At 43.9% G+C, this 144179-nt stretch overlaps 1 protein-coding gene across 1 annotated transcript; it reads right to left on the bottom strand.

The window, feature by feature from the left end:
• Positions 1 to 2683: 2683 nt before the first annotated feature.
• Positions 2684 to 116239, bottom strand: FGF9 (fibroblast growth factor 9). The gene is made up of 3 exons (XM_086950203.1): positions 115097 to 116239; positions 40913 to 41016; positions 2684 to 4355 (listed from the first exon to the last, which is right to left on the bottom strand). The coding sequence occupies exons 1-3, from the start codon at positions 115374 to 115376 to the stop codon at positions 4110 to 4112; spliced, it is 630 nt and encodes a 209-aa protein (XP_086806329.1). The 5' UTR covers positions 115377 to 116239; the 3' UTR covers positions 2684 to 4109.
• Between the last annotated feature and the right edge of the window lie 27940 nt (positions 116240 to 144179).

The raw sequence follows: 144179 nt of genomic DNA on the forward strand, positions 1-144179 counted from the left end.
ATCTATACCAAGAGAGGTCTGAAGCAGGGCAGTGTACTTGCACCCTTACTATTTAACTTCTACACAGCAGATCTAGCTCCTACTTTCAAGAAGGGAAGAATATTCTCATCCAAATGAATCTCCAGTCACATCCCTGTCATTCAATATGCAGACGATACAGAGCTCTTAAATTATACTCCAGTTGGATTACAAAGACCCTTGACATGTACTTACCAACATAACCAACACATCAATCTTAAGATGAACTCGAAAGAAACAAAATAGTACAGTTTGGCAAATCCACTGGAACCCATTTTTGGGTGATTGATTGTGAAAAGATGTTACTGACTGAAGCTTGCTTGAATCTAGGTAGGGCAGTATCAGATATAAAGCCATAAAAGTCAACGTTGTGCTATTTGTGATCAAGCAAGGTTTTCGCAGCACAAACTGTGAAAACTGCACTAAAACTTGCACAGGCTCTTCAATTTTAGAACTTTTTAGAGCAAAGCTGATTTGTGCACTCACCAATGATTCATCAACATATTGGGCTAAGTTAAACTTTTTAATAGAAAAAAAATTTCCACTGCTATACGTGCAGTGTGTAGTCTTCCACAGGGCACGTCCAACAGACTAGAATTTGGCCTGTTGAATCTTGGCTCTTTGTTAGACCTTCAGGTTCTGCACTACAGTTAGGCTGAAGAACTCTGAAGTAGGAATCCCAAAAACATCTAGGCTGGAGTGAATTAAGCGAGCAGGTACATTTATATATTAAATTAATATATCTCCAGTGAATTGCCAATTTACACAGAATAGTCAATTCAATGGATCTTTTAGAGAAATGACAAAGTAACCTTCAATACAGTCCATTTAGGATTATTGCTAGAAAATCTACAACCGTGATAATATATCAACCTACACTCCACCTGCCGCTCAGTCTTACATGGGAATGAAATTGAAACGCTCATGGAGAATCAAGTTCATGAGGATTAGGTTTCTCCTGGTCCCACCTGCATCACGGAAACATAGCTTAGAGGTATTAAGGTCCAAGAATTACAATTGCTGTGGAGGATGCGGCTTTGTTCTGAGTCACTGGAGCACATCATTTGCATATGCCCAAAGTTACTTAACTTGCATAGAACAGGTCTCTGTCCCGGCTTTCTTAGACTGGACATACGTTCAATCAAAACTGCAGTATCAAAGAGTCTGCAGGGCATTGACAGCCAATAAACCTGTCGATTAGTCAAATTCATGTATACGGCAGACAAGGATCTGGATAAATGTGACAACAGGCTGCACTCTGTACACCCTTTGGCAAGTCTATTTAAGTGAACAACAAGTCATGTTTTAGCAGACCTTGCTTTCCATAAAAAAACCTTTGCTTGCTCTTAACTCAAAGTCTGCTCATGTACATTTTTGTTTTATTCCATCTACTGAAAGTGCGTTTACTGCACGATCATAAAGGGGATAGGTCTAATTGATTCATATTTCAATTATCAGAAGTAAATGCTTAATCAAGTTTAGAAATGGATATTTATTTCCATATCATGAATTTTCAAGGTATATTGTAATGTAAGAACTGCTTGATCAGCCATGTTGGTGACAGGATGTCCTAAGTCCAACGATGGTGTGTGTGCATTGGAAAGTTAATGGTTGGATAATTAGGAGGTTTTTAAAGTCTCTCGTGTCTTGATTGCGCGTTTATCAGGTTACCTAAAAATTGTATTCAATCAGAGGGCTGTTGCTTTTTTAATGGCTGTTTTGTTTTATATAATAGTATTTGCAGAATTAATTAATGAGGTGGGAATGTTATAATGTTGGTCGTCATGTGATTTTGTAATAATTTTCATTAATCGAACAAATAAACTATTGCTTACTTTGTTTAAAGCAACAAGTGCTACATTCCTTGAGCATTCCATGCTTAAAGAGAAGTATTTTAGGTACATCAGTAACACATGTTCTACAGCAGATTGGCACAACCGTATCAATGTATAAGTAATAGATCAGTAGTAAGACCTTTCAGAATAGTTCAAACTTGCAGAAAGATAAAATGATAATAAATTGAGGTGGTGATTTAGAGTTTAACGGAAATGGTACACTGTTGTAAAGGCGACAGAGAATCCTCTCTGCGAAACTAAAGGTTCACCCGCCTGATTTACAGATGGGCAGACCTTTAATAAGTCAGTGAAAGAGACAACTGTCTCCCTCGCTGACATACTCCTTCAACAGCCTAATGGAGTAAGGGTCAACTGAGATTTGGCCATTCAACCCCCTTCTTAATTTAGAATGGACGGTTACATTTCCAGACTACATCATACTAAGTCAATTCAAAATGTATGTCAAGTATACTCTAAAGAGGCGGAGAGCAATTCCCTTTACAAGTGTTCTCCACTTTTGTTCTCTGTAAGAATACCGCCCTGGTTACAAATGATGTTCGTCGGCTGAAGCATTGTTTTAGGGAAGCAAGAACACAACTAAACTGAATAAAACTCTAATTCGGCACTTTTTACACTCTTCGTCCCAATGAGAAACTCCTTCTCCGATCAAAAGTTCCAAAAGTAATACATTTAAAGTAAGATTTATTTCTTTGTTTCATCCTGTAAAAATATTACAAAAAGGTTCATAACGTGTATAAAGTGTAACCTCTTCATAGTTGGCCCTCATGGTTCTTATGTGAAACACAAAAGAAAAAACATAAAAATCTAGCACTTTTCCCCAAGTTATAATTCACAGAGATTTATTTGATTCATTTGCAAGTGTTACTTAGAAAAGAATATTAATATGTCATGTTTATGCAACGTTTCATAATAGATGTTACATTGGTCTCTCTCTAATTCCTTGTAAGTTAGCCAGTGTACAAATATACTATGTTAAGTTTACGTGTGAGCCTAGTAACAGGTTCTTCTGGTTTGAGAAAGTCTCCAAGTGATTTTTTTTGTTCTCTGCACGAACCACAGGCCCACTTCTGCAGCGATCTGTCTCCCTGATCATTAGCCACGTGCTGTAAAGAAAATTACTGCAAAACAGGTGCAGATGTTTCTTCTGAACAGATCTCTAAAACATTGCTGACATCACATCTACAGAGGAAGTACATTCGTTCTGACGTCACTAAGAGGCGTGACTGGTGAAGATGAGTATATGGTAGACTATACAAGCTCTCCACGCTTAGGATGTTGGAATAATTGAAAGCTACTTATCAGAGAGGAAAGACACAGAATGAAAGTTGAAGACCCAGCCTTGTTTTTAATCCTATGGGGATTAGCTACTGTATGAGACAAGCAGTCAGAAGAGCGAATACTCAGTGTCATTGAGTGGTATGCATACTTTTACAATATCATGGGCACAAAATAGATTGTCACCTTTAATACATTAGGGTTGCTGGATATTTTTGTTTGCCATTGGTGGATCCATGCACCAAATATATTCACCTGCATGAATACATACCAGAGGGCCATAGTGGCATTTGCTAGGTAATGGTTACAGAATCTAAAGCTTCCAAACTGCCCACCTGATCTGTACATATTTCATTAAAAATAAACTCTATATAATAAATAAATATATAAAATAAATATAATGTTGCCTTTGGAATTTCTATAAATAAATTTAACTTTTTATTTTCACTAAGAGGTCTTTGCTTTAAACTCCATGGGACGAGACTCCCCCACGGAGCAGGTAACTGAAAAGTCTCTTGTTTTAGTAAGACTGCACCTTTCCATGCCTTTGCAAACGCAGCATACACTTGAGTAGACTGCCATTCGGAATCCTGATGAATTGAGTATGGCAGCTATGCCGATATAGGATGAAATACAACTGACCGAAAATGAAAAAGCGCAGCTATCTCCCAGCATGCATCAGGCCTTTCCATCATTGCTTCAGCTTGTGTTTCTCTCTTTTTCTGTCTCTGCCATCTTAAATCAAGCGAGTAGGCGTAGGCTCTCCTCCTGGAGGACAAACCTTCAAGTGCAGAACAAAATCAGCATGGTCCATCCAAGCCTCCATCATACAATATGCATGCTACAAAGTTTGGCAACAGTGGAGCTGACGTGACGACACAGCTAATCATTAAGAACCCACCGCATTAAACCTTTATAGTGGTTACTTTATAAGGGCTCAAGTGAAGCAATCGTCTTTTGTCAACTTTGGCTTAAGATGTCCTTATACAGTTCGGGCACTTTTTCAGGGTCCACAGGTCTAGGTAAAAAATGTGTGAATTTTTGATGCCGCTTAGTCCTAGTCCCGTCCCTGGGGGTTCCATCTTTATTTAGAGCCACGTAATAACGTCGTCCAGTGTCCATATGCTTGTAGAGATTAGACGAGTATGTGTTATACCAATTTTCTTCAAACTGCTCTCTGAAGACACATTCCTGGCTTAACTTCTCCTGCAAACACAATAGAAAAGAGACATAAATAACGGTGCTCAAAAGTTGGACAGGTTTTTATTTCTATAATAAGATTTGATTTCTTAAAGATTAGTTATGACAATAAATTGAAACAATACATCAGCAAAGCATATTGTTCAAATAAACTTTATTTGGCCTGCTTTCTTGTGCATCTTCCAACACAAGGGCCACCTGTAATGCACCTAATGTAATCTATTTTTAATACGGTGGTATATCAGGTGAGGAGGTTGTTTGTGCTCGGGTCTGCTAGTTGGTGGTCATCCAGCAATACAATTTGAAGCGCCAAAACGTTGTGAAAATGATTTCCTAAATTAGGCCCTCTGACAAATCCTCCAATCCGTATATTTTAAAATTTGAAATTAACTTTCACATTGGAACTCAAACCTGAGTAGTCACACCCCACACATCTTAACTGCATATTTCCATGTCCAGTTTAGCTTGGAACCACATGATTTTTGAGTAATCTATTATCAAATTGTAAGTACGCTCATTTTAAACTGCCAATATTAACCTAAACATTTTTAATACTCATCAAACTTGAAAAAAAAATTCTGCACAGTACTTGAAGAGCAATAGCTCTATATTTAATTAATCGAAACAGAAGAGACTAAAACTATGGTGGGTAAAATTAACTGGTTACGTTTCTGTGTCAGTTTTATTTACATATGTGTGGTGCGAGCCTTTCAAGCAAAGAATAGTAACTCATACAAAGTATTACAAAAAACATCAAATGAAATAGTCAAAAATTGGTCAATTAATAACTAAGCCGCCACCATAAAAAAATGTATAAGAATTAGAGAACTGGGAGGTCTTTTGAGTTTCAATGTTAGAAATGGTAGAATATTAAATCGTATCCATCTGTGGGGCAAAGATTCACATTAATGATTTTAGTGGTCTTCGTTAGTCTAGTAATTGTATATTTTCTCACCGTTTAGACAATTCATGTTTCGGAGCTTTCTCTATGCACAAGCACTGTCTATATCCTGAATATTCACAGAATAGTATATCTTCATTTGCGGACTTCTTTGTTGAAAGCCAATGATCATATCCTCTGAAGCCTCAGACCTGTTCTGGATCATCAGACATAATGAATTCCAGACTTTGGCCAAAAAAAATAGGTAACTACTTTTACTAGCAGGTGCTATACCTTGAACTGAAAATAACCACTTTATACTACATGCATTTTCGTTACTGGCAATAGTCGACACGAAGAAGTGGGTTTTGTGAAAGATGTAATGCTAGTAATTTGTTACAGGTGAAGAGTACTCTTTTTTTATATTAATTGTTTTTAATGGATTTTACAGTATAAACAGCATAAGCAGGGGGTAGTTGTTGGTTGACATTGACAACGGGCAATACAAAGCGTCATCTAGGTTTGTCAGTACAGAGATCAAAGGGCTACAATGAAAAAATATCAGGTGGTTTAGCATTGTAGAGTATGCTCATTATACAGCGTGTTGTAATGCGTAAACTGGCGAGATACATCTGGTGGAGGGGGTAGGTGGATGGTTCCAGAAGGGGTAGGTGGACGGTTCCAGAAGGGGTGGGTGGACAGTTCCAGAAGGGGTAGGTGGACAGTTCCAGAAGAGGTAGCTGGGGCTTGACCAGGATGGCTGCTAGAGGAGGCTAGGCTATTCTATGGGTCGGGGGATGGCGTGTAGGTGGGCAGGCGTGGAGTGTGCGGAAGCTATGTTGTGGGCTTCCAACTGGAGTAGTAGTGCGTGAATGGCAGGAGGGGTTTGGGGCGTAATCATGAGGTGGGGGGGAGATCGTCGTTCTTACTGGAAGTGCATAAGTAGAGTGGCCCATTGGGGGAAAGGGGCCGTTTGCATAAGTCGTACACCGCCTCATAACGGAGTGCGTACTCCTTCTCTATGCTCTCTTTCCGTATAGCGCCATGCCACACTGCTATTGTGGAGCAGTAGGAGAATGCTAGTGGAGTGTAAGTGTACGCTTGGCGAGAAGGAATGCCAGTGCTGCAATCAGGTGCGTTAACTTTTGTTGCTTTTTGCGTCTAAACAGACTTAAGGAGCATGCTTCCCATGAGTATATGTCCCGCAGTTCAGTGACTTCGCCTAGGGTGGCATGTACTGAGTGGCAATAGTTTTGTATGTCTGGGCAGGATCATATCATGTGCCTGAAGCCCGCATCGGGAGATCAGCAGAGTGGGCATCCAATGTGTGCCTTGGAAAAATAGCGATGCAATTATGACAGAATTCGGTAGGCCCTGTGAAGGAAAAAGAATTGTATATTCTTAAACAAAAAGTCACAGAAAACCTGCTAGGAGAAGAAAACAAGTTATTTACCTGTAACTTCAGTTATCCAGTATTGGTATCTTTCATAGATTCACATGCCTGAATCATTCCCCGTTGCCGAGGCGGGAGTCCCACGGTATATAAAAAAGCAGTGCCAAAAGCAAATTACAGTAGTAGGCCCTATGAGAAAGGCCTGAGGCCTAGATTGTAGTAGCCTATCTGCCTCATTATGCTAAAAAGACCAAAGTCTTTGTTCCAACCAATCAGCATACAGCACCCTCTAGAACCCTCTCTGAAGAGCAAGTTCTCCTCAGATTTTTGTTAGCACAAGTGGGAATGAGTATCCCAAAAACTAGAGAACTGACTCTCTGGGAGGAGGGTGGGTGCATGTGAATCTATGAAAGTTACCAATACTGGAAAACTGGAGTTACAGGTAAGTAACTTGTTTTCTTATCCAGAATTGGGGCATCTTTCATATATTCACATGCCTGAATCAGAGTAGCAAGCAGTATGCCAGGCAAAAGTCGGTTGCAGATGGTGGGAGACTTATAGTGCTACACTCCCATAAACATATGTTTAACAACCAATAATTGCGAAGTAAATACATTACTAGTGATAAACATTACTAGATTTGAAAGGGCAGTCATATAATATTAAACAGTAAAAGTAATAACACACAAAACAAGCAGGTAATCTGTAATACCTGTACATCTTTATGTCCATAGATATATTGAAAGGCATAGATTCATCATAACATGAATAAAACCTTGGTTTCCTGAATCTGTTCTTACGAAAACAGATGACGTAAAACCGCTTGACCAACTGCTGCATCATCTTGGCTTGCTGATTGTAGGCAGTAATGTCTTGTAAACGTGTGGACATTCTTCCATGTCGCAGCACAGCAAATATTTTCTAGCGTCACTCCTACAAACAATGCCGTAGACGCTTTCTACAGCTCTTTTAGAGTGAGATCTGACAGTGCTTTGTAATGGTCTGTTAGATTTGACGTGGCAAAAATGGATCGCGAGGCTATCCACCTGGAAATTGTGGCTTTAGTGACCGCTTTCACCAGTGTAGCTTGGCCATAAGCCACGAATAACTGATCTGATTTCCTGAAGTTTTTTGTTCTCTGAAGATAAAACTTCAAACATTGCTTGATGTCCAAAGAATGCAGTGTTATTTCCGCCGGGGTTGTAGGATTTGGGAACAAAACTTGTAATTTCACTGGTTCGTTTAGATGGAACTGAGAAGGCACTATGGGTATGAAAGTTGGATTTGTTCGAATAGTGACATACTCTTGAGAGAAATGCAAGAAGGGTTCCATTACAGTGAAAGCCTGAATTTCTCCTACTCTTCTGGCAGATGTCAGGGCTAAAAGTAACGCGACCTTCCATGTCAGGTACTTGAGGTCTGCTTTTTGAATTGGCTCGAACGGTAGCTTCATCAGTTGTGAAAGGACCGTGTTGAGCTCCCATTCCGGTGGTGAAGGTTTAACCGGAGGATAAGTCCGGAAAAGACCTCTCATGAAGTGTTTTATCAGTGATGAAGAACACAGTGAAGGAAAGTCAGCCACCTTCCTGAACCTGGATAGAGCCCCCAGATGAACCTTTATCGAAGAGAAGGAAAGGCCAGAACGAGCCAACTGTAAAAGAGAAGGAAGATTTTTTTCTGCAGGAGCTTCAATAGGGTGTAAAGTGTTTGAAGTACACCAGGAGCAGAATCGCTTCCATTTGAGACGATAAGTCTTTAATGTGCTCTGGGCTCGTGCTTTCTTTATGATGTCCTGGCAATCCTGAGGGATTTGTAGGTGTTGAAACTCTAAGAAGTTTGGAGCCATACATGCAATTTCAGAGATTGAGGGTCTGGGTGAAGTATCGGACCCCTGCTGCGTGACAGTAGTGTTGGAGTCGGGAGAAGTTTGATTGGAGGCTCCTGTGATAGCAACATGAGCTCCTGAAACCAATACTGACGAGGACATCTGGGAGCAATTAGGAGGAGACGGTAGCTCTCTAGCTTCATTTTGTGCAACTCTGGTGGAATCAACGGGATCGGAGGAAAGGCGTAAGCATAAATCCCTGACCATCGCATCGGCAGGGCATTCCCTCTTAATCACTGTTGAGGGTATCTGCTGGCGTAATACCGGCATCTCTTGTTCTGTTGGGTCGCAAATAAATCCAATGTTGGCTGGCCCCATGTCTGGAACACCTTTATCAATTGAGTATTGTCCAGCTCCCACTCGTGGCAATCCGACAAGGATCGGCTGAGTTTGTCCGCCAGGGTATTGTGGAGGCCCTTGACATGTTCCGCCTTGAGAGTTATGTTGTGAAGCGTTAGCCATTACCATAACTCCTGAGCCTCCTTTGAGAGCATAGCTGACCTTGTTCCTCCCTGCTTGTTTACGTAAAACGTGCTTGTGGTATTGTCCATTCGGACCAGGAATGAAGACCCTGCGATTCTGGGAAGGAACGCTTGTAGGGATAGAAAGATGGCTCTCAACTTCAGACTGTTGATGTGACATTGTCTGTGTTTCTGAGACCATTTGCCCTGCACTTGCAAGTCTTGTAGATGACCTCCCCAGCCCTCCATGGACCCATCTGTCGTTAGAACAAAGTACAGAGGAGTTTGCAAGAATGTGAGTCCTTGTCTTAGATTGCATAGTTGCGTCCACCATTGAAGAGCATCTACCATGCGTGGGGTTACTTTGATGATGTTGTCGAAGGAACCTGTCGCTTGCTCCCACTGAAGATGTAGCTCCTCCTGCAGAGGATGCATTTTCAGACATGCTAGTGGGATGAGATTTATGGCCGAAGAACACATTCACAGAAGTGAAGCGAACAGAAAGTGACTTTCTTTTTGACAGTTTTATGGCCAAAGTCTGTAGACGGAGTTGCCTTTCTTGAGACAAGAATGCTCTGCATTGTATTGTGTCCAGGCGAGCTCCTAGGAAAGGCAGGATTCTTCTCGGAATCAATTGAGATTTGTTTTCGTTCACAGTGAGACCTAGGGATGCAAAGAGATTCCGACACACTGTTATGTCGTTTTGTACTTTGCATCTTGATGGACCTTTGACTAGCCAGTCGTCCAAGTACAGGAAAACCTGAACCCCTGAAGAGCATAGTGCTGCCGCTACCGGGGCCAGGCACTTTGAGAAAATCCTTGGAGCCGACTTGAGGCTAAATGGGAGTACCTTGAACTGATAATGGGCGCCAGCCACAGTGAAATGGAGATACTTTCGATGTTTTGGGATGTGTAAGTATGCGTCTTCCATGTCCAAAGAAGCCATAAAATCTCCCTCGTTCAGGCAACTTAGAATTTCTGAAAGAGTGATCATGCGAAAACTCTGATTCTTGAGATATCTGTTGAGATTGTGCAGGTCCAAGATCGGTCGACATTCCCCTGATTTCTTCTTTATGAGGAAAAAACGGGAATAGAAGCCCATATGCCTCTGATGAACTGGAACTTTCTCTATAGCATTCTTGAGGAGCATTGAATGAACTTCCTTGAACAATAAGTGAAGACGAGGGGGAGGGGAACCCCTGGGCAGAGTTATTGGGAGTTTGGAGACAAACTCTAGGGTGAGACCATGTTGAACTAAGTCTAGCACACATTGATCGGATGTAATCTGTTGCCACTGTTGTAGAAAGCCTGATATCTTCGCGCCCACAGGGAGGGAAGGAAATAAGGTTGGCGCCCAACTGATCTAACTGTTTTCTGTGAGTATCTCGCCCTTGATTGTTAGAGCACTTTCATCCGCCTTGGCGAGAGAAACTAGCTTTCCAGACTGGCGGTACGAAGACTGATAATTTTGCCGGTATTGAGGTTGATATTGTCTGCCTTGTTGGTAATAGCTTCCTCTAGAGGAGTATCCACGTCCTCGATTACCTCTAAAGGAGGGAACCTAGGGATCTTGCGGTATCAGTATCCGTTTTGATTGCCTGGAGGACTTCGTCTATGTGTTTTCCAAATAGAGACTCTCCGTCATAGGCCATGTCCAGTATTTTTAGTTGGACCTCGGGCCGAAAGACAGTAGCTTTTAGCCAGCCATGAGATCTGAGAACTGCAGCTCCTGCCAGTTGTCTAAAGTTTGTATTTGCAATCTCCAAAGCACAGTCGATGGTTTCTGCAACTCCAGGTTCCCCTTCCATCAAGATCTTGCGAGCCTCCTGTCTTTTATCTTCCGGGATTAGGTCTATCAGACCAGCCATGTCAGACCACATTTGGCGATCATAGCGCCCTATAATCGCCAAAGAATTCGCAGCCCTGATTGAAGCAGCAGCCATGGTTGAATTTTTTTTACCGATAAGGTCCAAACGACGCCCCTCCTTATCTGATGGTGTGTGATGGGGGTGGCTGGGTTTTTCGATCTTTGTTGTGCGGCCTGTGAAATGACCGAATCCGGCCGTGGTGTCCAATAAGGCATGAAGGGCTACTGAGAGGAGCTCAATATTTTTTGTCAATCCGTGGCAACACAGCAGGTCCAGAAGCAGGATTTTTCATCACTTTGATGCCTTCCTTCCAGATATAATCTATAATAGAAATGGCCCTAGATACCTTCCTTGTTTCTTCTTTAAAATCATGAGGAAAACATTCTGTGTGTTCCACTGTTACTGGTAGTTGAATTCTACTCACAGCTCGCTGCATGAGATTATGAAACCCACCTATGTCTTCAGGTGGGGAGTCTGAAGGTTGTGGGGTTGGCGGAGACGGCATGGGAATAACATAATCATCCCACGGATCCAAAGGAGGATTATCTGGTAACTCGCCTTCCTCTACTTCTTCATCTGAAGATGTGTCCGGGGTGTGTGCAGGCAAATCAGGCTGTTGAGTTTCCGGAGACGTAGGTGGCGGAATTTCCAGTTGAGGAGCAGGGACTGCAGGTTGGGGTGGAGGAACGATCTGCTGTGGTGGAAAGCGTTGTCTATAGTCCGCCAGCATGGCCTGTAAATCTTGAATGAGGCTTGGTGGCAGATGGCTGGACTCTGAAACCAGAGATGTCCTCTAGTATTCTGTACGATGAGGCATTACAATGTCCTCCTGATAATAATGCTCAGCATAGTCATCATCCTGCTCATCATCCTGACACTTAATGTTCAATTCCGAACGATGACGAGCTACCCCGAAAGCTCCCTTGTTGTCATCATCCTCAAAATCATCCTCCTCTTCGTGAGTATAAGTCTCTAAGAGATGAGAGGGCGTAAGAGGCGAAATATAAGAACCTTCCTGCTTCCGGTACGATATTAACTGGACCGTTTTTGAAGAAAGTGGCGTAGAAAATGTCTCTATGGCTGGAGGCTTTGCTGAAGCAGTTATCTGGATTGTTGTAAGCGTCGACGACGGGACCATCGTCGACGGACTCTTTTGGATTAGTCTTTGACCTTGTTAATGTGTGGAGAGATCACTATTGCAGTATAGCACAAACATTGGCAAAGCAAATAGGTCTTCCTCGTACTGTGATTTACAAACCAGGTCCATTGGCTTAGAAGGGAGCTACTTTCACAACAGCAGAAGACCCCCCCACAGAAGAACTAGGTATTGTGATATGATGCATCATCCCAGCAGCAGCAGAAAGGAGACAGTGAATCAGGGGAGAGGAGCCACTGGCTCACTCACTTCGTGAGTAGCATCTCAACAGTGCTCAAGTGCATGTCTGAGATAAAGAAAGCCATCGAGTGATAGTCAATATTAGCTACAATTTTACGATTTTTGTTTCAGGTTCACCCTTGAGAACAGACTAAAATAATTTTAATATACCTTGCTGCATTAATAATAAAAAAATATTGCTTTGTTAACTTCAAAGTAGGTGCAAAGTAGGACAGAAAATATTAAATGTGTGATGTAACTGTACTTTTCAAATGTAAAATAGACCTGCATGCATAGCAATGGAGCTGGAAGGATACATCTAAGGTGCCAATATTATAACAGTGAGACTAAAATACTCATGCGGGCTGATCCAAGATGTGACCGATTTTGTCTCAAACCAGTGACTGAATGTTCCTGAGCCAAGGATCTGTGGCTGAAGGCTCATGAGCAAAAAAAGTCAATGGCTGAAGGACATTGACGCAATGGTTATCTATATGTGTGTGCTATATTCTAAAAATAAAATAAAAGAGGCTTGTGACAGGCCAGGTGAAAGGAATAATATATGTGTCAGATTATATACAGAGGGGAAAAATATTCAATAACTTACTGTGCAGAGATGGAGGCATGTCAGCCATGCATACAGACTGCTGCTCTATTGTGGGATCATGGCTACACACTCCAATTCCCCACTGTTATAATCTCCCCTTGGTTACCCTAGGGAGGATGATGTGTTATAATCTCCCCACTTGCTACACTCCGCCACCCCTGCTTAAGGCTGCCCTTTGGTTCACCCGTAGAACCTTCAGGTGAAGGCAGCTGTAGAATGTTGGGGGCTCTGTGAGACGACTTGGGCACTGGCAAGCTGAGGGTACAGTTTATGCTTACCACAAATAAAGAAGTTTCTTCTTACCTCAAGCGTGGATTATTACTACACCCACCATCCTGTGGAACAACCCCACAGAAGCAGTTAGCTCTTCAAAGCCTGACGCAATCAGATACCAAGGTTAATGGCGGTGAATGGTCTTAAGACAGGCTGAAGAGGCAGACAACACGAGGGCTCAGACCCTGGCCTAAGATGTCAGTCATTGCAGAAAAGCGGTGAGAGCCACGTAATCCTGCAGTCTTCAGAGAGCAAGGGCACCACTCATCGGACATCTGCAATCCATATTAGCAGCCCTGCGGCATCCTGGGGGCCATTCTGCCCCTTGAGAAGATTAAAGGTTTGGGACTCACCCCAAGGTCTTTAAGGGTTGGAGGCCTGTCCAGCTCATCCTGTTCCAGGTGGAACAGACGCCAAGTAAAAGGATACAAGGAGGAAGGATCAGAGCAGTGTCAGCTGGACTTCTCCAGGACATGAGATGAGAGCAGATGGTCTGGGGTGAGCGCCGCCTCATGATCCTGCCATGCCTGGCCTGGCCTGTGGATTGCATTGCAGGGGCCTATGGCCGTCCATGACACAGAGTGGACTTGAGACTTTGCCAGCCGATGGTGAAGAAGAAACCACCCATTTCATCACTGCATTCAAAGACTGCTATTGCCTCCCTGCTCTGTGGTGAGCGGTTGGTGGTTGACTTAAACAGAACAAACCCTAAGGGACATGGTAGCCCAGTGAAGTCACAGTAGATTGCGAATGTCGGCTGACACCTGGCACTTGGCCTATCTTCTCCTTTTTGGTCATGGGTCACGGCCATACCTTGGGGCAGAGTCAGACCTCCTGGCTGCGCATACATGGCCCCTTGCCACAATCTCAATCCTGGGCAGAAACTGGGAGAGGGGAGCTGCCCTGTAAATCTGGTTTAGGTTATAAGAGACTAATAACAAAAAGTTAAAATTGACAGGAGCATTGTGACTTGGGAGCAGACCAATGGTACGCAGCAACTCCGTAGCAGTACAATGTAGCAGGGAAAGCACAAAAGATTCTGCGGAAATAATGGAGGCATATATATTAGACCAAAAGCATAAATTAATAAAAATTCTGGAGACAAGTATTGCAACAAGAGAAGCACTGAAGACCAAAATAGATAAAAATGGTTATAGACATGGGCATACCTCAAGATGACCACCACAAACTGGTGGACAAGTTGAAATGCAAAGAGAAAGCAAAGGAATAGACATGGTCCTCCGTTAACAAGCTACAGAGGCAAGTGGTAGAATTGTCTAAAAAGGTGGGCCGCCTTAACACAGGACTGAAGTCTCGGAACGCCGAAGTGCGCAACATCCATTTGGTAGGACTGCTGGAGAACTCGGAGGGAACCAATACGGTGTCCTACTTGGAGGAGGCTAGGCAAGGCCTGTTCAAGATATTTGCTTTGGAAAGGGTGCACATGGTCCCGGTGAGGCATCTGCTGCTGAGGGCCCCGCCACAGACAGTGGCTTCCAACCTGCTACAATATTAAGATAAGGACTGTATTATGCTTTGCTCAGCAACCACTGGGCAGTTCAAGATTAAAAACAACTCTCTTTCCATTTTCACGGACTACGCTACCACAGTCCTTCGTAAGAGAGCTTTGTTTCTGCAGGTTAAGCACTGACTCCAGGACACAGGCCTAAGGATGATGCTTGATGGACACATTATTCTTTGACAAGCCTGCCAACGCAAAAGACTGGCTGGAGGAGTACATGGTGTGAAATGACAAATACCAAAGAGATAACGGCAGAGATGACCCAACATTAAAGGAATTAAACAGCACGCCAGATCACAGGTTGAGTGAGAAAGAGCTGATGTGTTGGAAACTGCTACAACCTATAAGGAATCTCATGGGGTAAGAACTGAGGAGAAACACAACAGACTCAACCCAAGGAAGTTCTGACACCGATACACCGATGGCAAACTGTATATGCAGACTCGACTTATGCCCTGACCTTACCCCCAACTGTAATGGAAACCACTGGGAAGGGGGGGTATTTACAGCCAGTAGAATGAGAGAATGGACAGATGCTGGGCTCTTACCGTGGATGACTGCTTCAAAAAAAGGGTAATTTAAAGTCTGACTACTTTGACTGAGGAAGGAGGACTACTGGAGACTCAGTCTTTAACATATAGAGCGCTTGTGCAATTGGTAGTCATGCACGAGATGCTGCAGGTTCTCTTCACTATTAAAAGTGGACACAGATTGATATCTTGCCTCTATAATAGCCTCCTCTTAATGACTTAATTCAGCATGACAAGTCTAAGAAAAAGCTGGGGAGGAAAGAAAGGCAGCGACCTGAGAGAAAGATAAGGGAAACCATTCTGGAATATCCCTAAAAGGTAACTAGGTACACTAAATTCAAATGCACAGACTGTTAATTTTTGCACACCGCCTACTTAAAACCCCACAGACTGAATACCTTTGCAGGGACATTAGACAAGAAGTGACCTAGCTGTGAGTTACTAAAGGGTAATGTGGACTGGAGTTGCCCCATTATAACTCACTTCTGGTTGGGAGATCACATCCTATATGGAAAGAACATTAAACAGGACTAACCTTAACAGCTTAGAGGTATGCTTACTGGTTCTTACCCGCACCTCAACAACAAAGCCAAAGAGGTTGGTAATAAGTTCCTGGACCTTGCTCCGGTATTGGCTAAGAGAGCCACTGACTTGCAGCTAGGCACACCTGACGGCCTACCCCAAAGTAGAGGGAAAGGTGAGCGAAAGCGAATATCGCAATAAGGGAAGAGAGACAGGGTGTGTGCAGGCGTAGTATAGCGGAGGTGTGGGAGCAAATATTAAATTTGGTGAAAACCCCAGTGAGTGAGCTTCTGTGGTGGGGTGTCGAAAGAAGCTGGGTGCCAAACATGGGGGTTAGCCCTGACACAGCCCATTGGGAAGATTAATGGGTTTGCATCCATCTAAGCAAGGGATTAGAAATGTTTTGAAAATAGTTAATTTATTAATTCTTCTAGGAATGCGTGGTCGAACTGGATCTCCAACATTGTTGAATTTGCTTTCTGGAAGTTGCGGTTCACGTTCAGTGTATGCAAGACAATAAGCAAAATGCAATACAGCTAAGAATATAGAGGACAACATGTACTGTGTAGAGAGAGGCCACGGCATCCCAACACACAATGGTAGATGCGGAAAAACAGCCATAAACAATCCACACGAAGTCTTATGTGGATACCTTGCAAAAGTGTAACTGGTCCGATATTTGAAGTAAACAATACAACAGGAGCAAATAAATTGGTTCCATCATTTAGCTGATTTTTATGAGGCAGATTATTTCCTAAATACAATATAAGAGCCTAAGTGATTGCTGCGCCTGCAGCTCAGCAAGAAGCGTGGAACCCATTGAAATGAAGTGTTCTTTCCACTGCAGAGAACTTGTCACATGGTGCATCCTGCAGCCGCAGCAACCTTTGTTAAAAATAGAGATCAGCCTAAAATGTCATAAGTGTGTCCTTTCTTTGCGGCATTCATTATTCAGTTCGCACGTCCTCTGGATTTCAAACCACAGGCGCTCTCATAGTTCATCTGCGTGTTTAAATTAAATAGAAAAAGACAATCCATACATATTCATATATCACCCCACCAAACAATTCCTAGCGACAACAGTCGTGTTGGTCTCTGCGACAACAAATGTGCTTAAGAAATGCCACTGCAGCGTACACAGATGAATTCTCAAAAAGAGGTCATGAAATAAATTCTGAAAAAGAGGTCAGCGGGTGCAGGTGACTGCAGCACTGCAATGATGCAGAGGAGCGGGGTTGTGTGGGCCACACATTAAGCTGTAGTGATCTCCTTTTCACCTGCTGTAGCTCTTGATAAAGCACGTTCAATACACACTGGCCACCTGCTTCATTCTGAGCAGAATTGCTTATCGGAAACACAAAGCTAATATTGCACATTTCTTCCTTGTTGGTATAATTTTTCGTCACTACATAAACTCGCCACTTTTTTAACTTACTCGACAATGATAGGAATTCAGATTATCCACCCTAAACGATAAAATTAACTACTTACAGCTGTGAGTTATTAACATAAAGACATCCTTAAGCGATTCTCAAAATCACCTAACCGGCAAACCTATGCGATTTAGAAGGAGGGGGGTAGGTATTTGTGTGTGTGAAAGTGTGATAAGCAGGGTGTGAGCAGGTCATTAATATATTCACTTGACATTACAGAGCAAGTGCAGGCTGACAGTGCAGGGCTATGAAGCTAGTAGGGTGCTTGTTTTTTTTTGTATGTCTGTGGGAAAGGAAAAGTGTGGGAGCGCAGTGGGGTGTGAAGAAAACGGTATAATGTGGCAGGCCGTGCAGGGCTGTTACAAGTCACACACCGGCTCGACCATGCCAGTTTGGTTTCGCCAACCATCATATGACCTCAGCTATAGATAAACAGGCGCGGCTGGCAAAGGCGGTCCCGCTCCAGAACCCTACCATCCATGTGTGTGCCCGTGCGTGTTGATGCGCCGCGAGCGGCCTACCCCTGTGTCCAGACACCTGCCAGCCCTAAGGACTCAACAACTGGCAACAAAGGATGGGATCTACTGCCCACTAAACCACGCTGGGCAAGCTCTGTTTGGTCAACACCCTATGCGGCAGTAAACAGCATCCCCGGTATCGGTGTGACTACGCCCATCAGTTACACATGACCCCAGTAAGTGCTGGCAGCAGTTTCTGTAGCCCTGCAGCTCATAGGCCGCCACCCACACTGCAATCCAAGCCTGTCTGAAGACAAGTGCTCAGCGAGCGCAATTTTTGGAAAATCCCAAGGCCTGGGGAGTGGTCCACACTCACACCACTACCATCTCATGAGCCTGGTATCCATGAGACAGCAACCAAACAAACAAACACCGAGGAAAACTGTGCAGAGGTCGCACCAAAAAAAAAAGAACCATAGCAAAAGGAGGCCCCAAGTGCACTCCTTCAAGCTGGTCAGCACACAACCTGCACCTGTCAGTGCCACAGCCAAGCAAAATCAAGGAAGATAAAGCACCATCACCATCTGGACTCAATGACAAGTGCTGAACGCCCGTACACATGAGGTGCCTACCCACCATCGAACCCTTCATAGTCTCTGGTGCACCATCCTCTCAAGCCACCAAATGAGCCACGTGGGTAGACTGCCGAGAAATGCAGTTTGCTGCAGTTTCGCTTGAGGAAGACAGGCAACGACCCATGCTTTGACACCTGGGGGGTGCCACCATCCACACACTGTCCAAGAAGGTACAAGGAGCTGGACCCTGACGCACCTACGCCATGTTCAAAGCAGCCCTCACTGATCACTTTGCACCTGCTTGACAAACTCCTGAAGAGTTGGTGGTCAAATTTATGCTAGGTTATGCGAGTTGGCAACCACATGAACTCTCCCCAACTAACAGGATGAAATCTGCACCCAATTAATTTGGAGATGTTTATCAGCTAAACTAGGTGAAAACAGCCTGCAAGTGCCCCATATGATGATGGATGACATCCTCACCATGTTTAAATATGTACGAGGTATACCAAAAATCACCCTCCTATACCTGGGTATGAGACACTCATGTACACAAAAGGAAGTGGTTACGGAGGAATTAATATAAAGTTATTTATTTTTGAGTCGAGCACATTCAATTACTCTCTCTTCAGTTTCGAATCCTTTCCACACATAATATCTAATTGGAAAATACACACATATACAATGGCACCTGATCACAAAACCATACGTAATTATACACAAAATAACATGATAAAAGTATATACAGAAGACAGTACCAACAACTGCATATTGCCAATACCCAAACAAATTAACACTTGTGTTCACCCATTTATTCTAGGTGGTACACTTGGAGGTAGTCAAGGTCGACAATTTAGGCAAAACAAGGACTTATTTTCCTATAGCTCTATTGTGTCATCAACAAAGGTATTAAACCATTACTAACAGAAAAGACTCCTCCATAATAGATGTCGACGCAGACGTGTTTCAGACTTCGATGTTCTTCTTGGCCTCCTCAGGACAAGGGCAATAGGAGCAAATAAACAAAATAAATAAATATGTATATTTATATACATTAACCAATCAATCGGACCTCTAATTTGTATAAAGCATGCTGGCTATACCGGGCAGATGCCAGTGCAGTTACAAACGGCCATGGTGTCACCCACATTTTATAGAAGGAGATCGAGGAAATGAACCTCAAGTGGATGTGCAAAACACACAAAATTCGGTGATACGGAAAAAGGGGGGCTTGGGCCTAGTGTAATTCCGGCAGAAGTCCGTAGAAAGTGCAAGTGAGTACTGGAAAAAAAGGAAAGAGGCCCCGAAGCACTTGAAAAAACGAGACATGCCTATATCCAGTGGCAACCACATGTACTCTTCCCGAACTAACAGGATGAAATCTGCACCCAATTAATTTGGAGCGGTTTATCAGCTAAACTAGGTGAAAACATTATGGTCCTTGTTGAGGGCATCTTTTTCTACATTCCTGCTTGCCCCTGAAGAAGCTTCCCCTCTCACTCTTATCATCCATTTACTTCTAATGGATACGGAGCAACTTGCTCGAAAGTTGCAACTAGCGCTAAAAATTGTATTCTGTCCAGCCAGCCCTCTGGCCATGTCAGATCTACTGAACTGTACTGTGCTCAGTCCAATTACGACCACATCCCACTAGGACCCAATCTTGTCTAAACCCCAGCTGGAGGACAGAAAGCATCTTCATGGGCAGATCTGGGCTCAGGGTGTACTGGAAGGGACTAGGAGGCCTTCTGGATGACAATGCAAATCACAACAGATAGCCTCAAACACACTGACATATTTTGGAACAATGTGGGAAGGTGCGGTCTCTGAAACTCATCCACAACACTATGGATGCACAACCACATAGATTCAGACTAGAAAGCACTATATCTGCTACTAGTTGGTGCCAGAATCAGGTTCAATGTTTTCTGGATCTTGCATAAGACCAGTTGACATTGAGGTCCTGGTTACATGCAAACATTAGCATCCCACTCTGTGCCCAACAAAAGAATGTGACCTGTGATGGCACACCTGATAACTTAGTACACCGTTAAATCAAATAAAGGCAGAACCGTAGGAGCACATGGGCATCAGCTGTGGAATTAACTGAAACCAAGCCTTAGGGCAAAACCAAAGCACATCAGTTTCAGCAAAGGCCGAAAATCTGGACGGGTATAGCTCTCTTATAAAAATCTGCATGTTCGGGTGCAGCGAATAAAGTATATTAGGCCTGTGGCCTTCTTTAACTGATCAGAATGTTTAAATTCCCCAAAACCTTCACACTGTATAGATCATGGACATGGCACTATGGAACGGGTGGCTAAAAAACTCTTTAACAAATAAATCATAGTGTTGGGAATGTTTTTGCTCTATTGTCTTATATTCTCCAATGTAATGTCGGCTAGCAAAACAGTTAGTGTGGCCTAGGGACTCTGCACCACTAACTCGATCAGAATGCAGTACATTTCGATCCATTTTGGAATTACTGCAAAACAATTCAGCTAATCTGATCACATTACGACTACAGAGCCACTCTTGACTTTTAGCCATGCGCATACTGATAACTGGCATTACTCAGTTCACTCCATAAGATGTTAAACAGCATTTCCTCAAGGAGGAAGAATTACAACATAAAACACAGTCAGTGTTGTTTGGGTAATTATTAACCATGGTATTTCTACATTTATGCTTTACCTTGACATTGTGACATACAACCAACATAGCCTTACTGGCTCTCTCAGAGATAGATGGTCACTTTAAACCAAATATACATATAAGTGCAGTGAATATACTCCAGATTGGTCTGAGGGAAAGTAAGAATAGGTGAGGTAAAGTGTTTTCTAGCTCTCCAACTAGAGCTAAAGAAACCCGTTCTACAGACCCAAATCTGTTTTTAAGAGCTCATCCATGACTTCTCAGCCCTATAAAACTCAAGGGCCTATCCCTCATAATAAAATCATAGATTTAAGAGCAGTTGTAAAGTTATTTATTTATAGGATTGCTCTTGAATAATCATGAACAAACATGTCCTGTCATTTGCGTCATACAGAATTACTGATTCACTATCTTTTTCCACGTTTGCTTCAGCTATCAGTCAGTCCTCTTCCCGGTTTCTTTTTTTCAGCAGCCCCCCATTTTTTTCGTTCCTATAGGATGTTTACCTTTGTCCATCATACAACCCCTCCAAACTTTTTTTTTATTCAAACAAATTGGGTGCCATGATTCAAAAGTCAAGTACCATCAGATCTAGGAAAAAAAATGGTAATAAACCTAGTGAGGGAATAATCAAGACATGCTTGTTTGCTAGCCCAGGCGACAATGTAAAATATGGCTTTCTTAAAATCGACCTACTTTTCTTCTCCACAAATACACAGACCTGGTTAGACATATTCCTCCATAAAAGGTCGATGTTCCAAAAGGTTAACATATCTTACAGTCACAAACTCCTTCCTTTGGGCTCCCGTACTATAAGCAGATCAGGGTAATACCATTTAGGACAGTAGGATAAAGATTCAGGCCAGCCATAAAACTAGTTTAATATTTCATTAAGACATACTTTCTTTCATTCGCCAAGGTACACATTGACGTTGACCATCCCAACTCCGTGTCCTTTAGCCTCCGGTTGAGACATTGCCCATTCTATAATTAAAAGGGAGCTTAAACGATTAGTGCACAGTCAGCATATCTCTAGCAGAAAGTCTACAGTCCCTAAATTGATTCTTAACTGCACTCTGCTGAAGTCCCACTATGTTGTAACAGACTGCTTGGCCTATGCTACTCTAGTGGCGTACTTCCCATTACTACTTTAAACAATCTGCATCCCCCCACTCATCTAACGGCTACGTCCTCCCAGGATATTCTTGCACATGGCTAGATTACAGCTCTCACCAGTACCCTCCCTCCCTTCCCTTCTTCTATGGCTCTGTTATGCTGAAATTCTAACGTCACTGTGGTCTTCTAGACACCAAGTCACAAATGATACTTATTTGATGGAGTGCATGCTAGAATATTCGCAGGAAAAATATAATCTGACAGAAACATTTTGTCTAAATCTCATTTATAGAAAGCATTCCAGCGGGTGGGTGTAGATTACTGCTAACCTCAATGAGAGGATAATTTTGAAACAATAATCAGAACACGATATTTCTGTCAGAAGAAATTTTGGGTACGATATTCTGGTACCGTACGAGTTGATGCTATCTTTTTTATTTGATAATATGCTGTTCGGCTATTGGCTGTGTGCTTCTATTTAACATTTTAAATTGTATGCTTTCTTTTGCTCCCAACCCACAGCTCCTCTAAAGCGGTCTCCTACCCTCAGGGTTTGCTTCGCGCTCAGAAACCAATAAAATAAATAAATACACCTTCGCAGCTACTCATTTTGAGGTGAAAGGCGTTCACGGACACTAGCGAATAAACATCATTAGTGCCCGTTGGGAGGCAGAAACAGGTGGGGAGTTCCCTAAAGAACCAGTGGTAATCCCCCCCATATAGTGTTGCCATTAAAATTACAAGAACATTCCAGCGTCTGTCCAGAGGGGTATTTGTGTCATGGTGCAAAAGGGTAAGTCAGGCACGATGTATTTTTATTCACATGCTTTCTCGGACTTCAAATACACGAACCATCTGCGTTATCCCTGTTTCTATAACGAGCATGCAGCAGGTCAGCCTTAGACTAAACAAATACAGAGGATGTGGAAATCCGTAGTTGCATTTAGGTTTCTCCACCGAGTGGGTGCATCCAGGGCCGTCTTAAACGCTGGTGGCGCCCTATGCGACAATCATGTTTGGCGCCCCACCACCCATCGCCGCCTCCTCGGATTCTCTTACTAATACCTGGCAAAAGTGCCCCTCATCTCTCCAATCATATGTTATTGCAAAATACAGTGCGCCCCCTCCACTGGTCAGCGCCCAGTGCAGCTGCACCGGTCGCACTGCCCTAAAGCCAGCCCTGGGTGCACCACACTGGATGCACAGCAAGCTTGCTGGAAGTGCCAGCCGCACGTGCTAAAGGAGCCTCTGGACAAACAAACATTTACAGAGTGATTTAAACCCGAACCATGTCCACAGGAGTGGTTTCCGCAGTATCTTTTTGAACAACCAGGTGCAATTTAATCTAATATTTTGAACTGAGTCCAACTGAAGAAACAACTGGAAGGCGACAATGTCCGATTTAATAAGACATTTGAAGGACGAATACCCATTAACATCTAACATACAATTTAGTTAGGTAATTAAGAGTGTAACAGGTATTTCCCATTAACGTTAAACAAGATAATTGTGAAAGGTGTTCCACGTTCAAATTATTCAACTTGTAAAGATGTTAATTGTACAACAGGACATGCAGAGACGTTTTACACAGCAGAGAGTCTTGCCCTGATGGCCTATAATAATTCTGAAACATATTGTTTTGAATATAGTTTTCCTTTAATTTATTTTTAAGGCAGGTGATGTGTGAGACTCTATTACAGACATTTTTCAGAGAAATGCGTTTATATTTCATGCAACATTCATAAAAAAGAATCTTTTAGATCAAAACAGGACCTCATATATGAGATATGAAAGATTGTCATAGGGATTATTTGCACTAATATTAGTAAACTGCTGCTGTGTTACAATATTGAAAACACTGGTCACTACCCCTGAATATTATATATAAAAACATTTAGAATATAGAGAGTCTTGGTACTGTCAGTGACCTGGCCAAAGAGGGCATGAAAGAGCTGAGAGTGGATCATAAATTCAAAGCTCTTCTGAACGGCACCACCAAAATACATTTGGTCCAGGGCCCCCAAAATCCTTAAGATGTCCCTGAGGACATGCACATTAAAACATGCACTTACAGCACACAGTACCAATGGGACTGGGTAACGAAGTATTATACAAACCAGGAACAATGGCTAAAGTAAACAGTGGATTCTGGAGAACTTTTAGTCGGATTTAAATGATCTGCAACATTTATAGCTTAAATATAAAATTGACAGCAAAAGCATCTGAGTTCCTTCAGTAGGTAAAACTATTGGTAAAGTCTGTACTATCGAGAATCATCTAAGTTACAGTCTCACCCCAACAAATAGATTAATACTTTAAAGATTTTTTATTTTTTTTATTTTACAGTGCCTTAATGACCACGATATTTACATGTATTTTCACACATATGCCCTCACAGTCTAATAATACCATTAAACCACAGTTCTGCCCAAAACAGTATTAGGATTCCAGTGGAGATACAGTTTGGGCTCTCATGGTCCAAAAACTAGGCCTGGGCGGAGCTCACAGAGTTTCACTCTACGGAATTCCATGGAGTTACTGAAAAACTCGGCCTGCTCGCAGTAGTCTGTGAAATTTGGCTGAGTATTGCTCCCCCACCCCTAGTTCGAGATTTCATGGGTGCGTCTCACTCATTGGTTACTACTGACCTGTGACACCAAGTGGATGACGAAACGGTGAACTTGCTGTATCGGAAAGGGGAATACTTTAGCCCTGATATTACAGCAAGTAGGGGTCCACAAGATCGGAGTCAGCGTTTACAAAATATATCTCTTTCGTACAAGTTTGGTAGACAAGAAATAAAGGGGTATCCTCCACAGCCCAGAATGCACAGCTTGCACTGCTTTTTATTTCAGCGCATGAAGTCATTCAGGATGAATGGCTGAATATATAGTGCCATTGCTCTCAGGGAACATCCATCACAGTGATGGGGGGGTTAATGGTATAAAGTATGAATTCGACAAGACTGCAGCATTTTAAGGACAAGAAAACACAAGGGAAGACTCTCAGCCAATGCACACCAAGAGAAAAAAAGAAAGCACAGGAAGATGGAAGCAGGTGCTATGGAACTAGAAGGAAACCAAATCGGCTGTGGGTAGCAGATTTAAAGAGTATTTGGCTTTTGCCTACGCACAAATACTCTGATTCCACCCTCGTTCTTGTAGTCTATTTTCCAAACACAGAAGACATACCAGCACACTCAAACAATCCTCCCCCACCAAAGAAAAGACCACTGCACCTGAAAGTCATAGACACCTTTCATGATGAAAAGATTACAGAAAGTAGTCCCAGATGTTCCAGGCATGGACTCAAACCCAATAGAGGACCATTCCGGGAATACGGGAGGTGAGAGGGGTTGGCCTGGGCTGGCAGGGACAGGATAATTAAAAAAAAACTAGCAGTCTCAAAGCAGTAAGTCTCACATTTGTGAAAGTTAGAGCTCTTGGCATTGAAAAGGACAATGTGTTTTTACTTTTATTTTTTATTTGCGGGGGAGTGATCATATTTGCATAGCATAAGGAGGTAACAGATAGACAGGTCAATATGACGGTTTTGGAGAATCCCTTAAGCAATGTTACTAGTCTTCAGGGAAGCGGGTGTCTCTCCTCCCGGACAACATTGATAAGTGGTTTAGGGAGTGCAAGTACAGGAAGTGTACGGTGGGTCGCTCTACTATCCTTGAGATTCAACCTCATGTAACTACACGCACTAGTCAATCCGTCAATTATGAAACCTAACAGAAATGAGATACTGACCTTTAATGGGAATACTGGCCCTAACCCCTTGAGGCAGGTCTTGACATTGTCTTCTTGGAATATTGCAGGCCTTGCAGCGAAAACCGGGTCACCTGACTGGTGTACGTACATAGAGGGCACGGATGTCTGGGCATTCCAGGAGACATGGTCTGTAGAAGGAGTTTTTCATGTAGGTTATTTAAACTTTTTTAAGGCAGCCATAAGGGGCGAAAGAGGAAGACCCGTAGGAGGTCTGACTTGTTGGGTTCGTGATTCCGAGGGTGTAAGGATAGATGAGGTTTATATTGATAGCCTAGATATTTTGGCCCTAAGGGTTAGTTCAGCAAAGGGCCTTGACATAACTATTTATAATGTGTATTCGAGGGGACAACTTGGTGGTAGGAGTTCGAGTGTCATCATAACCCTAGAAAATCACCTGAACCAGGATGTTAACACTAGTAGATAGATTATTGTTAGTGATTTTAATACCACCTTCGAACCCCTGGGCTTCGAAGACGGAAGGCTTAGTGAATATATAGATGCAGTATGGGGTATCCCTCCTTTGGACCTTAATCCCATAAGGAAATGGTCTGAGGCTGCCCTTCAATTAAAGGGGCTGTGCTTGGAACGGTGCCTGAGGGCGGTTAATGGCAGGACCAACTCCGATAGACATGGTGCTGTGACCTTTGACAATGGTAGATCTGAAAACCGCATTGATTATATTTTGGTCAATGTGGAACTATGGCCGTTAGTCTAAGATATGGCAGTACAGAGTAGACCAGAAAGCGATCACTAAAAGCTTTCCTTGCTCTACCGTGTTGGAAGAAGCTGGTTGCCCTAATATTCTAACTACTTCTAACGATCTAAGAAGGGTTCGGTGGCCGCGGATAGCCGCCAACGAAAGGGATGTCATACAGATCAGGGCCATGGTTTCAAGGTCCTTGGACAAACTTGTGGCCTGCGAGTCCCAGGAAGTGCTTAATGCTACTATACTGGGAGTTCATACTGACCTATTTAGTGGGCTGAAAGGGTTCTTCATTAAAAACAATCCGCGTAAAAAGATCACCCCGCCGAAGTTAAGATCATGGTATAATAATATATGCAGAACTGCTCACAAAGGTCTGTTTGAAGCCATAAAATCAAGGTCTCAAGGTACAATTAAGCAGTGCAGAGCTAATTACAAATCAGTGCTAAGACAAGCTAAGAGAGAATGGGATGAGGACCGCTGGAAGGATCTGTTAAATGCTTGCCAAGGGAGGAACATGGTTAAATTCTGGAAATTACTTAAGTGGGGGAATAGCCCGCAGGCTAAAACCCCGGGTAATCATGTTGAGCCCCAGCACTGGGTATCCTTCTTTGAAGCACAGTTTAGGGCACCACATTGCATCACTGAAGTGGCCCTGTCGACTCAAATTGACAGTCCACTGGAGTTCACAAATGGAGAGGTGGAATCTGTCCTGAAAATTATACTGAGTGGCAAGGCACCAGGCCCTGACTGTATTCCTGCAGATTTATTCAAGCAGGATTTGGAGTTATGGGTCCCATACATAAAGGATTTAGCTAACGCTATAGCCCAAGGAGCCCCGATCCCTCCATCCTGGTCCGGAGCAGAGGTTATACCAATATATAAGAAGGGAGACCGCTCTGCTCCGGCCAACTATAGGCCCTTCAGCTTAATTGATGCCGTACAAAAGATCGTTGCACGATTGATCTTGGGCAGGATACAGGGATGGTTGATGGAAGAGGATATTTTGTCCCCCTTACAAGCAGGATTTCGGTCCCACATAGGCAACCTCGATCAAGCCTTTAGATTTGTTTTGATCTTCTGGAAGGAGGTCTTTTTAGGCGGGGGTTTGATCTTTGCAGCATTTGTGGACTTAAAATCTGCTTTTGATCTTGTCCCAAGGGTAAGGCTGTGGGAGGTATTAATCAAAATTGGGATGCCTGAACAGTTGGTTGCCATATCAGTTAAATTGCATGAACACACAAATGCTTCAGTACGATGGGGCAAACCTGGTGAGGTCACCGAAAAGTTCGAGGTGAACAAAGGCGTCCGACAGGGGTGTATGCTGGCTCCCACCCTGTTTTCTATATTTATTAACGGGGTGGTCCAGTACTTTACCAACTACCCAACGGATGCGCCAATATTGGCCGGCATGAAAGTGCCCCTGCTCATGTTTGCGGACGACACCCTGATAATATAAAAAACAAGACAGGGATTACAACTGGCCCTGTCACGGTTTGAGGCGTTTTGCCGCAAGCATGAGCTGGTGGTCAATGTAGGGAAAACTAAGTTCATGGTGCTCCACGGGTCAAAGCCAGTAAAAGCACGTGTCCTTATGGATGGCGAACCCTTGGAGCAGACTGATATTTTCACCTACCTGGGTGTTAACCTTAATGATAAACTGAGCTGGAAGCCTCAAATAGATATATTGGCGTTAAAACATGCTCAGCTAGCTGGGGCCTTGCTTAAGGAACACAGTTTGTCCCTCTCCAAGCCTATTGCTTGGATTGTTAATATCTATACGTCTAAAATCTTTCCAGCAATTCTATATGGAGCCAAACTTTAGGGTTTTACTAACTTATCCCCCCTCTCCACAGCCCAGAACAAATTCATGAGATCTATAGTGGGTCTGCCTCAATCTTCCCCTAGAATCCCACTGCTTTACGATCTTGGTTGTCATGCCCTGGAAGATGTCGCCCGTTACCGACCATTGGCATTCTGGAGACGTCTTTGGACAACTCCAGAGCTCCATCTGTATACCAGGGCCCTGTTGGAAGTTAGGGGGCTAAGTCATTCCCATAGGATCCCATGGTTCTCTGGTGTCCAATCTCTGTTGATTGACATGGGGATGAGGAATCTCTGGGTTCACCCCGAGACTGCGGAATTTCAATAAAAAAAGCTTCTTAAAGCTGCATATTGGGAGTTGATCAAAGTTAAGAGATTCTCCACCCATGTCACTCCGTCATTGTCAAGGGATTACCTTGATATTAGGGATGAACCCCATTTGGAGGCCTACTGGGACCTAATAACGAAACGACTAGATCGTAACTTATACCATCAGTTTAGGGTTGGTACTTTACCCTTGTGGTGGCTTACAAGTAAGTGGGATACAGCCACTAGTAATAAGTGCCAGTACTGCAAAGATCAGATAGAAGATATAGACCACTTCTTATTTGTTTGCCCGGTCTACCATAATCCGAGAAGTACCTGATTGAAACCTCTGTGTAAGCTCATGGGCACTAGATCAGCTATGGTGACAAAGAGATTGTTGAAATCTGACCCCACTCATTATGTAGTCATAGGAGTTGCTAAGTTTTTGAGTTGGGCATGAGTGTTGCGTGCAAAAAAGGGGGGTAAAGTAATCATGCAAGGTCCCTGCTTTTACTTTTACATTGCACTTTATAACGCGTTTTTTAAATAGATTTTATAGCTATGATAATTAAATGTATGTCCTAAGTCTTTTTGCTGGGTTAAATATTTAATACATTTTTAACTGATCTTAATAATGTTTTTGTATATGTATGTATTTATTATTGTGATGGTGTAGTAATTGTGAATCTATAGTTTTATAACCATGGATTATTATTAATGGATGATATATGTAACAATGTATTCTTTTGTTAATTATTGTCTTTTTATGATGAAGAATCGCAATAGACTTATGAATGCATAGCGCTATTGCCATTTATTTGTACTAACTGCGCTAGAGAACCAGAAAATGGGAATTAGGTTATGAGGGAGGGGAAACAAGAATAATATGCTGCCTGAAAAAAAGAAAAAGTAACAATATCCTGGGAAAAGCAAATACTCATAGGGAATGCAAGATTAAGTAAAGCATGTGAAATGCAAGCATGGTTACCAAAACACTTTTACACTTTTATTTAGAAAGCAATGAGTTTTCTTGCCTGAAAAGTTAAGAACATGACAAAAGGGCCCGGTTTAAAAACACCACATATCTGAACACAGAGCCACGGTACACATTTTATAAACTAAAATAAGGTAAAAAGATGATAAGGATCACACTGAACATTTTCCAATCTACGCATCAACCAGGTATTGCAGTACCTCCAGGATTGGTGCAGCATTTGCCTACCCGGGCAAAAACGAGAAAACAAAAGTAGGGCTTCACTGACAAACTCTGTAAAGTGGTGCTAATGAGTGTGGTTGTGAATACCACTTTGTGTCCACTCTCTCTTGCTTTATTATTATTTTTTTTTATTCAATTTTTCGTATTTTGACTCTTGTTTTCTCTCTGTCCGAGGCTGCACTTTGGAATAGCAAAATGTCAGAAAAAGACGACATTTGCAGCAAAAGTATTTTTCTTTTTTAGATGTATTTCACAGGGGAAAAAATAAAGGAAAGGAGAGAAGAGGAAAGTGAGGGTAAGAGCTGTTTGAAAAAAAAGAGTTCTCCCACACAACAGGTAAAGAAGGAAAGCGTAAGGAAACTGTACTTGGTCTGTGTTCCTCTGCCTTGAACGGAAGTTAAGTATCAGCTGCGCGAACGAGTTAGGAGACAGGAAAAAAAAGCGACACTGGCCGGGGAGCCTATGGTAAGCAGCAGACGGGATAAAAGTTGTTTTTAGGATTACAGCAGGTCGTTCAGACAGCGCATGCGCCCTGCCTAGGCTCGACCTAAAAAAGTCCATTGTTAAACAGAATACACACTTGGCAAACTTAGAATCGAGTTTTTCTTGTAACTATTTGCTAAGTACTATACAGCAATCTTAAAATATTTCTGATTAATACAATGAACAAAAGTAAATCATGCCTTCTTAAAAAAAAGGGAATACACAAGATATACACAACAAAAGTACCAGCTGCTGATCTATAAGTCCAGAGGATGTGTGAAGAAATGGAAGAAGGTGTGGGGCTCCTGGCAGATATCGGGCTGATCGGGCGGGGGTGGGATAGTATGGATTGTATTAATTGCCCATTCCACTACCAGTGTGTCCTCAAAAGTACAACGTACTGCTGATTTTCTGTATGTCTTTTTGATCACTGCTGTGTATTGTACGAGACCTTGAGCACAGTTAATAAAAAGATTTTTTTTTTAAATAAAGTACAGCTGCTGACATTTTCTGAGAGAATTAGCAGCCTGCAGACAAACTGCAAGCAGGAGACCGGAAGAAGTGTGCGTATGTTTAACTCAGTCATCGCAAGAAGTGAAACAGGAGTTACTCCGCAGAAGGAAAGTTTGATACATGCAAACTTAAAACAATTATTTTTAAAAGGTAACTAGACACATGGGAACAGTGAGAAGGCTTCACAAAATACAGTTTAGTACCGCCAATAAGTTGCTTAAAGTTTCGTTTAAAGCATAACAGGTCTGGGTGGTGCTCACCTTGCATAGGTCCATGTCCAGCTCTAGTAACAGGCTCAGCATGCCAGAAGGAATGGTCCCAGGGCTCCCTGATCCAAGCGGACCTTCCTACCCCTTCCTCCATTTCACATTAGCCCGCAGTATGCAGTGCCACACCACACAAGTTCAATTGAGGCCCACCTGTCAGCGCGTCACCTGTGCGTTTGAGTGTGTGAGGGTGGATGTTAACATTCACACTGCATGTGTATAATGCTGTTTTTTTTTACTTTTTGCATCGCACGTCTGTGGAGGAAGCAAGCACATCCTTAGTTTATTTTTAGGGGATGGGATTTTTCGATGTTAGCACCTCAGAGTCTCCTAACAGCCACTCCCAAAGCAGAACATATTTAGTGAGCTGAAGGTACTGCTAATGTGTTTGGTGACATAGGACTGGAGCATTAGGTACGCTTCACCCCATCATAGTACAATGGCAGGCATTAAGAAGTTTTGATTGGAAGAACACTAGAGCCTGCCCAACATGTCCTGCAGGGGTGAGTGATGATCGCGCTGGTAAACTCTGCTCCGCTGGCGGTTGCAGAGTTTTTGCCGAATTCCATGCTTTAAGTGGAGCACGGAGTATCAAAACTCCACGAACTCTGTCAGCAGAGCAGAGTTTTTTGCCCACCCTTACAAAAAACTCCAGGTCAATTCTGGAAGACATCCTGGAAAACAGACCAAAATTATTGATTCACACATGGAATCCAGTAGGGGTAGGTAAGAAATGGGGGTCTCTAGTTGGCAGGTTGTTGCCCTGTCTAAGTAGGGACCCTTCTTCCTAGTCAGGGTAAAGGGATACACTTCTAAAAATAACCCCAGCTCACCCACTTAGTAGCTTGGCATGCGCAGTCAGGCTTACCTCAGAGGCAGTGTGTAAAGCATTTGCACATAACCAGCTGTAATACAATGAAAACACTACAAAAATATACAACACCAGTTTTAGAAAAATATCAAATATTTTATCTATGCAAAACAAAACCAAAAATGATAAAAAAAATCTACCATAAAGTTCTTGGAAATATCCATAAGCAAAAATAGACTTAAAATACCGTTACTTGATGTCGATAGCTTTGCCAGAGGCTATCACTGTGTCGTGAACAACAAATCCAAACAGTTGTGCCTGACTGCGGCGTCGCAGGCCAGCTACGGTGTCCAGAGGACCCACAAACAGTATCTTTAGAAATGCAGGGCGTTGGTGGCCTTGCGATGTGCCTCGAAGAGCCGGTGTCAGTTCTAGAGGTCGATGCAGGAGTCGTCAGGCCCTTAAAGTCACAAGTGTTGCAGATTGAACTTTGTGCGGTTGAAGTCAGGAGCGCTGGCGTCGGCAGGCTTCGTGGCTGCGGTGCGATGTGCAGCAATGTGGTGTGCAGTGTCCTCAGGTCAGTGTGCAGGCAGCGGCTCGGTGACAGTCGTCCAGCGGCGTCGGTGAGACCAGGGCTGCAGAGCAAACTGGTACGGTGCCCATTGCGATGCTCGCAGGTAACGGGGAAGGCAGGAGCATCGTCGTTGCTGAAGCGCTGTCATCGGCTGACAAACTGGAGTCGATGGCGCCGGCGCCAGCGTCCATAGGCCATGGTTGCGGTGGCATGGTGCGTCGTGTAACTTATAAGCGGTGCCTTCAAACCACGGTGCACGCAGCAATATGGATGTCTGCATGAAGCAGCAGCGTCGGGCATACTAGGGAGGTCATGTGAAGCGAGGCAGTGCAAAGTGCGGTGCCCACAGGTCATGGTGGAAATAGCGGCTCGGTGGCAGTGTCGGGCGGTGGCGGCAGTGAGACCAGTGTTGCAATGCGAAGTGCTGCATTGCCTTCAAGTCACAAAGCCAGCAGCGGCGTCATTGATGGTGTTGGGTTGCTTTTTCTTCTGTTGCAGCACAAAACACACAGTTCCCAGTGCTGATAGAGGATGAACCTGAAGTCTTTGCTGTTCCCGAGACTTTTTGAACAGGGGGCAAGCTCTACCTCAAGTCTTTGGAGAAACTCAAGCAAAGAAGTTGCAGAAAGTTCAGTCCATTCCTTTCTCTGTCCAGGTAGAAGCAGTCACTGCAGGCCAACACAGCAAAGTACACAACAAAATGGTTGTTCCTCCTCACAGCTTCTCCAGCTCCTCTTCTTGGCAGGTTCCTTAATCCAAAAGAGTTCTAAAGCCCTGGGGTCAGGGCCCCAATATTTCTACCACATTTTCTCTAAGTGGCAAGGGTCTCTGAGCTCAGTCCAAACCAATTCTACCCTCTCTGGCCCAGCTTCACTATAGGAGGTGGAGACAGCATTGTGCAGAGGAGACATTGCCTATTCAGTTGCTAGTGAAAACTCCTCCCACCACTCTAAATGCAGACCAGGCCTATTCAGCCCTGCTAGGAGTCATCCAGGAAAGGCAGGACATAACTCAACCCCCCTTGTGAGTGTCTACAGTGAATGCACATCTCCAGCCCCCATCACTCCAAAACCAGACAATCAATACACAAACTTGCAAAGGCACACAGAATGGTTAAGTAAATGGCTACTTTCTAAAAGTGGCATTTTCAAACACACAATTTAAAAAACATCTCCCTAAAAAGACGTGTTATTAAAGTCTGAGTTCAGAGATCCTCAACTCGATTTCTCAATCTTGTCCCAATGGAAAGTTATACTTGTAAGAGGTTACAAATCAGCTCGCATGTTAGCCTATGGGACAGATAGCCTTGCAACAGTGAAAACGAAATTGGAAGTATTTCACTATCAGGACATGTCGCACACACCAGGACATACCCTACCTTTTACGTACACTGCACCCTGCCCATGGGGGTACTTTTGGCCTACAGGAGGGGTGGCTTACATGTAAGAAAAGGGAAGGTTAGGGCCTGGCAAGTAGGGGCACTCGCTGGATCGGCATGGCAGTAAGAACGGCGCGCAGACACTGAAGTGGCAGGTCTGCGACACCATTGTAAGGCTGCTTGTGTGGGTGGCACAATCAGTGCTGCAGGCCAACTAGCAGCATTTGATTTCCAGGCACTGGGCTCACATGGTGCACTATACTAGGAACTTAGTAGTAAATCAAATAAGCTAAACATGGAAATACCAATCCATAAACACAATTTACAGTAGGAGCACTTGCACTTCAACACTGAACAGCAGTGAGAAAATGCACAGATGCACTAAACCAGCAAAACTAAGTTCAATGTTCCATTAAAACCAGGAGGCCAGAAATCAAAAAGACAGGTGAAACATGTCTAATGATTCCAGGTCTAACAGGGCCTATAAGGAATTCAATTCACAATCCCCAATAATATTGCTACCCGGTATCACCAACGCCCACTGTATCAGTTATGCTGCATATTGTATTATTGTAACAATAAGTTTGAGCGTTAATTGGCCCTCGCCTGATGTACGGGCCAGTGATTCACAGACACCAATGAATAATAATGTATGAATGGGTCACCATTTGCAAGCCTTCCTACCACCCCTTGTGAGTGCTTCAACATACATAGCCCCTGCAAGTAGTAAGGCCTGCAATGCACGGAATTGGCATGTTTGTCCTACTGTCAACATTCTAATTATTGTGCTATTTTGTCTGCTGTGGATCTTACAAAATCTACTACAGAAAGCTGAAAGGTTTACAGTTTTTTGGCTGGAAATGTTGAATTGACACGGACTTCAAATGCAGTAAATGCAAGTGTGTTATATCCAAAATGTCAACTGGGACAGCATTTCCAGCAGGGATTGAAATAGTGTGAGCCATGAAAATGCACAACAGAATACATGCAGTACTCCCTGTAATAGGGCCATCAGAATGCACGTGCAAGTGTTGACAATACTGCAAGTCTCTTCATTAGATTTTAAACGGTATGCCTTGACACAACTGTTTAACTGAATCAGTTAAATTAAATGACCTGTGGCTAAAAAGGCTGTCGTCTGTCTGTTAAAAGGTTTAAATGTAGAACAACTCGAAACCTGAAGTTCAAATAAAGCTGTGTTTCTCTTTTGCTTCAAGAAGCATCAATAGGTTATTTTCCCATCAATTATTCAAGTGCTTTACTGTACAATGCATTATTTAATAAGGCGGGAGGAATAGCTAACCCATGCTGACATAAACTAACAACCCCATGCAGAGCCCATTACAGACACATGAATGAAGAAAATAAAATGCGTCTTTGTGAGCGTGCAGATTCTGCTATTGTTAATTTCAATTTATAGGCATTTCGAGTGTGGCACAGAAGCAAGGTTGCTTTAAGGCACAGATAAATCACAAAAAGCCTTACTGCTGTGATGTTTTCTTGTATTTGCTTTGAACGGTCAAATGTACAAAAATCTGGTGCGGTTTTTTTTGTTGGCTTTCTATAAAATCAATAAACTTGGTTATCAAAAAAAAAAAAATCACAAAAAGCCATGCTTCCTTGAGCAAAAGGAGAGAAGAGACTGATTGAACAACCTCCACACTCCCTACACTGCCCCCAACTTGCTCCTGTTAACATTTACAGTACTGTAATTTTTCTAAAGAGGTTAACGATGCATGCCTTTTTAATTGATGTAACTGGGAAGGTAAAGAGTGTACAAATCTACAATATGACAAACAAGGATCAAACCAGAAATCTTGCTTGCTGTTACTGTGTGGATTACCATCCTTACATTAATTTAATGGAGATTGCAGTAGGAACTACATTTCCGGGAGCAACCTCTGGGGCCTACATTATCATGGTCATCTGTTAATTCAAGGATGCATTTTATTTGATCATTCTCCACTTTCAAGGGCACATAACTTGGAGAACAATTCCTATTCCCAACATATTTTCAAAACTACTAGATTGTTTCTGCAGGTCCCCAGAACCCTGTAGCTACGGATGGAATGGCCTAGGACAGTCAGTCTGTGCCCGATCGACCGGTCTGACAAATCAGGTGGTGGGTCTGTTTTTGGCAGTTGTGGGTCTGTATTATGGCCAGGTTGGCAGGTTTTTACTCTTTATTTCCCTGACATTACTATTTTTTTAGCTTTCAGCTTCGCTAATGGGGGGCACTTATATATTGGGGCGCAGGCCTATTTTTTGTCCCATCTGACCCTGCCTTTACCATCTCGAGGGAGATGACCGAAGCCTACCCTCTGCTTCCTCATTATTAATTTGGCTGGGGTACCCTCCCCCAAAATTAATAACCTCATTTTTGACATTTATCAAAAATAAATTGTACATATACTCCAGTAGTTAAGTGTGATATCTTTGGCGGATGTAACTCCATTAATGTCCAGGTTGAGATTACTTTCTGCCATTTGAAACATTTACTTAATACATTTTCACTGCTTTGAATACGTGTTAACTAGTTTTTTATGTAGTCTACTGCAATAAAACAAAAACAAAAAAAGAACATCCATTCAATTTGTGTAATTTTAAACCACTGGAAGTACTAAAGGTATGATGACATTGAGGATTGTGACAAAATAGGGGTTTAATGTTAGGTGTGTTTTTTTAATGAGACTTCGAGGGTCACTAAATGCATTTACAGTAGCAAATACCCTAAAAGCGTCTCCAACTGTGTTTAATGGACAATCTCTACACGATAGAAATATCAGTCCACGTTACAACTGCGTTTGTGAGGTTTATTTTCTTTGTATTTAAAAGGTACATATACAAGAGCACACTTTTGTAGGCAAACTCGATTCACAGAATGGCTGGTAAAACACCTTACAAGTGAAGCCAGTATAAGCACAGCATTCTTCAGGTACTGAAACGAAGGAGTGTACATCAACCAGATGAAAACATCGGTGTCAACTGGATTCAATGATTATTTGTGAAAGCGGCCATTTCAGCAGATGACCCATTCTCATGCATGCTGGTTCAGACTGAAGTCCTTCTCCTCACTTAGAATCGTCTCTAAATCAGTTAGCGTCAAAGCACATTAGATTCAGGTGTCTTTTAGGAGTTTGTGCCAGACTCAGCTGAATATGAAATGGTCGCTCTCTGTGATATTCACAAACAAAAATAAAGTTATGTAAAAATAAATGAATTACATCTGCCAATTGCAGAATCACCATGCTTCTCACAAATGAACATGCAAGTACAGCAGAAGCTCCAAAAAGATTCACAATGGCTTCTCTTAGTAACCTTCGTGTCTTGGTACCCTGGGTAGAACCTGTGTACGTTTATCTATATATTTATAAAGTGTAACTTCAGTTCAGTGACTGACTGAATGGGATGGGATGGGTCATTCTTACTTATCGCTATTTTCATTAGCTTGTTTCTTGATGGATATCTATAGTGCAAGTTACATCACTGGCCACAGCTTGATTGCAGTGTAGAACACTACAAATGTCAATCAACTGGACTAAACTGAAAACAGTTTAAGCTTAAATAAATCCATGGACGTACAGTTAGTGGTCTTTCTAATATTCAAATAGAGTTTGTTCCATAGATGAGAAGCCTGGACCTCCAGACTGAGTTTTCCTATTTAAGGCGATTATCACATAGAATTATAGATGGCTAACGGTGCATGATGGGGATGTTTTTCACAAAATGGGGTACTGAGTAACACCAACTAAACAAAAAGCAACGCTTGAGCTATTTAGGATGCCACTCAAAATCCATATGTGAAATACGTCTGTTATTCACTTTTTACCCATCTATAGTTTGTTATGTATAGCCCCATCAATTGTCTGCCCCATCAATTATGCACTGCCTCCCCATTACGCAGGGACAGAGTCGTAATGGGGAGGCAGTGCATAATATTGCTTTTTCCACCTGTTCAAAATGTAAAAAAAAAATAAAACAACAGGCCCCCTGCCATCCACCACCCTCTGTGCCTTTCCTCCTCATTCCCTCCTTCTCCCTTCCCTAAACTGCCATCAAAGCAGAGCACCAGTGCGGCAATGACAGACTCTCCGAGAGCCCTGTCAGAGCAGCATTGAATTCCTATATGAGGTAGTAACAGTGGAAAACACATTTTGCTTCCAACATTTGCTAGGTCATTGCAGCGAATAACCGCATTTAGATTCAGTTATTCATGATAGCAACACTCAGTGAGAGCTACAGAAACCCGAATAATCAGGATTAGTGTTCAAAATGCACTGTAAAAAGAGAGTCTTTATGAAAGAAAAGAGGGTCCGAATTACTTGGTTGCCCAATGGTCCAATCCTCTCATGTACTGCGAACCAGTGTAAAGAGGTATAGGGCATTGGATTACATGCATGCTCAACTTCCTAGCCACTGGAGTGCACCTGCTTCCATGTTTTATAGGTGCTCTAAATTTGGAAGACGATACAAAGGAAGGTCCAGATATGGACTATGAAAAAATCTAAGTTAGTAAGTACCACAGCAGTTATCACATGGACCCTATGAGAGACTATATGGAAAAGCCGTCTTTCATGATATATGAAATCTGATGATCCGCACACAGTTGGAAGTCTATAACTAGCCAAACAATTTTGGGGAAAGAAGACCGATCAAATTGCATAACTGCAGGGTGGAGTAATCTGTTTTTAGCACAGGCTGACACGTATGCGTGTCAACGATGCATCAGATTGCTTTTGTGGGACATCAGACTCGCCTTATTTTGATGCAGCAGAGTATTTGTTTCCCAAGATGCTTTTTGCGGGTGTGTCATTTAAATAGGTGTTTTTTAACTGAGGGTCTTAATTAGCTCCCCAGGCATTTTGTAATTTACACTTAGTGGGTTTCAACTCGGCCATCCTTTGTCAAAACTATTTTGGTGCCCTATAATTAGAATTGGAGCTTTGGCTTTACAGGGGAGTTTGATTCTATGCGCTATCTAGCAGTCACCTATGTCTGAAGTACTGTGACTACCAAGGTGGAATCTTCAATTGTCCATCGCAGTCATGCTACCGATGGTGTCACTTTTACATATATTCTAGTGCCCACATTCCAAATTGTGTATCTCTGTTGGTTATATTACTATCAACTGTATAATGTGAGTCCCAAAAATGAAATTGTGTTGCAATCCTGAAAAGTGAGTAGGCGCACGAGAGGCAGTTGCTTTTGGATGGTGGTGAATAATTATCGGGTTACACGATTTTAAACTGCAAGAAATTTGACAATCCTTCACCTGTTTAAAAATGTAGTTCACCTGGGTTTATTTTGTTAATTTCAGATTCATTTAGGTGAAAAGACTGTTCTTCTTAAAAATTGTTTCTTATTGGGATGAGCATCTGTCCGTTATTGACACAGATAGTCCGGAGACATGTTAAGGCATGGACAAAGTGGGCACGGCCCAAGGCCTCTGTCTTTTAGGGGTCACCTGATTGAGCCAGCTCTGTTCTACAGAGAGTCTTGCCCTGATGATCTTTAATAATTCTTAAACAGATTGTTTTAAATACCATTTTCATTTACTTTATTTTTAATGAGGGTGATATGTGAGTCGATTACAGACATTTTGCAAATACATGTGTTTATGTTTCATACAACATTCATGAACATGTTTCTTTTAGATCAAAACAGGACCTCACATATGAGAAATGGGAGGGTGTCACAGAGATTATTTGTGTCACCCTGAGAGACTAACGTTTAATTTTTGGGCAACAGAAGCAAGCTGATCTCAAACCAAGCAGGAAGAAAATGAGAATACACCTCAGAGAAATGCAGAAAAACTTGTAAACAAAGTAATTTTTAACACTTTAGCCGCAGCTATTATTTCGCGGCAGTGCGGCGGTTCCGTGGAGTGGGCGGGGCCACGGACGTTGGACGTTCGCAGCACCAGCGAGGTAGTGCTCGCGACGGCCGACGGCAGCAGTGATAGGGTTAAGAACAGGATGCAAGCCACGATGTTCCAGGATGGTACACCCCAAGGTGATAAAGAGCACTACAACAAAGATTTTTAACACTTTGGATGGCTTAAAAAACTAACAAGCGTTAGAAAAGCCAGTAGGTCTCACCTTTAAAATACAAGACACAGCATGTCTGTAATGTATTGGTTAAAAAAAAAGGTTTTACAAAATTTCAAAATACTGGAAGAGAATCAAATACGTATCTTAGGATACCTCAATACATGGAATTCAAAGTTTTCAACCTTTATAAATAGCATGGTTTATTCTTCAAATACTTTTAAGTAAGAAAACTTCAACAGAATTTAAAAAAGAATAAGGTCCTGTCAGAATGAAAATAGAGAAACATTTGCCAGGATTCAGCCATTTGGTGGTCTATGGAGCCCAGGGAGCGGATGTATGGCCTCCAAGAGAGGTGGCATGCTAAGTACACCTTCTACCTCAGAAGGCCGTCTGAGTGAGTGCAGCAGATAGCCAGTCATCCAAAACCATGGATGTGTTTGTGTGCCAAAGATTGTTTTTCATGCCCTATGTGGAATGCAGCAGATACAACAAAAACCTCTTTCACCATATCCCAGCAAAAATATCTCATGTTGCTGTGCTTTTACAAACTAGTTGGGAGAGGTGAGGGTGTTTGTGGGGGAGGGAGAGGAATCAGCATACAAGTGACAAAGCTAACAAAAACATGCACTCTCATGGATTGCGAACGAAAAAAAATTAGTTCCATAAATGTGAGCAGTGGAAGGATACAAGTTTGCTAAACAAAAGTATCATAAAGACGTTATCCTCTAGGGGAGGGACAAACAAAAGAAGAGGAAGGCAAGCCATCAAATAAGAAGCAAGCGAATTAGAGTAGCAATGCAGCCAATCAATGGTAAGCAATCAACCACACAACTTGCACTATCTGAAATGGGACACCTAAAAAGAAAAGGCCCTTTTTTTTTTTTACACGTCACATAAGTATTGAGTGTAGTCTACAATTGAGACCCTATTTATGTAACCTTAGGAGAGGGTTGTTCACAACCTGTGGCCTTGAAGACAGAAAGTGGGATATAATAGGCTGTATAATGAATGAACTGTCTAATGTTGTGAGGAGGGAGATGTAAGCCTGCAAATTTATGTTGGTGAGGGCGTGCGGCGATTTTGAGATGTCCTAAAACAAAAAGAACTTACCGACCCATACAGCTCTCCTTTCTCATTCATTCCTAGGTAGAGTCCGCTGTCCACACCTCGAATGCTGACGAGGCCCACCGCTATGCTAATGAATTCTAGTATGCCTACAAAAAATAAACAACAAATAACAAATAAACTCTTTGGTATATTAAAAGAGATAGTTTGTGATTATTAAAAGGGACATAAAACAGTTTACATATTGATCAGAGAGACACAAATTAAATGACAACAATAATTAAAAGTGTGTTTTCTCCGGGCAACAGAAATACTTTAGTAATCACACAAATTTAGTATATTGGCACAACTTCTGCCTTCAAGTGGCATTTGTAAATCAAACACTACCCCTTTGGTAATTTGGCACAGATGTTTATGGTTACTCAACTTAATGGTACCCATCTTATTGACCTCAGAACATGAAAGGCTCAGTGGTCCTGCCAGGATTTGAACCTGTGAGCCTGAGGTCAAACACAGATTAATGGAGCGGATGCATTAGTTTACTACGCCACCCGGCCTGGTCTCTTCAATCAATATGGAAGTCATGCACGCCTTCTTGCAATTTTATTCAGAACGAGGCTCAGACTTCACTATCAAACAAATATGAATAGAGCCAATCAAAGATAAAAATTTAATAATGTGTTCCTTTTTTATGCAAACAATACGTAGGAGTACCTGCAAAGTAAGGGTGACTTGAAACAGTAGCCAAACATGTCCAAAGAGCTAGCATCCTTTGTAGAGTGGATGTTTTGTAATGGAATCGGACTGTACAATATTAAGATGGAGATCCTCCACTCCTTCGTCAAGGAGTATTCCATGAGCAAGATGCCCTGATACAGCTCACTTGTCTCTTGTTTATTTTTCCTTTCACTTAAATCTGCTTCATAAAAATGGCATTAACATTTCTGCAGGCAGGCTACAATATGTCTTGTGAAAAATAAGCATCTGTACACCTTGTAAATTATATTTGAGGAAAGCAACTGAGGGTGAGGGATGGTTAAATCTAGTGTCACATATAATGTTGGTGACTCTGCAATTCCATCTCCTCTGCATAGCAAGGTACATATTTAAGACCTCTCATGCGTGTCCTCTTGCAAAACCCTTCCCATTAAGAAAAGAAGAGGACTTGCAATTGCTTCATTGAAGGTCTGGTGCCAAAAATTAAACAGAAGCAGATTAAGACTTAAATGACTTCTCTACTCACCGTCCAAGATTTCAATTACTTGGTTTATTTCACTATGTTCATCAAAAAACTTAAGACTGGCACAATTTGATAATAAAGAAGAGGTGTTAACACTGTTTCACAAGTGGTGGTCAGTCCTTTTTGGGAAAGTATGCTGCCGAGGTTTCAGCCTTTTTTTTTTTAAGACACCGACCATTATCATTGACCTCAAGCTAGACTCTCAAAACGCACTTGTGTTTTTTACGTTAATGCGTCCGCTATTAAGCAAAGTTTGATTCTTCAGGTTGAATCTGTTTAACAGGAGATGGCTGTCCAGTGGGAAATATACTAGGCTTAGCAAATCAGTATCCGAAACGGATTTTAATACTAGCACAATTCCAGTAGCAGAAATAAAAATCAAATCGGCAGAGAATTTTTGCCAATTTCGGCCTTTCTTTCATTTGATAAAATAGTCCAATACAATATTGGTATTAAATCCAAAATGATCAGCAATGTACGGGACAATGTACACATTGTCATCTAATACTTTTTTTTAAATCAAAAATCCAATGTATCTGGGGCTATTCTATGCATAGGTTCGTGTTCACGTTTGTGGGGTCTCATCCTGAAGAATCATGTGTATGTATATGGGCCGTCTGGGTCCTTTTGTTGGCAAAGGCCCAATGAAATTTGTTTCGGAAAAAAATGCAATGTATAGTGCATTTCATCCAACTGAGGCACGACCCAAATGAGTTTGCTTTACAAGGGGCAAAATGAAAAATAGATCTATACGTTTTAAGAGTATACATGAGATCCCTGACGCTATATTTGCAAGCAGGAGACAAATGGAACAAACAGAGATAAGTGCAGTTGAAAATGAGTCAGGCAACTACTCGCCTGAAGAGATGTGAATGACCCAGCAACTCACAAACCAAAAAACACAAAGTTCTAACCAGCTTCCTGCTTCTTCATCCAGTCTCCAATCTGGAAATATACAACACCGTAAAAAAAAAAGACATCTTTAAGAAGAGATATGTTGCCTTGTGCAAACCTCGGCATGGGACATTTGGCACACACTGGAAACCTTCATGGCATTTTGTTGCAAGGGATGACCAAAGCTCATGGCACAGACTACTACTTCTAATTTAGAACTACAAAGAAATCTGTAACATTGGGTTTAGAACAAGTGATTAATCAAATATTTCTCAACCCATACATTTAGCCGCAAATCTCTGCCCAGTCATTCAGGATTACTCTTGCATGTAAACTTTACATGGTAGATCTCTGTCTGAATGTCATCTAATGCCAGAGAAGGGAGGTCATCGGTATATACAATTTTCGCTTTTTTTAGTGGAATACAGTGGTTGAAGTAGCAGCAAACAGTAAAATCTAGTAAAATCAGTATCTCAGCCATGGCAGATTTCACTGAATACTTGAAAATAGAACCATAGGGTAAAATTAAGGGTGTGCATGTGTTTTCTAGAGACCTTCACGTATTTATTGCAAAAAACGTTTTTTTTTTTAATATGGGAAGAGCACAAATGATTTTAGGTTAGGCTTTTCATAAGAAAATGTGGTCTTTTGCAATGCTGTTGATATTGCTTACTATTTTCAGAAATCTTTTAGGAAAATAGTGAGTTCAGCACAAATACGGTGTACAAGAAACTAGCGAATACAGCATATATCATTCCATTGCCATACAAATGTGCAGAACAAAATACTACACAGATCTGATTTCATCGTGAAAACCAATAGGCAGCAGAGGAGAGTAAAATGGTTGCACGTCTCTTGTCCGCAAGAAACCAATTTTAACTACTCTGTTTCCATAATGTTTACACACTACACCGGTAAATGCAGGAAAAAAACTGAATGATGCAACTACACAGCGAAATCTAAGGGAAAGCAGGCCAGTGCAAAATCAGCAGATTGGCCAATAATCAGGAGTTTCTTACATTTAAAAAAATACACTTGCCCGAAACAAAAGAAAATAAAAAAAAAAATCACAGGAACCAAGGAGGGAGGTTCACAAAATGTTTTGTTATATGCAGTGCTGAATCTTATTTTATTTAAATAAGCTTGGAGTGGCCTTTAGTTTATGCCGATCCACTGGGGTGGCAGAGTGGGCTAAAGAACTGTGATGGATTAAACCCAGATCTTTTGACTGGGTGTGAGTGTTTGATTGGTTCAGATGCTCCGTCCATTACCAACCCCTTTTGTACCGATCCAAAAATAAGCCATAGAGATACTAATGCAGAGGGTTGCAGAACCCATAGTCTGTAATGTACAAGGCTGAGATGTGTTAAAGAGCAAAGTGTACTGTCAAAATAAATATTATCTGCAAGGCTAGACTGGCTGTATGGGCATCGGGCATTTTCCCAGGAGCCTGGAAGGGTGGGGGGGGGGGGGGGAGGAGGGCGGTGCTTTTATTACTTACTTACGGTTTTGTAACAGTTTTGTAACAGTGCAGCAGTTTTAAGAGAACTGCAGAGTTCCTTGTATGTCCACAAGTTTTCAGGCAACAAGAAAAGTGCCAAGATAACTCTGGTGATTAATGTACCTGCTAGAGAGAGATCAAATTTTTGTCTAGTGGTAGTTTTTACTCATCTAAGGTAGTGCAGAGAGTTAATATGCCTGCTGCAAAGAGTGTGTCCTATCCAGGTCACAGGACAGTATTTTATGTGCATAGCTCAGAGGTTTATCGCTTTTGTCACAGAGATCCTTTTGTTCCTGTGCAGTTCATAAATTACAACCATAATCTAGGTTAGAAAGTTATGGGTTTTTTCCAGTCTTTCATTATCTTAATTTTGCTAAAAAGGGTATTTTGGGTAGACATAAATTCTTATTAGTAAAGTCAACCCTAACCACTGTGTTAAGTTCTGAATCCTGAGTTAGAGCTTCCCCAGACCAAAGACTCTTAAAAATGCCTACCAGAATGGATGACGTGTGAATCCTACACCTTGTAGTCCCCTTTGTCTTATGCAACATTTTCTATACACTGATTTACGCATGTATGATTCATTGTCTCTGTATTTTTGTGTGAAGTAAAGTGCTCCCACACCCTACACTGGTATGAGAGGCGTTATAAAATAAATTAAATACACGTGAGAGAGGAGCTATGGAAAGATAAGAGGCCCTGTTGGAGAGTGATAGTGAGGGACTCATTGACGAGCCCCAATAAAGATTGCTGCATCGTGGTGCATGTAAATTCAAGATTTACTATGCTTTAAAAACAAATACAATTACATATGTAATGAAAAATTATGTGTTGTAAAATGCACCATTTTTGTAATATTTCCACAAATTTTCTTGGGGGGGACCCCGCTTGTAGTGGTCAGGCTCGCACTCTATGCACCCTATGGGGCTCCTCTCAAGACATTAGCCAGGGCTGCTTTGCGTTCCCAGTACGCCCCTTATTCTGCTTCTCTCTTTAGAAAAGGCCTTAACGTTTACAAATTGCGGTTATTATACTGGCACAAAACTAAAGCAAAATATATGAGAGCTCTTCAGTGGGAGGTTTGCCTTTACTGCACCCAGAAGAGGAAATGTGGGGTTTAGCACAGACCGTACTCCACCCCCTCACCCCTCTGACTCACGCTGAAACAAGAGGCCAGGGAGTCTGAGGGAACTGAAAGAGTTAGGTTAATTTTGATCATTTCAGGACATCTTGAAAAACTCATCTATACAATTAAAATACTCTGACAGTCACATTTCTGATGAGGCCGTGCGTAGAGAATCAATGGTCCTCCTGTCGATCTCTGGGGGAAAATAGCAGCCTGCTAAATCGGTCAGGTCATCAAAACAAAGACAGCAGCAATACTAGATTTTGATTCTGCTGTTCAAATGGTGCAGGGGTGCATGACCGGCCACGCACTGGACCCAGATATTTTTTTAAAAGCGCCCAATTGAGGGATATTTTAGCAGTTAGAAACACTCTCTAGTGACATTGAATGTTTCCAATGCACGAGCAAATTCAGGGGCGGAGAAATTATGCCAGAATGGCGCTATTAGTGAATTACTTCTAGTTCTTCTTACATGTTAAACTGAAACAACGTGTAATATTACCGTGTTGTTACAATGTGGAGGGTCCCAGATGGCTTATAGAAAAGCACTTACATGGATTTGAGAACAATTCATTTTGCCTCTGTGACAAAATAGGCTGTAGTCAAATCAATAACAACCACGAGCCACATAAATAAGGCTTACGATGATCCTCCAGAGGAAAGCGCCGCAGTCGGGAGGACACAGAGATGAAATGCATTTCTTGCAAGGGTATACGGATCATTGCTTCATGGATTATTCAGCGGCACAGACACACACTGCACAGAAACAGCATGTGTGGCCAAGCACACAGAAATGGGTCAATCTCTGGGGTTTCTGCCCCAGGGGTAACCCCCAGGTGCTGCTTTTTTGGACTGGCTGACCTAGGGTGACTCTGCCCCGCCCCCATGGCTTTCAAAATCAATATGAGCACAATAGCGATGCAAACATCACATAACCCAATAATAGGCTCTGCATGCCGAATGGAGATACTTTAATGATAATGCAAAGACTTGAAAGACGCGTGTGAGGCAGAACCAATGACCGATAGGCAATCAATCTTTCCCAGTATCCTTGACAAATATTGGGGCCAGGTATAAAACTCGTCTTAGATGCCCGTACGGAACAAAATAAATCTTACTTTGAAGGTACATATATGTGCACACATTCTCACACAATCAGCATCTCTTACATAGGCGTTCGTCTCTATTCGCTCCTTGTGAGAGGAAATAATCAACAGCTACAGTCACTCATCTATGGTTCTTTCACTGCTCGGTCTCCTTAATCATGCTTCTCACCACTATTCAGAAGAGCATAGTGTAAAATAGGGAGGGGCTTACTGCAAAAGGTAGTGAGGGGTCTCAGAGTCTCGTGTCACCCTAAGTGGCAGCACCAAGGGCAGGGTAAGTCGTCGAAGGTCCAGGCAGGTATGAGAAGAGTGGGATTACAAGTGATTACACAGTTGAAAGCATGAAGATAAATAATGATGAAAAATTGGAAACATTCTTGCCAAGATGGCAATCAATGAGCTGTGCATATGCTTGGGACGACTGGTCGCCCCACTTCTTTGTTATAGTACCCTAGTGCCAAGAGGCTAGGCACTTAGCAATTTTGCACGCAATCCAGTAATAACATTGATTACATTCGATTACAGTTGAAGGTGGAAAAAGAAAGGTGTGCATCCTGTATTTCTTCAAAAACGCATCTTAACTTGGGCCTACCCACAGGAAGCACCCACAGACAAAAATAATTGATGAACAGTTCAGGACTATACGAATCCACGCGCATGAAGAACCACGTGGTTCAGGACGGACAGAGAAAAACATTATAAGATGGACGTGTACAGACAATGATCGTTAAATGCATGTTTGTTTGTTCTGAAGAGTGTAATGATACTTCGTAACAAGTGATTTACTTGAACTGGAATTTAATATGATGAGATTCACTAGGAGCATCTTTGCACATGGAATTCTGGGAAGTGTAGCGCCAGGTGGGGGATTAGCTAAATGGCATTCTTTCATTTTTTTATCAAATTGAAGAACCAATAGGGAGGGAAGAATGAGGATTTTAACAGCGCTAGGAACGATGGGACGCATACGATTTTGGGTGGAGGACAATGCGATAAGATTTTAACACGGATAATCACAGGTACGTGCGAAACGAAAGGTTGTTTACGGGATAATGCGAAAATGTGGTGCAGGATTGAGACTACGGTCCAAAGAGGGACGGGTGAATGGCGTTTTCACATCGGAAAGGAGAGGGTTTTGTCGATTTGTAAAATGGGAACAACTTTAGTATGGAGGTTGGATGAGAGGGAGGGTATGAGTGACAACTCGGAGAAGGAATAACCTGAGAGGTAGGCACTGAACATAACGAGAGAGACACAACCTGTGGATAGCATGATGTTTTAAAGTGGGCTGCATACGTACTAGAGACGTTACCGAAACAAAGGGCAAAACTCAGTTTCACACACAGAGTTGGGAGGCGTCACGTAGTGAAAGGGAGTTAAATGGAAGGGTCCATCGTAATCATAAATATTTTTAGTAGAGTGTGAAGGTTATATGGTTTATTAATTTGATGAGTTTTAAATAACGAATAAAAGGTGCTTAAATGAAGAAAATTAAGTTAACACTTACAGAATACGTAGATTTTAATGATGCTTTTTTTGATCATTTGTAGTGACCCCCGAAGAAGGGCGTTGAGCCCGAAATGCATTGGGTTATGTCCATCAAACAAACACTGCTTTGAATGAATTTATGCTTCACGTCATGTTCTTGCACAAAGGTCCGGATGGGTGCAGCTAGAACAGTAGAAACTTGAAAATAAGCATACACACGGAGGGGGTGGATTCGAATGGAAGTATGAGAAGAGTGGGATTACAAGTGATTACACAGTTGAAAGCATGAAGATAAATAATGATGAAAAATTGGAAACATTCTTGCCAAGATGGCAATCAATGAGCTGTGCATATGCTTGGGACGACTGGCCGCCCCACTTCTTTGTTAGGTGTGTCACCCTGGCATCCCCATCACTGCTAAGTTCCCTACCGAATAGTTGCGTTCCACCTCCAAGACCTTTCTCTACTTGCCTTGCCCCAGTTAATGCTGCCTGGGGTTTCCGCTCTTTGACCATTGCTTGCCTTTACACACATCTACCCTAGCTTTCCCACTACAACAATCACAATCTGCCACCAAGCGTTGCTACTAGCAACACAGCTTCCCTTCTCACCGAGGCTACCTTTGACAAATTCAAAATTTTTGCAGATAGTTCATGATCTTTACTGTCGCACCAACATGAGACAGTAAGACTAATGAATATTTTAAAAATGTATCACGTTGCACCGGGGGATACCAAAATGGCTGTGCTGTCGCAATTTCCATCTTGTCATTCACCATGCAGTTTTTGAATCAAGTACTACCTTTGTTAATGCATACACTACCATTTTGAAAGCAGTTCATGGGATACACATAATTTTGATGTATCAGAATAGCATAAATAAAAATTTAATGTGACAGAAATATTGTGTCCTAATTGCTTGTAAAAACGTTGGTTCATTGAGTGTAGATTTTCTATTATTAACTCCAATAGGGGCAATATATTTTTATACAAAATATTTGTCAGAAGATATTTTAGTTACAATAATATGGACCAATACCTGAAAATTAATTTCTGATATTTAGTGTTAGATACACATCTATACGCACCCTAATGAATTGCTATCTAGAGGCCATCGGCGGCTCCTCTGCTATGGTGGAGGAGCGTCGCCCCACCTGTCAGTATCTAATAACCATGAAAAATAAAACTGGTTCAAAACCAGTTTTATTTTTTTGTGCAGAGGCTTAGGGGCAGGGCCAGGGTAATGATGGCCTGGAGGGGGAGTATTGGGCACTACTATTCACTGAGCATGTGGGTCTGGCCTGCTGTCTCAGGCCAGACAAACCCACATGCGCAGTGAATCTCTCTCCAACCCTAGCTGCATTGCTGGAGTTGGAGAGAGCAAGCACAGACTCCTAGTCTGTCCTGGAGCGCACATCATCGGCACTCAGGCCAATCCTGAAGTTGCTCTCATGCATGAGAGTAGCTTCGGGATTAGCCACAGGGCAGGCTGGAAGCTTGTGCCTTCCTGCACTGAAGAGGAGAGGAGCAGAAGAGCGCAACACGACCCTGGAGGGCGGCAGGTAAGTTATCTTTTATTCGAACATTGGAATGGTGGTAGCTTCATTGTAGACAATGGAGTGCTCCATGCTTCTACGGGCCGGTAAAGGCCCGCAGAGCAACATTCCATTTTTTACAAAGGCCTTTGAGAGGCCTTTGTTTGATTTGTCAGAACATTCTTCTCTCTAGTGGCAGAATGTTCTAATAGCCTTATAGTCCTTTGTAGCAGGGCTATACTGGCTAATAAAGTCCCGGTCCCTTGTTAAAGTCCCTCGACTTTGGCTCGGGCCTTTAACGCAGGAGCGGGCCTTCACTGGAGGGTCATAAGGCTGTATTATTATTTTTTAATTTGTCTCCATCATCTCTCCTCCAACACCCCCATCTGCTCCTCCTTTCTTCCCCGACACGAGCCTCTCCTGCTTGTTTGTCTTTAAAACATGCATTTTATATAGCACAAGAAGACATTTGCAGAGCTGGCTTAATGCTGGTGGCACCCGGTGTGACAATGTTTGTTGGCACCCTCCCATCTGCTGGTGGCACCCGGTGCGACAATGTTTATTGGCACCCCACACCTGCTGATGAAGGTGAAGACCACCTCCACCACGGATTACCTCACCACCCCCTAGTGCTCCTCAAGTCTCCATAACCACTCTCTTTCAGATGCATTTAATTCGTTATATAGCTTCAGTGTAGGGTGTCAGAGCACTTTGCATCATACACACATTACAAAGGGACAATCAATTATACGTGTAAATCAGGGTATAGGAAATGTTACATAAGCCAGAGGACTACAAGGTGTAGGAGTGACATGTCAGCTTTACTGGTAGTCAATATAGTGCTTGGTCTAGAGAAGAACAGAGTGAGAATTGAAAACAGAACACCATAGTTGGGGGTTCTCTTTAATAAGAAGAATAGATTTCTACCCAAATGAACCATTTTTGCAACAGTAATCTATGCACTAATCTACACTTTGCAGTGTGTATGCAGTTCTTTGATGACAGTTAATAATTCACTGTTCTATATTAGGATCTCTGTGACAAAGGCAGTAACTCATTGACCTATTTACATTATATGCACTTTGTGATTAGCATGGTACACTTTCTCTGCAACAGGCATATTAATCCTCTGTGCTATTCGATGATCAGTCAAAACGTTAACTAGACAAAACTCCCATCTCTCTCCTGGAAGAACATTAATTACCTGAGTTATCTTGACATTTTTTTGTTGCCTGGAAACTGCTGGAAGCAAGAAATGTGGCATAAGGTGCTTTTAAAACCAAAATAAACTTGATAACAGGCCCAGGCACTCCCTGAAGTCAGCACCGGGTGCAGTGGCACTGGTCGCACCACCCTAGAGCCATCCTTGAACACTTGAATAAAAAAGGAAATGAGGATAAAGTAGAAACTGTAGGTGACCATTTAGGATAACAAGGTTTTCCTATTCGTAAGCGCAATGTCCAACTTAAAAAACACAAATGGATATTTTAACTCTTGGGTGTTAAATATACTAAAGTGGGCGTAATAAGATGGCTAGCATTATAGTGAAGGTCAACAAATCAGTAAATTCAAATATAAAATTCTAGTAGACAGTACTTTAACAGGGTTGGCAGAGGGCAGTGTCCAGTGCAGACACACAGATGGCCACAAGAGTGTCACATGGCACTACTTGCCACACAAATAGCAAGCCTAAATTGCACCTGAATGATGGGGCCTAATCGAATGTAATATGTCATCTTTCAGAAGAAACAGGAGCACCTACCAACTACTTCGGCATTAATGTAGGCAAATACTTGGGACACTCTTTTTGGTAGAGAATTACAGTCTGCTTTAAGGTCATAGGAATACAAAAACGATCCCACATTCGTATGGCCAGAGCTGTCCGATGCCTACATTTTGCTTCCCGTTGCTTCTTTGCCAAATATGGGGGGGAATGTTTCATAGAAAACAAAATAAGTACAGTTGAACAGACTAGAGAAAGCTGAATGGCAGACCAAAAATGAAATAAAAGAAAATGCAAGATGCAGCCAATTGACACCTGCAGATACGTTCAATACTAAAAATGTTATGAAAATAGTTCGAAACGGTTTGCCAGCCATTATCAAGACATTGTTAGCACTGGATTAGCCAGAATTGGACAAGAAAGCAATTTAGCACATCTCGGATTGATGAAATTACCCAACTGGTGCGTTTAAAGTCAGATCATGCTCCTTCTTATTTGCTCCGATATAAGGCGACCTGCTCTATATTTTGTTCAGCACTTTCGGGGTAGGCACCTCCTTCTATGACAACATTTGCTCCCAAGGCTTGTCAATAACCAAGTTAAAGTAACTTGTTCTATAACCTTCCCAACTGGTGTCCCTCCACACTCTTACCATTATCTACACTAATATAAATCGTTCGATAGCAGCCTAGATTTATTTTCAGGACATTTGTACTTGCTCTTTGTGTGTCTTGGTACATTGTGCCTTATATCAAATTGCTGATGTTAAATGGCTACCAAAAAAGACCTTTAGTCATTAGATTGCTACTTTCTTATCCATTTTTCTTTGGGTTTTCACATAAATTCTACATCTAATAGGAGAGCGCCATGGAAATTGTTTAACAAAGTGGCCAAGCTAAACCACACATAGATACAGAGACAACCCTGGTCTTTCGCAAAGAGCTGATAGTCCTTCTATAACATCATGGAAATTCTCTGACAAGAGCGATGAGGGGAATCCAGTTCTCTTCAAGAGGTAAATTAGGATATTAGCACATAAATGTAGTGCTACAAAAATAGCCAGAATATACCCCAAAAAATATTGTGAAGAAGGCATACATAGGTAAGTATAGTTTCACTAGGCTTAACTCTACATCTACCGAATTAAAAAAAAAATATATATATATATATATATATCAGTGGAACCCGTCGTGTGCAGGTGAATTCTACAAACATTAGGCATTTGAAAAAGGCACGTTACGCCGAAATGCATCATGCCGTTTGTTTCCTGTCAATAAAGGAGGTCCGTTCAACTTACCTGTGTGGGCTGACGTCTTCTTGCTGGAGAGGTTCGTTTATTTGGATGTTTTAGTGCGTTGCCACTCGCACTTGAAGCCCCCGCCCTGAAGTGCTCGGCGCAGTGTGGTAACTCGTGGAAAGTCTCAATGCTCTTGGGAAGACGCCGAGCCACCGCAGCTGACAGCGCATCGAAAGGCCATTAACATGGGGAGATGACTGCATCGCGTCACCGCTGCCTACTAAGGGAAGTGACACTGGTGCGCTGCTAGTATTGTTGGTGGGGTGTAGGTAAAGAGAATTGACCCCCTCACACTACATTGACCACAATCCTGGGCGAGCTGTGGACACCGCCCACTGGGGCAAGGACTACCGCTAGTGTGTCTGCAGCCAATCAACTCGTAGTTGCGGGTTGAAATTCATCTTCCCCTCAGTGGAACCCGTCGTGTGCAGGTGAATTCTACAAACATTAGGCATTTGAAAAAGGCACGTTACGCCGAAATGCATCATGCCGTTTGTTTCCTGTCAATAAAGGAGGTCCGTTCAACTTACCTGTGTGGGCTGACGTCTTCTTGCTGGAGAGGTTCGTTTATTTGGATATATATATATATATAAATATATATATATATAAATATATAATTTTTTTTCCTTTTCTTCATATGATATATACTCACATCACAATCTTTATGATCCAAAAGAACCAGAACTCTGGGATATCTATACCTTGATATTATGTTAAAATATCTTTCAAGTATGGAGATAATAAAAATATTTAAACATTGGACCAACTTTACTCCAAGTAAAAAACACAGTTTGCCACACATCTGACACATGAAACAACCTCTGATTCACCTTTGCCACAGCCTTAGGATGTAGCAAACTTGCAGTGTACCCGAGATTCTGCATGTCTCAAGAATGGCGTATCATTCACAACCTATGCCTCTTCGAGTTTCCATGCAGCACTCTCCACAGCCCCAATAAGGGAGTCTTATACACTATCAACCTCCCCCAGGGCTTCCTTCATGTATAACATATTCCAAGTTACAAAATTCCATTATCTATCTATCTAGCTATTTATCTTTCTATCTATCTTTTACAATAAATAAAATATACTCTGGATTTGGGTTGCGCCCTTACCCTTGACTGGATGGCTTTGTTGACTATCTCAAGTATGTGCTTTTGATTCCGTGGTTTTCATCCCTATTCTTTTGCTTGTCTCTCCCAGGATAATTTTTAATTTTTGCATTGTTGTGACTGGATGAGATGCATTGAGCACTCTAGTGTTTATTTTCTTTTTCTTGTTTGTGTGCCCTTTGCACAAACTATACTTTTTTCGCCATCCAGACCGTCTATATGTTTTTTAGTATTTATTTATTTATTTATTTATTTATTTATTTATACGAGGGCTGGTGGGTGCAAAGCCCATCCCTTGTTTTATTTGCCCTCCTTTGCTTTTCCCTTTTTGGCGCCTATACTCTGCACTATATTTTTATTCCACTCCCCATTGCTTCCTGTCACGCTTTCATTTTTGAAAATCTTTTACTATTATTATAATTTTAGCAGGCCCAGCAATCCCAAACTGCTGCGGCTGCTCTTGCTTTAGTGGGTGTTTCGTTTGCGCTCATATGCACATTTGATTTCATTGTAATTATTAGGATTTTTAAAAACTTTTTTTGTAGTAGTTTAGCATGGCTGTCCGCAATGTTAGGTAGATAAATTAAAAATGTCCTCCATACAAAAACCTTTACAAAACTAACCGCTATGAGTTTCCACGCATTATAACTCCTTTGTTGAATAAAAAAAAACACTGGCAAAGCCAAAAGTGTGACCTACTAGAGAGGAGACCACATAGCTTTATTATTGCTTATTAGGTACAGTTTACAGTTAACGAAACTGCATGTGCAGTGAGACAGTTTTAGGCAAGCACAAACCAGCACCCATTTAGAGACAAGAGACATGAAATCGATGAGCATCTATTGGGATATAAACACCTTGTCAATTGATATCTGCCGTCTTTGAGCACCCATCAAGAGTAGACTGGTTTGATGGCGTTTATTAACAATTCTTTGAAGAGAGTGGGCTAGATGCAATCTCCACATGCAAATCTTTAGGGGCAGAGTGCGCTCAGTCATCAACAGGCTAGGAGCACTGCCCGGAATTCACAGAGCCAGATGTGGTGGCAGATCCCTTTCATACGCCACAGCTAAACTGTGGAATATGCTGCCACGATATATCACAGAAATAGAAGATCATCTTTTGTTTAAAAGGCATCTCAAAACATAGCTTCTCTCTCTATGAATAACCTAGGGTACTCTTTTCCGAGCTTTTCTATCTGATAAATCATGTTCCTGGTCTTGTCCGAGCCGCAATTCTTGTGGGTATTGTTTGTATTATTCATAACTTTACTTACAGAGTAAACAACCTCCATCTGGATCTAACTAATTACTATTGGATATACACAATCCATGAGCACCTGCAATGGATGATAAGTCACAGGCACTTTGTTATGCTCATCTAACAGTAATGTATTTTATGAGCTTCGAAAACACTCAACACATTTTTATAACCTATGAGAACCCATCTAGGATATAGGATACATACACCTGACAATCATCAGTATACAGGAATTACGTAAACGCCATGCAGGATCTACCACATATGTGAGCTCCTATTTAAAGATACTGGTACATCATGCACAATTGTGTTGGGACAGGAGTTGTATGAACTTCATGAATAACCAAAGCATGCATACACATTGGCTACAAATCTAGGGATATTGCATGTATACACTGTAACTCTCACTTAGAAGTGCGAGTGAAGTGTGGGGAAAGGTGAGCTGAGTGAATATCCCCACAAGGGAAAAGGATAAGTCTACTTGACGAGAACCATCTGCATGTTCCATGAGCACTCACCCAAAGATGGAGTACTCTGTGACCACTCTATCATGGATACATGTACTCCCTGAGCACTCAACTGATATTTCATACATGTACAATTTAATGCCCTATCTGGATAAGCCATGAATAATTTGCATATCATGATCAACTACATCAGAATGGAATTAGTGACTTCTGTTAGACCTGGTATCCTTTTCGTAGTTTCACCCAAACTTTTTGCCTTCAGAACTCCTGTTTTTGCTGACTTCGGTTTTGTTGGCCTTTAAACTCTGCACAGTCTATCACCTCTAACCACGGCTAAAGTGCTTGTGCTCTTTCCCTAAAACATTGGCTCATACCCAAGTGGCATATTAAATTTACTTATAAGTCCCTATTAAAAGTGCACTACATGTGCCGAGGGCCTGTAAAATATATGCCACTAGTTGGCCTGTAAAACACACAAGATGATGGAAGGAATGTTGCACAATGGCAAAACATTCACCCCCAGTCACAGATCTGAGTTTAATACATCGTTATTTTGCTCACCAAGCTACCCCAGTTCAGACAAGCAAATCAGTCTGGACCCTGTGCCTCATGAGAACAGTCCAGCCGGAACTGCTAAGCCAGGTCGTCCTTGGACCAGAATCAAGCATCCTAGGACCGGTTTCTGGCTATCAGCCATCTTCAGCCAGGATAGCTTGACTCCAGTGGCTTAGTGAGCACTGGACCCACGTCTGGGCATACCCTTCCCACATAGGGTGAACGGCAAAACACACAAGATGATGGACGGAATGTAGCACAATGGCAAAACATTCACCCCCAGTCACAGATCTGGGTTTAATCCATCGTTATTTTACTCACCAAGCCACCCCAGTTCAGACATGGCCTGCAGCACTGATTGTGCCACCCACTTAAGTAGACCTTCAAACATGCCTCAGGTCGGCAAATGTAGAGCGTGTGTGTGCAGTTTCAAACGGCCATGTCGACCTGGCAAAATACGCCCTTTGCCAGGCTCAAACTGTCCTTTTTAATACATATGTAACTCCTAGGGTAGGCCCAGGACAATCCAGAGGGCAGGGTGCCATGTAATAAAAGGAGTGGACATGTACTTTTAAGTTTTACTTGTCCTGGTATGAAAAACTCTAATATTCATGTTTCACTACTGCAAGGCCTATCTCTCCCAAAGGATAACACTGTAGTTGCCTTATTATATTTTGTAAGTGTAATTTCCAAATAGGAGGAGATGACTGGTTCATGTTTGGTGTCTCTGGAATCTTAATTTAAAATTCCAATTTATGGGTGAGTTAGATTTTAAATTACAGTTATGAAAATGCAACTTTTAGAAGGTTGGCATGTTCTTGCCTTAGCCATTTGGTGCCTGTAGGTTGTCCCTAGTCACATGACTGGGTGTAATTGGCAGTAGGGCTTTGTGTATTCACCATAAGCAGCCACACACAATGGGAGCTTAGGTGTGACTGGATGGGCCATCACTGGTAGGACGGGAAGGAGGAGCTGGGCCTTCTCACATACACCTGAATTGGCTGTGTCCTGTTTCCACACAAACGGCCTACAACCTTGTATTGTCACATAGGCCAGCTTGAAGCCAGGGCAGGGAAGGCAGGGCATCTGTGCACTTCAAAGGCATGCCTCTAGAAGCTTCTAGAAGGGCCTCAGGCACCACCAGTTCAGTACACTTCTGCACCTGTGGATTCTTTGCTCAGCAGAAGGACTACTGTGCTGCTACAAGGACTGCCACTCTGCTGGACTGCTATTCTACAAGGAACAACTGGCCTATTGCCTGCCACCCTCTTCCCTCGGCAAGAAGACCTGGACCTGCAACTCCATCTTGAACCCAGGACCCCAGAGTGACTTGAGTGGCTAGTCTGCTGGACTCATGATCTGAGCATCAGGGGCGTAACAGGCTCCCCAACAGGTCCTGGACTCATCTTCTGTGAGTTCCTTGAGCCTTACCCTGACTTGGATTGTGGTTGTGCTGGACCAGAGCTCACACCCCAGTCAACCAGAAACCCAATTTCCAACAACTTTAATCAGTACCTATTATGGGATGTAGGCAATAATGGAGTAGTCAAGAAGTAATAGGAATCCTAGGCATTCCATGAGGTTTTTTTTATTGTGGAATAGGGTTGCAACCACAACATCAAGACTTGCAAGGCAGGTAGATTAATCATGGTGAAGTGTAAATATGTTTGCTTTGTGTTGCTAAACTCAGAACTAAGGCAAAGTATTCAAGCTGTAGCTTCTTAAAGTTGGTGCTCGGATACGAATATTTAGTAACTATTGCTAAGACGATCTAAAACTAGGGTATTATGATGGATGCAACAATTCAATGTTGAAATTTGGACATACACAGCAGTGTACTGGCTGGAAAATACAAAAGGCAAGAAGACCACGCCTTATAGAAAAACAAACATATACTGTTCTTGGGTGAGAGAAGTGACATTTGGTTGTACAACAACCACAAATGCCTAAACCAAGCATTCCTTAACAACGCAGTTGGAACAACGAATGCGTCTTAAGCACGCCCTCCTTTACAATGCAAGTCTTTACAACATCTTTACAACTACTTGCCTTACGGAAAGCGCTGGGCTTTGAAACAGTATAGTTTACTATTTCAACTCCAGTCTGGTAGGGAAAGCAGTGGGATTTTAAGTCTAACGCTTCTTTACCTAAGGGATGTCGTAAAGACATGCATGGTAAATGACTGCGTGGTTAAGACGCATTTGTTGTTGCGACCGAGTTGCAAAGGCAACACGTGGTTCGGCCGTTGGTGTAATTGCCGACATAGGGATAAGTCAATGCGAAGGAAACGGGTGGGAATCGTAGCTTTAATCCATGAAAAACACCACATTGCCTACCAGTCGAAATTCTAATTGTTAGTAGCAATTCCTATCAGGAGTTTCAATTTCTTACAATGTAACAGAAAAAGAGATCAAAGTCTGCTCGCTGTACGCTCACAAAATATTTCTCTTTTGAGGTTTCTAAGAATATTAATTTTAACACAATTAAATCTCATCACAAAATATGAGTAACCAAGATATGTACCCATTCGCTAGCCAATTTGGTAAGTAAAGGTTCAACAATTATAAAACATATTTAAAGAGGGTTTACAATAAAACCTGGCTGTTTATTTAAATTGTGAAATGAAAGTCACGCAAAGTGCGGTTACTACTAGAGGTAACAGCACCACCTATGGCATACAGGCTGTCCAGGCTAACAAAGCGAATTAAAGGTGGAAAGTGTGATATTCAAAGTTTTACCTAATCTCAGCTTTGGCTGCCAGTTATTCTTACTGGAAGCTTTTCAGAAAAGCGTTCCCATACTTTCTTAAAAATATAAATGCCACAGGGGAGTGATTACAAAATGTAGGCTGCAAACTCATCAACATCGATTGGAACTGAAAAAATAAAAACATATAAAAATTTTTTTTTTTTTTAAATCGAGACTGGTAGGGTCGTGATAGTGTACGAGATCCTCGCTCTACAGTTGTAGAATTCAGGGAGTTTTGCATGCTGGCAAGAGTGGATTTTGAATTGTACAGGGCTCTTCTCAGTATAGTGACTGATAACATCCACACAGAGAATTTCGTAATTACTTTAAAAAATATCATTACAAAAATGAAAGCTGTCCTTTCAAGTCACCTTATGAAGAAACTAAAGGATTCTGGAGCCTTGTCTAGTTCCAAGTCAGTGTTTCCTTCATTCTTTGAGTCAAATGAAACATGCAACACTTATTCAGGATAAAGTAAACTCAAAAATTAACGTAAAAATCAGAAACCGATTAAATGCTCAAAATCCTAAAGCGTTATGTAAATTCAGAAACCAGCACCTTATGGGAACGCATCATGGAACACCATCAAACAAGCTTGCTTATTTACAACAATTTATAACCTCAATTTCGTACTTCCTACATCAGGGATTTGCAATATCCTTGGACATACGAGGAAAGAACAAGGAGACACACCCAAAGCATGGCATAGGATTTAGTGAACACCATGAAATGGTATACTCGCCGGGCTAATGGCTTCTTAAACTGTGGAAAAAATAAAAATTGAAATGGTAACCCAACAGAAAGAAAGCACTAGACAACCAAATAAACATAATCTGAAACTAAGAGCAAAGCCAGATAAAGGTATTGACTTAAATGGTGGAGAACCCAAGGAAAAGAGCCATCTACATGGGCCCGAGAAGTCCTTATCTGCTGTCAAATTCTAGGTAATTAAACTAGAAGTTGTAAGCTGATAGGAGGTACCTTTCAACAGATGGTGTCGTTTTTCTTTGTCGAGTCAGAGCCTCCTATCCGCAGTACTCTAACCTGGTCCCTTGCGAGATGATGCTTTCCTGTAAAATAAAGTACCCATCATGGTCTTGATGAAACAGATCAGTAAATAATGCCAGTCGCTTGTATCTGTAATGCTATAATCTAGACCCTTGCGAGTAGGCATAATAATGCATGAAAAAGTGTCAATCAAGGACTTACAGGATTTTATATTAATTTAAAATGTTAATTTACCGATTAATTTCTCTCAAGTTCCAAGAAATAACCCATATTTTTTAACATGATATTTAATCAAGCAGATTCTTAGGTTGTCAACAAAGCATGGTATCAGAACTAATGCTGACAAATCCCACCTCGGGTTCCTTGACACCGAAATAAACATACAAATGAAAGAACATCCCTTGAGGCTACTAGATTTGAAATAGCAGATATTTGAGGATTACATGCTCCTAACTCAAGAGAGCCAAAGAAGTGAAAACTTGAGGTATAAGCAAACTGTAGTAGCTTTTTCACCAAACCACTGCTTTAACTAGCAGAACATTTTGGCTGATGAGGTTAGATGATGCTGCCCTGGTGCCTTAAGAAAGGCCAAACCACTTTGCAGTCAGGATGGCCACTGGTGGAGATGAGAGATATAGCTACCAGAGGATGATAAATGTAAATAGCCTACAAATTAATTTCCAGATAAATTAGCATACTAGGAAAACCATTTAAGAACCTACTATGGGTTATGGGAAAAAGGAGCAAAAATACTAACAATATTAATGGATTTATTAACACAGCATATAGTTTTTATTTTATTTTGGGCATTTATATAAATATTTAGTTAGCACAGATATAGCCCTAAGGGTAGCCTCTGAACTATTTAAACAGTAAGAAAAAGAAAAATAGGATTGAGATGTAAGGGGTTACAGAGTGCACATAATACAATTTCAAAAGCTCCAGGAGTGCAAGATAATATTGTTTTTTGGGTCACGACAGAAAGTGGGGGAGGAGAGAGAGAGAGAACTGCCATATGGGAAGGATGACAAGCATGCAAGACTGACACGTGGGAAAGAAGAAGAGCACGCAAGACTGCAGAAAGCTGGAATATATCGAGAGAATGCATTTTTGTTCTTTTCTAAAGTTTTGTGGCAAGGAAGGCGTAGCAAAGAGTGGAAGAGAAGCTTGCAGTGGGGCATAGAGGTAGAAGCCTTGTTTCGAAGTTCTTTCTTTCAGCTATTACTATATCTCAAACATCATAAGAGATGAGCCCTGGCCTGTGACAAGTTATGTACCTTTGGTAATTCCTTTCTGGTGGATACCCTACCTACCAGCAGATCCTCAACAAGTGAGTATTCCAGGTGCCAGACTTGATCCAAAAATTGAACAAATAGGTGGCATTGAGATGCCCGAGCCGACTTCTTCCCACTCCAGAAGTAAGGAAAAGAGCCACATATAAGCACCATCCATGTGCACTGAAGACAGTTTCTTTAACAGGCGGATGCGCGCCCTCAGACGAGCATCACATCAGCAAACTAGGACAAGTGGACATAATCCTAAATTGGGACCTTTTTAAGCAGAAAAAGAGACATTTCAATAGAACAGGGAGGTGGGAAGGCTGTGAGAAATCTGCCAGATTATCCACCAAAAGACCATTACCAAAAGTGCGTAACATGTTCTTCTGATGGATAATTCCAACCGCATATTAATTACCTTGTGAATAGATACCAATTCAGTACCTTCCAAGGTGGCAGGTTTGTGGAATGGCTCAGATTAAAAAATCCTGCAGGACTAAACAGGTAAAACGTCCATCCTGACGGACCTGAACATCAAGGCAATAGTGCTGTATGAACATGTGCACTGATGCTCAGGCAGCAGCCTAAGAGATATTGAGGAAAAGGCATTCTGTGTGCCAATGCAGTAGGAGCAGCCTTTGTTCTGGTGGAATAAGCCCTCCGATCATCTGGAGGCTGCATCTTAGCCCATGCGTATCAGATATCAAACAGGGGACTATCCATTGTGATATGGTGTGCTTCTGCAGCCTCCCGTGCATTTCTTTGCTCCAGAGAAGCCCACAAAGAGTTGATTATCTCCCCATTGGGATCCTTGGTAAGAACAATGTAAAAGTTGAGTATTCTCTTGGGGTTCAAGCAGTGAAGTCTCTCTTTCTCTTTTAAGGGCTGAAGCAGAGCAAAGAATGTCAGAAGAGTAATAGCCGGCCAGCCATGAAAAAGCATCACTAACTTTTGCAGGAACGCAGCTCGGGCTCTCAACACTAGTAAGTTGGGGAATAAGGTGATCTAAAGTAGCTGGACCAAGAGGGCCTGAAGCTCACTCACGCAATGAGTGTATGTAATCATGAGCAGTAAAACCATTTTGAAGGTCAAGAGGCGTAACGGACAACTGTGAATAGGCTCAAAAGTGGTACAAATTAGGAAAAGGAGAATCAAATGTGGCATCACAAAGGGTTTTGCCAGAAACATATCTTGCAAACCTTAAAGAAGCCTCATAATAGGTGACCGAAACAAGGATGGCTGGTCCAACAAACATAAAAAATGCCAAAAGGGCCAATAAGTAACATTTAACAGTGCCCAATACAAGTCCTTGGTGGGCCAAATATAAAACGAACAACTAGATATCGAGATTCCTGTTTGGCCTGCAATGGGTCTGTCTGGCAGATGCCGCATCAAGCCACAAACTTATCCCAGCACCCGGCGTACACCGAAATTGTGGAAGGGTGCTTGGCTGCCAAGATCACATCAATGACTTCAGAAGGAAGATAAACAGTTTCAGCTCAATCTCCACGTATGGAGGTGCAGATTGTGCAGACCTAGGTGCCAGACCCTGCCATGCTGCTGCAACAGGAGGACTTTCCGAAGCAGTAAGCTGATCTGAGGACAGATTCTCAAGCGCATAAGTTTGTGGTCCAGTCTGAAGCCACTAAGATGAAATGGGCCCAGTCGTTCCTGTTCTTCTTCAAACGGGGCAGGAAAGGTAGCAGCTGGAAGGCATACACAAGTCTTGTGCTCCAATCTAGGCAGAATGCATCTCAGAGAGAGCCTTCTAATGCACAAAAACGTTGGCAATACACTTTCTTAGCGGTCGTTAAAAGCCATTGCTGGAAGATGTCCAGCACCACCTTTGGGCATAGGTGCCATTTGTGATCTGCTAGGTGTTCCCAACTGGGTTCGTTCACCCTGGCGTTCAAATATCCTACAGATGCTTCACAACCAGACATGCCAAGCTACTTACAGGCGCTCAGAGCCTCCTGGGAAAGGCACAGGACCCCACCCTGCCCGTTGCAGATCCTATGCAGTAGTTAATTTGTAAATAAGTGCCAGTGCTCTTGTCAGGAGGCAGCTTACTTCAGTCCATTTGTTCTGTTAGCTCCACCTAAAACAGAACCAACTGCTAACCATGTAAGTGGGGAGAGGATGTGGCGTATTGGCCAGAGCTCCCGACTTTCAGAGCCGAGGAACTAGGTTTGAGTCTCAGGAGTCGGCTCAACATCCTGTGATTCTAGTCAAATCACGTAATCTCCCCACAAATGAATGCGTCCTTAACTGGTGCTCATGAAAAGCACCAGTGTTGATGATTAAATGCCGGTAGTAAGCACCGGAAACCACCAGCTCAAATCAAGCATGGACCACCTGCTGGTACCAAACAGCGGGGTTGTTATCCATGAGAACCTGCACCATTTCCCTTTGATGGCAGGCAGAAAGGGCTTCAATGTCAAGTGAATCTTCTGCAACACAAACAAATTGATGTGAATGAGAGGGCTCCTTTTGGGATCAGAGTCCCATGATTTCCACATCTACCAGATGGCCTTCTCAGCCCAGCAGTGATGTGTCCATCACCACCATCAACTCTGAGTGGGGTATAGTGAGGGGTCTGCTGCTGGTCCAATTGCAGTCTCATCCAAAAACGTGGACAGCATCTGGCAGGTTCACTTGATGCTGGGCCCACTGAGAATTCAGATCCCATTGCACAGCTCACATGTACCATTTGGCATGCTTAATGAGCAGGATGCAGGAGGCCAGTAGGCCAAGAAGCCTCAGAGACATCCTCACTGAGATAGACGACAGAGGACGAAACAGTGGGGTCATAACCTGAAAGTCTTTGACTTGTTGATCCAGAAAAAAAGGCTGAAAGTGCACTGCATTCAGAATTACTCAGGTGAGAGAAAGACTTTGCAAAGGAGTCCGGTGTGAGATTGGGAGGCTGATTGGGAGCCCCGGCGAAGTAACGAGGTTCACGATCATCTGGAGTTGGTCCATGACTGACTGTGGCAAGCCCGTCTTCAATAGCAATTTGTTGAGGTAGTAGAAGACTGGCACCCTCCACCTCCAAATATGAGCAGTGAACAACTGACAGGCACTGGTGAAGCCAAAAGGGAGCACTGCCAATGAAAATGTTCGTGGCCAACGTTCAACCACAGGTAGTATCTGTGTGCCTGCAGGATGGCAAATTGGAAAAAAGGGATCTTGCAGGTCCAGTGCCACCAGTCTCCTGGTTCCAGGGCAACTGGAACCTGGGCTAGCATGAGCATCCTGAACCTGTCATTTCACAAGAAGGCGTTGAGAGGGCAAAGATGCAATATAAGATGAAGGCCCCTGTCCTATTAAACAAGGATGGAGCTGGAATAACAACATCCTGTAACAACTACCAAGGCAGTTACCATCTCTGTGGTTCTTGGTCTAAACACCTGATGCAAAAAAGGACACGTGGTCCTCCAAAAGCTACTATAGCAGTTGTGGTGGTCGAAAAGGAATGGCACAGCATTACACCATTGAATGATTTGAAGGACCCATTTGTCCGATGTGAAGACCTGCTAACCCTGGAGGAAGTGGTGAGTGCTGAGACCTACGAGGTGGTTGTGTGCCACTAAGAGCACACTACACTAAAGAGGTTATGAAGGTTGTTGCTGGAGAGGCAGGATACCAATACATGCATGTCCCTAATGGCCAGGACATTGTTGAGGCCACGGCCCCAACCTAGAAATGGCAGAAAAGGATGTTGTGCGGGCAGTTGAGCCTGGCACCATTGATACAGCAAGCGTCTGGTATAGCCCTGAAATGGATTACACTGTTGGAGAGATTGCTGAAGTGTTGCCAAACAGCCCTTCAGTTGACTTTCCCTAATTAATTCGACTGATCAGATCTTGTGCAGTAACTACTTCAGGGCTAGGAGTGGGACTACACTCAACAGCGACCGGGAGCAAGACCTACATGGCGTCTTGCATTCTTTTGCCACATATAGCTTCACCTAGCAGTGTCAGATGTCTTTTGGGTTCATTTGTGCACAGACATCCATTTGCAACAGTCTCTACAAGGCTTAAACCATGTAGTCTGAGGAGGAAACATGTTACCTTGTACACTGGTTTATTTGTAGAGAAAGAAAGGCTCTTCAGAAATGAAGATCAGAAGCAGAGCTCCGGCTCCACGTCCGAAGGCACGTAAAGAAAGGAACTGACAACAGCGTGCATGGGTGGTGCTTATATGCTGCTCTGTTCGTCACTACTAGAGTGAAACGAGTCAGAGCGGAGCTCCACAACACCACTTACAGATATACAGGTGCACTGCTCTTTGAGTTTTTTTTATTCAACGTGACACCGGAGGATATTCACAGGGTGAGGCATCTGCGATCAGGTAGTTAGAAGTAATCACCAGAAATATAATTTTGGCAGTGAAGTGATCCGTTTTTTATACTATCCCACAACTCATGCAGTGTTATAATACAGTTTGACCATGATGGTAACCAGAAGAGAGTATTAGTTTGGAGCTAATGTGGTAGCATCATGCAGGAAGCCTTTCTCCATGGCTAGTTTGGCATCCAGGAAGTGGAGGAACATGGCGTAATACTTATTTGTGTGACAAAATGAAGACTTGGATGGTGGAGCACAAGCTACTGCCGGCAGAAAGGGAATCAGTCTGCAGAGGAGACTTAGGGAGTAACAGGCATTTTTTGCCTTCATCATAAGCTCGTTTTTAGTGGAGTCAAACGTGCTGATGTTAAAGAGCAAAAATCCACCCAAAAAGCATTGTGTATATTGATTTATCCACAATAAATAGAAAATCACCAAATCATGCATTCATTTTATTTTTACATTGTAACTTCTGTCTCCGTTTTGCAACTTTAACAGCTGAAGTGTAACACTTGTGAGCCACCATCATTGTCCCTCCTTGCTTTTCTAAGACATCCATCAAGTGGAAGAGAGAAAAAGGTTACTTTGTTGCTTTACGTGGATCCCTAACAACTATGTGTCCTTATAAAACTAAGGAGCGTGGAGCTCCAAAATGTTCACCTGCCGCTCTGGGGATATATTTGGTCAGCCACCGAAACCGGCATCACAGGGAGGCAGATAGGAGCGCTGGGGTGGGACTCAGTCCCCCAGCAGCATCCATACCCGGCACCGCGCGGGAGGTGACGTCAACCTCCCGGCGTCTTCATCTTCACGCCAGCACTCCTGTGGCGTGGGACGCGCCCAGAGTGCCCGGGCAAAGACCGGGCCAAGAGCGGCCCGTCTGCGCCTGTCAGAGCACAGTAGAGGCTGGGCCGGGCCATCTCTCTTAGTCATCCTTGGAAAATCATCTCTAGTCAACGTAGCCACCTCAGAACTCTGAATGCAAGGTGGGTGCTTCCACACCAGTATTATTCTATTGAGTGCTTTAAGTCTGCCCTAAGTTAGGTCGGTGGCTCTTACAATTCCTCCCCTTTACATTTCTAGTGGGAGTGTCATGTTGTGTGTAGCACTCTAGCCGCTTCAGACTTTTTCACTACATCCTAAGACCATTGCATAAGTAGCATGTGTTGTTGTTAAAAAGCCAAAAAGGGGAGACGCCTCTGCGCAGGGAAAAAACAAACACTAACTTTTCAATCGCCAACAAGCTGTTAGCCCACTTCTATTGATAAAATGCTCCAGATGGCTATAGGGGCAGTATTATCTGAAATCGAACTGAGTGAAAGACGGCTATCGATAACACAGGAATTACCCACTCTCTCCTCTAGCTCTGATGTACAATCTGCCACGCTAACTGCAAACCCCGTATTCTCTGGTACCCAGTCCAGGACATGTACCTTGGTACACGATGTACCTACCTCGGCCTGGTCTATTGAGGATCTCCCCTCTGGCACAGGGAAGAGAGGGAATGTAAAAACTGCCACTAAGCCTGGGAAGTATTGGAAGAAGGGAACTGCGGATCTTGTAGTAAATGGTGATTTGGGGAAAGGGTGGTCATGAAAATGTAGGCATAGAAAAACAATCTTGGGTGGCAAATTTAGTAATGGATCTACAGTTGCAGATGAGAATCATCATCAAGGAGGAGCTGAACGTCTTAACCTCCCGGGTAGATAAACTTACATCACTGCTAGAAACTTATGTTGATAAGGTAGATGCCAACTCTAGCGAGGAAGACTGCCCCCTGCAGCGTGTGACCCAAACCGGCCCCAATCACCAGAGAGTAGATAATGCCTCAGTAATGATCCAGAGCTTGCCATCTCAAACTCAGTGTAATAAGGAGGGCACGACCAAACAAGTGAATATTCCCAGTAAGCCCAGAGATAAAATTAGCCTACAAAGCCAGGAGTGCAGTCGAGGAGGGGAGAGTGGCAAGAAGCAAGGTCACTTCCCAGAAATGCCTCTGGTTGAAGCCAATGCGCAGCATTTGGGGACAATGCATAGAGTCAAAGAGGGGCAAGACATACAAACAGAAGTAGCAGAGGGAAGATCAACTCTACCAAGCATTAATCTCCCCCAGTCATAACACTGTATGTTATGATCCTAACTGGAGTTCCAGAACTCAACAGGGGGCAAAGGGAATCATATTATGATTTAAAAAACAAATTCATTTTCTGGCTGACAATACAGCTCCAATTCATGTATAAGGATGCTGGTGAGACCTTATTTGCGCGCAGGGTGGGATGTGTTGGCCAGAGGCCTAAAGATATTCCTGGTGACATTATAGTGGTCAACTTTAGAAACCCTCAGGTTGTAAGGTCCCTTTTTACACGAAACCAGCAAAGGCAAGAAGGGGGCATTTGGCCACTCCCTCCGGGGTATTTCTATCCCCAAGACCAGCCCCAAATAATAATCTGTGGCAAATCTGTGGGGCAGGGTCCAGGCACCAGCAAACTACCATTCTAAGGCAGGATCAACCAAGCCCACTGTTTTTCAATCTCCCACTTATAAATAGATTTGCATCCCTAGAAGGAGAGAAATTGACTAAAATTAACGCAGCCACTAATTGCAGAACCAAATCCACAGTGGGAGTATTGGTGGGACCCTGTAACGGGGTTGGGACGGGAGGCCTGGAGGACTGGTGGACCCCTGACCCTAACTCCCCTCCTTCCCCACAGACTGACACATCGAGGGCAGAATGGGGAACACTGTCGGAACAGGACGAGGAATATGATCCCGGCGCCTTTAACTGGGCGTATGATGACTCCGACGAGACTACGCCCCCGGCTGATGTAGGAGTTTCTGGATTGGTGAAAGGGCAGGAATCCCTGTGTGCGGCGTGTGACATCACCGCGGAGGAGAGAGACGGAGCTGGAGAAGAGAGACCGAGGGCGAAGCGAGGAGAAGACGAAGAGGACGGGAGAACCGAGAGCGGAGGAGAGCCAGGAGGCCAACGACCCCATGACCCGCCGTGCCACACTCCCGAGGGAGGAGTGTGGCTTTCTCAGGTACGGCGGCGTTGGGCAACCTGGGTGGGGAGAAAGAGCGCCCCTGTGTAATTACTGTAGATACCCCAGTGCGTGCCTTTCCTGTGTTCTTTCCGTTACCCTCCACCCCACCTTACCCTTCCTACGTTCCTCACACCACTCCTCCCTCCTGAGCACGAGCACTTTGAGTTGTACATATCACGGGTGCTCCCGCACAACCACTCGGTCCGGTTTTGGGAAAGCCGGTATCAGGCTTAAACTAACGGCTTCCCTCTGTTGGTCTCCTTTTTCCTTGGGGCCGGAGACGCTGCACCGAAGAAGACAGCTGCTTGAAGTCACCCCGACCGAAGGACCACCACCACCACGGACAAGCTGGAGTTCACCAGAGAGAGACTAACATTTAGAACCAGGCGTACTTTAAAAATAAAACCCAGTTTAAAGAAGTATACTAGTCTACAGCCTGTTCCTGTTACATTGCCCATTCCCAGCCCCCCTCCCACGCCTACAGACCCCCATGAGTGGAGGAAGTTGTGCAAGAGTCCCGTTACTCCTAGACAGGATGTATAATGGATCACTAAGAGGGTTGCTGGAGTGGGTGGTTCCCACAGTGAGGGAGTGGAAGGGTCATTTACTAATTTTAGTGAAATAGGTACACTTCCAAGGTCCCCACAGGTTACTGTGGGCCAGCAGCAGGAGATTACAGATAGCATACCCCTCAGAGCCGAGTGCCTCATCGTAGATGAACCCAGTAATTTAAACCAGCCACCAAAAGACACACCCACATTTTGTGTGTTATCCTGGAACATTGCGGGCCTCAAATTAAAATAAGACAAACCCGGAGTGGGGAGCATTTATGCAAGACAGCGACATTTGCAAGTTCCAGGAAACTTGGGCGAGGGAGGATACCCACAGACTAGGCTATGTGACCTTCTGTCTATCAGCTACAAGTGGAGGAAGGGTAAGACCCGCAGGGGGACTTTGTACCTGGATTGCTGCGCACCTGGGTTGCACGGCTAGGCTAGTTGAGACCTGCTCTCGAGATATACTCTGTGTTATTCTGAGTTTCCCTGCCAAGACTAGAATAGCCGTAATTAATGTTTATTCTCGCCCAGTCACCCATGGTCAAGAGTCGACAACTCTAGAGCAACTGACTACTTTTTTATATACTATTCCCGATAACACCCCGGTTATTCTTGCTGGCGACTTTAACTGCCCGTTCCAACCCCAGAAAGACCTATCTGGAGGTGATGCCAGTGAGGAAGACCAATATTGGGCCATACCAAAACCAAATATCCTGGTAACCCGGGGCTGGACTGTTCTGGTACTCCAGATGAATACCCTTACACTGAATCACTCCCTTAGGGCGTGTAACAGGCGTACAATATCCGACTCCCCAGCTAACCAAACCGACAACAGATCAGGCAGTTCCTCTATTTTAGATTATATCTTGGTGGACACTAAATCCTGGCAGCGGGTGATTGATTTCAGGGTCGTTCCTCGATATGACAGCGAGCACAAAACCCTGATTCTTGAGATGGCACTGCCTTGCCCCAGGTCCGCTATTACAGGCCAATCTTCAACTAGCCCCAGGTTATTTCTATACAGTTGCAGGAGGAGAGTCAAATGGGGAGCATTTTGCAAATCCCAGGAAAAGCTAGCCTCACTTTACCAAACCGTAATCCCATACCTCAAGGCTGCAAATCAACTTCGTAAAACTGCTGCTTCCACCACTGTCTTACACAAAATCGTGAACAATCACCAAGGCCTAGTATCTGATCTGTCAAATATTTTCTTCCCCATTTCTAGAACTAGGGAAAAAAGAAACTACGGGTCACCCTTAGTATAATGGCGATTGTTGCTAGGCCAAACGAGCACTAGTCCTAGCTATTAAATCTAAAGAAAGATCTATAATAAAAAATAAACGATTAGCCCACAAAAACATTATTAATATGGCCAAGAAACAGTGGTAGGAAGATAAATGGGACAGTCTGAAAAAATGCCCTATATTCCAGGGACATGAGGAGTTTTTGGAATTTAGTAAACACTGGGGGCACAGAGGACAAATTGGCTATAGAACCAAATTTGAGGGCAGAAGCTTGGAAGGCCCACTTTGAACCCCTATATGAAAGGGTAGAGGGTGTAGTTAGGCAGGATACAAATGAGTGCCCCCACTTGCAGCCACCTAATCATGCTGCACCAACAATTTGTCTAAAAGAGATAATGAATGCCCTTAGTAGGGTTACCCCCTCTAAGCCTCGTAATGAGCTTAATATCTGGGCTCCATACTTATGGACCCTGTTTAATGCTATCCTGCATGGAATGCCGATCCCCAAGACCTGGCTGGGGGTGGAAATTATTCCTATTTACAAGAAGGGCTCCCCACTGATACCCGCAAAATATCGCCCAATAAGCCTCATAGATGTCACCCAGAAGATATACGCAAAAGTGCTATTGGGTCGATTAGAGAGTTGGATGGAGGAGTATTCTATACTCAGCCCCTTCCAGGCAGGTTTTAGAGCTAGAATGGCCACAATAGATCAAATTCTTAAGCTGCAACTTGTATACTGGAAGACAGTACTTCTGGAGGGACGCAGCTTTTATTTGATCTTTGTCGACTTAAAATCAGCATTCAACCTGGTCCCTAGGGACAAACTGTGGTCCATTCTATTAGAAATGGGGGCCCCACCCTACCTCTGCCACCAGATGAAACGGCTCCATGAATGTAATTTTGCCCAAATCAGACACAGGAAGAATGGTGAGCTCACTGATCCCCATTTCCATAGAAAGAGGAGTACGACATGGGTGTGTGTTGGCCCCAACCCTTTTTAGGGCTCGGCCTAGCGTACACTGCGCAGCGCCGAGATCTTATGTTTCCCCAGTACTGGGGCTTGAACCCGCCTTCTCTTCCATTGGCTAGCTTCATAAATGAAGGCTAGCCATTGGAAGAGATGTGTGTCACTCAGGGCTGGAGCAGATTCATGGGCGTTTCTTGCTTTTTTTAAGCCCCGCCCCTTTTTGTTCGTCATTCGGAGGTGGGCGGTTACTTTTTTTTTTTTACAGGGATGTTTTTCGTCATTGCTAACGTCTCTGTTGCCGGGATGGACGTAGTGTTGCCGCTCCCGGTCCCCTCTGAAGACCCCCGCGTCCCGGTCCCGTGTGGTTGTATCCTGCCCTCCTCCCGCTGTCCGTGTCTCCGTTCCCGACCCCCTCCCGCTGTCCGTGTCTCCGTTTCCGCACCCCGTCCCTATGCCGCGCGTGATGCGGCCGAAAATGAACTTGACATGAAGCAGGGCCAGCGGAGCCCACCCGCGGCCTGCCTGAAGCATCCCCTGATGGCTGAGCAATACGCGGAGCCCACCAGCTGCAGGGAGAGACGCTGCCCAGCCTGGAATAGGGAAGCAGTGAGCGACCGGCAGCGTGTGGAGAGCTGCCGGGCGCTTAGAAATACAGCAGAGCCCACCTGCGATCGACACAAGTGCCCCCAAATGAAAGGAAGCAGCCTCCGAGAGCCGCAATACCCCCCCCCCCAACCCGCGCGGTAAATGAACAGTGAGCCGGGTGGAGGGAAGTAAGGCCAGGACTAGAGACGCACACCACAAGGGCAGCAATCAGCCACCCGCAGCTGATAGGAGCAGCGTTAGCCCCCCCCCCCCCCTGCACGTCCTGAGATAACAAAAGGACTCACCGCTGGGCGAGAGGCAGTTCCATGGCAGCGAGGCCGTTTGGGGATGTGCCCGCTCGGGAAAACTGCATGTGAGGCGGTCGGGAGTCAGGGGACGGGCCTGAGCGAGCCCGGTACACAGGCAGCCGAAAGCGAAAGTACCCAAAGCCTGCAGTGTAGCAGAACTACAGAGGATAGGGAAAGCAGGCCCAGATGAGCCAATGCTGCAACCTAGTGGTTGTAGTGCAATGGTGCACCTCATACCGAAGGTATGAGGTTACCGTGTAAATCGATATTAATGGCAGAAGTGATTTATGTAGCATGACGTAGAGATAGTGTAGTGTACAGTTTCTGCAGGAGTCTATAGTAGGTTGTTATAGTAGACTGTCATTATTAACGAGGCATGCCCATAACTATTCTAATGATGGACGTCTTCGCCCCACTACAATGTTACCCAGGGCAAAAGTATGTTGCTCCCCCTCGGCATCCCCATCCTACCTCTTCTATTTATGTATACATCTACACGTGTTCACTTTTGGCAACTACTACGTAGTGTTTCTTGCTGGAATGATATCCCAAACAAAATGGGGGGTTGATCAGACTTGTTGTTTTTTTTTTTTACATTAACCAATTCATCCATATCTGTTTTAATGCGTATCCCTAAATAGATGACTTCTCCAACCACCCTCTCATCCTCCCAAGTTATGGCCTCTGAACAAAGGATATGTGTTTTAGACGCATTAAGTTTATACCCCGTTGTCACACCAAATTCCTTAGTCATCCTCTCAATTTCCAAACTAGCTGTTTCAGGGGTATCCGTGACTACCGCTATATCGTCCGCGTAAGCGAATACTGAGAAAGAAAAATCAGTGACTGTGAAGGGAGGAATTAAGGGGTTCCGGCTTAATAATTCAATAAAAGGGTTAATGTATAGTGAACATAATAAAGGGGAGCAGGGGCAACCTTGACGAGTCCCTCTAGTAATATACACCAATTCAGAGAGTCCTCCCAAGGTGGATATCTTTGCGGTGGGTTTGAGATAAAGTGTTTTTATGGCTTTAATATATCTCTGGCCAAAGCCCATTTTATCCATTAGGATCCAGAGGTACTCCCACTACACTCGATCGAACGCTTTTTCCGCGTCTAATAAAAAAAGCGCTAATTTTCGTTTATTCACAGTGGCCAAATCAAACAGTGTGATAACTTTATTAATATGATCAATGGCACTTCTTTTAGGGATAAACCCATGTGGTGTCTGGATACTAACGATGACACTACCCCAGATAATCGATTGGCTAAAATCTTTGAGTATATCTTGTTGTCCACATTCAACAATGATATGGGTCTATAGGATCCAACACTATCAGTGGGTTTATCTTTTTTACAAAACACAACTATTGTTGCTTCAGCCCATGTAGCTGGGGGATTGCCATCTTGAGCTGCCAAAATTACCTGATAGAGCTCGTCTTTTAAAATATGAAAAAAACGTTTGTAAACTTCAACAGGTAATCTATCAGGCCCCGCAGCTTTACCCACTGCGAGACTATTCACTGCGGTCTCCACTTCAATCAAAGTTATAGGTAATTCCAATTCATCAGCTAGTCCGGAGTCTAAAACCTTCAAATCAATCAACATTCTATCGTACCATTGGTCATCAGAAGCCATACTGTCTTCCCTAGCATAAAGCTTTGCATAAGTTTGAAATATTCCCAAGATACTTTCCTGATCAAAATGTAAATTACCATGGGAGTCTTTCATTGCACTTATATTCTGGGCAGTTTGTTTCATTTGAAGCCTTGTCGCCAAGGTCCTGCCTATTCTTTCACCGAATTCATAACTTGTCATTTTTGAAGATAAACATTTTCTGGCACTTTCTTTATCCCAGAAACCCAGAATATTGGACCTAGCTTTAGTGACCTCATTTCCCTCTTCAGCCAGATCCACATTACCCGATGCAATTTTTCTAGTTAAACAAATCTCTGCTTTAATCGAAAGTACATATAAATTGTCCAGTTCTTTTTTTAACTTCTTACGTTGACCCATTACAAAATTAATGCATTCTCCCCTAAACCCTGCTTTAAATGTGTCCCACACTACCGGGATACTGGCAGTACCACGATTTTAATCAAAAAAGATTTGGATCCAGCCCTGCATATGCGCAATGAATTCTGCATTTAAACCAAGCTTTCGATCAAATGAAAAGCTGGATTGTATCTTCCTTTTAGCTAAGTGATGAATATCTACCACTACAGGAGAGTGATCCGAGGATATCCGGGGATAGATTCTAATATTAGTTCCTTCAAGTAAATTTCGAGGTATAAAAAAAATAATCTAATCTTACTAACTTTTTATGTGGATGAGAGTAAAATGTAAATCCACTATCCCTCTCTCTCAGCATACCCCAAGTGTCAACCAACCCATGATCTTCTAACATGTTCTTAAGTGCTATGTACACCCTAGGTTTGCGTCCTTTATAAATTTCTTGTGTATCTCCTAAAGCACTGTTGTTCAGATTTATATTAATATCGCCACAAATCACTGTCGGCTGTTGAAAATTAACTAGCTCCATATTGATCTCTATCAGTGGTTCGGGGTCGTCCAAATTAGCCCCATATACCGATACTAGAGTAAGTTGTCTATTTCCAAACTTCAATTCAACAATGACCCACCGTCCCTTTTTATTTTCCACCTTACGACCAACTGTTGTTAGGCTATCTCTAATTAAGATGGCCACCCCTCGTATCATGCTGGATTGTTTGGAGGCTGATGCCAATCTAAAACCTAAATCCTTTAGGAGCTCCCTCTTAACCCATGGGATATGCGTTTCTTGTAAACAGACAACATCGGGTTGTATATATTTTAACTCCGCTGCGACTTTGTGTCTTTTTATTAAATTGTTTAAACCTGATACATTCAAAGAGCAAATCCTTAAACTGTTCCCCGCCATATTCGATCATAACATATCATAACAACTAATTTAACCATTACTAACTCATAAGTTTGAACAACCGTCTACGATACCTCCTTTCATAAAAAAAAATATTTTGCACTGTATTACGCTCAATTTTCTTCTCATCATGTCTTTCACCTATATTTCCACCATGTATTAGTCGTGTTCCATTTTTTCCCCTTTTATTTTCACCCCCCGTGCCCCTAACCCTCCCCAAAGAACAACCCCCCCTCTCTCCCCCCCCACCCACTTGTCCCCAACCCTTCACTGAGGCTTTAGGACTGATGGTCCTGTGATGAAAGTTTGTCCCCCCCCCTACCACCCCCCAACAGAGTTTCTAGACATCATCATTAACAAACAGAAAAAATCAATCACTTCAGGTGAGAAATTATCAATGATCCTAACTATTTAAACATGTGACATTTAACCCATAGACCGGTTTCATAATGATAGCAAAAATTCTTCAGCGGCAGTTTCAGTTGTAAAGGAACTGGTGCGCTCCTTATATATAATTTTAAGCTTTGCAGGAAACATCAAATAAGCCTGCGCACCTTTCCCTTGAAACTGCGCAATGAGTTGTCTGAACTTCCACCTTAACTCTACAGACTGCTTACATAAATCCGGTCTGACAAAAAAATTCACAATCACAACCTTTACATTTTTTATCAGGGCGAGCCTTTAAAAAAATCTTCTCCCTTGCTTGAAAGCTATTAAAGGCTACTAGAACAGCTCTGTTTTTTTTATCTCTGGCATTAGCCCTAAACGGGAATCGATGGGCCCTCTCGACCTCCCTATCCCAATCCCATCTCCCAGTCTCTGGCATAACAGATTTTAAGAGTGAGACTATAAATCCTCGTGCATCAGACCCTTCTTTCCCTTCTTCAATTTGCAAGAACCTCAAATTATTCCTACGAGCTCTGTTTTCAATGTCTGTGAGCTTCCAATTAATATCCTCTTTAGTCGCCATATGTAATTCTATAGTCTTTCGCTGCTGACCCATCTCGTCTTCTAATGAGGATATACGTGCTTCAGCCTCGGTTGCTCTAACGACAAATTCGGTATGGGACTTAACCAATCTTCTCACTGAATTCTGTAGTTTCTTACAAGAGTTTTGCACTTTAATACTGTCCTCACGATTCTCTTCCCTATGTTGCATCATAGTTTGATATATCAAGTCTAGTGAGATATCTTCAGAGTACTCCACGCCCTTATTACCATTAGCTGCACCATCTTGTATTTGCTCTTTATCATTTCTATCCAGTCTGAGTCTACGAACGGTGCTAGGATCAGTAAAGTCTCTGTCCATATTTCCATCCAAGCTGCTGTGAGCACTATAACCAGTTTCCTCCTCTAATACACAATCTGGTCCGCCATCCTCCATGCTCATGCGTGTAGCATACAGCTCAACCAGACTTTCTGACGATGACATAGAGTGTTCTGACAAGGAAAACAAATCAGCAGAGTCAGTATCTCCTGCAGTTGATATAGCTAAGTCCACGCTGACCGCTTTTTCATGTTGCAACTCAGAAATTGCAGGCAAAGAACTCCCACTTAAACATCCTTTGTCCATTTGTGTATTCATATCTATTAAAGCCCCATTAGTGAATGTATTAGGCTCTGTCACCGTCTCGTTACCCATAGCTTCAGTTGCAGAGGTGGGAACTGAACTAGAATCCTGCACGTTTACAAAAACAGTTTCTGAAACGACCCCCGGGGTCTCTGCTACTTCACCGGCCGGTTGCTGTTGCTTTAGAGTTAATTTGTCCCCCGCTTTAGTTTTCAAAGCGGTGAACATTCCAGGAATTCTTTTGCGGACACTGGGCTCCCCCTCTCTCCCTGGTGAATTCTCTTGCACTGTACTGATTGTACTCACTGTGGGAGGAGGGGGAGTCGATGCAGCAGTCTCGGCAGGTATTTCTGGCGTTTTGCTCGACACAGTATCTACTCCATTAGTCATCTCTGCTGCAGCTCCCTGTCCTCGCGCTCTCCTGCCCTTCAACCGCATATCTCCTGGCGATACACACGAATCAGCGCTCTGCCTCCACATGCCGTTCTCTACACCGTACTCCACGCTATCGGGTGCAGCTCTGACTTGCTTCGGGCGGGGAACCGGCTTCCACCAGGTGTGCTGTGTTAACCGCGTAATCAGAAACTGCTGTAGCAGTGTGTAGCGCGTCCGCGGCCAAAACCGTCGCCACATCCAACTCCAAACCGTTCCTTGCGGGGTCATGAAGATCCAATTCCACTTTTAAAAAAAAGCACGTTTTTTTCTCCACTTTCACTCCGTATTCTCACCGCATATACTTCTACTCTGCGGGGTCCGGCAGGAGCAACAAACTTACGCGTCCGACTCGGACGCCATCTTGCCTCCTCTCATTCCATCTACCTACTTGATTTTTTTTTTTTAGATTAGTTCCGGAACTGTGGCTAAAGAAAGCATCACACAAAACTCTCGGATTACATGATTTCTCTACACTTGCTTCCCTCTCACGCAAGAGCACTGTCTGATCAATGTTTATCATTGATTAATGTGAGAATGGCTTGGATTCTAAAGATACACCTCGGACTAAAACATTACAGAAAGTCATGTAAAGGGATGGTGGCAATACAGGCTTTTGATCTCATCAAAATATACTTTTTTTTCTCGACAAGCAGCTCCTAGAAAGCATTTATGGCGGAAGAAACGTGTGTGGGGCGCCCTTTGTGTGTGTGTGTGTGTGTGTGTGTGTGTGTGGTGCTCTCTTTGTGGGGATCTCTGTGTGGCTCTGTGTGTGTGTGTGTGTGTGTGTGTGTGTGTGTGTGTGTGTGTGTGGCTCTCTGTGTGTGTGTGGCTCTGTGTGTGTGTGTGTGGCTCTCTGTGTGTGTGTGTGGCTCTCTGTGTGTGGCTCTGTGTGTGTGTGTGTGGCTCTGTGTGTGTGTGTGTGGCTCTGTGTGAGTGTGTGTGTATGGCTGTGTGTGTGTGTGGCTCTGTGTGCGTGTGTGTGTGTGTGTGCCTCTGTGTGTGTGTGGGGCTCTGTGTGTGTGGGGGGGGCTCTGTGTGTGTGTGGGGGGGGATCTGTGTGTGTGTGGGGGGGGATCTGTGTGTGTGTGTGGGGGGGCTCTGTGTGTGTGTGGGGGGGCTCTGTGTGTGTGTGGGGGGGGGGGGGCTCTCTGTGTGTGTCTCACTGTGTGTGTGGGGCTCTGTGTGTGTGTGTGTGGCTCTGTGTGTGTGTATGTGGGGGGCTATGTGTGTGTGTGGGGGGGCTCTGTGTGTGTGGGGGGCTGTGTGTGTCGGGGCTGTGTGTGTGGGGGGCTCTGTGTGTCGGGGGCTCTATGTGTGTGTGGGGGCTCTATGTGTGTGTGGGGGCTCTATGTGTGGGGGGGGGCTCTATGTGTGTGTGGGGGGGCTCTATGTGTGTGTGGGGGGGCTCTGTGTGTGTGGGGGCTCTATGTGTGTGTGGGGGGCTCTATGTGTGTGTAGCTGTGTGTGTGTGGTATGTGTGTGGGGGGGGAGGGCCGTGTGTGTGTGTGTGGGGGGGGCTCTGTGTGTGGGAGTCTGTGTGTGTGGGGGGCTCTGTGTGTGTATGGGGGGCTGTGTGGTGTATGGGGGGGCTGTGTGTGTGGGGGGGGCTCTGTGTGTGGGGGGGGCTCTGTGTGTGTGTATGTGTGTGTGTGTGGCTCTGTGCCCGCGAAGACTCTCTAATGCTCACCTATTGCCATTGTAAATGACAACACCATTTATTTATGTTTAAAAAAAATGGGGAAAAAAATGTCATGAGCAATGCCAATAGCTCTGCCTTTAATAATGCTGAGACCATTGCATTGTAAATTCTTGTTTGTTTATTTATTAATGATGTCGTGGAAACCCTGACCGCTGGGAGGGATAAAGATGCCCTTAAGCTGGCGAACCTCATGGTTCCCGCCTTGATGTTCACCAACGATACCCTCTTACTATCTAAATCCCCAATGGGAATACAGAGGGCTATAGATATTTTCCATTCTTTTTGTAAAAACAGGGGTTTAGAGATAAATACCCCAAAAACTAAATATATGGCCTTTAATGTAAAAAAAAAAAAATACTACACAGCCAAAGACCCCAGCTAGATGGGAAGCCATTAGAGAAAGTGTCCATTTTTGAATACCTAGGGTTAACACTCACTGAGAAGATGGAGTGGAGCGCACAAATAAAGAAGGCCAGCCTTAAACTGGCACAGACAATGGGGGGTTGGCAAAAACGCTCAGAAAATGTACCCATAAAATGGTTGGGCCACTGATGGAAATCTACAAAGCCCAAATAAGGGGGGCGGTTCTGTATGGGGCAGAAATCTGGGGCCATCGGCCATCCGACCCCCTATCAAAGAATGAGAATTATTTTGCCAGACAACTTTTAGGCCTCCCGTCAAGTACTCCACTTATGCCACTTCGAATGGATCTTGGGGATGGTCAATTGCAGAGGAAGCCGCCCTCAGACCCCTTCTACATTGGCACCGTTTATGGAGTACCCCAGAATTAGAAGCTTTCTGAGTAGAGCTAAAGGAAGTGCTGAGTCTGCAAGGTGGCGGCAAAATCCCATGGCTGGGGTATATTAAAAACTCCTTAGAAGTTATGGGGATGAGCGACCTATGGGCTAACGCTGAAGGAAGCAGCATGTCGATATCCAAGAAGACCCTGTAAAAGATCTTTAGGGAATATAAAATTAATCAGCTTAAGAGGAGCCCTGCGACAGGTACAATGACTGCATCCTTTCTAGAGATTAAAGAGCAAAACAACCTAGAACCTGTCCTTCATGTCATCCAGCCTCCCCTCGCAAAAAAGTTGTATCTACAATTTAGGCACGGAGCACTGCCGCTTCAAACCTTTACAAATAACAGGGGGGTACTCAAACTCAGGGCTGTCCGGCCTGTAACCACTTCACAGAGACAGTTCATCATGTACTTTTCTCTTGTTCAGCATACAAGAAGGTCAGATGCCGATGGCTAGTACAGACATGCAGAAACCTTGGAACTAATCATTGTGCGGAGGCCTATACGATTTTAAAATATAATACTAGTATGCCCATTGTGCATTCTGTTTCCCGATACCTATTCGCTATGTGGTGCGTGCGCAGAGCGATTTTAAAATCAGGCTCTGCTTAATTTGATCGCTTAATTTGCATATAGCCAGTGTCTAACCCAGGGTGGTGTGGAGTGCAAAAAAACGATGGATTTAGGCCCAGATCCTTGTACTGGGGTGAATGTATGACATTGTTCTACATTCTGTCCATCAACTGTGTTTTTTGCAATTTTCACCCCGAGTGTGCTGGCTCTCCACACCACTGGAGTCAAGCTATCCAGGCTGATAAAGGCTGATAGCCAGAAACCGGTCCTTGGATGCTTGATTCCGGTCTGGGAAAGACATGGCTTGGTAGTTCGGACTGGACTGTTCCCATGAGGCACAGGGTCAGAGCTGATTTACATATAGCCAGTGTCTAACCCAGGGTGGTGTGGAGTGCAAAAAAACGATGGATTTAGGCCCAGATCCTTGTACTGGGGTGAATGTATGACATTGTTCTACATTCTGTCCATCAACTGTGTTTTTGTAATTTGATCACTCCATCATTCTTTTGTGATTTTATACTGGTATCAACCTCACCCTTTTAAAAAAAATATTAAATACCATCAATGCCTATTTTAATATATTTATTACTTTTTATAACTTTTAATTGGAATTCTTTGATACGGTTTCGCACATGTTTTTTACTTTTGGAATTTATATGTATGAATTGTGATGCTTTTCTTACCTATGCTTTTATGGTCACATTGGCCGAAATAAAGAATTCTTGAATAATAGTAGGAAAACTATAAAACAGAATTGGCCTCTACTCAATTTGATAAAATGAATTGGCGCATAGAGCTTTGCCTGCAGTACTGTATTTAATTTAGAGAATGTGTTTAGAACAGTGCTTACGCCTTAAGGCAAAAGCTAAAACAATGAATGATAACTAGATGAGAGATTAAGTAAAAACATTTTGCAGTAAAACATTTTAAATGAAAAGATTGCAAAACAAAAATGTAGAAAAGGTAAAGAGGTAAAATATTAAAAAATGACAAAAACTGAAAAAATCATGAGTTATGGTTTAACTGGGGCATGTTTGAGGTTAAGTTTAGTTTATGTTTAGAGGTTTGGGTTAGAATAGGGTATGGCGTGAGAGGTTATGTAAAGTAAAGTGCACAGGTATGGGTAATGGGTTAATATGGTCGGGGCAAGAGGGGCTTGGCACCGATGGAGGAGGTCGCCTGAGTGCCGAGCTCCGGGATCGAGCCCGTATTAATCCTGTAATAATGCCTCTAGAGCCCCTTGCCTCCCTTTGAAAGTTGGGAGAAGGGGTGCCCCTGCATCGGAGCAGCGGAGCGCTACTGTTGTGACCCTACAAACCCGGGAACAGTTGGCGTGTCCCCCGGGTCACCTCAGACGAAGTGGACAAAATGGCGGCGGCGAAGAAGCTCTCGGACTCCGAACTGCCGTGATCAAGGACGGCCCTGTGGGCCCCCGGGGCTCTGAGAGCGATACCGGAACCTAATAACAACATCATTTGGGGGGGCGGTTCATGGTCAGAGGAACCGAGCACAGAAGACGTGGGCAGTGAGTGGTCGGCCCGCTGAGGAGGGCCGCCTCGTTGCAGAGCGAACCGCTGACCTGTGGATTGTGTGGCCGGACCCACTCCCCCAGCACCCACCGACCGCGGTGCCACCGCTTGCTGGGCCACTCAGGACGGACCGCACCTACGCCGGACAGCTGAGGCAGAGGCCAGTGCAAATCGGGCCCTGCTGCCTGTGAGGGTCGCCCTCCCTCCCAGTCTATCTGGTCGCTCCGAAGCGTGTGGGACGTCCCGAGATTCCACGGGAGGAGTCGGGACCTGCTCCCTGCTGCGGCTGCAACTGAGGATACTACTTGGGTAGACGGGGCTGCGGAGTGTTGCGCAGGGCCTCTGCTTGCCAGCCTGGACTATCTGCGGAAATGGGCCCGTCTGGGCTCCGCAGCGCTAGAGGGGACTAAAGTTGTACGGCCTGGAGGCCCATAACCTGTAAACTAATAAACTGGGGCCACATTAATACCCGGAGCACTGGAACTGTGATCTCAGGCGGTACTCCTGCTGGTTCCCTCCTGACCTACAATAGTGACCACCCGTTAATCTCTATATACTGGAAGCAGCTAACATCCACTGAGGAGGGATAGAGTGCCACGTGAGGAATTAAGGCCGAGCGGAGGTATGACAAAACGGCGAGAAGCCGCACTGGAGGTGCTGATGGGGGTGCGTCGAAAGCTCCTGACGATGACCTGGGGCCAGGCTAAGCATTGAATGGCGGTGAATGTGGGCTGCCTTAGAGAGCCTTGGTGAGAGTGAATAGCAGGCCGCGACGGAGGCCGCCGCCTGCTTTGGAAAGGCAGCTCCTTCAGGAGAGAGCAGGGAAGGACTGCACAGTGATTACACAGGAGTGAGTACCTATGATCACCCTGGAAGTGGCTCTTGATGGCCCACAACGCTCGCGAATGCTCCCCTCCATGCTATGTAGTTGAGACCTGACGCTCTAAGCTACTCCTGAAAAGCTGAGAAGAGAGCGAGCAGGACGTGATTACAGAAAGTGGCCCTGCTGGTGATTGCGACGTGAGGTGGTAGACTAATGAGCAGAGGCTGAGGTAGACACGACGCGGGCCCTGAAGAAAGATTGGCCTGCACGGTCGCCGAGCTGCTGCTCGCCCACCCGTTGATCCTGCAGAGAGCGCCAGAAATCTTGTGGCATGGCACCAAAGTTGTTCTGACGGTGGTGGACCGGAGCACTGCCGAGAAGCAGATGGCCCCACTTTGAACTGCTGAAGCGATTAGCCGCAGAACTGTGAACCGGGCGGCTCTCGCCGGCGGTGGCTTCACCGTGCTGTTGTTGGTGGCCCCTGTGCTCACCACGCCTGGATTGCAATTCGGACAGTGGAAGTGGTGCAGACCTCAGAACGCTGCTCTGCGCAGCTCCTTTCGATTCTGCACTATATTTTCATTCCCCCTAGTGGCGGGGCAGGTGGCACACCCTCACCATGGGTAAACCTAAAGGGAACAAGAGTGGGGCCCAACCAACGTCGGACATTGAGACACCGGACAAAGGGGAACCTTCTGACCCCGGACAACCACAAGACACACAACTCCAACTTCAGCTAGATAAAATCCTGACCGCGATAGGAGACTCCTGTGCAGCCCTCCAGCAGGATATAGCGCAAGTGGCCACAGGCCTGGGCCTACTGCGTGCTGATCATGGGAAAATATCCGATAGGGTCAAGCCGATAGAGAACGCAGTTCAAACCCTCGAGCCGGCACATAAGGACCTCACAATCACTATGACTAATGCGCTGGATCGCACAGATGCGCTGGAGAGGAGAGCAGAGGAGGCCGAGGGGCGCAACCGCCGGAATAACATTCGAATAGTGTGCCTGCCAGAGAAAGTGGAAGGGCGCTATCTTGAAAACTGGCTCCAGACGGTGGTGGCACCGGAGGGTCTCTCCACTTTCTTCACACTGGAGAGGGCGCATAGAATCCCGGCTAGACCGCAGCAGCAGGGCCGCCCCCCGCGCCCGGTGGTAGCCCGACTATTGCATTATCGGGACAGAGATCTGCTGCTCCAAACAGCACGAGTGAAAGGTCCTTATCAGGTGGAGAACAGCAAGGTTAATATCTTCCCTGATTACACCTACGAAACGCAGCGTCGCCGTACCTCTTTTCTGGCAGTCAAGAGGGAACTAAGAAATGAGGGCATGCAATATTCCCTACTTTTCTCGGCTAGACTGCGAGTAATTGTGGACGATACAACTAGATTCTTCGATACTCCTGCTGATGCCTGTGCCTGGCTAGAACTATACAAGTCTGGAAAGGACGTCATCGGACAACGACCAGGATTAGGCACAGAGGGATTACTCAAAGAAAGTTGCGACGGATCCGCAACAGACAGAAGAGACTGAGGAGACCTTTGCAATCGGAAACAACAGCGGAACGACGAGGAGTCCTGGAAGTGGTGTCCACCCTATCGGGAATGCAGGCCTCTCAAATGCAGGATGATGCAGAGTCGGAAAAAGGTGATGATCAATCAGACACTGAGGGCTCAGACGCGGACAGCACACATCTACCTGTGGTTACACCGGCAACGGCGGAGGGAATGCTGGACGAAGGATAGAGGCATCCGGTGAGCTGTACGAGTTCGACACAAGGACTGGGGTGAACTGTTTGCTGTGGCTGCGGGTGGGAGTTGCTGGATATGGTAGGGATATTTACAACAAGGGGTGGTGAGGGACAGAGTCTCTGAATTAAGCAGAAAGCTCTCACCCAGTCAAGAGATCAGGGCTAGATCCAACACCGTTTTTTAGCTCACTGCACCATCCCAGTTTCAGAACCTGGCTGTATGCCAATTAGTCTGTTCCTGTCCCAGTGCATGATGGGAACAGGGCAAACCAAACTACAAAAGCCAATTCTTACACTGGGAAGGAAACAAGCTCCCGGGGACCTGATCTTTGGACTGGGTAAGAGTGGTCTGTTTAACTCAGACACTCTGTTCATCACCACCCCCTTTTTGTAAATCGTTTTTGGCCACTATAGATGTGGCAGGGTATACTCAGACATGAGTCCCTTTCTCACTGCTCCATCAGGATTCAAGCAAGCCGGGCCGAAGAAGGCTGAAATGCCAGAAACCGGTCCCCGGTAGCTTGTCTCCTTTCTGGTGAAGAATTGGCTTGGTAGTTTAGTCTGCCCTGTTCTCATGATGCACTGGGCCAGGGACAGACTGATTTGCATATAGCCAGGTTCTGAGCTGGGATGGGGCAGTGAGATAAATAACGGTGATGGATCAAGCCCTGATCTTTGGACTGGGTAAGAGTGGTCTGTTTAACTCAGACACTCTGTTCATCACCACCCCCTTTTTGTAAATCGTTTTTGGCCACTATAGGTGTGGCAGGGTATACTCAGACATGAGTCCCTTTCTCACTGCTCCATCAGGATTCAAGCAAGCCGGGCCGAAGAAGGCTGAAATGCCAGAAACCGGTCCCCGGTAGCTTGTCTACTTTCTGGTGAAGAATTGGCTTGGTAGTTTAGTCTGCCCTGTTCCCATGATGCACTGGGCCAGGGACAGACTGATTTGCATATAGCCAGGTTCTGAGCTGGGATGGGGCAGTGAGATAAATAACGGTGATGGATCAAGCCCTGATCTTTGGACTGGGTAAGAGTGGTCTGTTTAACTCAGACACTCTGTTCATCACCACCCCCTTTTTGTAAATCGTTTTTGGCCACTATAGGTGTGGCAGGGTATACTTAGACATGAGTCCCTTTCTCACTGCTCCATCAGGATTCAAGCAAGCCGGGCCGAAGAAGGCTGAAATGCCAGAAACCGGTCCCCGGTAGCTTGTCTCCTTTGTGGTGAAGAATTGGCTTGGTAGTTTAGTCTGCCCTGTTCCCATGATGCACTGGGCCAGGGACAGACTGATTTGCATATAGCCAGGTTCTGAGCTGGGATGGGGCAGTGAGATAAATAACGGTGATGGATCAAGCCCTGATCTTTGGACTGGGTAAGAGTGGTCTGTTTAACTCAGACACTCTGTTCATCACCACCCCCCTTTTTGTAAATCGGATATGGTAGGGAGGCGGGTGGTCATTGAGATGACATTTATTTGAGGCTCGATCGACGAGAGTGGAGCTTGGGGACTGGGCGGCTACCCGTTGGCAGCCAAACCTCCCTTAATGCCCTTAAGGCACACCCACAGTGACTACTGTCGGGTTAGTCGAATGTTGATGTTTGGGAGAGTTTGGATGGGAACTAGATGGAGGTTACTAGGTCCTGTTCTGAGGGGGGGGCGGAGTTGGGGTTACTTTGGGGTGTTACAGGGAGGGCTCATCATCGATGTAGACGTATTACCACACCTAGGGCTTCTGTGGGGTGGTTGGGGTGGAATGCACAGAGCACAGTGGGACACTGGGTGACAACTCATTTGAGATGTATGACCTGGAATGGGGGGTGGGGGGCGTAGTTGGGGTTACTTTGGGGTGTTACAGGGAGGGCTCATCATCGATGTAGACGTATTACCACACCTAGGGCTTCTGTGGGGTGGTTGGGGTGGAATGCACAGAGCACAGTGGGACACTGGGTGATTCAACTAATTTGAGATGTATGACCTGGAATGTGAGGGGGCTTCACACCATGACGAGGCGCCATAAGATCCACGCTTATTTAGTACGTAGGGGAGTACAGATTGCACTACTCCAAGAGACACACTTAACAAAGGCTGAAGGACTGGCATTACAGCGCAGGTGGAGGGGGCAGGTATATAACACCACATACTCAGCATTTTCCAGGGGCGCTTTAATTTGGATTAGAGCCGGGATCCCATTCCAATTAACTAAGCAGATCATTGACCCAGAAGGAAGGTTTGTAGCAATAGCAGGGAGGTTGCGGGGAAAGGACATTGCCTTCTGTAGTGTACATGCGCCCAACGTTGACCAGTTGTCCTTCCTAGCGACCTTATCTGTGTCCTGGGCGCACCTTCTAGTGGGGCTGCTAATAATGGGTGGCGACTTTAACTCAGTGCTGGACGTATCTCTAGATAGGTCACACCCCCTTTGGCAGACTCTCCGACACACCGCACGGCCAAGGGTAGATTAGAATGGCAAACGAGGTGGGGCCTGATAGATGCCTGGCCTACACAACACCCGCATGACCGAGATTACTCCTTCTTCTCAGGTATGCATGAGCTTCATGTCAGGTTAGATGCGGTGCTGTGCTCCCCAACGCTAATGCAGTCGATAGTCCGAACTGAATATCTGTCGAGAACAGTGTCAGACCACAACCCCTTATTAATCACCATGCAGTGGCTCCCTACAGTCTCCAGGGTCCCTACTTGGAGGCTGCATCCGGAAACACTGGAAGACCCCCTTTTTCATGATGCGCTGGAAGAGCGGATCACGCAATACTTTGCTGTCAATGCTGGCACGACTGATACGAGGGCAACGGAATAGGACGCCTTTAAGGTAGTCATAAGAGGATTCTGTATAGGGACGCATGTAGGGGTGTGGAAAGTACTCCTAGATGACCTGCAACGGGCTGATAAGAGGCTCCGCGAAGCAGAACTACTAAGACCGGGACACCCTGAGCTGCAAGGAAAGGTTAGTGAGGCGAAAGAAGCGGTTGTGGTGGAAACAGAGCGCCTACGCGGTTTCGATTATAAGACAAATATAGCGAGGACCCACGCAGAAGGAGACAAAACAGGAACTCTTGGCTTGGCTTTCCAGCCTTACCAAAAGAGAGTCTCCCATAGTGGCCATGCACACAATGGACGGGGATGAGGTCTACACCCAGGCCGAGATCTCACATTGCTTTACGAGCTACTATGAATCCCTGTACAAAAGCACATTAGTGACCAGCAATCCCAACACGGATGTTTTTCTGGAAGGACTAAGTTTCCCAGAATTGGACCACGAGCAGGCGAAAGAGCTTGGCAAGGAGATAGAGCTAGGGGAAATATGGAGCGCCATAAAGCATATGGCGCGCAATAAGACCCCGGGGCTAGATGGGCTCCCTATAGAATTTTATGGGAAGCACACTGACCTTCTAGCACCCAGACTGCTTGAAGTCTACAAGGAAGCAAAAAGGTTGGGGCGATTACCACAATCCATGCGTGAAGCCCCGGTAATACCTTTATTGAAACCAGGGAGGGAGGCCGGAGACACTGTCATATAGGCCGCTATCGATGCTCACCACTGATTATAAAATCTTAAGCAGCATTCTAGCGTCTCGCCTATTACCACATATGACTGCGTTAGTCCATGAGGACCAAGCTGGTTTCATTTCAACGCACAATACGGCCACGAACGTGCGCCGTTTGATGCGATTACTGGAGGGAAGTCAGCCCGAGGCTCGGCAACCAATGATATTATCGGTAGATATAGAGAAGGCATTTGATAGCCTGGAATGGGAGTATCTTTAGAAAGTGCTGAGACGCTTCGGAGTGGGGGAAGATTACCTGAAGTGGACGATGGTGCTGTACAATTCGGTAGTGGCCAGAGTGAAGACGGGGCACGTTGGTGTCGCCTCAATACCCGGTGGAAAGGGGTACGAGGCAATGTTGCTCACTGTCTCCCCTGTTGTTCACGCTGGCAATGGAACCCCTCGCGATGTCAATCAGGAAGGGTATCCACTATGGGGGATTATGCAGTGGAGTAGGGCGCCAATATATATCGCTATACGCGGATGACCTTCTGCTCTTTCTTGAAGATGCTGGCGAAGCACTGGTGGGAGCCGCAAACCTACTTGCGAGCTTTGGGGAACTATCTGGCCTGCAGGTGAACTGGTCCAAGACGTGTCTGTTCCCGGTGTGTCGGGGGGAGTTCCAACCCCTCACGAACCGAGAGATGCGATGGGAACCCAGTTGCATGAAATACTTGGGTGTATACATTTACCACATGCCAGCAGATCTGCTTGAGGGTAATATCGGACACGGACTACGAGTACTGAAGGGTAGCATGGCCTTTTAGGCTACACTCCCGCTGTCAGTGGCGGGCCGAAAAGCACTGCTGAAAATGGGGGCGCTTCCACAGCTCCTATATTGCTTCAGGACGCTACCAGTATAGATACCCGCCAAAACCTTTCGCATTCTGAAGTCCATGATCGTGTCCTTCCTCTGGGGGACGGGGCGCCGAAGGGTAGCACTAACGACGTTAATGAGGCCTAAAACGGAGGGAGGACTGGTGGTTCCTGATTTTGAACTATACTATTTGGCAGCTCAACTGCAGATCTACACACAGGAAATTGCTCGAGAATTCAGAGGTCCGGAAATTAAAAGAGGCCTAGGCATACCTCGCCATGTTCTTTCTTTTATAGCGCTACAGCAGAGACAGGACTTTAGGGATCTGACACAGGAGGAGAAAACCATCCGATTATGCTGGAATCGCTCGCAACGACGGGCGGGCGTGCTGCACCCATATGCCCCCGAAATCCCATTAGGAATGCTAACAGCGCTACCACATGGTGGAGATTGGTCGCGACTGCGAGACTGAGAAGAGGCAGGAGTTCAGATGTTGGGTGACCTGTATGAAAACTGAGAACTACTGCCATACCCGGCACTCCGGGATAGGTTTGATCTACCTGGAGGGGATTTCCTGCTGCATGCAGCACTGACGCGAGCAATACAGAAACACTGGAGAGTGGGTTTGGTGGAACCAAAAACAATAATGGCTTGCCAATATGCCATGATGGCGGCGGGCACCTTTAAGGCGGTCACATGCCTCTACTCCAGAATGATCAATGAAGGATTGCCACCATTAGCAACACTGAAGGGAAAATGGGAAGCTGACGTATGGAAAGATATCACCGAGACGGTATGGACACAGATAATGCAGAGGGCCTGGAAGAGCACGCGCAATGCAAGATTTCAGCTCGTGCACTTCTATATCCTCTACCGGGCATACCTAACGCCAGGAAAGATCAAAAAATACTTTGAAGTAGATTCTGCGGCGTGTCCCAGGTGCACGACGATTGGGGCAGAATTAGATCATATGCTGTGGACGTGCCCTATGTTAGCACCTTACTGGACGGAGGTGGGAGACACTCTGAACGCGGTCAAGGAAAGAGGCATGGAATTTGACTTAGCGGTAGGTGTCCTTCACTGGTTTCCCCACACCCCCAAGAATAAGATCACGAGCAAATTCATAGATATGGGGCTCATATTAGCAAAACGTTCCTTAAGAATTGAAAAGGGAGTGTTGGGGTTAATCCTTTATTGGGGTTCCGAATATTTATCTTGTTTGCATCCTAGCCCGTGACCGGAAAAGTAGCCGAGGGGACTTATATTGGGAGCGTAGGTAAACATAGAAACTGTGATTGATTTGTCTGATGTATGGAACAAAACCCAATAAAATTGGTTTAAAAAATAAAATAAAATGACACTGCCTCATGTTATACTGTCTACTGCATGAATACAAGAACCAAAATGGCAATTGTTTAATGGCATCTCTGTCCACGTACTGCTGATTTGACTCTGATCTACATGTGGTTTGTGTAATTTCCTTGATAGTGCAAATTGTTTTTCCCTTGAAATGTTGTGTTCTTTACACATCCCAACTGTCCTTGGGATGGGTGGTTATATTAATATAATTAGAACATTGGAATGTGGAGATCTCGATTGAGGATAATGGAGTATAATGCCTAGTATAAACCCGGAACAAAAGAAAAAAACCAAAAAAAATGGTCGGGGCAAGAGGTATGTGGTTTGAGGTTGGGCTAGGATCAGATTAGTTTTAGGGATTAAGTTAGTGTTAAAGTAACGGAAGATAAATGGAAAGATGATATGGTAAGGGTGAGGGTTAGTGTCAAGTAGAGGTTAGGATTGACGTAAGGGATGGGGTTAAGGTTAGGGGAAATACTTAATTTGATTTAGGATTAGCTTAAAAGATAGTGTAAGGAAAGGAGGTGATGCAACGTTATCCCATCGTAAAATGAAAGAAACAATGCCACATGATTTACTTAAAAAGAGGTTACGATTAAGGAAAGATTGACAGACAGCCATTAGATTAGGATTAACGTTAATGTATGCCTATGGCCCATGCAGAAATGTAGTGATCAAATTGTTACCTTTTTTACCTATGCACTTTCTGTTGCAACAGAAAATCATGTAACTATTCAAGGTTGTATCTGATATAACCATCCAACACACCAGTGCACGTGTTATTATTATGTGGGTGATCAACATGGAGATCTGTACTCATGCCATCAGTAAGGAATAAGGTGCAGACCTTACTTGAGTTGCACGCAGTCTAAGCTACTGCTTTTAATAAGGCACTAGCGTACCGCTGAAGGCAGCTGACGCGCCCATTCTGTGCCATGCCACAGATTAGCATGCAGCAGCATCATTCCTGCTGACTGTAATGCAGCATCACTGGGCTTCCTCGGCCAAGTGATGCATCACTTTCCTTCTCCAGTGCTGCAGCGAGGGGCTGCTTAACTTTATATTGGTGCAGCATGGTCATGTTCTTCTCTCTGTAATGAGCCAACAGCTTGTTCGTGCTTCCTACAGAGTAGAATCGTTACTACGCTTTCTGACAACACCCCTGACAATATGTGCATGATGGAAAGAGGTCTCCATCCTCACACAACCACTGCATCATTCGCAAACCAACACAATCAACATACTAAGGTGTGTTCCTGTTTAGGTAGCATCAAGTGTAAGATAATATTTTTAAGCAAATCGTGTAGCAAGTTTAATTTATAGAAACTGCAAAGCACCACTCGCAGAGAAGGGGAGACAGCAGGGAGTGGCCCAGCATAAAAAAGGAGGTTTCAAGCTAGGGAGTGTCACCCACTAATGGATCAGGCCAAATAAAGCGTCCCGCCAGGAGGCAAGTACAAGATTGCAGAGGCACAGTCCAGTTGCAAAGACACAAAGGATAGCAACCACAGGTGCAGTGCTTTAGAGCAATGACATCTCCCTGTGGCACAGTTCAGGAGAGCAAAGACACCAGCCAACCAGCCCAAAATAACAGGACAGGAACACTAGGCAGTAGAGGGCAAAAAGGAGCTATGCCACCAGTCACTGGTGAACGCTATGGTAAAAATGTCCGGTAATGGCGCAGTGCAACATGAAGAAATCGGATGGGTATAACGGCAGCGGCACAGAACGAACAAGCATATGTAAAACTAGAGGTAAAGCTCAGAGGTTGGTGCGAATCAGAGGTTCCCCACCAGCAAGCTATGCAGCATAAGGGAGTGGGGCAGTCAGTGCTACAGTAAAACTGCAAAAGGAAATCAGTTAGTGACAGATGGCAACAAGTTTGGGTGGACAACCAATGGAGTAGTGGCACAGATTGGGAACCTGCCAGAGCAAAAAAACTAGGGTACCAGCCAGTGGCATAGATGACACATTACTTACCTGCAATGCTATATGCCATTATATATATATATATATATATATATATATATATATACATACATATATACACATACACACACACACACACACACACATATACTTACACACACAAACACATACAATGCTTTTCTGCGGCAAAGTACACTTTAAATGAATTAAAGTTATTTTTGCAGCCCTTTAAAAGGCAAAAATGTGTCCACATTTCATTTAATTAAAAAAGAAGCCAAATTATTCAAATAGTCAATAATATAACAAAAGTAACTAGAAACACCTTTTGCACACCTTTTTCAAAGGAAAAGCAACCTAATGTTAAAAAATACACTGCCATAAAACTAAAGGGGTAAACGGTCACTTTCCATTTAAGGAATCATCCTCTTCCAGTGTCCCACAGATGGGACTTCGGTCATTTCATTGGTAACAAAAATGATTGTAGGTATAACACAACAATTGTTCTTGTTCATTTGCCTAAGAAGGTGTGAGGGTGGCTTGTGACTTATGATGATTCCCCTGGAGGATAACTAGGATCGCAGGTATGTACCTTTTAATTTTCCTCCAAGGGATCATAATCAATAATAAGAACCACTTAACAGGTGTCTCCAACCATTGGATCGTGAGCTACCAGTAGCTCACAGAAACCTTCAGAGTAGCTCCCTGGCTTGAGTTCATTTTTAAAGAAGAATTATTCCCTTTAAAGTAAAGGAAAGGCTAGGTTTATTTTACATTACTATCAGGCTACCGATAGCTGAGCCTGAAAATGAGCAGTGCTCCACTCAGATTTATGACCCATGTGGCTCACAGAGGTTCAGTCCTAAAGCACGGAGGTAATTAACTCTTATGTAAAAGTCGTTCTCAAATAAATATTGGAGTATGAGAACAAAATGGCATTTCTTAAAACTTTTAAATGAGAGAAAATGAAAATGAAGAGTTATTTATTCAGTAAATTAACTCCTTATTTTAATCTTCTCCCTTTTCAAAATTTTACATTTACAAACAGCAGGCATCTTGATCCCACTGTCTGGTAGACACTGTTCCATAGTTATACTGAAAAATACAGTCATTTTCTTTTAAATGGGGGACATTTAAAGTGAAAAAAAATGCTTTTTTGAAACATTGTCTTAATGTTTTTCGCTACTTTAAATTAAACCAATCAAGTCCTAATGTTTTATGAAGCATGTTTCTTTACTTTAAATTCCTCACATTTGAACAAATGACTGTATTTTCCTGTTATGAATATGGCACCATGTCTAAAGGCCACTGGGAGTAATATTCCTAGTGTTTGAAAAGACATGGACATGGGAGACAATTAAAATGAGGAGGTTTATGAAATGCATATAAACAAAGTTAACTCTTCAGTTGAATTGTCTCCCATTTAAAGTGTTACATTTACACACAGCAATAAAGAGGTCTGTTGAGATTTCCTACAGGCAGGTATAATTGTACATGGTACCTTAATTGAGGAAATATGCAACCCATATCTCCCCAAATGTAGAAGATACAGGACCAACACTTCTTGGTGTCTGGAGGGATCGTAGTTGTTTTTGGATGCACCGCTTCAAAGAATATGACATTCTGATGAAAAGACATTTCACCTCTTTCATAATGTCTATACAGTACTGAGGAAAGTTCAAATGCCCATATTGTATGAGCTGTGGAGCCAGCCACCAAGGTTATCAATGAAAGGTTGGAATGTGAGGCCACCATCCTCAAGTTCTATTTTTGTATCCATTTGTTTGTCGTTTTGAGTTTGAGATTGTATCATTAGTGCTTGGGTTGGGTTGGGTCCCTTCCTCTGAATCTGAAAGAAACTCATTTCTTTATGGTGATGGGAAACCTCTTCCACTACTTATTTCTCTAGAAAGGTGTTGACTTACTTTCGGAGCTGCTCTCCATGGAACTGGGAATATTTTGTTCAGAGGTAGACAAGGCGAAGCGGATTTGAATCTAAGTGAGCATCCATTTTGCACAGTAGTCAAATTCCTTCTTTCTCCGGTTATTCTTTGCAACTCTTCCAGATGGCGTGTGATGTCCCCACACTCGAGTGACTAACCGAAAGGGGGCAAGAAAAGAGTCCCTTCTTTGGTGAAGATTTTCCAGCAGCAGCTGTCTTTCCTGCTGCTTTAATTGGTGCCATCATTGAAGAGTTTTTATACTCCAAATAAAATAGTTCTTTTTTATATGGATGTTTTCTATGGTTCTTTTCCAGGATGCCCACCTCCATTCGTCTTTGTTTTCATCGTCCACATCAATCTGAGGAGAGAATGGAAGGTTCATGATGCACAGCTGTGTCTCAGGATTCAACCTGTCAAGTGCAACTGGGAACTACATCTTAGAACCTAATCATGGCAGCAGCCGTAAGCTGTTAAATCACGAGAATCATCATCTGCACTCATGACTTTCTTTGCAACTAACTTGCCCTAAATCAATACTTCCTAGAAGCCCTGCCTGTCCAGTCTGGGAAGTTTCTCTGAGAAGCTCTGTAGGGAATCCCAAAAGGCTGTATCATATTCCTGTAATGCAGTAGTCATGGCCATCTTTATCCAGTAGCAACAAACCCACACATCGTTCTTTCCACTGAATGAAGGTGCTTGCTCTCCTTATCTGGTAGGACATTAGAAGATGGTAAAGAGGAAGGACCTTTCGCTCTGTTTCTTTATATTTCCTTGAAAAAGTCTTGCTGGTGCATATTTGGCAGTTGCCAAAAATAACAGGCTCAACAAACCAGGTACCAATGGCGGAAGAGGCCTAGTGGATGAGTGGTGGTCTCAAAGATCACCAATGTTGCTGTAGGTGGAACAGAAATTGGAAAGTTTATCTTAGAAGCACCTCTCAATAGCACATCATTGAAGTTCATAATACCATCGATTGGGTGATGCCTTCAAAGGTGTGGAATATGTCAGAGTCAGAAAGTAGCTTATGGTCAAACAAACAGAAGCCGTGTGTGGTGAACAGGATCCTGACACTCTCCTGCACTGTTGAGCGTGCCAGGAATGTGATCTTTTGGAGTATCTTCTAGAAGAGGACCATGAATGCCTTTGAGGATTTTTGCTGCGTGGTTCCATTGGCACAGGTGCAAGAGTGAGAGGAACTTAATCCATTGCTGAGGTGGTGGAATTTGAGGACTTGCCAATGGCAGTAGCACAGGCCTTTGGGGAGTAGCTTGAGGAGCAGGTGAAAGCCTTGGATGCATGGTTGACTCTGGAGCTTTAAGGGGGAGTAACTTCATGAGTCGGTGACTATGCCCTAGATGTACGTAGAGTCAGAAGCCTCAGGCAATCTACTCCATTTCAGCTTCTTGAACCACTTCTCATAAGGTTTCAATCTGCTTGACGCTGATGTATTCAATGTTGAAAGATGTTTTGATGTGTACACCAATGGAGAGTGCCCAGGTGTGGTCTAAAAAATGTCTTGATGTCAGTTCAGAGAGACTTCGACTGCAAATTCTCTGACATAATCCAGGCTGCTGCTTCAATGTCGAACGATGCTTTGTAGGCATCACGTACCTCGATGCTCAATGGGAACAAATTATTTTCTGGCTTGCTGCTTTTTCTCAGATCTTCACTTATAGGATTCTTTAGAGAGAACGGAGATATGCTGAGAGGAGGGGCCTCTTCTTCGTGCCTTCCAAATCTTGAGGAAGATTCCAGGCTTCTTCCCTGTAGACAATGAAGCCTGATCTTCTCCTGGTTCTTTAGGATGCACCTCAACATTTTTCCACGGTGCTGGTAGTTCCTAGGATCATTACCCTCTGGTAGATAAAGTATGCAGAGGTCATGGCAGTCAAATTGTGAGTTTGTTTTTCCATGATAAATGTACTTAACAAATAAAGATGGCTTTTTGTGGAGTAAAGAAGTGAAATCTGTCAGAAATATTCTTAAAACACTCCAAATTACCTTCGATATTTAAGTGCTATTTTAAAGGTATGGAAGGGTATTTAACAGAAAAAAAGGCAAAAAGGCTAAGCTAAGTGCTAAAGGATCCTGTTTTCAAGAGCCGGAAAAAGAAATTGCCCTGTTACCTGTAGGGCCTGATGGGACACTGGAGGAGTTTGCTTCCGTAAAGGCACAGTGACAGTTTTTCAATCTATTTCTATGACAGCCTATCTGCTAACACTTCCCTGCTTGTCCTTTTAGAACGGTTTGTGAAATGTGTTTCTAGTCACTTTGTATTGCATTAGCGATGAGTTGGAGATAATTGGCTTGTTTTATTTAAAATTAAAAGAATTAAATTCTTTATTTAACCTTATAATAGGCTGTAAAGATTTAAAAAAATTATCATGCAAAATCCGCTTTCCAACAGAAAACACTACATATAAACATATATATTTAAGTGCTCCAGAATCCCACACATGAACAGGACAAATCAGTCCTTATGACTATTGACGGGGATCCCTGGGAGGAGAACAAAGGATGCCAAAAGTCCAGCATGTTTAAGTGTACGAGCCTGTTTTTACATTCCAACCCATTACACTGCAAAATACCCAGTATCTCATTTCAGTACATTATAGATTGTCCCTACCACACTCAAACACTTCAGAAATCCCATAATCTGAGTTTCATTGGATATCCAATAACACCCTCCATTCACAAATACCATCCCTCACAGTCGTTCCAGATAGAACAAATGGCCATCCTCAAATATCACACGATAGAAACCTTACACTCTCATGCACACAACACCACAGACAAATTGTTTTCAAAGCGTTGTATAACACTGTTACGCTCTCTCACCCTATACACTCAAACCACTCTAATAAAAAAATTAACAGCATACATATAGCACACCCTCATCCCCGCAAAACTGCACCATAATGACCTACTTAGATGGTGAAGCATATATAAACAGAGCACTTTACTCCATCCGCGTCACAAATGCAACCCACCTTTCACTCCAAACCAAACAAACAAAAATAACGAAAGTCCTTTTTACACCCGTCCAGTGGCCTAAAATACTACAATGACGTTTCAAAATCAAAAGCAGTTTACTTTCACATTAAGCAAAACACACCATTGAAAACTAAGCATTGAACAAATTCTCTACTATCCAAATGCCCACAACTAACACAATCGATTGATAGAATGCCCAGGTCTTCACAAAAGAACAGATGGAAGTTGTGCTACGATGTCACAATGATAGTAAGATCTACTCTACACAAATGCCAATAATATAGAAAAAATATAATATCTTTATTCACTAGTTGTATTCCCTGCAGACAACCATTCAGTCGGGGTACAGCTGGAAAACAGTGAAGTACTTGGACTGCGTAGAGGACTCTCCCAACTGCTCTTCACAAAGTTAGATGTAAATCTCTCTTAAAAACATAAAAACAGACCCGTCTCTCGCGTAAGACCTACTGATGCCATTCACTTAACTGGTGAGAGGTGGTTGGAAACTCAGCGCCCTGAAGTCCAAGATTCGGAAAGCATGTCTACTCATAGACAAATTGCACACGCCTACACAGACAGGGCAAGAAACGCTTTTTTCCTCCCATCTCGGCCTTCACGTTGGAGCACAGATGCCTTTATTCCCTTCTGTAGCCTCGAGGCTCTCCCTTTATTATGATGCATCACAGCATTCTCGCTTGCTATACCGCTGCCTCGCAGTGACACAGAATAATAATTGGGGCATTCTGTCTTTAAGACATACTAGGACTAATATTAAAAATGACATCGGATTCAGAAACAAAAATTAAAAAAAAAAAACACACGCATCACAGTGGATGTGACAATATGTTCCAGTGGTGAGAAACAGAGAATCTTGCCTATTTTGGCACACAGGCGACTAATTTATGAGGCACCGCTTATGGGGAGGCAGCTGCGACAATAACCTGACATCACAGCCTGGTCTACGCTCAGAGCCACGTTCAATCTTTGAGGGTTTATTTTTGGGAGCGCATTCGAGCATGCACAGAAAAAGACTATGCAATGCTTCTAGGGGTTTGAAGGCCTTTGAGATTTCAGCTCATGCTTTGGAACAGCATCCAGGCAGAATACTTTGCAGCATGTTATACGTCTAAGGAAATATTGGAACGATTATCCTAAATTAATCAAATAGTTCCACTGTGTTAACGCCCTCGCCTCCTGGTGCTTAGGAAGGGCGTGCACAAGCACCATTCAGAAAATGTACACTTTTAAATATTACTGTTTTTGTGGCGAGGCATTGGTCCTTGATGCCACCGCCATAAGGCACAATCTACCTCATGAACTGGGAATTCGGAAAATGGAGATAGTAACGACCAAAGGAACGCTGCATTCCCGGTACTACCTACCCAAACGTTTCACCAGCTAAAAGCTGATGAAATTTCCAGGCGGGAAAAAGAACAAAAAAAACGGAATCACTAACTTCTATATTATGTCACGATTTTCGAGGGGCCACTCACATGGCGAGTGGAAATACCACAGTATTTCAACACCTTGAAAATACTGGTACCCTGGAGCATTGGTAATTATGTGTGCAGAAGTACCACGTCAGTATTCTTGCACCAGTTATAATGAATTTGTAGTGGACACAAAATTAAATAAATATATTTTGAATGCCCTCAAAATAGAAATGCTCAAATTCGTAGTTTGAACAACTTAATCAAAAATCACCTCAATTTTTCATACTGCTGTTTTCCACAAAAAAAGATCCAAAGCATAAACACAGATGTCAGTAGCCCATGTCTGCTACCAATAAAATGGCGTTATCCCACCAAACAATCCAGCTTTAACATTCTCCGTTTCTTTCAGCTTCTTCTACTGATGTTATTAATGCTAGGGACATCACTCTATTCCGAGTGACAGACCATGCCAGTTGATCCCAAAGAGCTATTCCTTACAACCAAAGTCCCACTGTCACATACCACGAATTGTGTAGACTGGTTACAGCTAACTATAGCAGTGGTACATAAAAAAAAAAAAAATCCGTCCTTGTATATAGGATTGTGAACAGAAAGATGTTACATAATATATTAGAACAGGTGTGTCTATAGAGCGCACATTCATCTCAAGGGCTTGACAACAGACGTGTATAGTTCCCCGACTCAACAGTACTCATTTTAATCGGTTCTCAGAAGGTGAAGTTAACCACTCTGGATTTTACATTACATTATATTATGTTTCTGTTTATAAACAACATGCAAGACCATTAACATAAAATCTTCACAAAACTATAATTCGCATAGTGGTCAACGAGTCAATCTTGGCCATTTGTAGTATTATTTATTTCTGCTATTTACGCTGAGTTTTGAATAACTCCATACAATTGATTACGCAGAGGCAGAGAGAACCAAATAAAAGCAATCTTCAACCACAATATATCTGGATTATTATCAAACAAGCCAGGCAAACCATTGAAGTTTGCATGTCTTGTCCCACACAACAAATGCATCAAGCCCTGCTGAGCCATGTCATTAACAGAATAAAACGAAAGTTAGACTCCAACACCTTGGATGGGGATTGAACGCCTAAAGAGACAAAGTATCCTTCCATAAAAGTGCAAGCAATTCAAATCAGACCACCATATTGATGCACCTTATGCAATGGAAGGCACAATTAGGGAAAGGTCGCCATATTTACTGTCAAATCTGACCACACGACCCATGATATTTTGACTAGTCTGCTTTTTTTATGGCTACTAATCCCAAACAAATATGATGTGATCATCCAAGGAATAGTGACACTCATGCACTAATTTTTGCCTGGAAGTCAAAAACTGTTCACACTGCGCCCTCAACAAACTTCATCATTTTTGTCTTGATTAAATTAACTTTCAATGAGTTGGCAGTACAGTATACCTCCAGCTTTGTTAGCAACCTAGTACAGACCCAGGAAGGAGTAACTTAATCTAACCATATTATCTGCGTACAAAGGCAAAGATTATGCCTTGGTCAAACTTCCGTGGAAAGCTATTGCTATGGCTCAGCTCACAATGCAGAGAATGTAAAATTTCTAAGCAATTATGCAGCCCAGCTTGAGACCGTTGAGGTGGATACGTTGGTGATTGGTAATGGCCCATCTGAGGTGGTGACGCTATCTACTGCATGCCTCCTAAAAAGAACACTGAGTACAAAACTGACATTCAGCAGCACACAAAGTAGATCCTTATTGGTAGTGTAAATGGCTGACTCAAACAATTAACAAATAATATATTGCAGATTTCTTGGCTATTACTAATTAGGCCAGGTTGCCAAATTAGGCAGTTTGTCAGGGCGTAAGAATTCTTCCGAAATCCAGTCTGGGTAAATCAGAGAAATTCATGTTCATCCACCCTATCCAGAAGTTGCACGATTAACCTGATGGCAAATAACTTAATTTGCAAGTTCAGTTTGGTAGGCTTATCAAAGATAATCAAATAGAGTGCCTTGGAAGAGAAAAAATTAAGGATATTTAGACTTCGGATGATTTACAGCGGGCAGGATTTTTAGTATTATAGGAAATAGGTGAGAAAGAATATGTGTAGAGATAAGCTGAACGCTTTGAGGCTGTACCTTAACTCCCAAGATACCTTTTGTTAGCTCTTCACATTGATAATCAAAGGGGTTGGTAGAATACCATTTTGTGGGCCTGTGCCAATAATAATTCTCTGTGATGCTCCAGGTCAGCTCAATGTTTAATAACTATCTTACTGACAGGGATTAATATGGAGATGGACACCCACCACCGGTGCAAGCAAGTAACCCTAATGCACCCCTTCTGTCCAGGCCAGTTGTTCTAGACAGATGTATGACGTTACCACGCATACTTTTACCACGCATACCTTTACAACGCGGTATTTACAACGAATACCGTTACAACGCATAGCGCTTAGAGGTGCTGGATAGTGGTAAGTATAATTTTCTATTCCAACTCCAGTCCCCGTGGACACTAGGGAAGGTGTTGGATAGAAAATTAAACTTATTCCCTACCCTAGAGCGCCCCCCAGCGCAATTCGTTGTAATGGTATGCGTGGTAATGCCTGCGTTGTAATGGTAGTGCGTTGTAAAAAACGCATGCTAAAGGTTGTATACCGGTCTAGACATGTTGAGCAGCTCAGCATCTTTGAGATATCATAATTTCTTGAGAATTGTCAACTCTAATCTTCAGCCAAATCCAAAAGCTGCATCATGCTCACATCTTGCTCCTGATAATTTAACTGAAGTAGTCTTCCCAGCTGAGACTAGAAATAGTGATCAGCTTATCACTCTTTTGTTAGACTACAAAACCAGTTGCCTCCATTAACCAAAATTTGTTTGCATTGTCCAGTTAAAAAAAAAATAATCATTAATCTTTTCCAATTCTAATTAAACTAATCTACCTTTTCATACTATACAAATGTATTTTTAGCGATTGCCTTATTCTCTTAAATTTAGACCAGGTTAAGCAAATGGTTAATTCCTTGTTACGATCCATAACTCTAATCTATCCATAAACAAACTTACATCTCTACTTGAAATCCTTGCAAGCTAAATATTTAACCTCCAACATATTTTCCCATGAAGTCCATTATTGGCCCTATAAAGGGCAATCAATTTACCCCGTAAATAGGAACATAGTTTAAATTAAGAAGTAATGATTGCAGAATGCACTGAGAAGCTTTCCATTTGACTTGATGCCTTCAGTTTCCCATAAGTACATACTAGGTTATGATACTATGAAAAGAATTTCGCCTAACAGAAGGTCTGACCTGAAAAGAAGTTACAATCTGGGTGGGAAAGATACTGAATGACTGATTCATCAACAAAACTGAAAGTCTCATTGAGATAGCAAACTGTACTTCTGTGTTACAAGATGACTTGTAGCCTGCAGTCTGTCTAAAATGTTGTTGGTATGCTTGAAGTTGATGAGTGACGTTTAATTTGTGAAGTTTGACTAGAGTGGGGTGGGGCAAGATTGGGCAGCAAATTGCAAGGTCTCATGAGTGTGCCTTGGAAGAGAGACAATCTTAAGGATATTTAGACTTTAGATGATTTACTGGCGGCATCATTTTAACTATTATAGGAAATAGAAGGGAAAGAATATGAGCAGAGATAAGCTAAAAGTGTTCAGGCTGTACATTAGCCCCAAGATACTTTTTTCACCAACTGTGGATTGCACCACCAGAGATCAAATCATACAAGTGTCAATAAAGAATGTCCATGAATTGTTATATCATATTTTGTTTCTTCTTTATTCAATTTTCTTTAGGCAGCCAACGAGTTTTGTTCAAAAGAGCTTCATCAGGGCGTGCTGGCTGTGTCCAATGTGCACAGACATCACATCTTGTTTCTCTGTATTCTGCGTCCAAATCAAAGTAAGCGGCTGCTGTGCCGAGCGAAAAGTAGCGTCCTCTCCTGAGGAAAAAAGTATCCGTTTGGAAGTTCAAGTTCAAGTCCAAACGGATACTTTTTTCCTCAGGAGAGGACGCTACTTTTCGCTCGGCACAGCAGCCACTTGCTTTGATTACACGCAATTGCCTATTGTGTCCTAGGGACAAGTAGGCCTGACCCCCTGCAGCATAAACCCTTTTGCTGCCAGTTTACAGTGCATTATGAGTCCGGGAAGAGCATCGTCTGTAGTGAAGGGATATTTGAGTTCATATGTTAATGATGTTCAAAAATACATTTGTGGTTTATCAATGCAAAGCTTTTATTATTAGGGTTAGCATTTTAATGAAATGCTTCAACCTCGGACTGCACTACCAACAGTGGTTCTAGTATAAAAATGTGTACATGCGTTTGTAAAGTTTAGCAATATGAGACCAAGTATAATGCTCCCAGAACGCTTTCTGATTAGATGCAAATATTTGCAGAAGCTTGATAGCCAGGTTGATGATTCTTTGCTTTCAAAATAAAATGTTAAAAAAAATGCAACTAGGAAAAACAATGCTTTGCTAAACTACCTTTAAAGTTAGGGCACCATTTCTTTGAAGCATCGTTTAGTAAAATGTGTTGATGCATGCAAGTATTTCCAAAAAATATTCATAATGTAAAATCAGTGTAACCAGTTTCAAAAAGATTACAGGAAACATAAAAATAAACAAGCACTGGCAAAGCCAGAAGGTCTGAAATTGGTGGTCAGCCTTTCAGTTATGTCAATGCACGTCTTTTTTGGCATTTTGTTTTTGTAAAAAGTTATGGTTATGGGAGCTGCCAGGCTTTCACCATTATAACAGACATTGACAAAAATCACACATTTCGTTCCTGACAGTGAACAAAACTACTTTGTATGCAGATATGCTCCTTGTTAAAGAGCAGAATGCTTTCACTCACAGGGAAGCAAGGCGATAGATGGATATAGAGAGCAATAGAACACAAACGGTTTTGGTAAACACTAATTAGTGGCCCAATTATCAAAGAAAGTCTCAAATGTGCACCTATGGTATGTGTCCTTGCATTAGTGCACATTTTATAGCTTTATTGAATTCACAAGAATTTACAGAAGTAGGCCAAGAAATCATACTCCTAGAAAATATTTGTGAACTGCATTTTAGCACAAGCAAATATGCATGTGTAGCTTTGCTCATGTGAAAATCTATTGAGTGTATACAAGTTCCCTTTCCTTCTAACCTCAGTAAGGGAAATGATCAGAGAAGAGCTGGTGAAAACCGTTTAAACATGCAAATTAGTAGGTTTGCACAGTCTTCAAAGGGCATTCCAACCCTGCAACTGTTGCTTACCACTACCTTCAACTGATCTGGGAAAGATGCCAAAATAAGGGAATTGCTAGTATTCCAACCCTACTATAGCATGAGTCCGAGCAAAATCAGAGAGGTTACATCAGAGCTCTTATATATTGAGATTAATGTCAATTTGTGGATGCACTACATGGTACAAAAGGGACAAGTGGATTTTGTTACCGGACAAGTAGATTTATGAAGCAACCTGCACGAAGGACAAGTGTATATCTTATTCAAGTCCACATCCCTGAAGACTGATATGACTAGATCCAAACTGAGGTGGCATGTGGGTGAAAAATGATGGATTGGGATGCGGCCAAAGCGATTGCCTATGGATGAGATTACTTCAAGCATTCCATCCATCACCTTATTGTTTTTTTATTTCGCAAATTAAGTGCACCGGGTTTGCCCAGACTTAGGTTCCAGGCTCAAGGTGCCACTGGAACCAAGCTATACCTGGCTAAAGAGCCCTAACTAGGGTTAAACCTGTCCTAGGTTCCTTGTGTTGAGTTTCAGGGAGGACCTGGCCTAGTAGTTCAGCTGGAATGTTCCCAAGGGGAGCAGGGTCAAGACTGATTTGCATATGGCCGGGTCCAAACTGAAGTGGAATGGTGGGTGAAAAGCAATGGATTGGGATGCGGCCCGAGAGACTGACAGTGAGTGAGATTTATTCAAGCATTCCCTTCATCACCTTGTTGTTTTTGTAAAGACTTTAATATAGTCTGATAACAATCACCTTTAATAGCATTTTAGCTTTAACATAGGTTTTAACAATAACTATGTCAAGTCTATGGACGGTCCTGTAATTATGCAATAAACAGATTAGACCTGTGGCAATTTACTTAACTAATGAAGCCATTAAGCATATAGCTTTTTTAATGATTTGTCACTATCGTCAACTCAGGCCTACTGCATTACGCATAATCTTTCTCACAAGGAAACCATCAGTAATACAATCATTAAATTACAAATAACAGTTGACAAAATAACATATAATCCCTCCTAAAAGGGCCTACCAAAGATTATCACATCATAAATCTGCTACTCCCAGGTTTTCTCAAGAGTAGATATACCTAAAACAAAAAGTTTCCCTATTAAGGTAATCTGTGAGATTCCATATGCAAAATTCATCTGCAGGCTTTATTACAGTAATAATCCACCTGTACATTAACTTATGTTTTTCTCGATAAGTATGTCAAGCCTACTGCCTATGTTATAACTTTACATAATAAACAAATCAGACTTGTGGCACTGGATATGACTTCTCAGTCAATGAGTCAGGCTCATAGCCTTGATCATTGGCTTGTTGGCATACTCAGGCCTACAGTATTGAGCATAAGCTTGCCAAAAAAAACAACTGTCATGTATACAGTCTTATAATTGCAAATGTGTGCCATATTACAGTAGGCAAAACAATATTCAACTCCTCAGAAGATAGCCTAACAAGAATGTTCACAGTGTATATAATCTACCGCCATGGTTTGCTAGAGGTTTAAAGAAGGCTAAACACTTGGATAATCAGTGAGAATCCATACAACAGATTAACTTTCTAAACTCCAACTCAGCCTAACAGCCTAACAGAAACCCACCAGTAAAAGTCTATGTAAGAAATTGATTGTTTGTTGCGGGGCGTGTTAACACTTCTCAAACAACAACCACATTCTTTGTCATGGTGAACCACAAAAAGTCACTAAATTAACCTGTGTTTAAAACTGTGGTAGCTTGGCACAACAGCAGGCAGGCTTACATCAGGGGCAATGTGTAAAGTATTTATGCAGCACTGAAACAGAGTGCAAAACGACTCTTGAAAAATCTCACACCAATTTAGAAAAAATAATAAATAAATAAATAAATAGACACCAAAATGAATTAAATCCAATCAGTAGAATCAAAGTTATGAATTTTAGTTTTTTTTGTGTGAAAAATATCGTTCAAAGATCTGACTTCCGAAATCTAGAAGCGTGAGACGGGGACAAATTCAAAAGTTATGGCTGACCGCAACGGAGAGCAGTTCAGATACAAGAGGTGTATTGTGTCCGGTCTCAGCTTACCTTCGGACTCAGAAGGAATTTCGAAGAAAAATGTCTGAGAGGATAACGTTCAGTGGTGGAAGGCAGTGTACAGTGTCCGAGGAGGAGGAGGAGGCCTTGTCGTTGAGGAACAGCTGGAAGAAGTAGCAGTGAAGATTTCTACATTCAGACTTTGTCACTTTTTTGGAAGTCAAAATTCTCCAGCATGATTAAGCTGCAGGCTACAGCGAATAAGGAGTCCGCGAGGACAGATACCTTTCCGAAGAGTACCCGCTGAACAGGATTTGCTGCTGCGGAGAAGAACATAGCTGGAGCAAACGCGAAGTCAGGCCGACCAGGGATGCACCGTGGGCAGATTGACAAGCAGGTAGGTCCCGGTCTGCTGTCGGTTCTCAGGCTACTTTTTGGTGCAAAATGTTTTAGTCCCAAGTTTTTATTTTGGCTGTTAGGGCACCTCTAGCACCACTTCCAAGAGACCAGGAATGGTGGGGAACCTCTTGGAAGACAGGTATCACTTCATGCAGGATCCAGGTGACTCATTGTTGTATTGTTGTTGGAGTTTTTTGTGTCCCTGTAGCCCAGAACAGAAGGCCAGCCAACTAGCCCTTGGAATCACTCTGGCAGGCCTAGGATCAAACAGCAAAACAGGCCTCGGGCAGCAGGGCAGTCCCCTGAGGGTACAAGTCAAGCTTCAAGCAGAAAGGCTGTCCTGTGAAGTACAAGGTAGTCCTCAAGCAGCAGGGCACTCCTCTTTAGTACATGGCAGTCCTTCTGGGTGTCCAGGAGTGAACTGAAGAGTTAGTCTTAAGGTATTATATTTATAAATGGTGCCAGTCTTTGAAGTGGGAGAAACTCCTAGACATTCCCCCGCAACCAATTCTTGAATTTCCTTCCTCCTCTGCCCAGGCTCCAAGAGGTCTAGGGTGACAAAGAACTGGTGTCCAAGTAATTTGTTTAGTGTGATGAAGCAGCATTTGAAGCAGCCGCTTTGAAATGTAAATGGGGCTGGGAAAAGCTGTGTCCCTCCGATCCTGGAATGATGACCCTTCCTACCAACTCCTAGTACCCCTTTGTCTCACTGTCTGGGCGGAATATACAAAAGCCAACTGCAAGCTATTTACTGCCATATGACCCAGGGCACACGCACCAAATGATTAGGACAAGCTAAGGCCAACTTTCTTAAAATAGCATTTTCAGAATTTTGACTTAAAATCCAACTTTATCATTAAAGAGGATTTTAAATTACAACTATTTTGAGACCAAACATGACTTTTCTACCTGCCCTCAAACAAACGTTATCACATATTAAATGTAATAAGATAACCCAATGTTATCCTATGGGAGAGGTAGGCTTGACAGTGAAAAATTAATTTGGAAGTTTTTCTCAACCATGGAAAAATGCAAATGTACATATCCAACTTTTTTAATACGCTTCACCCCGCCATGTGGGCTGTTTAGGCCCTACCTTAGGGGTGACTTCCATATAATTAAGAGGAAGGTTGAGGTCTGGCAAAAGGTTTATTTTGCTACGTTGAACTGGCACTTTAAAAATGCACAAGCTGCAATGCAGGCCTGAGTCATGTTTTAAAGAGCTACTGAAGTGGTGGCACAATAAGTGCTGCAGGCTCACTAGTAACTTAACTTACAGGCCCTGGGCACATGTTGTACCACTTTACTAAGGACTTACAAGTAAATTAAATGTGTCAATAAAGTGTAGCCCAATTTTCCCATGTTTTAAAGAATGACCACAAGCACGATAGCAATGTTTAGCAGTGGTAAAGTGCACAAAGTCCTAATGCCAACAAAAATGAACTTCAGCAACAGGGGGTAAGTAGGCAAAAGATTTGAGGGAAGACCACCTTAAGGGCTGTCAGGTTTAACAGTCTATTTGAAGCAACACATGTTTTCAAAATAAACAAATCAGCATGCTGATTGTGTTGTCATGCTTCATTATAAACTAATCAAACCTGTGGCATCTGACATATCGTTTCCCAAGGACCAAATTAGGAATAAAGCCTTCCCATAATGTTTCTTATTAAACTTGTCAGGCCTATTCCCCTGATCATTGACTTGTAAGAATACCCACCTCAATCCTAATGTATCAAGCATAAACTTTCGCACAAGGCAACCGTACAATACAAGCACATTTTCAGTGGAAGCACACAGTTCCTTGCCATTCAAATGCTGTACTCGAGGTAAAATACATGTAGACAGAGTCAAAGATCTCTGAAAGGACTTTTGATCTTGATAAAATAGTTCGACGGCTGCTTCTCTTTGAACCAGACCTAAAAATCGAAATTTGTCATCACAAAAAAAGTCTGCAAACAGTCTCTGTGCCCACTAGAGGGCATCGGTAAGTAAGGATATTCACACCGGATATCAGGACTTGTAGAAACAGATCAGCAATAGGCTCAAACTGGCAAAAGAAAAAGGTCCTTTGCCGAATACACTAAATTTTCAGTGTGATTAAATGCTCTCATTCGGGTTTACTAGTGATGAAAAACAAATTACATTTAAATGTATTGACACTTTTGCCCAGTGGTGTTAACACAGGATATTAACGATTGGAACCAGAGATAAAGAAAACACCTCTAGGAAGGTCTACGCTGATACTTCTAATAGGGAGGTCCTGCACTACTTGCTTCTGAGGGGGTTTTGACAGGATCAGCGTCTGCACTGACAATCTGTTTAAGTAAATGAGATTTGAGTGAGGGATATTTCCAGTCTGGCTAAATTGCTCCTGGAAAGAAACGTTTAGCGAGCAAACAATGAAGTCAGGATTCCGATCACTTGACATCACACCTGAGCTGAACTGGTTCTTGGTTTCCTTCAAGGTCTGAAACAGCTGGACAACACAGCTATAATGTACTGCCTCCACAGGACTTCTAGGTTCTTAGTTTCACAGCAAGATGGGCTCACGGCCCCAGTGGAGCTTGTCGTGGTTCTGGCAAAACATCACTGGAGGCACAATTCATTCCAACAGGGACATCAGAAAGCAAGACAGAGCTTCAGCTTGGTGAGTATGTAGGCACCTCGAAGATTTAGAAGACTGAGTTCTACAGTTTAGCGTTATAAAACAAAATCCCAGTCTCCAGACAGGTATGGAAACTACCAAATAGGGAAATAATGTCTCTTGCTCTTTGCCTAGAAACCTTTTTTTCAGAGGTGTGGGTGCAGAAGCTCCCTTTTGGCAGCCCATAGCCTGCCTCGTCAGAAAAGTCCCAATCCAAACTTTTCATGCAGGTGCCTTCTGTCTCATTGGCCACAAGGCCTTGTTAATTTAAGTGCTTCTGACACTGGAGAGTCAGAGCTGGATAGACTCTAGCTATGGCTACTCATGGCATGGGGGAAGCCTCAGTATCATACACTTAAAGAAATTAAAATGGAATAAGCCGTCAAGAAGCACACTTCTAAAGAAATATCCCTAAATACTACCTCATATCTGAATTAAGATACAACATTCCAGTCAAATATACACATAGGATGGCATAAGATGGGCAGGGAAACTCCTCTTAACCCCTAGTTAATCAGGAGAGTTTCAGAAAGTAATTTCCAAAATACATTTCAAACTCTTGTAGAAGGAACTTGAAAACATCTAAGATTAATTAGAAGCGTGTTCCTAATGTTTAATGTTGCCACCAGGATATAAGAGTAATGCACCTTCTTTAAACAGGTAGTGTCTTCTTTTATGGCCGGCAACTCTTTCAAGCAGTATACCTGTAGACTCGCATCACAGAAACACATTGCGATTCTGCGGAAGTGTTACTTCGGGGGAACATTTTTTAGGCATAGACTGGCGAGCTCAATATAGCTGAAGCTGAGAGCATGCAAATCAATCTGTGCTGCTAATTCGAGGACATCGAAATAAACCTGATAGTGGATCAAGTTATGGGGAAGTCGCAAATAAATTATGCAACTAGAAAAGACAAATTATTTGGCAAATCAAGTTCATCCTAAGTCCACAAAACAGCCTCACCCGCGTCATCTGTGCGACTGCTTTTAGTGGAAGTTATTCTTCCACATGATACACATGAAGACTGAGAAAATTCACACAGTACACAATCCTCAGCAGAGGCCCAAAAAGAGAGTAAAGACAATTTAAACATAAGCTAAAGGTAAACAGCACTTGGATTTCCAAGAGATGGGGTTATCAATGGATGAAACTGTATTTAAAGCTGGGTTTTAGGGCCTGAATCTGGACTGAATCTCGCGAGGAAGCAATGGTGGTATCTGGTGCTACCATAGAGAAAGTGCTTTCTTTAAATATTACATTAATATGTGATCTCATGAGTAAACTAGTAGTACTTTTCTCCAAAACAATTTTGCATGTGATCACTAGGTTTATAACTTAAATCTCCCGATGATTCAAAGATTCCTCCTTTTACTGTGACCCTCTTCTCCTTAGTCTCCTTTATGCGGTTACTTTAATGCTTCAAGCACTACGAGATGTACACCTAGTGACACACACCACTCTAAAACAAAGAAAATGCAACGAAACTATATTAAAAAGGGTCTCTATGTAAGATTACAATGCCACAAAGTCACACAAATAAAACATCTCCTGGTCAAGTAAACCTGAATACAGGCCAGTTCATCTTAACTTTATACTACAAAAACCCTGCTGTCCTTATCAAGTCAGTTAATGGCTATGTTAAACTGACAATCTATCAGATAATCTGAAAAGGTGTAAGCAAAATAACTGCAAGTTGCAATACAGGGCTTGTTGGACAGACCAGCTGCCAGATTTCCAGGCATCAACCACCATCACGAACGGCCATAAACATGAGTTCCGAAGAATAATGATGTGACCAGCATGAACATTGTGAAGTGATCAAATTGTGTTATAAGGAAGTCCACAAACCTCCATGGAATGGGTGTAAGTTACCTACACCATGGCCAGCAAACTCCAAGTGCGGCACCGAGTATAAAGCAATAGCAGGCAGGATCTTGCCACTTCATTCCTAATACACATGCTTTGGTACATGTGTTCTGTGTAACACTTATCTTCCTCTAGAACGCACGGAATGAAATTGGCTATTGTACCTCAGAATGCATACAGGTGGGTAAACTTCTCCCCCTAAAGCCTGTTAAAATGGACCAACGTTCACACGGGGTGGCAGATTGGTTAATGATGGGTTTTGGAATACCAATACTTGGGAGAAGAATGTTGACAGTTGCTTTCAAATACTTATTGAAAAAGTGAATCTAATGGTATGCCTTTGCGCCTGTGCTCATTCTTTTTTCTTTTACAAGCATTTACTGTTTCCTAAAGCCTCTGTATTCCCTGTGTGTTTAGGAGGTGTTAGAATGTGCTTTGCCAGCCGTCCCACCCACCTCTGACTCCTATGCTAATCAAACTTACTTGCTATAACGAGGCAGTACTACCCCATTGAAGCAACTGGTATCAAGTACACTCTAATGTTAACAGCAGGGCGTGTTAATTTGTAAAAAAAAAAAAAGTGCTGGCCCCAAAATTTTGCTTAGAAGCCTGCGGCCGGCACTACAAAGATCATGAGTACCGAATACCAAGGCAGTGTAATCTTCAGTCCATTTCATGTTCTCTTTTATCCAGGACTAGACACTCCCTGACCGGTTATCTTACTCTTGAAAGTTCGTTTGCACGTCAGCTTACTATCTTCATCACTGTTTTCCCATATGTCTCCTTCTTTCCCCTTTTAAGTTTACTCTTTCTTGCTCAAGGTGAATGTCTGATGAGGAAAAATAAGTGTTGGTCCCCAAAAATGAGTGCCGGTGGACCACACCTGCAACCAACGGCTTAAATTAATCAACACAGCAAAGGGATAAACATGAAGAAAGAATGCTAGTTTACAGCATCATCACCATTTATCTGTTGTGGAATCCATTCGAACTAAACATCATATACGATATGACCTATATTTCATCACTCAGTACACTAACGCTTAGTGACTGAGAACACTGCGGACTATCAACCTAGTCAATGGCAGGTGTGGGAATAAAATCCCAAGAACAGTAGATTTCTATTGAGCAGACATGATCAAATAAAAGTTTTACAGTATGTATTCTGTGGATTGAGGATGTGTTCATATATATCACAGGTAAGGAACCACAACCAACTCACACCACCTGCGGCATGGACAATCAACAACTGTAGCCAAGCGTTTGCTTATCCAGCCAACTAAATAAAATATAATGACAAAAAAACTAGGAAAACATTGAAAAGAAGTGTGAAAATTCACCTAGTGTCAGGTTATCTGATTATTGTAATCTCTCAATTCACGAAAGGACATTGAATAGGGCAGATTGTTTTCCATGAATTCATCTGAGTGACCATGGAAATGCCAGTGACCATGGAAATGTATTGACTATTCACTCCTCACTCACAGCCCTGATGCAGCTCTGTAAGGAATATTTATTGCAGAGTGTATGTCCTTGGTTGGCATGTCTTCCACTGCAATGCAGCCTAGCAGCTGAGGCTACCCTGGTTCTTAGGGACGGGCCCATGACGTTTTGCAGATGGTTTCCCCCTAGACCAACAGGAAAATGGGGGGGGAAGCCGACAATCAGATTAATTCCCAGTGGTTAAAAAGGCGCTGTCGCAAATATTTGCATTCAGCACTACTTTCTGTCTCAAGTCCTCTGTTTCACTAACACATCCTCAAATAAATGAACTACGCCTTCCGCTTTTACAGATTCTGAACGCAGCCCCTGCTTCCCCATACCACAATAACATATGCCTAAAGCTTCAGTCTAGTTTACCACAAAAACTTGAAGTATGTTTACAGTTTTATTTAGCACGACCTCGACCCGAAGATATAAGAGTACTTTACGTGAGCGCCAGTTTGCTTTTTTTTGGTGTGTGTGTGTGTGTGTGTGGGGGGGGGAGGGGGGGGGGCGGGGGGATTCAGGTACGGGGAAATTACGTGTTTTGCCCAGAATCACAGGATGTTGAGCGGACGCCGAGACTAGAACCTTATTCCCCAACTCTAAAGTCGACAGTTCAGTCTTAAATTACGATATGGGGCACCCACAAACTAATCACAGATCTCGTCATCCAAGAGATATTTGAAGTATGTTGGCGTTTAGGCGGAGTGGCTGTTTTAACAGAAAAACCCTTCGATCAAGGCGGACTAGTACTGTTTCTCCTCCACGTTCACGCACGAAGCAGAGAACTATTCAGGACACGAAGGCGGCTGCGTGACGTGAACGTTCTATTGACGTCAGACGTCGGATGCCGCGGTTTCTGTCACACCTGGTCATTCTCTGGGTACCAATTATCACGCAGCTCGGGTTGCCGGCTGCGTCGTCTCTGGGTTGCGTATATTTCTGGTTTTGGGGGCCTGTTGGCGCACGCTGATTCGGAGCAGGGAGTCCAGTGTTCGGGGCAGGTCTGGCCTTCTAAAGACACCGTGTGTTGCTAAGGGGAGTCCTGGGAGAGCAGCAGCTGATCAAGGGTTGCACTGCCAGGATTCAGTGGAAGAAATTAAACGAGCGCTGGATATATTCACCTGGAAACGGGGACGTTGACACTGTTGTTTTCCCAGGGAACCGCCCTCTCTGGACTGCGGCATGTATATGATAATCTCAGGCCCTAAGAACGCCAGCGGTGTCCGTATAACATCGAGGAAACTTTTAATATGTGAATAAATATCTATCTTTCCGAAGCATGGGTCTGTGTTGCTATATCAGTTAGTTGGAGGTTAAACAAAGTGTATCCAAATACCTGCAGGTGCACTGTGTAATACGCATGAAAAGATATCTTTAGTTCATGCCAGGACACTCATACCCTCCTATAAACGCTAACAAAGATCTCATTCCCCATGTAAGCAGCCGAGGCACTGCCGGCCGTCCCTCCCCCGCAGCACGGGGGGCTAGGGGCTGCTCGCAGTTGAGGACGGCGCGTGCATCCCCAACCCGGCAGCTGTGTCGGCAGACTCTCCCACGAACAGGGCTTGCAGTAGGCACAGAGAGGCCAGCGAGCATCTCGGTAAGAGTACCTGCGCTGGAGAGAACACAGGGGGACACCAACTCTTCAGGTCCCCCAATCTATCAGGGGCCCCCTATTTAGCCCACGGCCAATGAAAATCTGTGATCAGGGAGACTCATGGGCCGTCATCAGATTCGTGGGGAGCACTGCGAAAGCAGCAGCGACATTCTGAGGCAGGGAATTCCCAGCTCAGAACACTGTATGCCAAGGCACTTCACGCGCCTACCCCATGAATGCGCACGCTGCATGCAGGCCTTGCGACGGTGGAAGATGCGAATAGAGCTACCCCAGTAACCCCCGCCCCAAGAAACGCCGCTTTTGACGCCATCTACGTAAGCGAGTGTCCACGCGGCTCCCACGAAAGGCGCCTATTCTGGGCGCAGCAAGTACACACTCTTTATATGCTATTTTAAACTCCTGCAGTTATTGGGGGATCGAGGAATAACGAGCACTCAGAAATGATAGACAGAAGTGCGCCATATTAAAAAGTCAGGGACATCTGGCTGGTGTGAAGTTACTACTTTTGTGCATTATTAATTCTTTACCGTAAACTAAACTTCCTTAAAAGCCCGCGGGGTGACTCAGATACCCTGGCCCAATTCAGAACTGCAATCCCTCTGTCATTTGCATTGTTTTTTCCTTACATGCACTTCAAAGCGGCTAGGACCATAATATTAGTAGATCTCACTGCTGAGTCATAAATAGCAGTCTATAGACAATAAATCGTGAAATGCTTTTTAAAATTAGCTCTGCATTTATTGGCCTCCGTCTTCAGTGTGCAGGATATGCAAGTCTGCGGAGAAGCCACGCTCGGCTAGCTCTTTATGGCTTGTCAAACTGTACGTGTCATGCTATTGGAACCTCTTAAAATCGTGGAGCCTGACATGCCACTGCAAGCCCAAGTGTCCCAACGCGATATACTATTCGGTCACTTAATTTGAAATATGTTCCTATGGGAGATATATTTGACTGCATTAGGCTTTGCCACGCCCCTCCCCAACTTCCAAAAGCCGTTTAACTTGTGAGCGGTGAATCGCCAGGCGCTCTCATTAACTTCAACCAAGCGGCAACACTCTTCCCAGCCATGCTTGTATAGTTCTGGAAGAAGCCAGCCCGCTACACACATCAATCTAGAACGCACATGGGCGCCGTCCCTGCGCCCAAAAAGCACTATCAAAACTATGTGTTGGCAGCCATCCCATATCCAAAGGACCAGTGTCCCCTCCCCGCCCCCTTGCATTCTGGTACATGCAGTCCTGCTTTTAAAAATCGAAAAATAAAAACTACAAAGACCAGGATGCAACTTAAAGCCAGATCTGGAAGAAACATTCGCCTGGTGTTGAAACGAAACAAAATACAACACAATATAAGACATGCCCGCAGAAGTGATTTGTAATGCACCTACCAAACCTGTTGTGGTCTTGCCTGGTTCCCTGGATAGTGCCATTGGGGAATATCTCCAAGTGAAAGCCAGTCCTGCAGTACAGCTGCCTTCGCCGGAGGATCCCCTTTAAGTGGTCCAGGTCCGTAACCCCCGGGCCCCGGGGCAAACCCCCGGTCTCAGACTGGCTCAGGTGCTCGCTCAGCAGCATGGATCCGTCCACCGGCAGCACTGGTACGCTCCCAAATGCCGCCGCCGCATCCTGCACACCGAAGTAGTTCCCAACTTCCCCCAGGGGAGCCATCGGGGAGCTTGCCTTCAGAAAGGGGAGCCAGCGGCGGAGAGGAGGCGAGCACACCCGGGAAAGTCGAGGTGAAAAGCGGGCAGCGCCCTCCCCAACTGCGCTTACTGCCCTGGATCCATCCGACGGAGAGCAGAGAAGGTCCCCTTCCCACCTAGGATAATCGGTTGAGGTTCAAGGTCAAACCGCGCCAAGTCTAAGGAGTCACCCGTGTGCACGGATGCACTGACATCCTTATAAACGGGTATCCCAGCTCCTAGCAGGCGGCCAGGTCTTCAGCCCATCCAGCTGTCAAAAGGAGCAAAATCCATAGTTCCTCCATTTGGTTCAAACTGAGAATGATCATCGCAACTTAGAACAGCCAGGGTGCGTTTTTATTATAAGGATGCACCGGCTACGTCAGGGTGTATGGATCCTATCCTCCAGAAAGGCATGCGCCGTGCTCGCACCCTGTAGCAGACCGCCTGCATCAGCATGAATCCTGGAGGGAAGGCAGAGGGAAAAAAATCAAAGCCTTGCGGGTCGTGATCAGTCAGAGCTCGCAACCAGAAAACAAACACGCACATACATATATCTATTTTGAAATAACTTTTCAGGCCCCAGACTGGTGCTGCAGCAGGGTGGTCAGAGGGATGGGTCCTTGGTGGCTGTCATCAGGCGTGAGGAAGGTGCCCCTGGGATGGCTAAGGACAGGTGTTGCAGCAGCAAGGACAGAGCTGGCTGTGCATCGACAGTATGTCAGTCCGAGCCCTGGCTCTCCAGGCAGCAGCAGTGAGGTGAGCTGAGCTGGTGCACTATGGGCAGAGGTCTGTGGTGGCGTGCTGCCTCCTCCTCCAGCAGAAGGCTGGGCTCGCCTGTTCCATCCACAGCAGCGCGCAGAGTGGCGCAGGAGCGGGCATAGGGCTGGGTTTAAGGTGCTCTCGGTGGCGCGTCGCCGGGTCCTAGCGCCCGTTCCCCACCTGGTACTGCAGGCCAGGAGAGAGAGAACCCGGCTCACCTTCTGCACGCTGCGGCAAGGCGGGTCACCAGTCACCTCAGAAGAGGAGGGGATGTGAGCCGACGAGGAAGGCTGACTCGGCAGCTGGAAATAAGCTCAGCAAAGGAACAGAATGCTTTTGGTGGCACGTGAAGGGGCAGGGAGACCATTAAAAAGTGTGTGCTATCGCGTCCAGAACTTCGTAAGTTATATGTTCAACGGAATGAATATGCCCTGGCACAACGGATAGCATAATGTAGAAATATCAATTTTGATTTCCGCTCGAAGTTATCAGCAAAGAACACGTGTACCCTGTTAAATCACAGCAAACCAATATAAAACATATACTCACTACTGATGCCAGGCTGCTAAACACTGCGTTATGGGAAGGCGTGGACTCATCATGCGGGTTCCCTTCAAGATCGTGCCATGCTTACACAATATTTGTCCTACTCTATTCAGTTATTTATCATCTTTTTTAACTAACATTGATACATTTCTCGCCGCTTGAATCTGAATGTCTGCCAAGCGTAGTATTAGCAAGGGCTGGACACTTAACGAAAGAAGTGACACGCCTTACATAGGAAAAAAAAACCTAATATCTACGAAAAGCGATGTCCCTCGGAGTGCGCCAGTTAGTTTCTTTCAGCAGCCCCGCCTCAGGGTTAGCTCAGACGCAGAGATAAGAGACCTCGCCCATGGAGAGCCGCAGACCGAGTCGGCGAGTTTGATGCACCGCCCGCCTCAACCTATTTTGAAATGTGTGACACCTGCCCGTGCGAACGCTGCGCTTACTGCATTTTAAGGTGTTGCGTGGTTCAGCTTCAGCGTGTTCTGCTTTAATGACTCATTTCAGCGTTGACTTTTGCAGTATTCTATTCATCAAAGTAATCATGTTCACACAGAAAGCACTCGCATCAGACATGACACCTTTACAATGTAAATATTCAGTGCCCCAGCAGTTAGGAAACAGGTAAGGCTCACAGGCCCAACAATACAAGTTAGTCAGAAATGTCCGCACCCTATCGCACACAATACTGTAAATCAATATGCCAGCCTGGTAAAATTATTACTCGAAGCATTATTTTTTTCGTTTATCACACAACAGTTTCACAAACATGCAACAGAACACAATAGTCAAACCATCCTGCGCCCAGAAGCACAGAACACGTTCGGCAAACCACCCTGAAGCACACAGCATAATAGACGGCGATGGATGTCAAGGTTCCCCATAAGTATAACCCCCTCTTTACTCATCCCAACAACAACAACAGCAAACACCACAGTTCAAGCACACAGCACAACACCAGAGTAATACATTTGGCAAAGCCATTCCACCAACAATCGCCTACCTTTAGACTACCATTTCTCACAGTCGTCAGAACAAGTTAGTCCAGTGGTGCCACTCCCTCAAAGCTTTCGGACCCATGGCCCGGCAGTTGGAGCACGACTTCAAGTCGTGGTCCCGTTCCAGGTACCAGAGGCAAACCAGGTGTGGATTCATCACCGACATGGTGCGGTGACAGGCGTCGCACAGTTTGAATCCAGAAGTTTTTGGAGCTATGATGGAAAAAAGTCTACACACCAAAAAGGAGTCGACAAATCGTCAAAAAAAGCCTGTCAAAAAGTGATAGTGGGTAGGTCTCTTTACGGATCAGAGCTTGACTGGGGCGGAAAGAGAATAACTGATGCCAGCAAGTCGAGGTGGTGCCTGTATAGGTGATCATATGAAGCAGTGGTTCAGTACTTAATTTCGGATTCTACTATGTATACCTTCAATACGACAAGACAGTTAATTGTTGACATCTCAATAAACAAATGTGAGAGTAGTATCTTCTTCAAAAAAAATCTTTATTGTTCATCGTCCACCAGGGACTTCTTCAGGGCTCAATACACATGTTGTCGATAAGGTCCCAGCGTGGCGTCCCGGACGCAACACTGGGACCTTATCAAAGCAACTGTACTTCAATATTTCTTTAAAAACACACTTATTTTTTCATCATTCGCATAAAGAAGAATATACTAGACGACAACATGTGTATTGAGCCCTGAAGAAGTCCCTGGTGGATGAACACATTGGCTACTGCATGTTTGGCTACTGCACGGTTGCTGGGATATTAAGAAAAGGATGAACAATAAAGAATTTTTTGAAGAAGATACTACTCTCACATTTGTTTATTGAAATGTCAACAATCCACTGTGTCTTATCATTCACTATGTATTGATGATATATGAAGTGCATATAATGGAATCCGAAATTGAGTGCTGAACCACTGTTGCATATGTTTATTTTGGGAAGTCTTTCCCTTTTAGGGGTGTAGAAGGGTCTGTCCTCTGGTTCGTAGCACCATTGTGAACTCTGTTCCAATTTGTTCTATTTTGTGTTGATGGGTGTAAGCTTGTGTGTCTTGATCTTTCTTTTGTGTTTTTCATCCTATATAGGTGATGCGGACGTCACTCAGCACAGACGACGTCACGATGTCATGCAGAGTCAAATGACGCCAGCTACTGGCACAGAGGGGTATTGCACTAAGAAAAATCTTCTAGATCCAGTTTGACACCTGGGAAATTTAAAGGTAAGGAATCTGTATCTAGATATCTCTTTCAGATTTTTATGTTTTGGATTAATTGATATATATATATATATATATATATATATATATATATATATATATATAATAATATATTATCCAATAATATATTATCTAATAAATCCAAAGAAATCCAAAGAAATCTTTTCTTTGGTTAAGAACTTGGCCACTTCTGATCGTGCTTGCCCTCACTTCACTCCCTCCCAGGTCCTTTGCTCCTCTCTTAACAACTTCTTCATTGAGAAGATTGTTAATATTAAATCTAACATCCTGGTTACTCCTTTTACTCCTCCTCACTCTGTCCCCTCTGCGCCCAAATCTTCTTTCTCTTCTTTCCCTCCCCTTTCCTTGGACGCTTTTCTAGCTCTGCTCACAAAAATCAAGTCTGGCTCCCCCACTGACTGTGCCCCTGCCCGTATTCTCAAAACCCTTTTTTCTTCCTGCCCTGACACCCCCCTCTCTCTTCTTAATGCTTCTCTTTCCACTGGATTGGTCCCTTCTTCATTTAAATCTGCTATTGTTTCTCCCATTCTTAAAAAACCTGGTCTTGATTCTTCTCTTCCCTCTAACTTCAGACCTATCTCTCTTCTTCCCTATCTTGCTAAAATTCTCGAATCTTATGTTACTTCCTGTCTTTCTGCTTATGTTGAACGGAACGAGCTTTTGGCCTCTCACCAGGCCGGTTTCCGTTCAGGTCATTCGACCGAAACCGTGGTGTTAGCCGTCCTTGACGAGCTTAAAGCCAAGGCCGACGTCAACTCTCCCCAAGCTTTGATCCTCCTCGACTTGTCCGCTGCGTTTGACACGGTCGACCATAACATTCTTCTGGACCGTGTCAGCGCAGCGGGCATACGAGGCACTGTCTTCTCCTGGATCACTTCCTTTCTGACAGGCCGTTCTCAAGCTGTTCACCTTCCTGGCTTTTCTGCTTCCCCCCTCCCGGTGCCCTGTGGGGTCCCCCAAGGTTCCTCTCTTTCTCCCCTTCTCTTCAATCTCTACATTCACCCTCTTATTTCTTCCCTTCTTGAGCTGGGAGTCTCTGTGTATAACTACGCTGACGACCTCCAGCTCGTCTTTGATCTTTCCTCATCTTCTCACGCTTTATCTTTTTTTCATTCCACCATGGTTTTCATCTCTGGGTGGATGAGCGCCAACCACCTCAAGCTCAATCCCGATAAGACTGAGCTTGTTCTGATTGGCGGCTCATCCAACCCCTGGTCCTCTGCTTTCTGGCCTCCCATTCTTGGCCCTTCCCCCACCCCTGTTCCTTCCGTTAAAACCTTGGGCATCAAGGTTAGACAGGACCTGTCCATGCACGGCCAGGTCAGTGCCGTGGTGTCCTCCTGTTTTCTCTCCCTCCGGATGATCCGGAAAATCTCTCGTTTCTTTTCTCTTGACTCCCTTAAAATTATTATTTCTGCCCTCATCACCTCCCGCCTTGACTACGGCAATAGCTTGCTCGCCGGCATTCCAGCTTATGAAACCCGCCGCTTACAAGCTATCCAGAATCAGGCCGCCCGTCTCATCTTTCACTTGCCCAAAACCCATCACATCACTCCCGTCCTTAAATCCCTTCACTGGTTGCCCATCTTGCAGAGATCCCTGTTCAAATTAGGGTGCCTTGTTTATCGGGCCCTTGATCACTCTGGACCGGCTTTCATCAATTCTCTGGTTTCTCTTCACACCCCTGCCCGCACTCTCCGTTCTTCATCTTCTGCCCTCCTCACTGTTCCCCGCTTTCGCAAATCTCGCACCGGTGGTACCCGTTTCTCTGTTCTTGCCCCCCGGTTCTGGAACTCCCTTCCTCTTTCTATGCGTTCGATCCCTATCTTTTCCCACTTTCGTAAAGCGCTAAAAACTTTCCTGTTTGCCCAGGCCTACCCCTGCTAATCCTCCTGGCCTTGTCTGTCCGGTTCTTTAGAGCTCCCAGCGCCAGGAAGCCGTTTGGCCGTCGCGCGCTTTACAAATAATTTTCATTCATTCATTCATTCATTCATTCATTCATTCATTCATATAGTTTTATTTCCCTTTTTAATTTATTAAAGGGTAAGCGTTTGTGAAATTTTGTTAGTACAATTATATTTGTTACGCCCCTTGTTGACAGAACCTGTTGAGGTTACTAATTTAGATGCTTCAGGATGCTGGACACTTGAAACTTATATCTCTCAAATTCGTACATCAGTGGTAGGCACCACCTGTGGCATTTCAAAGGATCCCTCCCCAGAAAAGAGTACAACATCTCCCCTCAAAAAGAAACTAAAGCAAAAAGCAGCTATGGCAGGTCACTCTAAGTTTCCTCCTCCTCAGATAGGCATTAGGATGGGGAAAAAGCAGCATGGGGAAAAGTTAAAAAAAATGTCCACGTTGGAAAACAACCATCAGGACAAAGACACTATAACCTCTATTAGTTACATCATGAAAGACTTAATTTTAAATATGGAACAGAGAATAACTTCTTTGATTGCCTCCTTAGCCACAGGATTCTTAGAGTTTGAGTCTTTAATCTAATATTAGACTCCCAGCAAGCTCCATAAAAACCTGCCCTTGTAACTCGAGAGCCCAAACACAGGCTGAAGACATTAATAGGAGAAACTTACAGGATATGGTCTTGGAGAAGGGTACCCATAGACCCAGCGCTAACATTGAGCAACCTGTGGTGATTGGAAATATAAATGGGACTGCCAGGACCTCACCTGCTTTGAATCAACATGAAGCATATGGACTCAGACCCCTGCCAGAACAATAGATCTACTACCAGACTGCTCGCCATATGTGGTAGCCCTTGTAGGGGTTCCCCCAATCCAGAATGATGATAAGGAATCCTGGGGGGGCCTTAAAAAACACAAATGTGTGAATTGGATTGGGGATGGATTGGTTGTAATTTGGTCAGCGAGATCTATGACAATGTGATTATGGTTAGGCGAGTGAGCTGGGTGTGCAGACGGCCAAAAAGCATTGCGGGCGATTGTGTGATTAAACATTTTCTCTCCAGCTAGGAGGGTCCTATATGCATGCAGTACGACAGTACTGGAGCCCAAAAAAATTACAGCGGTCCCACTGGGCTTGTTCCACAGACCTGCAGAGTCTGCCATTGGTCGGCAGCCTTAGGGTTTACTCAAGGACGGTTCTAGCAGCTCGCGACAGAGTATACAGACAGAGGCCCATAGAACCTGAGGCTCATAGAACCTTGAAGGAGTCCTAAAGGGTGGGTAATAGATTTGAATCCCTCTCCGAGCGAAGTGAGCAGGACTGACTCAACGTACAAGCAGAGAAATCCCCCGCCAGCGTAGTGTGGCCTAAGGCTTGCTTTGCACGCATCTTATGTTAGCATGGCTTATTAGAAGTTTAAACTCCATTTTACCTTTTGCCGCTTTTGCACACAACACTGCATATAGCTGTTTTTGTAAGTTAGGCTTCGTGAAGGTCTACACATGAGAAAGGGTTTGTTTTCGACATTTCTAGACTTACATCGTGCCCCTAGTCTGCACAGTGAGTGCTGAAGCCGTCAAGGTTATCATAACAAGGTTGTTGTTGTTCGACATGATCGAGTAACGCTTTTTAGACACAACAATTTGGCAGCTGTGAGCCAACTGAGATTCTGGGGCCCTTATTATTGCACAGTTGCCATGATTTCACACACGTGGAAGATTTTCTGTTTCCAGGGATGCACAGATCTTATGCTGATCCAGATGTGATTTACTCTTACTGAGCGGAAAGGTAATGGGGTCCCCCAAACAAGCCTAAGAGACCTTCTTTAGTTTATAATACATAGTTCCTATATAGGGAGGGTTTTAAAACTAGGCGCTATAAGACCTGTTTTCCCCATCACTGTAATATGATTTCTCCTTTTGTATTTTATGAAATTGTAACAATGCTGACCATATTATTTCTAAAGATATGTCTGCTTATGTTGGCTAAGATACTGCACCTGAGATCACGTCTTTAAAATAAATATTTTAACCTTACTGCGTCTCTTCTTTCCTCCTGTTGTGGACTGGTATGAGAGTATAACGAAAGAGTGTTCTCACTTCCCACCATTCCTGAGTTTGTACTAAGTCGCATGTTCTAGGTTGTCTAATCATTGGTTACTTTGCTATAGAACGAAGAGCTAATGTGACACTGATGCTAGCTGGTTGTGGTTTTTCTAGGTACTGAGGTGAGTTGCTGGTACACCCTAATTCACTGATGTCACAGGCCTCTGTGCACCGTTCTGTGTGTGAGCAGGATCCTTGCAACATGGCGCACCCAACATAGTGGTCTTATTGTGAGACTCTCGTGTAGTGCTTATATCAGTCCACAACCCCTTACTACCCAGTTGTACTTTTTCTATTGCATTGTACTTGTCTTTCACTGTGTCGATATGGCTGCAGTCGATATCGCAGTTCACAGCTGCATGGCTGTGCGAAATAATTTGCAGGATTTCCAGGTCTCTTTGGAAGGCCAGGCAGTTGTTTTTGTTGTATCTGTTGACGCAGCGTACCCGTTTGAGCTGTTTTACTCTTGGGTCACATTACCTGCGGTTGATGCTGGTACTTGTGTATTTCACACTTACACTCCGACTGCCGTGCCTGTAGAGTACGCACCATATAGGACACAGGAAGTTCCGATTTCTGCTTGGCAGCATGCCGTTTGGTTTAATGGCACCCTTCCCTACAGTTTGACAGCGGTCAGAATGTGGCCGTTGTCAATTGCAGGCACTTCTTTGCCTGTTTTAGCTGGTTATACAGCTGTTGAATTAAGGCCCCTTTATGCCTCTGCAGTGTCAGTGATAAGGGGTCTGCTTCATTACATTTCCCGCAACTTCCCGGGTGGGGACCGGGTTGTGCGGCGCATCCAGTTGGGCCGAACGGGCTAAAGCTTAGTCCCGTTATGAATAATGGGGTTATGGGCAAGCGTCCCCAGGATAAGGATGAGATGCCTTTCTGGCTTGCCGAGAAATTTGACCAAATGGAGGCAGTATTTCCTAATACCACTCCTGTGGAAAAACACAGGATCCTTACTATAAGTTTGCAGAAAGACTTAGTGCTGACGTAAATGACTGTACCACTTGGGGTGTGATTTTTGCGGCAGTCTATACTAGGTGCTTCGGTACCCCATCAATGGCTGTCCTGCCCTCTGTCATTAAGAGTGTTCAGGATGGGCTGCCGTCCCAAGTTGCAACAACGGCTGACATTGTAGCAGGACGGGGTCGGCTGACGGATAGCTATCGCCGCAATGTTTTCCCTGCTGCAGCGAGCCGCCCTGTCCTGCACGCCTTCGCGCCAGACTCGTGTCACCGCCGTAGACGATAAACTCTACCCTCTCTTCAGCCTGTGGACGGCTCGGGACATCTTCTCGTTTCCCAGCGCTGCGCCGGGAGCCATTTTGATCTGGGCGCTCGGCATTTGGGACTCTCTACCCCCGGCGGCCATTTGGCGTGTTCATAGCGGATTGTGCTGTACTGACGCCGGGGGCCAAGCGAAGGGGACCGTCCCGCTACTGTGCTCCCTGGAGTGGCAGTGATTTGAGGACCGGCTACTGGTGGGCTGCTGAAGCGATGGCCGACGGCGACCAGTCTCGAGGGTTACGGTGTGATCCTGCGCCCAGGGTGCATGAGACGGCAGCTCCCTCTCATCCTGCGGCATCCCCCAGACTTGCTGATATTATGTATGCCCTGAGAGATCTCCATGTAGCTGTGCGTGACATGGCCCTGGACCTGGAATGCCGACTGGATATCTCTGTTCATACAGAGCCCTCGGATGGACATGTTGAACCCCATGTGCTGTGCACCTCGCCACACCCTGTGTTTGTCTGCGACTACCAGCCTGCTCAGACGGACTTGATGGTGCTGGATAAGAGAGATGTGGTTGCTGCCGGGCTACCCAGTATTGCTGCAGGGACGTGTGGAGATCTTGGTCCTTGGCGGAGACTGGAGGTTTGTGTCTGGGCGCCTCGCCACACGACTGTTTCGGGGCTTCATCGCGGGTCCCACCGGCCCATCCTGGAGTTGCAATTGCTGTTTTGGTCGGCTGCCCTTCAAGCATTGCGGTTGTGCGTTGCCCCTTCTTGGTTGGACATTTACCGTTTGGCTCTGAGGGGGAGTGACTTTGGTGGCTGGCATCGTGCGCTGCAGTGAACCTCACTTTGGCTTTCTCCGTCCAAGATGGCTGTTTTAGAACTGGACTCCGTCGGCATGCTGGATCGAAGGGGACAAGGTTGAGGATGTTTCTCCCTTTTGGCGGCATCCGGTTGTGTGCTTTGCTGGGACTGTAATGGACAATTGTGGGAGTTAAATGTTGGTCAGGTACTGGGTCGGGTTCCGGGGATGGGTGGCCGAGGGTAAAAATGCTGATTGTTTTGGACATCTATTTGGCCCTCCTCCGGTCTTATGTGATTTCTTTTCCTTCTTTCTCTTGCTCCTAAATTTCGGGTACTCTTGGGGCGACAGACACACTGCTCAGGGGGGGGGGTAGGCCGTAGCCTTTGCATGCGTGTAGGGTGGGGGGTATTCTTTCTTCGTTCGTTCAGTTACTATGGGCCTTATTTTTCTTCTTCTTCTTCTACTCTTTCTTCTTCCTATTTATTTGGGTCAAGGGGTGGATTGGCGCGATGTGGGTAGTGGCTGGGGTGTACCATAATGTTTGATCGCCTTCTCTCCTGTGTTACTCGCCACCAGCCTCTTGTTTAATAGATAATGCTCGCTGATGTTCCTGAATACTGTTGCCCATTTCGGTCCTGGTACGGATTGTTTGGACTCTGATCCTTCTTGGCTCCTATTACTCTGGACCGTTAAAAACTTTAAAATTAAACCTTCACTTCTCCTACCTCTCGGCAGCGCACCTAATTACAGTGTAACTTGGATTAATCGTGTTCTGCTTTGATATGCTGCTGAGTTGCCCAACTGCTTGCTGATGTGCTTTAAACGATTTCGAGGCCGGCCGGTGGGTTGTAGGCCCGTATTTGTTTGCCTATATTGTCCAATAAAGGTTTTCCAAAAATCAAAAAAAAAAAAAAAAGAGTGTTCAGGATGAACATGGACCGGAGGCGGCTGTGGAGTTGGGAATGCGACTCGTGGGAGCGTTTGACATGGTTCGCAATCTCGTCATTGCAAATGTTAAGGGGGATGCAGTAAGTTTCCCGATGTCTAATGCTTTGCACGATGTTCCCGAAGCCGAGAAACCCCGTCAGTTACAGAGGATTATTAAGGAGGCTTATACGACCATTGGCCGTAAAAAATTAGATGTTAGGCCTTTTGCTAAAAAAATAAAAAAAAAACACAGAGCAAACTCAGCAGGCATCGTCTGACAAAGACGACCGCCAGAACGTTCCGAAACAAAATTGGAGTAAGAACAAATAACAGGGGAAACAGCAAAGGAAACAGGGGTCTCTTCCTGCTTCACCTACACCTGCCTCTATTGAGCGTACTTATGAGTTGCGCGACCGCACTACGATTAAGTCATCTGATAGATGTCAGGTTCCTGAACAACGTTCTCTTCGCTCTTTACAGGAAACATCGGTCTTGCCCACCGGATTGAGGAGGCGCCGGCAGAGGACAAGGTGCCCTACAGAGCCGTGAGCAGCCTCCCAAGGCTGACTGAAAAGGCAAGCAGGACGAGTCACTGCGTCAAAGGCCCCAGTTTCAGAAGAAGAAAGTTGCTGCAGTAACAGCGTTATATGCCACAGATAGTGAAAACGCAGCTTCGGAATCTGACATGGGCGCTGACACTGTTGGACAGCGCAGCGGAGATTACCATAATTAGTGAGGCGTTGCGTCCACTACTGAAGGTGACAGTGACTGACACCTTCGTTGTAGTTGAGACAGCTGACACTAGAGTGGCTCCCCCTGAAAGACTTTATGAAAGTGTCCTTATGATTGAAGGTGGTGTTGAACATACCATAAAAGGATTTTTTTTGGGGAAAATCTAACTACTACCTATGATATTTTGTTGGCGGAGGTAGACTGGCCCCCACCCTTTGTCTTAGCTGCTCTGCAATGGGAGGAGGTAATCCTCCCTAGTTTCGCCCACACAGTGCCGAAAGAGCAAGCTCTGCATTTTGCAGAAGATTGGGCTAAGGCGCTTGCGCCTGCTTTGTACCGTACTCACTGTGGATGGGACAAATTTTCCCTCCGACATGAGATTCCATTGTGGTCAATGCCACAGCTTCAACCCCAGTACCCCATGCGGCGAGAAGTGAAAGCTTCCGTTGCGGAAATCCTTGAACAATTGGAATATCAAGGTGTAATTGAAACATCTGTGTCTCCAATGAACAACTCTCTTTTTACTGTGACCAAGCCGGATGGCTCGTACCATTTGGTATTGGATTACCGCCACTTAAACTCCCATTGTCGTACGTGTGCAGTACAAAATACACACAGTTCAGCTCTTGTGGATAGTCTCGTGTGTTAAAGGTTCAAAACCACACTTGACATATCCAATATTTTTTTTGCCCACAATCTGCCCCCGCTTAGTAGTCAATGGACAGCTTTTACCAGTGGTGGCAAACAGCGCCAATTTTGCTGTTTTGCTATGGGCTATAAGAACAGTCCTGGCGTCTTTGCCGTCCGCGTAGCCTCGCTCTTTAAGGGGCTCGACACAGATGCATGTTTATATGTGGATGACATCTATCTCACAGACAATGAATTATGGCTGCATTTGTGCCGTGTAGACCGCATATTATGCCATTTTGCGGATTTTGGCTATAAATTTAACTTTGCGAAAAGTCACATTGCGGAGTACACCGTGTTGTTCCTGGGCTATGAGCTCAACAATGAAGGTCGAGGTTTGGCTCCTCACTTCCTGGAGAAATGCGCACTTTTGTGCGCTCCCACAACACTGAAAAAACTACCATCTTTACTGGGCTTTTTGAATTTTGTGTGTACCTACATTCCCGAATATGCCCAGCCTATAAAGCCTCTTTACGCTTTGATACAACCTACTTTCTCCAAATCGTGCTGGCTGCCTGAACATTCAGCCATCTTGCAATCTTTGCAGGCTGATCTTCTAGAATCTAAATTCTTGTTGACTCGTGATACCCACACCAACCTGGTGATAAGAATTGTGCCAGGGGAGGTGGGTTTCAAGTACCTCACTTTTAATGAGGGTGGCACAGTCCTTATCGCTTACAAGTCACACTTGTACACTTCGGCTGAGTTGCGGTTTTCCGCTGTGGAAAAAGTATTGACAGCAATGCAAATGGCGATTCTAAAAGAACGTGCACTGTCGCAGGGAAAACGCATTTTGGTTGCTACTCCGTATCCTGCCTTGGAGGCAGTGACGAAAGCCAGTGTACCAAATTCTAAAGCTTTGCACCCACGGTGGATACAATGGGCCACGTCCTTGACATCTACAGATGTCACGTTCATTTTTGATTCCTCTCTGCAGACTCAGGAGTTCTTGCAGTATGAATTCGTTCATCCTGCTTCTCTGACAATGCGCCCACTTGAGGATTTCCGTTGTAAAATTTACACTGACGGAAGCGCGCAAGCGGCTACGGGTTCAAGGCACGCATATTCTTTGGCCTGCGCAATTGTGGTAGGTACTATGGTAGATGGTGAATTCAAGTCTGATGTCCTGCATACACAGACATTAGGGGACTGTACCGCCCAATTGGCGGAGCTTCGTGCTCTGATGCTCGCATTGGAGTATGCCAATCCCAGTGTGACTACTCTTATTGTAAGTGACTCTTAGTACTGTGTTCAATCATACAGTGACAATCTACCCTTTTGGACTCAAAATGATTTTCGTGACTCCAAGGGTCGTACAATAAAACATAAAATGATCTGGGTTCGAGTGGCTGAGCTTAAAGAACGGCTGCCACTCGTGTTTGTAATTCATACTCTGGGTCACCAGCGTGTTGGAGTTCACGCTATTGGCAATTTTAATGGGGATGAAGCCACTAAGACCGCAGTTGCAGCATACTCAGAGGCAGCAGTTACATGTTCCAAAAGTAAGATTGATGATGACATCTTGGCAGCTATTGCCGCAACAGAGAAGGGAGGTAATTACCCTAGAGGTTTCCTTTCTAAATACTCTTATTATTTAAGTCCTGATAAAGTTCCTTATGTGAGAATTAACGACATTGGTGACAGGTTGATACCCAACGCGGAACGCAGCAGCCCACGCTGGGATGGCCTCATCGCATGCTGGCGTGTCAGCTACTGTATCTCTTCTACAGCAACGATATTGGTGGCAGGGTTTGTACAAACAGACGCGTGATTATGTCCTTCAATGGGCCATTTGTCAGCAAATTAAACCTTCTACTGCTGCACGCCCGGCCCAAACTCAGTTGTACATATCTATAAACCACTGGCATGTGTTTATTTAGATTACTGTGGTCCTTTCTCCTCTGATACTGCGTATAAGTACATCTTAGTAGCAGTTGATTAGTGTACACGCTTTGTGTGGTTGTGGCCGCAACACAGTGCTGATTCCAGAACTGTGGTAAGGGATTTGCATGTCTTTGTGGGAATTTTTGTGTGTGGTACCTTCCATTCGGACCAGGGTCCAGCGTTTGCCTCTAAGGCATACAAGGATGCCATGAGTTCTTTGGGTGTCCAGGTCAAATTTTCGTCTCCATACTGGCCTGAGGGCAATAATGTTGTGGAGCTAATGAACCGTGACTTAAAGCAATCATTAACAGCTACGTTATTAGGTACTGGTCGAGACTGGCTAACCCACCTCAATAGCGTACAACGTGCACTAAATAATCTCCCTAGAAGGTCTCCGGGTGGGCGGTGCCCATACGAAATGTTCTTTGGCATCAAAATATTTGTTCCGGACCTTGAGGGTCTAGACTTGGCGGCGGCTGCCGCATCCTTTGACGTAGATGAACATTCTAATGTTTTGCAGAACCTACAAAAGACCAGAGACAGTTTTGCAAAGTAACATTTGCCCTCCACATTTGATGCTGTGTTGCAGATTCCGGTAGTCGGCTGGCTACCCCGAGTTGGAGAACTGGTCCGAGAGAAGATCGAGAACAAGAAGGAATTTGGTCCCTCCCATCGAGCTCCCATTCTAGTGCTTGGCGTGCAGGGTACAAGAGCAGTCATTTTACCTCCTCTTCATGGGCGAAAGGGGAACAGGTACATCTCCATTGAAAATGTTAAACTACACAGGGTGGTCGATTCTTCTTAGTATGACACCTGTGTCTCGTGTCCAGCAATGGTGCAACACTCTGTTTTGGCCCCAGATCTGTCATCGGGCCTGATGTTGCCATTGAGATTAATATAGTTGCGAATCCTTTATTGAATTTACCTGCTGGTAATCCTCTTAATGATACTGAATATACTTACCCCACTGACTTGTCTATGCCTTATTTGGAGACCCGTGTGGCTAATCAATCACGTTTTTCATTTGACACTGGGTCAACCACATCAAAGTCCGCTTCAAAAGTTTCAATTTTTGCTACATGGTTTAAAAACATTTTTTGATTCTACCTTAGATTTACATTTGGCTGCTGCTTTTTGCAATTTCTTTATTCATGTCCATCTGATTCATAGTGTATTTTTTTCGTTTTGTAAATGGACACTACGTTCATGCAATAACTACAATTAGACTAATTGATGGACCTTTGGCTCCCCACTCCTCTTCGCACATCATGAAGAGGGACCAGACATTTGTGAATATAACTGTTTGGCCCATTTTAGATGGGATTGTATGGGATGCTGTGAAGTTCCAGATTCACGGGCCCACAGAGGTTATTAATGTCCCCAATGTACTTCGTGTTTCTATGGGGGATGTGGTTAAACAAAATATTCGCTATGATGATTGGGACGTTCATGCCGTAGAGGCTTTATTTTCTAATTTGAAATATTGTGCTGCCTTTGATGCTGAAGATTTGTATCTAGATTCTGCTAACTATGGCAATTTATTGTTACCAGTATTTTGGAAATCACTTTCTGCATGAAGCAAATACATTTAGAAATGTAGTAAACTACACACAGTGGGAACATTGTCCCGCACCTGTTGAAGGCAGCTCTAAAACTCTTTTAAAAAAGTTTTCTCATTTTACTGACTTTGATCAATCAAACCCTAATGCATGTCTGAGAAGTCCTCTTCCAAGGTTAGACTCACCCACACAAAATTACTGAATTCAAAGTCCTTTATTGACCAGTTGGCGGTTGGGGTCTATGAACTTTGGAAAGAAACCGTTGATCTTAAATCTGTTTGGGGTTCTAAAGGTTGGCAAGTGCAAGGCACCGAAGCTTTGCATCGTGCATGCCTCATCCCGAACCATATGTGTTTTCTGAATGCTTCTATTTCGAAACCACCTGCTTTGGATTGGCTACTTCTAAAAAATGAAATGCTCCTTCATTTCCTGATTTGGGTGAATATCCCCATTGGAATAATTACACCAGTACGTCCCTTACTGATTCACAAGCCCTGTTGAGAAATTCATCTTTTAATGTTTCCAGCATTAATCCCGAAGGTTGGTTGCTGTGGCAAAGAAGTGCAGATTCCTGCCAGCACCGTTTTCTAGGTCTGACCCCTGGCTTTACAGAGGTTAGAGTAGATCCCCGATTAGAGAGTCAACATTCAGTCACAACCTATTCTGTCGGCAAGTTGTGTCAGAGTTGGCTCAAACACTCTACCTTAGCGTCAGTTAAATCACATTTGTCTAAACTGACTGACGCCGTTGATTTGAATGATTTTGTAAAAGGTCCTGCAGCAGGCAGATCGAAAAGATGGATATATGCTGCTTACAACGAACTTTGGAAGCTGTCCCAAATTGAAGCTGCTTCTAGGCTCAGAGCTATTGATCAGGCCATTTTAGAAAAAGTGCTGGCCGTTGTAGATAATAGCATTAACACCCTTTCTTCCCAAATTTACATGTTAGATAATATTGTTTCATCTGTTGTTGATATTGTACAAGAAGATGTTGCAGTTTTGTACCATGGACAAAATCAATTGCGTTCTATTATGCAGTTTGCTTGGACTCTTCAAACATGAACACAACATTGTAATTCCTGCCTTTTAATTTGACTGTTAAACAACAATTTATGTCAATGAAGGATGCCACGTGTTTACTGTTACATATCGAAAAGTTATAACCATTGCCATTCTCTGTGGCGGAAACAAATTCAGCAGTGTGGCTTATCCATGGGTTAATAACTCTACCTTTTCCTCTGTTCAAATTTAAATCATGCATGAAACACTATGCCATAGGTAGATTTGAACCTTTAGGTGGTGCTTATCTTCATGAAGTCTGGAATCTCCCGTTTACATATAGGTGTTTTAGAGAAGGAAAGGAAGTTTATTTGAAAGGTGAAGACTGCACATCCACACCAGATCACTCATTAGTCTGTAGAAATCTGCAATTGCGCAGTGCTTGTAATGTAATGGCACCAAATCTTGAGTGGGTTTTGAAAGGCACTCCCACCCAGGCTATTACACCAACTTTCACGTTGTTAGCAAACGGTAGTTATTTTTGATTAAATAATGAAGATTGCTGTGGTATGCTTGCGGGAATTCCATACATCGTTACTGTTTCCCAACGTGTAGTTTGCTGTAAAAATGTCCTGTTTTCTTCTCCACACAGGAGGCTCGATGTTTCCATGTGGCCTTCTATTCCGACCTTGAAAGCAGAGATCAACAAGATGAGTCGAATAAGAGCTCTTTTGTCCCAGAAGGAAGTCCCCCTTACATCTCCGCGTGAAACATTCGTCCTTCACGTTGCAAACACTCGTACTGAGGTGAATGCCTTATTAAATACAGACCTACATTTCGGGGCTTTAATTCACACAACCTACAATGCCTCGTCTACCACGGGCCTGGCACACTTTTTTAAAGTAGTAAGTTCTGGCCTTGTGACCTCAGTTCAAGCTATGTTTGGTGTGATACCAGAATTTTTCATTCAATTTTTTTCGAGTGTCTTTGGTGGTTTCCCGTTATTTTTCGATTTAGGAGCGGCATACTGCTGTTAATTTGCTTACTCCAAAATGGAAGCACATTCTGTGCCCCAAGACGATCTCCTCCTGCTGCTCCAGCTTCGTAACCGGATGCTTGAATAGTATGGATTGCTACCTCTGGCGACTCTGAGTGTGGCGTATGGTTTATCTTTCCGGTTCTCGTATTTTACTTGCGGCAGCCTGTTTTCCATTGCCTGGATTGTGGATTTGAGTGGGCCCTAGATTTGTGTCTCTGCAACACAGTGTCTCCTGACCCGGATTTTAATCTACTAATAAGTCCCTTAGTTGCTCATGAAATAGATTGTTCTGGTTTCGGGATTATGGCCTGCACAGCGGCTCATGGGATCTTGGGCAATTGGAACATAAGGACTGCGGCCGATGACTTTCTGGCACGCAGTTATCTCGAAGAAAGCCCAAGTTGTCCTCTGATGGTGCTAGAGGCTCCAGCTATTGAAGAACATGTATGTTCATATCCATTGCTGAATTGGATGGCTGAAATGTTCATGGATGATAACAACGACTTCCTGTTGGAGGCGGTTGCAACATACAGTGCCTATACGCTGTTGAATTGAAGTGAGATTTTTTTCTGCTTCATTAACACGTACTGAACTTGTGAATTTTTTCCAATTATGCATTTTATTTTAGGTCTTGTTCAAACCATGGCCACTCATGAATGTTTTACTGAATTGTTTACTTTTTAACTAAGATTCTTGCCTCCAATTATCAAGTTAGGCAAAATTTCTGAACTTGGTTCTGGCTCATTTGAACTTGAACTCGGAGTTCTATGAATCTGGCCCCCTTTGTTGTATGTTCTCCCATCAAGGGAGGGTGTGGCGTGTCCTAAGGCCTGGTTTGCACGCATGTTATGTTAGCATGGCTTATTAGAAGTTTAAACGCCATTTTACCTTTTGCCGTTTTTGCACACGACACTGCACATAGATATTTTTGTAAGCTAGGCTTTGTGAAGGTCTATACATGAGAAAAGGTTTGTTTTCGATCTCTCTAGACTTACATCGTGCCCCTAGTCTGCACAGTGAGTGCTGAAGCCGTCAAGGTTATCATAACATGGTAGATGTTGTTCGACATGATCGAGTAACGCTTTTTAGACACAACAATTTGGCAGCTGTGAGCCAACTGAGATTCGGGGGCCCTTATTATTGCACAGTTGCCATGATTTCACACACTTGGAAGATTTTCTGTTTCCAAGGATGCAGAGAGCTTATGCTGATCCAGATGTGATTTACTCTTACTGAGCGGAAAGGTAATGGGGTCCCCCACACAAGCCTAAGAGACCTTCTTTAGCTTTTAATACATAGTTCCTGTATAGGGAGGGGGTTAAAACTAGGCGCTATACGACCTGTTTTCACCATCATTGTATTATGATTTCTCCTTTTGCATTTTATGGAATTGTAACAATGCTGACCATATTATTTCTAATCATATGTCTGCTTATGTTGGCTAAGATACTGCACCTGAGATCATGTCGTTAAAATAAATATTTTAACCTTACGGTGTCTCTTCTTTACTCCTGTTGTGGACTGGTATGAGAGTATAATGAAAGAGTGTTCTCACTTCCCACCATTCCTGACTTTCTACTAAGTTGCATTTTCCAGGTTGTCTAATCATTGGTTACTTAGCTATAGGACGAAGAGCTAATGTGACAGAGATGCTAGCTGGTTGGGGTTTTTCTAGGTACTGAGGTGAGTTTCTGGTACACCACAATTCCTTGCAACATCATCTTTTCAATAGGTGGGGACAACATTTTAATTCTAGACTCTGATCATACACAAAGAAAGACAGTTGTGTGTTCAGGGGAGAAGGACCATACAGATCTGTGGAAAGGGGGTCTGCAATAACAAAATATGGGGTGGAGGTAAGATCTTAGAACATCTCCGGACTTAAAAGTAAGATCGGGCTGCCAGATTGGCAGTCTGTGAACAGACGTTCACATCTTCTGCTTGCAAGAAACATGGAAAGTGTCCAATTACCACACTGATGGTTAGCTAGGCTTTTTACATCAGCAGTACCCTCTGTAAGAGGCACGGCAAAAGTGGGGCTTGAGACTTACGTTTTCAGCACCACCCCATGGAAAGTTCTGAAATTTGTTAACATATCTCCATATTTTCATCTTTTATTATGTACCATGAGCAAGGGGTGGGATGTATTACTAATTATTTTTTATAATAATTGTTTTGACAATACAAAAACCAAGGTGGTAACAGACTTGGATCTTGCCATCCAAGAAATCGTCGATCCCCATCAAAACGCAGTAAGCTTTATATGGGCTGAAAACTTTAACACTCATTACTGCCCACATTCAGGTAATTCAATCTATGGTATCGCTGACATAAAACGTGAAGCCCCTGTGCACTTTGTCCATGACACATATGGAACTGCCCTGAATACTCTAATGATAACATTATTATGAGAATACAAAATAGGGAGGTAAATTGGAGTAATACCTTAGCCCCAACTTTTTTCAGGAACCACTATGAGTCTACTATAGATTACATTGTGGTGTCAGAACACTTAGACCCAGAAGTTAGTAATTCCAAGGTGGTTTTCTCAGGGTACAGTGACCATGCTATGCTAGGGATATGAATGTCTTTATCGACCCGCGGTAATCTCCCGACCAATGCTTGTGAGGGAGGCTGGTTTGATTCAAATTGTACACGTGCGAGCAAACATTTTCAGGAAGCACTAAAACAGACCCCAGGATGTGCAAGCTGTTAAATTGGCTTGTGTGCACTTTAAACAGACCTTGGCAAACAGGAAGAAGCACATTAGAGAAACAGCCAGGTAGGAACTAACACAGGCTAGTGCCATAAAAGATAGCAAACTATTTTGGAAGGTAATTAACAGCAGCTATTTTAAGAGCCAGAATGAGACATCAGTGGAGGTTCATGTAGCGGAAGAAGCATGGGTAAACTACTTTTCAGTTATATACGAAGCACAGCTACCAAAAGGACTCGATTATACGGTACCCCCGAGTGTAAAAAATGGAGAGCAGCAAAATGGTACTACTTCATACCCCCCCCCCTTCAACCAGCGACCCTGTATGAAGTGGAAAGAGCACTGGATAAAAGTAGCAAAGGAAAGACCCCCAGTCCGGATTGCACCCCCCTGGACCTATTCAAAGAGTGGCCAGATTTATGGGCTCCTTTGCTTACAAATGTCTATAATGCCTCTATAGCTTTAGGACCTACAACTTCTTGGAAAACCTCAATTATAGTTCCGATTTACAAGAAGGGGGACACGTCTTTACCACAAAATTACCGCCCAATATCATTACTGGATGCTACTGCCAAAGTCATGGGCTGCATTCTACTTAATAGATTGGAAGAATTGGCAGTAGAAAATAATACCCTGGCTGATACACAATACTGGTTAAAAAAGGAGTGAGTACTGTTCACCAGTGCTTAAATCTAAACACTATTATTGGGAAATATACAGTGGTGAAGAAGGGGTTACTGTACTTCTCCTTCATGGATCTTTCTGCAGCCTTTGACTGCGATTCTCACTCAAAGCTGTGGAAAACCATGGAGGAGATGGGGATTGAGTCAGGGATTATACGTTTCATAAGGTAACTTTATGTGGACGCAAAGGATCAGGTCCGTTTTGACAAGAGAGGTGAGTGCTCAGGTAGTTTTTAATATCGCTAGGGGGGTTAGTGAGGTCTGAGTTTTAGCCTCTTTTTTATTCTCCCTTTACATAAATCGGGTAGAATCCCCCTAACTCTATCCACTAGAGCTCCAATAATGATGGGCTCCCATCCCCTCCCAGATCTTTTATATGCAGAGGATGTTGTATTAACTGCTAGAACCGGGTGGGGCTAGCAAGCATTTATAAACAATTACATTATTTTTTTTATATGGCGTACCTGGACTTAAGAGTCAATAGCTCCAAAATGTACATAATGATAAACCTGGGCCAAACCAAAGATAAAACCCACGTTTTTCGTAGAAGGGCAAAAACTGACTGAAACCTCTATGTTTTGTTATTAGTTAAGAAAATGTGGACCCAAATGACTCAAATGGAGAAGGCCATAACAGGGTTACAAGTTTTAAAGCGGTGAGGGAACTTCTTAGTATATACTTAAGCAAGGTAGTTGCTGTGGCCTCATGTGGTACATGGGTATAGCGAGTGGCAGTACGCAAAACATGCAAAGAACTGAGGACTCATTTTTAAGTCCATTCTTTCCCTTCCCCACTGTACATCAAATTATGTAGCCCATGCGGAACTGGGCATGCCGTTTATTTCCGACAGACTTAAGATAGCCCCAAAAATGCTTTGCCACTCGATTTGGTCACATGAGGACACAGGCTTGAACAAACTGATACTTAAGGATGCCATGAATTTAAACTACCCAATGAAAATCCCGTTGCTAGGATACATTTAAGGTAAACAACAAACGAGAGGGGTCCTACTCAGCCAAAGGGACCGGACACCAGCTAGAAAAAGTCTGAAAAATTAATCCCTTTGGGAAATAATCGTAATGCATACACAGATATATTCTACTCACTCAACCTCACTCAACCACAGAGGCCACACACTAGCCAATCAATCAACGATATAAATGTTTATTCATTCAATTGTCATAATTTTGTTAAAACAATATAAAAATTGATAAAATGGGGCCATCTGCTCTCACAATTAAAAACAACAATGCCCTAATACAATATTCAGCGTAGTTGATCAGAAACTTGTTGCAATTGCTACATGAAATGGCAATTCATGGGGAGACAAAGTGCGAGTTAAACATTCTATGCAATTTAAAGTGTTGTGCGGAAGATATCCTGTAATACAAAAATATATCCACAATAACAGACACATGTATACAATTGTTCCTTATTTTCTCTTTATAAAAAAACGACCAAGAAGAGATACGTTTCTGTGGTAATAAAGGTCCAACCCCCTTCAGTGGTTGAGTGAGGTTGAGTGAGTAGAATATATCTATGTATGCATTATGATTATTTCCCAAAGGAATTTTTTAAGACTAGTTAGGATACATTAAATCCACATGTGAGCTGATCGGTTTACCAAAACTCTTTCTTGAACCAGAAACTAGTAAATCTATAGGGAAAGACCAGCTGAAACAACGTCTACAGTGCAAGCTATTAGAAAAGAGAGAACTGTTGGAGGGGATTAAACAATCTGTATTGAATTATAATACTTTGATTTCCCAAGATGGCCTGAAATCATACTTGACCCACAGTGGTTTGTAACAACCAGCAGAGATTTATTTTAACCCAATGCCAGGTAAATAAACTCCTGTTGATGTTAGGGTTCCCAGATAATTGTCATTCTATGTCTGAGTTATCACTTTGCCCTTGTGATAAAATGTCATCAATAAATAAGTTGCACATCATATTTTTTTGTAATTATATGTAATACCAAGGTAGAGATACGTTTTATCTATTTTTAAAACCCTTAATTTAGACAATGTGGGCCAGCTCTGTTATTCTTATTACAGCTACATATTCCACTTATTTGCTGTGCAATATCTTCCTATTTGTGGCAAGTGTAGAAAATAAGTAAGAGTATGCGAGGGATCTTAACGTGGGAAAACCCATTGTAAAGATTACATCTTGCCTATGTAAGATATTATATATATGACATGTGTTTTAAAAAGTGTGATAACGTATTATATATATGAAATGTGTTTTAATAGAATTGCTAACATGTTTTTTTACTGCGTTTCATATTACTGTGTATTGTACTTTTATGTTACTATTTGTTTTTAATGTATTTATTGAAATTAGATAAATATTGATTTCATAATTATGTTATTTGTTTTGGTAGTAAGGGAAGTTGATACAGGTATATGTATTGTTTTCTGTCCTTTTTAATTTATACATTCTTTTTTTGTTAAAAATATATATATTTCTGTGTACTGTAATTTAATCTTGTTTTCTATTAAGAGTTCAATTTCTTTAATCAAATGAATTGGACTTGTATTCATGTATGTAATCCTTTTAAGTCAAAACTTTCCCCACTGTTGCTTGAACTGGAGTGGGAAGAGAAAATCTAAACCCCCTTAAGTCGAACACTTTCCCTACTGTTGCTTAGACCGGAAAGGGAATAGTGAATTTACCTCCCCTTCCAAATCCAACACTTTCCATACTGTTGCTTAGACTGGAGTGGGATTAGTAAATTTATACCCTCCAAAGTCCAACACTTTCCTTGCCTTTGCTTAGAATGAAGTAGAAATAGTAAATCTAATCCCTCCAAAGTCCAACACTCTTCCTAGTGTTGTTTAGACTGGAGTAGAAATAGTAAATCTAACTCCTCCGAAGTCCAATGCTTTCCCTACTGTTGCATAGACTGGAGTAAATCTAACTCCTCGGAAGTCCAACTCTTTACCTACTGTTGTTTAGACTGGAGTGGAAATAGTAAATGTAACCCAGCCAAAGTCCAACACTATTCCTACGGTTGATGAGACTTCAAAAGGAATAATAAATCTAACCTCTGAGGTCTTACTCTTTCCCTAACGTTGTTTAAACTGTAGTGAGAATAGTAAACCTTAACCCTCCGAATTCAGAAGTCTTTTCTTCTGTTACCTAGACTGGAGAGGAAATAATAAATGTAACCCCTCCAAAGTCCAACAGTTGTCCACACTTTCTCTGTTGTTGTTTAGATTAGAGTGGGAATAGTAAATGTGACTCCTCTGAAGTCCATCACTTTCCCTACTATTGCTTAGACTGGAGTGGGAATAGTATATCTAATCTTTCTGGAGTCCAACACTTTTCCTAATATTGGTGAAAAACAATTGATTTTAACTGTTTTTTTGTATTCGATATTGTTTGCTTTTTTAATGTTTGTATTATATTTAGAAAATTTGTTTTTAGGAGTTTTAATATGTTACTCTTTTATATATTGGTAAAATTAAATAATTTTGTAATTGAATTGTTTATATTTTTTAATGTTTTTTATTTGTGTGTATGTATATATATATATACCGCCGACCCAGATGCACTCACTCCTTGCATTCTGGGAGTTGGAGTCCGTTCATTGCCACGTTGCCACGGTAAACAACAGGTGAGCCAACTCAGCTAGGGGGAGGAGCATCCAGACTTTTTAACTTCAAAGAAGGCACAGGAATGGGACTATTCAAGTGAAAGCGGTTCACGCGATGCAAGGCGCTGAGGGAGGCATAACGCCGAAATGCATACTCCACCATTGCATTGCTGTATCTGCCTAATAAAGGCGGTTTTTCATTGGAATCCCCTCTGGCCTCTGCCCTTTCTTGTTTGGAGGGGAGCTGTATGCTAATTGGCTGTCAACAGTGAAAATCAGGAAGTGTTAGTAGCCATCTTGTGCCTCGGTAGAACCGAGGCACAAGAAACCCAAAACAAACACTGGAAAACGCGAAAAGAGGGCAGGGTAGGCCTGCTCAGGGGGTCCCACAAGGACCCCCCGGGGCCAAAAAAAGATGTTTTTTTTTAAATCACGGGATGCGCATAGGATCCGTGCATCCTACCGATATAAAAAAAACGCTGTCTCCCGCGCTAAATATTGTAATTTGCCCCTGGGGGGGCCCAAATGCTGCGGGCATTATTAAAAAGATAGTGTGGGGGGGGGGGGGTACCAATCGCCCCCATAATACCAGGGGACCGCCACCCCTTACTTAATATATGCGGGCAGCCTCACGGGGCCCCCCGCAGCCCCGGGGACCGCCACCCCCTGGGGCTTGTTTAAAATGGGGAGGAGGCTGTCAGGCCCCCCCGGGGACCGCCACCACCCGGGGCTTTAAAACATTACCTGGGGGGCCTCTGAGGCCTCCCCCAGCCCTTGGGACCGCCACTCCCAGGGCTCTAATTTAGTATATGCGGCGGGCTCACGGGCCCCCCGCAGCCCCGGGGACCGCCAGACCCCGGGGCTTCTTTCAAATGGGTGGGAGGGCTCTCAGGCCCCTCCAGCCCTGCGGACCGCCACCCTTGGGGCTTAAAAACATTTGGAAAGGGGGGCTCTGAGGTCCCCCCTGCCACAGGCCCGCCACCTCCCCGGGGCTTCTGAAAAATGTGGGAGGGGAGCCGCGTGGCCCCCCTCCTGGAGCCTTGTCTAGACCCTGGGGACCGCCATCCCCAGGGGCCAGCTCCTGTAGTGTCCCGGGGTGCCGACACCCGGGACACTGCTGTTTGCAATGGCAGGGCGGGAGCCTCACGGCTCCCACCCTGCCTTTGTAAACTGCTTTGCTTGAAGCGAGAGCAGAGAAACCTGCTCTTGCTTCAATGAAGCAAAGCAAATTGATTTTCCACATGGGAAGCAGCATGTTAGCTGCTCCCCATATGGAAAAGCAATGCCGGCTCCCGCAGGAGGCGGGGAGCCGGCGGGACCGTGGGGGGATTGGGGACCCCCCCACGGTACCCAACGGTGAGGGCCAGCACCGGGGGATGGGGTCCCGGGGCTACCAGTGGCCCAGGAGGGGGGCCACACAGCCCCCCTCCCCATTAAGAAATACACATTTTTTAAGAAATACAAATACTGGAGGGACCTGGTGGGCTAGTTGGCCCCCAGGGACCCACAGGATTGAGGAGGAATTAATTCTTTAACTTAAAATGAGAAACAGGGTGTGCTTGCGGACATATCATCTTAGGCCACGCCTCCTTCCTTCACCACTGTGCAAACGCTCCCTGTGGCGTGTTTTAAGATAGGGAATTAATTCTCTTTCAATACTGAGGGTCCCTGAGGGCCAAATAGGCCAACGGGTATCTCCAGTATGCGCCAGGGAGCTGCGTTGCAGACAGGTGTTAAGAGGCCACTCCCCTTTTTACACCTCGTTGCAACGTAGCTCTGTGGCGCTTACTGGAGGTACCTAGTGGGCTAGTTTGACCCTAAGGACCCTTAGGATTAAAGGGTACTTAATCTCTCAACTTAGAACGGTGACAGGGTGCATTTACACAGTGGGGAGGGGAGGGGCCTGACGTGATGTGTGCAAACACGCCCTTTGGCGCATTTTAAGTTGGGGAAAAAATTCCACTTCAAACCTGAGGGACCGTGGGGGCCAAGTAGCCCACCACCTCTCTTCCGTTGCAGAGAGGTGGTGCAGGACGTGCCCCTTTTTAGGTCTCGGCTAGTAACGTGCTGAAGGCGCGCTCTCGCCAGAGAACTATAGTCGGCATCTCAGCAGTCTGAGAACGCCGAAGTGAGACAAGACCTGGCCGCGCGCAGCGTTTCCCCATAGGATAACGTTGTGCGCGCGGCCAGGTCTTGTCTCCACAGCATTGCAGGGCAGACCGGATCGCGTCGCGCGCCTCTCTGGAATGCAGGGGGAGTCAGCAGAGGGACGCGCGGCGCTGTTCACGAGGCACGCGGCGCTCATAAACAAGCTGGCTGCCTCTTCTCTCACCCGCCCTCCCACCTTCAGCCTCTCCCTCTTCAGTTGTTAACTCCTCCTTGTTGGACATTGTGAGAGTGTCATATTAAGTGAGGTACCCGGCTTGTATTTGATGCCAAATATAGTACCTTTGTAAGTTTTTAAATGCCCAGTTTCTAACATATGTCTAAACGTTCGCAGATTAGACGGAAATGCGATACCCCAATAGTCGCGTGAGCAATAGTCAAATTAATCCTAACGTGAATTAGTAAACACTCCCAGCCACATCTATACATCTTAGTCCTCCATAGTCATGGATCATGGCTTGGCTCTGCCATGTGTATTTGTATTTCCTGTGTCGTCCAGCCACCAGCCCTGCCGCCTTGTGTTTAATATACTTTGTTCTTTCCTTTTAATTTTTAATTTAAACATAGCATTTCCATTATATAAGCTACAATTTCACGAAGTCCGTTTTGGTTTCAACGTGGCATTTCCACCTTCATATTAGTTTCTGTGCGAGCCTGCTTCCATTATCCGTCTCCTGCATGTGCAGATTCGATCACTGCTGCTTTTCGGAGATGATTCCATTGTAGGTGTGTGTTTGGAGAACCTTAGTAACAATTCCATGTTTAGCAGGGAGGTGCTGCTACATGGCTTCCTTGAAAGGGGGATAGCGAAAGGACCAGAACTCACTGTCAAAGTTTTTCTCACCACTCAGAAGGATCATAACAGCCCTGGATCGTTACGCAATTTTTTTTTGTTTTTGTTGAAGCGCGGGTAGTGGGAGCAACATGGAGCATTACAAAGGACGTGATATTTGTGCGCGACTTCCTCCTGAAAGTATCCTATAGATGCAAATGGCGCGTACTTACACCACAAATTCAAGGTGGTGGAGTTGGAGGCCAAATTTCCGTGCCACTATGGAGACACTTCCTAGCAAGCTCGAAACTGAAGGGTTGGGGCAGTGTCAGTCACGTCACAGCAGGCCTCGCCCACGCTAGAACTTAGGGTTGTCTCCCCGTTTTGACAGTTGGAAGGGTCGATGCATGCACTCAGGTCTCAAGCTGTGCCTGTTCCGCCTACCCCAGCCTGCACTCCAAGCTGTTGGGAATAATCCAAAATTTGAGAGGGGTGGAACAAGACACAGCTTCATATGGGACTTTCTTTGCCAGATGACTTACTTAATGGGCCCGTGCACCTCTGACGCAGGTGTTTGGAAAGCGACGGGTTACTAAAGAAATCCCGGCCACCGATTTGAGGAAAGACGTAAGTGACGCTTTCCCATGGCGGACATTAACCAGGCGTTCATGCTAATGTGGGGAGCAGCTGTAACTCAGTCAAGGTTGAGCACGGCTTTTATCCCCTCACCATCCCTAGCCACAGCCCCCTTCCTTTCTGCCCCAGCCCGGAGTTTGCCCACCGTGTCACAGGAGTTTGAGCAATGCTCGCCCCTCACCCAACCCCCGCCACTCACCGCTCGGAACTACCATGGGCTGCCTGCCAGCCTGTCTGAGAATGGATGCTGCCGGCTTCAGCGCCAGCCTCCCAGGGGAGCACAGACTGCAGGGATCCCCGGCTCCTCTGGCCTGCTCCCACAGGTCGGCACGCACAGGGGGACTCCACGGTCCCAAACCTTGGGATCGCAGGTAGCTAACAAGTTCTGACGGCTCAATTAGTGCGTATTCTAATTCGCGTTGCAGCAGCGATATTTCTATTAAATACTCTGTGGGTCAAAATAAAAGTGTGCATTTCAAGAAGAGCAATGTAATACAGACGTATTAAATTAGTGAGAACAAGGATGTAGCTAGAAAATGAAAATGACCCCCCACTTCTAACCAAACGTCTTATGACACCAAGCAAACGAAGCAAGTCATCACGACCCTCCCAAGAAGAGCACTCTTATTTCTTTCATCCAAGCACCTGTACATTCATCCTTTCATCCACCTATCCATAATTTTAGCTTTGCATCCTGTCATCCATTCTTTCATCTATTTTTGTCTTTTACCATACCTCTGTCCGCCCATCCATATCCAAA

This window comes from Lissotriton vulgaris, unplaced genomic scaffold (assembly GCF_964263255.1).
Source record: "Lissotriton vulgaris unplaced genomic scaffold, aLisVul1.2 SCAFFOLD_1317, whole genome shotgun sequence".
Classification (NCBI taxonomy): Eukaryota; Metazoa; Chordata; class Amphibia; order Caudata; family Salamandridae; genus Lissotriton; species Lissotriton vulgaris.

Excerpts from the sequence above, each read along its gene's own strand:
- FGF9 (XM_086950203.1), bottom strand. The coding sequence starts at position 115,376 with ATGGCTCCCCTGGGGGAAGTTGGGAACTACTTCGGTGTGCAGGATGCG. Across the intron at positions 41,017-115,096 it reads GCAAGACCACAACAGGTTTG|GCATACTAGAATTCATTAGC; the intron begins GTAGGTGCATTA and ends TATTTTTTGTAG. Across the intron at positions 4,356-40,912 it reads AAGGAGAGCTGTATGGGTCG|GAGAAGTTAAGCCAGGAATG; the intron begins GTAAGTTCTTTT and ends TTGTGTTTGCAG.